Genomic DNA, 144,179 nt, shown 5'->3' on the forward strand with positions numbered 1-144,179 from the left:
TGGCATAATAACCATATATATTTACAGGGTATAGTATGATAATTGGATACATGTTCAGTGTGTAATGATCACATCAGGGTAGTAATCATTACACACTGTACATTTTCATTTCCTTAAACATTTATCATTTCTTTGTGCAGTGAGATTAGGAACTCTTTTCTACTTCTTTACAAAATACATAATAAATTGTGAACTGCAGCCATCCTGCTCTCTACGGCGCAGAACACTACAACTTGTTCCAACTGATCTGCCTTTCTTTTTTCTGCTGCTGTGCCTTCCCCCTGTCCTCTGGTCAGCATATGCCCTTGTCATTCCCACCCAATGAGCCAGATAGAAACATTAATTTATTTGAGCAGACATGTGTCAAGATCATTTGGAGAAAAGGCACCAGACCCATTACATACACTCAAATAATGTGATTAAGTCTAGTTTAAAAGCAGGAGTCCTCAGTCCCTCCTAATTAAGCCCCGACTGCTTCAGCCCACTCTGTTTCTCAGCTTGTGTCCTTAGCAGATTTCCACTTCCCTATCTCTCCACTCTTCATCCCTTACCTGCCCCCCCCCACCCTGTCCATCTTATAGGCTCTCTCTTGCTGCCATATTAATTACTAAGAGTTTTGATATTCACTGAATTTCCATAAGTGGAAGGGTTAAATTCTTAGAACTCATCTCCCTTAATGTGGGGGAAATTCCTATAACATGAAACATGCTGTAGTAACATGTTTCTTTTTATATCTTTATTAGATTCATGGAGTTGTAAAAGCAAGAAACCTTAGAAACTGTCTTATGAAATCCAACTCCCAAGACTCTTGTAGGCAGCTTAGAGTTGGGTCTTCTTTTCTTTTAAAAATCCCTTCAGCCCCTCCATGTCTTTTCACTGGAGAATTTAATCCATTTTTTTTCAAGGTAATTATTGATAGGGAAGGATCTGTGGCTGACATCTTGCTAATAGTCTTCTAGTCGTTTTGCTGATTCTTTGTGCCTTTCTTCCTCTCGTTATCTTCTTTTGTGGCTAAGTGATTTTCTCTAGGATTGTTTTGATTCCTTGGTTTTGAGTTTTTGTGTATCTACTACAAGTTTTTGCCTGGAGGTTATCATGAGACAAAAAAAAAAAAAAAAATCTGTGTTAATCAGTTTTTCATCACTGGGACCAAAATACCTGATATGAACAACTTAAGCAAGGAAGATGTATTTTAGCTGAGAGGTTTTAGGCCATAATCAGTGATCACCATTGCTATAGGCCTGAGGTGAGGCAGAATACTATGGCAATAGAGTAGCTCTATTCCACCACACCTAGATCATGGCAGCCAGGAAGGGGAGAGAGAGAGAGAGAGAGACAGAGAGAGAGAGAGAGAGAGAGAAAGGTCTAGGGGGAAGATAAACCTTTCCAGGGCATTCCCCTAATGACCTACCTACTACTTCCAACTAGACCCCCACATCTAAAGTTTCCACTACTTCCCCGTAAGGCCATCAGATTATCAATTCATCAGTGGATGAGTTCACCAACGAGGTCAGAGCCCTCATAGCACAATCGATTCCCAAAAGCTCACCTTTGAACATTGCTACTTTGGGGAAACTAAGCCTTCAACACAGAAGTGTGTGGGGGACACTTCATATCCAAAGTATAACAACATCTTACAGTTAGAACATGTTATTTTGAACTGACCACAACTTAATTTTGATTGTAGGGAGAAACTATAGTACTCCTCCTCTCCCCCATTTTTAATTTCCGACAGCTTTCTATCTCCTTATGTTTCTCTTCTCCCTCTCGAACTCAAACATTACTCTTTTGGTGTTGTTCCATGAATCTCATAGGCTTTCTTCACTACTCCCTTTTCTTCTCGGATTGTGTATTTTAAAATAACTTGTCTTTGGGTTCACGTATTATGTCTTCCTGATGAGTTCTGCTGGTGGTGCTCTCTATGGTATTTTTTTCTTTTTTTTTAGAATAGTAAATAGCTCTATATGAAAGACAGAGTTTAACTTATTTGTGAAATAGTCAAGGAGGTAGGATAAAATTTCAACCCACACTATTCATAAGTCAGTTCTAGAAAAGGTGTCTTTAAGGTACACATATCCATTGTGCTCATCCTTATGAATTCTTTATTTAGCATTACTTTTAGTGTTGGGAAGAGAGATGGCTGAAAGCCTTGCCAAGTGACAACCACATTGTGGTTAAACGTAGGGTTTAAAATGTTTTAAATATTTCAGTGAAATTACTAATTTCAAGCAAGGTTTGGGTGTTTCTGATGCTTGGGAAATGACTTCAGGTACAAGCATAGTTATATGTACAAAATGTCCCCCAAACTTTAGTTCAGTGTTAAGCTTTAATTACTTCAAAAGTATACATGCTACAAAAAACAGCACAAAATCCTTTGAAAGTATCATTTCAATTTCTTTATTTTTATGCATTTTGGTGAAATTAGAATCATTTTTGTTGTTGTTGTTTTGACCAGTGTTTGGGGTCTTCAACTTGAAAGACAAAAATTAAAACTGAACTTGGGCTGGGGCTCAGTGGCAGAGCACTTGCCTAGCATGTGTGAGGCACTGGGTTGGATTCTCAGCACCGCTTATGAATAAATAAATAAAATAAAGGTCCATTGACAACTAAAAAATTTTTTTTTTTAATTTAAAACTGAATACCTATTATTAAAAAAAAAATCACAAGAGTGTAATAATCATAGATGGGATTTTCGACATGTTACCCCCAAATACAGTATGTTGGCATTCAAGAAAACAACAGAATCAGGAGATCCTCTCTGATCTTCTTCTGCCCTTCTCCTCTGAAACAGGCCATTGAAGATTCTCTGACCTTTTTCTAAAAGAGGTCAGAAAATCTTCCTTCTGGAGCTGCCTACCCTAAGCCCAGAGGAAAGAAATGTCTTAATCTCTGAAGTCAGGAGGACACGGGTAGGAATCAGAACAAACAGACATTGATAAGTTCCCCTCCCTCATGTTATTACCATAGTCTCCTGCCCGCTTTGTCCAATCCCATCTGTGAACCTAAGAATAAACAAACCCAGATTTCCTTTGGATCTCCATCTCTGAAGACTCCTATGTCACATAAGCTTACATGAAATGAATGTGTATGCTTTTCTCTTTTGTTATAGGTATCTCAACTATAAACCTTGAGATAGGTGAAATTACTTTTTTTCCCCCATACTAAACAAAAAGTGAAAATAAATTAAACTTTCAAATGATTTTTTTTTAAAGTGTGTTATAGGTATAGCTTTAAAGATATTGAGGTTGAAAATTGCAGTGACCTCTGGGGTACCCCGTGTAAAACACCATGTGTAGTAATTGTCGTGGGGAATAAAAGTAAAAACCTTTTAATCAGAAGGGAAAATTCCTTCTCAAGAAAAAATCCTTTTCCCTGAGATCAGATGATACAGGCAGTGTGCCAAAGAGTTAGTCATCCATAAAAACTAAAGACCCTTGAAGAGCTGAGGCAAGGATGTATGTGTGAAATGGTAAATTGGGGAGTAGGCAATTATATTACCTAAACTTTCATTGCTTAAATGATTTTGGATCCGGTTTTTTTTTTTTTTTGCTAATGAAATGACTTTTCTGTCCATTTATCAGAAGATTTAAATGTTGTCCTGACCATTTGCAGAAACTGAAAAAGAAAAGTTACTCAAGAGATGGAATTTCTATTTACTCAAAGAATCTTCTATAACAAGGTACCATTGTGAGGCAGTTCCCTGTACATTGGATAGGGAGTGAGCTGAGAAGCCCACAAGACTTAGATTCAAATTCTATTTCCACCAGTGGCTAAGTATGTGAACAGCCAAGTTATAAAAGTCCCTTTAAGTCTCAGTTTGCATAGGGATGATGATCATACATATCTCAAAAAATTATTATGTGTATTAAATGAGATCAAAATATGAAGAACTTTTGTAGCATGTGGTATATAGTCAATGTTCAAAACATGCTGCCATTAGTGTTATTTTTATTTCTAGTGTCCCAAATCCTCTCCTAATTTTCATCATAAATGGAGTCAAGTTCCTCATTTGGAGTGGGCCAAAGGAGAAAACTGCTTCTTTCTTTTGCGATATAACCAATTTCTGAAAGACAAGGTTCAAGGCATCAAGACAGAGGGAGGTAAAACAGGAGGATCACAAATTCAAAGCCAGCCTCAATAATTTAGTGAGGCTCTAAGCTACTTAGCAAGACCCTGTCTCAAAATAAAAATAAAAAAGAAGAGGTTTGGGGATATGGCTCAGTGGTTAAGTGACCCTGGGTTCAATCCCTGGTCCTTAAAAAAAAAAAAAAAAAAAAAAAGTCTTTGTAAAAAACAAAGTGAAATTGTTTTTCTCTAGGATATGGAGACTTTTCTTTGCAAACTAATTAGAAATTTTATTGAAACTGACTTCAGAAAGGCTTGGGGAAGTCTTGAGATGCCGGGAAGAACTAAGATGTGAGAAAGGATGTAGAGCAGGAAGACCCAAGAAACAGGTGGAGATCTTCACAAGAGAGGGGCTCTTTGCTCCAGGCTCTCTTTAATAGGTAGATGGACCTTCAAACAATTTGAAATCCAACTTTGTATTGAGCCCATTTTTTTTTGGGGGGGGGCAGTGCTGGGAATGGAACCTAGGGCCTCACATGTGTCAGTCAAGTCCCCTGCCATTGAGTTCAACCTCAGCTCTGAGCCCATGACTTTAACCACTATACTGCAAAGGCTCCACTCTGCTGGAAATCCAACACCTTCTTTAGGCCTTCACAGCTGGACTGCCAGCTGAAATAAATTTTACTTTATGCACACTAGTTCTTCATGGTTTGCATCTTGTACAACACTTATTCAGCCACCTAACAAATTTGTATTAAATAATCTGTGTGCCAGGTTCTATGTGAGGCATTTGTCAGTGTCAAAATAGGAATGTATTTATCTATGTGGCTCTCTTCCCAATATTACTACCAGTATCTGAAGGCAGATGTCACCTTTCTTCACCATTGTATAGCTCACATTGCCTAGCAAGTTTTCAAGAAATGTTTGCCAAATTGAATAAAACTAAGTAATAGAAGTGAAATATTCAGATGCACCTTGATGAGTGTTATCAACTGGTAGAGATTCCATGCAAAGAAAATGGGGCATACAAAATCACTTAGTAGAAAAATGCAAAAATCTTACCTCTGGTAAGGGTGAGAAGTTCATGTTCTCTGAAGGTTAGAGTGACGGATAATGAGGCAGAAAAGGGAGGTTGGGGTCATATTGGGGAGATCCTTGAATACCAAATTGAAAATTCTATACATAAATTTTCTTTTCTTTTTTAAAATATATCTTTATTTTATTTATTTATTTTTATGTGGTGCTGAGGATGGAACCCAGTGCCTCACATGTGCTAGGCAAGCACTTAACTTCCACTCCAGCCCCTGTACATAATTTTTTTTTAACCATGGAGAGTTGAGGGTTCTTGGGAAAGTATGATAAATAAACAAAGTTGTGAGCTAGAAAGATCATTGTGACTGTGGCCTATAAGAATATAAAAGGAGAGGGACTAGAAAGAAGCAACTGAATTATGAAGTTAAAGAGTACAACTGGGCAAATGTTAAGACCTTCAACTAGATTGCTGGAAGAAATAATGGAAAGATGTATAAAAATACAAGAGACTGTTAAGCGCAGGTCTTAGCAGCCAAGTAGAAGTAGGCGGTGTGGGAAAGCAAAGAAAGGAAGGAGTCAGAGATAGTTCTGGGGACTAGGCTCTAGATGAGGAAGAACACATAGTAACAAATCAATGATGGCAGAAAGAATGGTGGGTTTGTTCAGGAAGTGCAGGATGGTTTCAGAATTTTGAGGATGGGGGACATTCTAAATGGAGGAAGAGGCACTAAGCAGATTGCTGGAAATGCAAATGGGTCTTGAGTGAAGGACAGGATCAGAGGGGCAGAGCTGAGAGGTAAAGGACAGAGGCAGTGCTGAGATGGACAAAATGTACATTTGCAGAGGAGAAGTCCTGGAGAGAGAGGAAGAGGGGTGAAGAAAGAACACCAGGGAACGTGCACATCTTAGAAAGAAAGAATACTGAAATGAAGAATAAGGAAGAAACACAAGAGACAGAAATCCTGCCATCTTAAGGTAACGCTGGTACGTGGAAGCCAATGGAGGACAACGGGATTCTCATTAGCTGGAGGATTGTGGAGCAGAAGTGAGAACAGATGGTAGGGATTGTGGTTTGATGAGAGGAAAAACCCAACTAGAGAGATAAGAAAGTGGCTATGTACAAAGAAAATTTACATTTTCAAAACTTTGTTGATAAAAAAAAAAGAAAGATTAAGTCATAACACGAAGAAATAGCAGGTAATATGGAATCCCTTCTTTTATATGCGCATTTCTTAATGTATTTAAGGATGAGGTCACCCAGGCATCTTATTTATGGGGAAGATCAGGAAAGAGATTCTTTAAGATGCAAGGGGAAAAGGAGGCACAATTTTAGAGGAGGCAAGAGTTGTAAGCCCTAGATCATAAGAGGTAGCCTCAGTCTTGGCAAGAAGGACCAGCACCCCAACCAGTGAAACAGAAGAGGGAAAGACAAGGAGAAGGGGGAGGGGAGAAAGGCTTAGATTTGCAAGAAGGAAGTGGAGGAAGCTGGCTTTGCAGAAACGTGATCATAAAGATTATCTGAAGAGAGTGAAGGGACCCAGGTGCGGACAGAGGATTTGAAAGCCGAAAAAGGTTAGTGCAGACACCAGGTTGAGTGCACTGAGAAGTAAAAGAAAAAAGCATGCTTGCCGTGTGTGTGGGGGGGTGAGGACCATGTTGGGTGGGTGGCATACAGCCCTGTTAGTGTCTTTACTCATGATGGATCTTCACAGGGAAGATCTGAAACCTTCAGGCCAGGCTGTGCCAAACTGCTTGAATCTTTTAAGATGGTACCATGGGGTACGGCTTGTTAGATGGTTCTGGGGCATGTGATGTGACAATCGAAGTGGGACAACAAAGCGGGGAGGGGTAGATAGACCAGAAGTCATGATGGACATCCAGGTCAGACTTAGCAGGGCTGAAGAGTTTCAAATGGTAGTGTTATCCTGTTTTCTGTGCTTTTGCTTGTTTTATTTGCTTGGTTCAGAAACCCAACCAGTTTTTTTCTAATATACATTTTCTTTTTCTAAGATTAATTTTTTATATATGACAACGGAATGTATTACAATTTTTATTACACACATAGAGCACAATTTTTCATATCTCTGGTTGTATACAAAGTATATTCACACCAATTCAGGTCTTCATACATTTACTTTGGATAACGATGCCCATCACATTCCACCATCATTTCTAACGCCATGCCCCCTCTCCTCCCCTCCCACCCCTCTGCCCTAGAGTTTGTCTATTCCTCCCATGCTCCCCTCCCTAACCCACTGTGGATTATCCTCCTTATATCAAAGAAAACATTCGGCATTTGTTTTTTTTGGTATTGGCTAACTTAACTTAGCATTACCTTCTCCAACTTCATCCACTTACCTGCAAATGCCATGATTTTATCCTCTTTTACTGCTGAATAATATTCAATTGTGTATATGTGCCACATGGTTTTTTTTAATTTTTGGCCACATTTTTTTTTATCCATTCATCTTCTCCATATTCAAGAAACGACCTATTTACCCTTCTCCAAATTCTCCAAACTCAGCAGTCATTTTCTGTCCTATACATGTATAGCTTGGGTCACACGTCTTCATACTAAATTACCATTTGTGATATATGCTTCCATGTATGCTATCTCATGTATCTGATTTTCTTCTTTCTTCCTTCTTTCCTTCCTCCTTCCTTCCTTCCTGCCTGTCTGCCTTTTTCTCTCTCTTTTTTATCTTTTTTTTACCAGGAATTGAACCCAGGGTGCTTAACTACCCTTTTTATTTTTTACTTTGCAACTTTTCTCCAAGTTGGTGAGGGCCTTGCTAAATTGCTGAGACTGGCCTCAGACTTTTGATACTCCTGTCAGCCTCTCCCGGCACAGGGATTACAGGCAGTGTCACTGTATCTGATTTTGATGTAAGCTTCTGGAAGGCACACCTTGCCTAGTGTTCTATCTGCAACCGCACACCTTAATACTGGTCCAAATCAAGTCCTCAGTAACTGTTTGATGACCGAGTAGATGAAAGATCAGTCAGAGAGAACAAGTGAGAAGGGTGGAGAACCCAGTGATTCTGTAGGTCCCAGACTAGACAAGCAACTCCATGATCCTCCCACAGTTCCCAATGTCTGCTTGGACGTTCCCCTCCTCAAACAGTGCCTTTGTCAATCTTCTCTCCCATCCTGCTTTGAATGGCCTATACTGCTTGTATCAGGGGAAAAGATCCCACATGAACCAATTAATATACTAGCTCTTTGATGGTAGAAAGGAAAAGAAAAGGTAAATTTGGTCCATTCTTTTGTTTTGTGAATGAGGAAGCTTAAAATGCCAAACAGATGCAGAGACGTACAGGGGCTTGTCCAAAGTCACACAGCTTTTAATGCCAGAGCCAAGTTCAGAAACTAGGATTCCTCATCATTATACTTTTCCTAGTACCACCTTGTAGCTAATCTGAGTGTTTTTCTCTAAATTCTAATGTATCTGAAGACATTTAAAGCTTTCCAGTGCAATGTTTATTCTTCAATAAGAGGAGTTTATAAAAGATTATCCTCCCTAAAAGGAATTCCAGAGGGGAAATTGATTCATTGAGTACATACTAAGGAATAAACCATTTGAGGAGAATTTAAATTTTTTTTTCTCATTTGTTCCTCATATAGCCATTATGAGATAGTTTTGTTTTTTTTTTAACTTCCTTACAAGTGAAGAGACTCATAAAGATTGAGGTACTTGCTCAGACCTACCCAATTAATGTAGTAAAATGGAGATTTGAACCCACATCTGGTGGCTTCCCAAATCTACTCACTTTTGATTAAACTATTAAATCAAGAATATCAAGAACAGGGAGGGGTGATGAATGGGATCTATTTTTCCTCATGAACTCTCCTATTAACTAAGAAATGATTTCAGACTATGAGTGGGAAAAGCTTATGACAAAATGAAAAATTACAGGAGTGGGCTCCTAAGCACATGGGTGACAGGCGATGGCAGGTGAGCTCCTTTTTTCCATAGTGCTATACTTTTTACAGATTCTTTCCTCAGAGAAGGGAAATAATTTAATTACTTCACTGTTCTTGGGAGTTAGACAGATGTGTCATATCTTCTGGTAGGAATTGGCTATCTTATTTTTAAAATCATCCTGTCTTTATCATCCAAGAAAGAAGGAAGATTCTGGAACAATGCCCACTTTGCAATTCTATCCCCGTTTGATCTTATCCAAGGGTGCTGTCTTTGTAGTACGTCACCATGGAGACTGGATCAAACTCATGTTCATGCACTTAATCTTGCAATCTGTTGCTGAATGGCTGATATTCCTTCTTAGACCAAAGAACAGCGGGTTCTCAAATGAGTTCTTTTAAGAAAAGAGAGCCATGGACAAATTGTTTAATCCAAGTCCTGGACACAGCACTTTAGTGATACTCAAGATTAAACCTGTTATTGTTTGTGTAACACAACGCAGGATATTTGAATTCAGGTGTGGACAATGGAAAGATACAACAGATGTGTTACATATTCAACTGCTTGCCAAAATTTCCAAGTTTGTTTCAGTCAACAAATATTTACTAAGGAGCTGGAGAAATAATCTCAAATCTTGACTATGGAGAAATTAAAATGATTAAAACACAGTGGCACATGTCTTGCAATCCCAGCTACTCAGGATTGCAAGTTTGAGGCCAGCCACTGCAACAGTGAGACCCTGTATTAAAAAAAAAAAAAAAAAAAAAAAAAAAAGAGAGTGGCTTTACAAAGAATTTAAACTTCAAATTGAAAATAATGAGGAATCTTTGCTGGGTTTTGGTAAGGAAAGGATGTGATCAGATCTAGGTTCTAAAAAGTTCATTTTTCTTAGCAAATATGATTTATTGTAGGACTGAGAGATCTAGGGACAATTAGAGGCAGGGAAACCAATCATGGGGTTTGTGTAATCAAGGCAAGAGGCCTAGACTAGAGAAGAAGGGATATACCCGATACAGGAGGGGCAGGAGGCACAACTGATAGAGATAGCAGCAAATTAGAATTGATTGAGTTAGAATTAGCAGTTCTTAGTGTCACATTGTATAAGATGGGTGATGGATAACTAGGACTAAGCCAATGGGGAGGCTTCCCAGAGCTGGTTCACATGACAATTCTGCGTGGACTGAACTTTAGTCACGTAATAATTAGCAGCAGTGGAGTGCGGGAAATGTATTCTTTTATCCTGGGCAGCCACATGATCAGATGAAAATAGGTATGTATGGGGGACAACGGCAATTGTTACTACCCATACCTGTATTATAACTGCACTATTTTAATCAGTGTTACCCTTTCCTGAGAAGAAACTGAGAGCCCTTCAAAGGCAAGATGGAGTTTTATTATCACTGCAGCAACCTATGGTGCCCAGCACACAGTGGACACGTAGATATCTATAGTGTGTTAAAATTAAATGATCTTGTTGTTGCTTAGAAATGTTTCATGTTCTTCCTCTATTTGAGCTTGGCTTCAGATGACTCTTACACCTTTTGTGTGTTCACACTTATTCCTGTCAAATTTCTGCCATTCTTTCATAACTCAGCTCAGGAAGTTGGCTATATAGCAATCATTCCTTAAAATGTGAACAAATGCTATTTTTATTCTGAAAAGTGAGTACATTAGTCCTCCCTTCCTTATCTGCAGTTTCTCCTTCTGCAGTTTCAGTTATCTATAGTCAACTTGCAACATCACAATTCCAACGCTCAGTGATCCTCTTTCTGACTGTATATTCCAGAAAGTCAATAGTAGCCTAACACTATGTCACATGCCTATGTCATTCATCTCATCAGGTGGACACTGGGTCATCTCACATCATCACCAGCAAAAGGAGTATACAGTACAATAAGTTATTTTGAAAGAGAGACAACTTTCATATAGCTTTTATTATCATATAGCTTTTATTAAGTTGTAATTATTCTGTTTTATTAGCAATTATCATTGTTAATCTCATTCTATGCCTGATTATAAATTAAGCTGTATTTTAGGTATATATGTATAGGAAAAAACATAGTATATTAAGAGTTGGATGCTATCCATAATTTCAGGCACCCACTGAGTATAGGGATAAGGGGGGAATACCGTATTTACATTTCTAAAAATTTAAATTTTACTAGAACTTCCAAAAGTGTTCAGAATAGAGAAAAAGTTCAAGGCAAGATGGTAACACTAATGCTTTCTCCAGTGTCTAGTTATACATTTTCAATTCTTTAAATAAAAGTTGGAGAAAACTGAAAAAAATGGAAGGATAGAAAAAGTACACTGATGTACTAAGGAAAATGAAGTATTAGCATTGAATATGAGACCAAGAAACTAGAAGAATTGTACAACATTGGCAGAAGTAGAAAAGGTTCAATGTTAGGATGGAGGTTTGGAGATAGAGTGATTTTATGGCAAAGATTTCTCAGTCCTACAATAAATTATTTTTTCACCTGCTAAGAAAAATGAACTTTTTTTTTTCCCGATGTAAGCAGCAAAGAGGTCTTTATTGCGAGCTAGCTCGGTCCTCTGCGTGCACACACAGCAACTGGTGACGCTGAGAGGCCCCAAGCCCAGGGTTTGGAGCAGTTTTATACAGTCTTTGGAGAAGGCAGGGACTTCACATACATCATAGCATCTCTTAGCAAATCATCACACACCGCGGGAAAATCAAATAACAACTCTAAAACATGATTAGCACATTCACTGGCGGGAACAAGTTGGGTAGGGGTGATTGGTCAGTACAAAAGGGGTATTCATTTGAACTGATTGGTTTAAGCCAAGAGGGGTGTATGTGCTGAACTACATGGTTTCCCAACACATTATCAACCACCATAAACTACTGGGAGGGTCATCTGGCATGCCAGGTATTTCCCTGTCTCATGCTGATTGGTGGCTGCTAGGGAGTTGCTATGGATCTCCACCTAGCCTGACTGAGTCAGGGACACCTGGCGCAGCAGATCTCTCCTGTTATTTGTAGATAAACAACTTAGCAGAGTGGGAATGTGCTTAGGAGTGCTCTGTGGGTTTTTCCAAGGACAAAGGCCATGTCCCTTCCTTGGACAGGCTTTGCTCTGAGGGAGAGGCTGGTTTTTCATTCCCCCTTTGTCTGGAAACTTGGGAACCAATCATGGTTTCCTCAGTTGGGGGCCTATTTGGGGTGGCTCTACATCTTGGTAAACAGTAATCCTCAGGTGACAGTCTTCAACTTCCCAGACTCACTCAAAATTGGCCTCCTAGATCCAACCTGACTTGATTTACCCATCTACACTGCCTATCCAGAAAAATGAACTTTTTAGAACCAGATCTGATCATATCCTTCCCTTACCAAAAGCCCAGCAAAGTTTCCTCATTATTTTTAATTTGAAGTTCAGAGTCTTAGTAAAGCCACTTAGTTCTTGCTTTAAATCTTTTGATCTTAGTTATAATTCATCAACACCTATCTTTTCTTTCCTTGCTCTTTGGAAAGAAAACTTCCTTATGTATCATTGAATTTTTATCTTTTCTCAGAAAATAAATATCTATGTGACTATATTGAGGTAACTAATGGTTGAAACATTTTTACAAAATGAAATGAAAATCATTAATATTTTAAAAAAATCAGTGTAATAAAGCTTTATACCCCATTTAGATTAAAATTATTCAAGATTCAAATGATCCATAATTTATTAATGTATTAAAGATTGACTTGTGGGGATGGAATCCAGGGGTCCTCTACCACTGAGCTTCATCCCTGCCCCACCTCAGTTTTAAAATTTGGAGACAGGGTCTCCCTAAGTTGCCTAGGCTGGCTTTGAATTGCTATCCTTCTGTCTCAACCTCCCAAGTTGCTGGCATTAGAGGTGTGCACCACAATACCCAGTTCCATTTGATTTATCACTTATATAATTGGATGATTATTTAAATATTAGAAGTAAACAGGATTGAGTAACTGTTTTTACCTCTTAAATTGCATATTAAAATTCTGCTTGATGTGATCAATGTCACATTAGAAAGTAATGAAATCTGAAAGTGATGCAAACAGAAGTAAAAATGTTTTGGGCTGGGTTGTGGCTCATTGGTAGAGTGCTTGCCTAGCATGTGTGAGACACTGGGTTCGATCCTCAGTACCACATTAAAAAAATAAACAAAATAAAGTTATAATGTCTATCTACAAGTAAAAAAGAAATATTTACAAAAATGTTTTGGGCATTAAGAAGATGAATAATTAAGAAAGGATGCCTCATACTTACCTGGTAACCCAAACTCTAAACTCAGACTTACCCAACTCTATGGAACAACTCAACCAGATATTACCTTGAGAAATTTAAGCTTGGATATGGGAAGTTAAATAGACTAACTAAAAACTGCTCCTAACCCTACTCCCTTTGAATACCTTTTAAAAAAAATCTTGATAGTGGTAAACAGTCTTTTGAATTTTTGAAGACATTATTGATACTGTTACACATGGAGACATAGAAAATTGCTCTTACTCCTTGAACTTCTGGAAACAAGAGTTTCAAGTCCAAATATTACTCTCTAAGAGAGATATTTTCCAGAATTTCTTTGAATTTCACCGAGCTCATATATTATGTGTTTTTTTTTTTCCTTTCAATATGGACAATCCTTTTCTTTAGTGACAGATGTTTAAAGATTAGATTGGAATTAATCCTTGTATTAGGTTTCAGCTTCTTCCAGAGTATGCATAGAATGAAGAATCAAGGGACGACAACATACTAACCTATAAGAAGACCTCTGTCTTAGTATATTAACTTCAGGATCACTGGGAGTTGGGTCTTGAAGAAGATAATCAAAATATATTTATTTTGAAGGAAGAGGGGCCAGGAAAGCTAGAATGAGTCCAGTATCATAAAGCTCACAACTGAGTTGTGTGGATCAGATGGCAGAATGGGTCATTTCAGTCTAATGCTCTCCTTGCCATACAGCAGCTGGATGCTGTCAGTGTGCAGATGATGGCTGACCCATACTAGAAATGGTGTCCACAGTCAGGAGACCGTTCCCCCAGGTGAAACAAGGTCTTCTCTCACATTCAGAATGTGGAAGATGCCATCCATTCAAGATAATTCTCTAGTTGTTTTTACTAATTAAGCAGAATGCTACCTCCCTTTTATATAACCATATCCAACCAAGGTTTTGGGAACTCAGCTGAAAAACTTAACACATTCTTTTGGGAGGGTGGGTGGTGTGGAGAATGTTTCTTATCTCTGTGGTAATCTGATTGAAAAATGTAAATCCTTTAACTAGGAAAATGCATCTGTCCACAAATTTCAATAAGTTTGATGCTGTGGAAGACCATCCCAGACCCAGACTCAGGGTCTGGAATTCTTGGTTTGGATTTCCTTAATTGCATTCCTTAGCCCAAATATTACCTGATATTAAAATCACTTGGGGGAACTTAAAAAAAAAAAAAAATCTCAATGCCCAGACCAGGCCACATCCTGTTCCAATTAAGTCAGAATCTCTGGAGATATTGATTATCCAGGAATCAACCCATAAATATTTTAAACTCTCCCCCAGGTCCCAAAGCACAGCAGTTTGAGAACCACTGTCTCTTTGTCTTGCAGTGAATCTACTGTATGGTCGTTGGCTGTTTTAAATCATTGTGTCAAAAACAATAGAAAGCTCTCGGCTGGAGAAATAGTTTACTTAGAATTATCTTAGAGAAAAAAGAAGTTAGATCAGAGGTGTGCATGACTTCGCAGGGCGTCCCCTGGCTCCACAAGCAAATGCGATTTCTTCAGCGAACGCCAAGGGGCGCCATCTCCTTCCTTGCTGTACCTGGAACGCCTTTCCCTTTCCGACCGCACAAAGAGCCCGACCTCCTCCCGGGTGACATCACAAAGGGCCGGTTCCCCGCCCCTTCGGCGCCACCACGTGTGTCCCCGTGCTCAACCGCCACCCGACTCAGTCCCTTGCCGGCGAGTCTGGGAAGCGGAGGAGAGTGTCTGGTAGTGGCTGGAGGCTTCGCTATGGGAAGTTGTCCCTTTGCTCTCCCTGGGCCAGCCCTCCTCCCTGGTTCTCCGCAGCCGCTGTCTGAGGAGAGCGCCGGGAGGCGCAGGCTGCAGCCGCGGCTGTTTCTCCCAGCCCGGGCGGCCGCGCCGCTGGGCAGGTGCTGAGCACCTCCAGAGCTCCCTTGCCACCTCCCTCCCCTGCCCGGCTGCCTGGCTGCCGCAGTGCACATGGGGTGTTGGAGGTAGATGGGCTCCCGGCCCGGGAGGCGGCGGTGGATGCGGCGCTGGACAGTAGCAGCCGCCGATTCCAGCTGCCGTGGGGCCACGAGCCCCGGGCGTCCCTGCGAGCCCCCGGCTCAGCCATGGGGACCTCCGCGAGCAGCAGCACCGCCCTCGCCTCTTGCAGCCGCATCGCCGGCGGAATTGGAGCCACGATGATCGTGGGCTCCCTTCTCCTGGTGAGCGCTCGGGGGTACCGTGGGTGGCGGCTGCGTGGAGCACCAGGAGCCGCTCTCTGGGAACGGGGCGGGTCCCCCGGCTGCTAATGCAGGAGATGCTGGGTCGAACTAGCTGGGGTGGAAGGGTTGCCAGGGAAGCCAACATAGCTGAGGGCTCCTAGTAGGTCATTTGGGCTCTGGGCTCAGCTAGGGTTTGCGAATGAAGGCGAATTGTTTTCCTTGCTGTCTGGTTGCGCTGGAGGAGGCGCTAGAGGTGGCCGCCCGGCTTCCTGCGCATTTCAGGGCTTTTTTCCCTACTTGGCCTACCTCTCACCCTCTACATCTACCCTGACTCCGACGTCCCCGCAACCCATCCGTCGCTGCTCCTTCTCGCATGGTGTGGGGCCGGAGCTGCAGTATAGGGCACCCACGGCTAGCCGCTTTGTTGCAGCTGCAGTGTCATGTCGGGATGCTACCGCAGTGGGAGAGTGGTACCGGTGCGCGTCGGATTCTGGAGACCTCAGGGTGCTTCCGCTGGGTGCATTCCAGGGCACAAGCCGTCCCTTTCTCCATCCCTCTACCATCTTTCTTCTCTCCTCCTACTTGGCTCGGGTGGGTCTGTTTCTGAATAAAACAAACAAAAAAATAAAACAAAAACCTTCACTCTCAGGCGCCTTCAAAGCATACCCGCGAAGCCAGCCAGCATGCTGGCACCAGGTTGGTGGAAGGGGGGGAGGGGAAAAGAGATCTACATAAAGGAAGATTTATTTCCTCCAGTCTTTACCATTTTTTCGTTTACCTGTGGTTAGGCAGGTGACCCTGCAGGGTGATGCAGGCTCCTTCAGCACCCAAACTGCATCCACACCTGGGGTGTGCCCTCTGCATAGTCCTCCATCACTTGTCTGACCAAAGCCTGAAAACATTCTTGACCCAAAACTTACAACTTCCCTGAAAGTCCCTGACCCTTGTTTCTAATATTGGGTGAAGGAGTGAATTAAATGGAAGAAATGGATGAAATCAGACCTTTAAGCCAACATAAGTTTTCCATTCTTTCATCCCTGCATAGAGGATGGAGGTTGTTAGCTAAAAACCTAACAAAAACAACAACAACAACAAAAAAGAGGCTATTTTCATGGCAATATTGTGTAAGGGAAAAACAGGCTTGCTGTCTCCTTCCCCCAAAGAGCTTGCTGACTGGCCAGCCAAAACCTGCTTAGATCCCAGGGCACTGCTGTTGCTATGGCTTGGGAATTCATCCTACAGACACTCTGGTTCCTTGTGTGTGTGTATTTTAAGGGGAAGGGAGAAACTAAAGAAAAGTTTGTTGCTGTTAGCATTTATAATGAGGCAAGTCCCAGTCTCCCTACAGAGACTCTTTTCTGCTCATTTATAATAATGGCACAACCCAGGTTTGTATCCTTGAAACAAGTGTGTTTAGCAGGAAAGGAAGTTCTTGGGGCACTGAATCTGGATCCATAGTCTGGACATAGAAACGCAGGACGTCCATGGAAACATCTATCCTAACACTGGTAGTTAGATCTGTTAGTGGATTTCCCTCTTTAAGGCCTTAGACCCACTACTGTAACCCACCACGTTTGCCGAGTGCTTCCGATACATCTGAGTATAATAGTCCTCAAAGAGTCCACTCACTCACTGAATTGTAATTGTGTTATGCAATATTCATTTATTTGACTTTTTAGCATGAGATAGGTGCTTAAAGGAAGGTCTCAATGTAGTCAAAGAGTAGGGTCTTAACTAACCAAGAAAGGGTCCAGCTCCTTTGCTTTAATCAATAAACTGCTTACCCGAATTCGTACACTGGATTGGTAAGACCGGACAATAACAGTGAAATTTATAATGGGATTTAGAGGCAATCTCAAAGTGATAACCAACACATGATTCCTTGTTCTGGTGCTAACTATAATAAAAAGACTTTGCTTAAACTTATGGAATGGTGGGAGTTTGACCCTGTCATCCTGGGGGATGATTATTGAGTTTCCTTCTTTAGGGATCATCAGGGACTGTGTTATAGCACTCAACCAGGGTGAGGAAGAAATCTTTTATCCTTTCCATCCCCCCTTTACATGCCCCACTCCTCAGGATAAGATTTTTTTTTTTTAATTAAAAAATATTTTTTAGTTGTTGATGGACCTTTATTTTATTTATTTATATGTGGTGCTTAGACTCGAACCCAGTGTCTTATACATGCTAGGCAAGCACTCTACCACTGAGCCACAACCCCAGCCCATGACAAACTTAACATGTGAAATAATGATCTCATTACGTTGTCCTGTGGAATTTATTTATTCTTTGGGAATCTTGGACCAATCAAAATGATAGATACCAGGTACCTAAGGGAAACATTGTGAGGTACTCAGAACACCCAGTACTGGAGGATGTGGGGTGGTTTGATTAAACATTGATTATAGCTTTTAATGGTCAAATAGCTCCCTTTTGGTGTGACAGTCTTTGTTATTGTCATTATTTTTATGACACTTCCTTTTTTTCCCCTCTTTTCTTTTGGTACTGGGTATTAAACCCAGAGGCACTTTGCCCCTGAGCTACATACTCAGTCTTTTACTCTATTTTCTACATTTTGAGAAAGGATTTTGCTAAGTTGCTGAGGGTCTCGTTCAAATGCCAGGCCTGGCCTTGAACTTGTAATCCTTCAGCCCCAGCCTCCTGAGTCTCTGGGTTTACAGGTGTGTGCTACCACACCTGACATCATGAGTTGTTGTTTTTTTTTTTTTTCCATAAGAAAGGGTCTCACTATTTGCTTAGTGAGACCCCATGTTAACAAACAAACCTACATTGAACACCCTTTCTGAATGAGACACCCACCTAGGAAGTGGTAATCCAGAAATGAACTGGTATTTGTGTCTTGCCACAAAGGTACAACTTGTATGATCTGCAAAACATCTGTGGTCCTCAGTACTGCTGTTGGATCTCACTTCCTTATCTGGAACTGGTGGATAACGTCTTAGACTCAGGATAATACACAAAATATAATTGATGTTAAAATTTCAAGTTACCTGAAGTAACTTTGGCTGTTAGTCTGAAACGCCAAGAAAGGCAACACTTCCAATTTGAGGTTAACACAGTCAGCTTCAGTAGGGAAAGTGACTTATGGGAAGTCAGGAATTGGGAGGAATGGGCATCCCAGAACTTGTATTGGAATGAAGGATTCTGACTTTCCCATGAGTCATACCTGTAGCCAAAATGTATAGAATGGGTTCAAGCATTCTCATTTGAACTTCCCAAAGGCATATCTATGTTTAAATCTGCCTCAGTCTAGTCCAAAATAAGCAAACCATCCTCCAGTGTATATAAACTACATGAACAAACAAATTCCTCAAGAAGACAAACAAGCTGGGTGTGGTGGTGCATGCCTTCAGTGGCTCAGGAGGCTGAGGCAGGAGGATTGCAAATTCAAAGCTATCACCTGAAATTTAGTGAGGCTGTAAGCAATTTAGCAAGAACCTGTCTCAAAATAAAATAAAAAAGGGCTGGGGTTGTGGCTTAGTGGTTAAGAACCCCTGGGTTCAACCCCTGGCAACTCCCCACCCCTCAGCAAAAAAGCAACAAAACAACAACAACAACAACAAAAATCTCATAATGAAATGTATATTATCTTAATTAAAGATGAAAAAAAAAACTAAACTAAACCAAATAGGCAGAGTTCCACCAACTGCTGACATCACGTATTTTAGCATAGCTAAATTTGGTCAAAGTTTATCAAGTTGGGTATGGGAAGCACCGTGAATGCCATATTTTCTGGGATAATCTGTAGAGAGTTACTTTCTCCAGGTGTGTCTTTGTTGGGTAGGAGCAAGGTATTGTGAGCTTCTCTGCTGGCCCTGGTGAGTAGTCCATGTGCATCTGTTTTATAAGTCACAATGTGCATTCCTCACACTTTAACCTTGCACTTGACTCCATCCTTCAAGATGAGAGGTAAAGTCTCTTTGGAAGCTCCATTAATTTTGTGCTTGCTCAGCGGGAGCTTTATAAAACATGTAAACAATAATTGGCTTAAGTAAAGTTTATTAATTTTTTTTTTCTTTTGTGACGGGAGATGGTCAAATGCATCATCAGACTATTCAGGGACCAGTATGAATCGAGTGACTTTTCCTTGCATAAACAGCTATGCGTATTTTCCAGTAAATGCTAATTCTCTTCTGGCCTTCTTTCCCCAAACAGGCCTGGCAAATTGCGGTGATGCCAGGTCACCAGCAACTTCTTGGCAACCTCAGGTGCTTCTCTTCTGTGAAAAGAGGAGCCAAGATTATCTCTGAGCTTTGGTCACATGTCTGATTATCTCTGAGCTTTGGTCACATGGGCAGACTTAGTCTGGACCATTAGATGTAGATCTGTCTAGTTGACAGAATGACAACCAAAGCAAAGCCATAACAGGACTCAGCTTGGTTCCCCAAATCGAATTCCCCTTTAGTGTCAGCAGGAAGCTGAACTTTGTGGCTGATGCAGTAGTAGTTGGCGAGCTTTGGTTCTTTAGGAATAAAGGGTGTGATCATAAATGAATCCTGGCCTTTCTCCAGTGTTTAAATTTGTCAAATACCAAAAAAATCAACAGGAATCTTAAATTGGCTTGTCTGCTGCCACCTGGCTTTCCTACCACCTTCTATTTCTAGCCTGAAGCTGAGATGAACAGAACTCAGGCAGAAGGTACAACCTGAGAGGAACCCAGTAGGTGTCAATGAGCATAGGCAGGACCTACAGCTCACTGATGTTTAGATCCACATATCACTGATATTTGATCCAAAGCAGTAGTGACCTGACCATTCTTAAGGGTCACTAAAGGTCACCAGTAAGGTTTTCTTATCAGTGTCCTGGCTTTGGAGAGGACAGATATTTGCAGTGATGGGAATAATGTATACAGAGGAGTCTCAGGCAGGTGTGGGGCTGGGCAGGACGTGGGTGGGTCATTAGGGTGCTGCACTAGGTAGTTTCATCTTCTCTTTAGAATATTAGAAAATTATACCTAAGACTCTTCTAAAAAAACAATAACAAAGAAATAAAAACAAAAGGAAAGGTTTATTAAGCTAAGTCACAGCAAGTCTTTGTTATCTAATATTTATATAATTTTCCATTTTCTCCCTCGCTGCCAGAACTTCTTGGTGGCTCTGTTGTTTGGCACCATTTGTACATCTGTCTGTTTTGGGAAAAGGAACATGAGCTTAATGGATTTCGAAGAGAGGTAGGGAGCAGGTCCATGAGTCCTGGAATCAAATAAAAGCAGTTGAATTCAATAAGGCTTCTGAGGAAAGGGACAAGAAAATGCCTATTAATGTTAATCATTGATATGGATGGCACTAGTCTTCATTTACTGAGTGCTTATCATTGCTGTTGAGTACCTTCTACAAACCATCTCAGTAAATTATACAAGTCCTCAAGGTAGTAGCATTAACCCCATTTTACAGACAAGGGAGTGAGGTTTAACAGGGTTCTTGTTCCCGCTGTTGGCAAGTGCTGAAGAGAGGATTTAAATCTAGGTCAGTGTGGCTTCATAACACCCTGCTCTTTCTGCCAAGTTGCAGGTAGGGGCCAGGCCACTTGAATTCACTAGAATTTTGTTTTCTGTTCATTTCCCTCACAGGAATGATTTTACCAGAAAGTTGAGCATGCTCTGATGAGCAGCTCTGCTCCATGATGGTACTTGGAAGTTTAGCCAAAACTAGTAGTAAGAGTAACCTGTGTGTGGACTGAAAGGGGAGGGCGTGGAACCACTGGCAAGCATTTTCCTATGGTGTGACTCTGACGGGCAGTGGTGCCATGGTTAAGATGGAAAGCTACTCCTGCAAATTGAAATGTTATAAATAGGGAATGAATGCTTTGCTTTCCTGCAACTTGGGTCACTTTGAAAAATATTTGCTTAGTGAGTAACAGTGTGACATGGGTTCTGCTTAGCAATGTAGTTTCAACTCACTTTTCCCATGTACTTGAGGGCCTTTTAGGAGATTTTTTTTTTTCTTGCTGTCAGCTTAATTATTTGTATAGGGTAAGTGCATTGGCTTGTACCATCTGTTATTAATATTTCCTTTGTTCACTTTATTTTAGGTCTCTTAGAAACTGGTTTAACTCTGGGATTTGAATGGATCCACCAATGTTGGGTGTGTGCAGTTGATCACACTGGTAGCATCCTCTTTCAAATATATCTCTTTGTAGATTGTAGGGATTGAGTCCATCAGGGAAAGGCAAAAGGTGAGAGGAAGTTGTTTAATTGCTGGTCCTGGAAAAGGAGTTGGAATTCTGGTCTCCTGAAGAACCTTTGTGACAAGAACGTTATCTAATTTCTTCTAGATATGGCCAGCTGTACTTAATGAAAAGTAGGAGAGGTAGAAGGGTTGGGGAGGCAAATGGTAACAGGTTCCCAGAATAATTTTATTGGTTATCATCCAACTCAAGCTCCTTTTTTATGTCTAGAAGTCCATAGTCTTTCCTCTTGGATTTAAATCTTGTGTACCTGTTTTTTTTTTTTTTTTTTTTTTTGTGTGTGTGTGTATGTGTATTAGTTTTCTGTCACTGTGACAAAATGCCTGAGAAAGTTTAAAGAAGGAAAGACTTATTTTGGCTCACAGTTTCAGAACTTCTGGTCCATAGTAATTTGGCCCCACTCTATGGGCCTGAAGTGAGGCAGGACATCATGATAAGGAGGGTGTTGTGGAGCAAGGTTGCTTAGCACATAGTGGACAGGAAGCAGAGAGAAAGAGAGGTCAGGATGAAGAGATACCTTTCCAGGGCACGCTCCCAGTGACCTATTTCCTCTAACTAGGTTCCACTCCTAAAAGTTTTACCTCCTCCAAATAATGGTATCAGTTGTGAACCCATCAATGTATTAAGCCATTGATTAGAACCCTTCTGATCTAATCATTTCCCCAAAGCTCCACTTCTGAATATTGCTGCATTGGGGACCATGCCTGTAACACATGAGCCTTTGAGAAACTTTCCAGATCCAAATCATAATACTGGTTCAGGAAAAATTATAGAATGGGCAAAGTTTGTGTGTCTTTCTTTCCTCATGTTCAGGGGCCAATGTTGTTCTTCCACCAGTTTCTAAGAACATGGACAATGTGCTAATCATCTTTGTGTTTCTGGCTCAATGTCCTAACACATAGTAGTTAAGCAATAAATGATTGTTGGATGATTTCCAGAAAGATCTTGCTTTACATTAACTCTTTGCTTTCATTCTAGACAACTTAGGGGTAGTTGGAGCTTGGGCTAACCCTCAATACTTTGAGCTTCAACTCAAGAATACTTGAGTTATTAAGAAAGAACATTTTAGAACATTTAACTTAAGTTGGTAAACTCAAAGATCCTAGTGGATACAAATTATCTTTGTGTCCTACCAATTCAGTTCTGGTCCTTGACAACATTTATGTATGGTTAAAACCAGTGTGTATGTATTTGCTTGTGTTCTGCTTTTCTGTATGTAGCCTTTTTTGTTGTTGTTGTTCTCTTACAGAGATACATTTGTATTTTTCATTTATTTAATAAAATTTATGGAACATCGGTTAATGGTCAGGCATGACTAGAATCTGGGTATACGATTGTGAAAACTTATCCACAGTCTTCTCCTCTTGGAGTTCATAGAAGGGGTGATGTTTAATGAGAAGCAACCATTCATAGAGCAGGAGGAAGAGCATGCCTGTGGGAGGGAACAACATGTAGAACAGCCCAAACACAGGAAGGAGCCCACATGGTCAGGGAAGGGAAGGAAAGTCGTTGTGATTAGTGTGCTCAGTGAATGGGGCCTTGGATTCAAGTGGAAGAGGCAGGAGGGTTCCAGATCATACAGGACCTCTGAAGATGTCAGAGAGTTTACCTATGGTGAGGTAGGAGGGACCAGGTGGATTTAAGATAAAGGGATTATCGAGGTCTGCTCCCAGGTTCCTATGTTGAGTGTCTCTGGTGGGAAGGGCAGGCTGGAAGAGGAGAGGATGGGATTGGGAACCCCATGGATGTTTATGTGTATGAAGTTTTAGGTGCATGTGATTCACAGCTCAGGCCTTCACGTTCACCATTTTTAAAGAGCCTCACCAGCCTGGTTGGTATGTTGGCCTTCCTGCTGTTAGGTGTGTGCATTGCTGCTGTTCTTCCACCAAGCAGCACTAATGAAGTTGTCTCTGGACAATTACTCTTTTTCCTTTTGAGTTGTTTCCCCACGGTGTATTCCTCAAAGTGGACTTGCTGGGTCAGAGGAGACGAATGAACAGTTTTATGGCTTTCACTGCATATTGCCAGATTGTCTTCAGGATAACAATTAATTCAGAGTGCCACCAGCCACCCATAAATGTGTTTTCTACCCCATGACCTGCCAGCAGTGGAGTTTTAATTTATTTATGTGCCTTTAACACACAAAATGAAAGGTATTTGGTTGCGCAGATTGCCTTTTGGTAGTTGCTAGTTCATGGATGTCACAAATTTATCCGTATTATGATTACCTTGGTAATTACTCATGTAGTTCTTTGTTTCAACTATGGATTATAGTTATGTTAGTCTCATTTATATTAATTCTTTATATCTTTTTGATTGTAAGTTTTATTAGCTGTATGGAATGTATTTTTACATTGAACTTTTGATATTGTTATTTTTAAAAATATTTATTTATTTTTTAGTTGTAGTTGCACACAATACCTTTATTTATATGTGCTGCTGAGGATCGAACCCGCATGCTAGGCGATGCTTTACGCCTGAGCCACAACCCCAGCCCCTGAACTTTTAATATTATTATAGTTAGTAATATGAACATTTAAGTTTATACTGTTAAGTATAGTTTCTTTTGTGTGTCTGAGAATATTTTTGTTGTTGTTGGGGTTCATTTTGTTTTATTAGTCAAAACTGATCACTTAACAGATGAGATAAACTATTGAACCCAGGGATACTTAACCACTGAGCCATATCCCCAGCCCTTTTTTGTATTTTATTTAGAGATAGGTTCTTGCTGAGTTGCTTAGGGCCTCACTAAATTGCTGAGTCTGACTTTGAACTCATGATCCTCCTGCCTCAGCCTCCTGAGTGGCTGGATTTACAGGCGTGCACAACCAAGCTCAGCTGAATTTTACAATTTTAACTTTTTTATTTAAAAAAAAATTGTTCTAATTAGTTATACATGACAGTAAAATGCATTTTGACACATCATACATAAGTAGAGTATAACTTCTTATTCTTTTGGTTGTACATGATGTAGAATTACACAGGTCAAGTAATCATATATGCACATAGGGTAATAATGTCCAATTCATTCTTTTCTCCTTACTATCTTCATATCCCTCTCCTCCTTTCATTCCCTAGGCCCCCTCCCCCTTATTGTTAATTATTATCTGCATATTAGAGAAAACATTCGTCCTTTGGTTTTGGGGGATTGGCTTATTTTGCTTAGCATGATGTTCTCCAGATCCATTCATTTACCTGCAAATGACATAATTTCATTTTTCTTTAAGGCTGAGTAATATTGTGTATACATACCACATTTTCTTTGTTTATTTATCTGTTGAAAGTTCTATAATTTTATCTCCTAAAGGTTGGTTTTGTTAACTTTTCTGGACCTTGGTGTTCTATTTGTGATGAAGAATTAGCTCACTGTGTTCTACAGGTTGTTCATGCAAGTTCTTTGCATAAAAGATTGTATGGGCAAATACATTTGAGAAGGGCTGGGCTCCTCTAATTCCCCATTTCAGTCAGCTCTTCTGCAGAGCCTGCTGTAGCCAATAATAGGTTGATATTAATTGTGTTTTTCCAAGAGAAGGTTGTAAAAGAAACATTGCTTCAACTTCAGACCAGGTATGGGTAAATTATCTGTAAAGTGCTAGATCATATGTATTTTTGATTTGGAGGGGGCGAATATGTTCTCTTAGTAATTACCGATTATGTGGAAGAAGAAACCGTGTGCAATGCCTCAAAGAATGGGCATGGCAGCGTTCCAATAAATATTTGTGAACACTGAAGTTTGAATTTCATGTCATTTTGTACATCGCTGAATATTATTTTTCTTTTGTCCCCCACCCCCGCAATTATTCAGAATGTAAAAACCATTCTTAACTTGTAGTTTGTACAAAAGCAGGTGAGTGCTAGAGTTTGCTCACTTTTTTTTTTTGTAAACCATAAAATCATTAACATCTTAGAGGACTGGATCAGGGAAACTCACCCTGGGAAATGCCTCTTTAATTGCTATTCTAGTTTTCTAAAGTGTACTTATTAATAGTAAATTCTTCTCCTCTCTTGTGCTTTCTCATTTGCTATTTACCACAATTTAATTTTAAATCTGTTTTGAAAATTGTCCCTTGTTTTTCTTTTTAAATTGTTGCCGTGAATCCTGTATTTTTTGTTCTGTAGTATGCTCCATAATTCAGGAGGGTGTGTTTCAGGATTGCAGCTTTTTAAAATCTGGAGTTTTTGATACACTTCTGAGGAACCGAACATTTGTTATCTTAATTGGGATGGGTGAAAAGATTATCTAATTCTAAGGGAAGCTCAAATAAAGTAATGAATTGGTGAGACTGATAATTAAAATGACCAACATATGTGATTCTGATTCTCAAAACAGTCTTTGAAGAGGAAGTATTATTCTTACTTCCATTTTACTATCAAGGAAGTGGAGACACAGAGGTTGAGCCATTTGCCAGGGTTACTCATTATTAAGGTTAGAAAAAAAGGCTAGAGTGTTTTTCCTGCTCTCCCACCAGACACCATATTCTCCAGTCACACCAGCTGGAGATGGTGTCACTTGGTAGTGTTAATTTTGATACCATCTACCTGGAGACAACATCAAATCCCACAGGTTGAGGGCTCAGTCCCGCATGACTGACCCCAAACTCAAATGCCAACAGAAAGTCCCAGGTTATGATCTGTGCCTCTGATGGATCGGTTATAAATCAGGATTCCTATGACCCCCTCTTTGGGTTCAATTAATTGCCAGGGTGGGCTCACAAAGTTCAGCAAAACACTTTACTTATATTTACTGGCTTATTGTTAAAGGATATTACAGATGATACAGATGAACAGTCAGATAGAAGAGCTACATTGGGCAAGGCATGTAGGAAGGGCCGGGGAGCCCAGTGCCCTGGGTGTGCCACCCTCCAGGCATGTATTCAGCTATCTGGAAGCTCTCTGAACCCTGTTCTTTTGGTGTTTTATGGAGGCTTCAGTATGTAGGTGTGATTGATGACATCATTAGCCACTGCTGTTCAACTCAACCTTTAGCCCCTTGCTCCTCCACAGAGGTGGGGGTGGGTGGGAGGGAGGAGCTGAAAGTACCAACTCTATAATTATGCCTCAGTTTTTTGGTGGCTACACCCCATCCTGAAGCTGTCTAGTGGTGTCCAGCCACCAATCATCTCATTAGCACGCAAAAACACTCTTATCACTTTAAATATTTCAAGGGTTTAGGAGCTGTGTGCCAGCAACCAGGGACAGAGACCAAATATATGTTTTTATATCCCAGTATCACATTCAACCAGTTCCTAGTAGAGCTGGACTCCAGGTGCACTCTAGGCTAAAATAGTTTTTTTCTTATACATTCATGCTGGAGTTGCCACACTGGCTGGAAAAGTTGGTTTTGCCTGGGTTTATATGCTTTTCTATAAATCCTTGGTGAGTATGGAGTAGCATCCCCTTGTCCATGCCGACTGTCCTGTATGTGATGTCAACTCGCTTACCACTTAGTGACTAAGGAAGTGGGCAGCCAGCTCTTGGCATCTCTATGTGTAGAGGTCTTAGAAATAGCTATGATGATGGAGGGAGACGAGGGGGTGTGGTCCAGTGACTGAGCACAGGGTGTACATGCTCCTCTGCATTGCAGATTCTGGGAAAGCAGCATGGGGTTTGTAGTCTTGCCTGTGTTTTTCCTTTCCCAGTGTCCCCTGAGCTTACCTCCCTCTGGTCCTATAGTCAGCACATTCTAACCATGGCATTCTCTATATTCACCAGCTTTAAAAGCAGTCCTTGCTTTTGCCCTGGCAACCAAAGCCTTTTTTTTTTTTTAACCCGAGAGGATAGTAGGAAATGTGAGAGCTGACCAAGTTTATATAACATAACTGGGGACTGTTCTGCCTGTGATTTGTGAAAGCTTTGTCCTCAAAGCATTCCTTACCATATATTCTTTTTCTCCCTTTAAATATGGAGAATTCCAAGTAGACTGTGTCTTGATATTATTGATTTAATATGATGTTTAAGGTAAAGTTGCCATAAATTTTGAGAGTATCCGGCTCTGCCTGGCCTTTGCCTTTTTTTTTTTTTAATAATTTTTTTTTTAGTTGTAGATGGATGCCATATTTTTAAATTTTATTTATTTATTTTTATGTAGCACTGAGGATCGAGCCCAGTGCCTCACACATTCCAGCAAGTGTTCTACCCCTGAGCCACAACCTCAAACTTGGCCTTTGCCTTTTGGTCATCTGTTAGTATGTTTTATAGCCACCATCACAGGAATAACTTGGTTGCCTTATAATCTCCACAGTAACTGACTTTCCTCTTAAAAATACTAGCTTTATGCAGCATTGAAAAATATTCTACAGCAATCTCCCAGGCAATCTCCTTGCTCATCTATTATGAATAGTGAAAGTTTATCACTGTCTCGAGTTTGCTCATTTCCCATTAAAATATTATTAGTATTTGATAGGGGGAAGAACCATATACATATGTAGTAATCATAAGCTTCAAGGAAGTTTTGTTTGTTTGAAAGATGAGATCACAGAATAAGTATTGTTAAAGAGTGAGTAGGCATCAGCATTCTGGCGTGTGTCCGTGCATCCGGGTGCTTCTTGTCTTCAGTCAGGCCCATCCCTGTGCCCTGGAGTGTAAGTGAAAGAGCACAGGTGTGGTTTGGGTCACCAGGGTAAGCAATGAGATTCTGGAAGCCTTTACACTTGCTTATTTACAGAGACTTCTTCCCTGTTTTGGGATTTGTTTTGTTCTGATTTTTACTTTCTAATTATGCAATATTTATTGTATTCCTACATCATGTATGGTTTGGGATAGTATATGATATTTGCTTCCTTCCTCCATTATTGTTTTTGAAATAAGTGTTCTGAAGTTTCAACTAGGAAGGAGCTTAGCTAACTTTGGAGAATAATCTCATTACACTGCTTATAATTCTAAGCATCAAGTTAGTATAATCTTCTTTTAAAAAATGAGAGGGAAATGTTTTAACTCTTCAGTACGTTAGCTTTTCATCTTAAATACCATTTAGAGGGTAATTCTTGTAAGCCAGCAGTGGTTCTGTTAAAAGTGATGTCCTTGTTGTTTTTGGACGTGAAATGAATTATTTGTCTTCACACCGATGGGTTCTAGGCTACTATCTCATGTTACGTGACTACACTGCAGAGACTTTGGGGGTTTCTCACACTTGTTTTTATACACTTGCTTATCTTTGGCAACCATCCCTCACCTTTTCATCTGCTGTTTCTAGTTATTCATGGTCTGCAAATTTATTCATTTAGACAACAAACGCTGGTCAAGTAGACTATGAATCAGGTCTTCTGGGGCTTGGATAGGACCCATGTGTAAAATTAGCCTCATGCATCTTGTGGTCCACAGGGGAAGACAAACTAAACCCATAAATGTGAATGTAGAAAATTCTGGTAGTCTTAAAGAGAAAAAAAGGGGGTGGGGGAGGTTGTAAAACTTTTCCACTGGAGAGGGGCAGGCAGGGATAGCATTCCAGAGGGGTCTTGACTCTGTTAATGATTTTGCATTCCATCCGAAGTCATGTGGGAAGCCACTGAGAATTTTAAGCTGGATATGAGGATCCGATTTGGTGTGTGAATTGGAGCGGGTGGTACAGAAAGGAAGAGCATAACCCCAGCATTCATTGTTAGGCTCTCAGAGGAGGTCTGAGGGTTCCTGTGAACTTTTCATCTCTGTATTTTTGACATTTATTTTGACTGCACAGTGCAGGTATTGGGAGACTTTTGCTGTAAAGGGCCAGATGCTAAATCTTTTGAGTTTGTGGGCCATTATGGTCTCTGTTGCAACTACCCAGCTCTCCCACATAGCGTGAAAGTAGCCATAGGCAATACCTAGATGAGTATCCGGATTCCATTAAACTTGTTTATTAGAATAATTGGCTTGTTGGAATTAGTTTGCTGGCCCCTGGCTCAGAGGATGCTTTGCTTATTATTTCCGCCATCTTCATTATGGAAGTGGTTGAGCAAGCAAGGAAATGCAGTTGACATGGTTGTCCCTGGCCTTGAGCTGCTTATAATCATTATGGGAAGATAAGTACATACACTTATGGGGCCATCAGTGACCATTACAAGACAATATGTAATTAGGCACCAATATGATGAACAGAAACAGGAAATGTGATGAAGAGTTTGCTCATCTCCTTGGAATCTGGGTGTTTAGGAGTGTGTGGAATTTGGGTGTCTAAAGGCTTCACAAAGAGGGTGGAACTTGACATAAATAATCACAACATAGAAGGTTAGAGTTGAATGCAGCCTAGTGCAAACCTGCTAATAAGTAAGTAAACCAACATCCTGCTGATTTTAAGACAGAGGTTGGAAAAAAATATAAATCTTTTCTAAATCTTTGCCCAGATATTCTTTTAACCCCAGATTTAGTCCACACATGGTCTGGAAATACATATATGATAGATTCTTACTAATAGGAAAGAGAGAATGGAGAGAGAGGTTTCAAGTTATTGGTTGTATTGAAACTTCTTTTGATCTGGAAGAAAGCAATTCTCAACCGATTGAACAGCATGGTTGCATCTGCTATTGGAATAGGAAGGGAAAAAAAGAAACTGGGTGGGACTTATAGAAGATAGGAAAATGTATGCGTTGACAAGAAGGCGATCTCTGTGGGCTCAGGTGGAATTAAGGCATATTCATTACAGATGAGGAGGTCTGGCCTTAGAGAGAATGAAGTAGTCTACCATTCGGATGTGCAGATTTCATGCAGTATTAGAAGTTGAATAAAGACATATCACCACACAGTACATATAGCCCGTCCCTTTTAGATACAAAAACAAAGTAAAACCTAAAGCAACAGCAACAGTGAACTTAAAATATGTCCATATGTTTTATGTGTAGATACTCAGAAAAGGGTCTGGAAAGATATGCACTAAAATTAAGTCTGGGCCTCTCTGGGGATTTGAGTGAATTTGAGCAGAGAGTTAAATGTTTTACACCCATTAATTGATAGAATTAATGCAAGAATGTTTATATTTGTTATAAAAATATAAATAAAGAACAATATTAAGATAATTAAAAGTGCTAGGTTGGTTAAGAGATCTGGAAGCAGTCACTCTGACAGAGATGGGATTGGGCTATGTCCAAATTGTATCTTTTAATCAGAGAAGATTAGAGCCAGAGGGGTCCTGGATTAGTTCTGGGGTCCAAAATATAGTTGGGTATCAAAATGATAAGGAGAGCAAAACAAACCACAGCTAAAACAAACAAATTCTTGGTCTCATTACAGGCTCACAGTGATCTGAGTGTATGAGACTAGACATATGAACTCTTTTTTTTTTTTTTTTTTTAAAGCTTCCCAGGTAGTTTTGTTGCTGCATTTGAGGCCTGAGGCTTTGGTGAAGAACCTCTGTTCTAGTATATCTAACCTGTGCACCAATGTGAGAATTAAGGATCTTGATTAGGTTGGACCCAGCCTTGGGTTTTCTGGCCCCCACTCTCCACTTTTCAATGACTATGTCTCCTGTTTTCCTTTGCATTAGCTTTAGGTATCATCTAAATTTGTTTTGATATTATATGGAGACCATCCTTAAGCTTATACACACACAGATACACACACACATACATTTAAGCCTCAGCACCTTAAATATAATTAAAAAAAAAAAAAAAAGGAGATTGGACCTAGGGTGCTTTCTCACTGAGCTAATCCAAGGCCTTTTTATTTTTATTTTTCAATTTTGAGATGGGGTTTTCCTAAGTTACTTAGGGCCTCTTTACACTCCTGAAGCTGACCTTGAACTTGTGACCCTCCTTGCCTCAGCCTCCTGAGCTGCTGGGATTACAGGTGTGCATCACCACACCCAGCTTTAAATGTTGTTTTTAAAAATTGATCCACCTCATCCTCACTACCCATTACTTCACCTGCAGGATCATTTCTAGGAATGATTTTTCCTATGTTTAATTTTCTTAGAAGCCAAGGGATTGCCACCAGGCTAGTGGGAAAAGCTAGTAGATCAGGAGTCTGCAGTAGACTAAGAGATCTCACTATAATAACTTCTCTTAGGTGCCATCTGTCTCTGTAAAGACAAAGGAGAGGTTGCCATCACTTCCTTGGCGTGGTTCCTCCATCTTTGAAGCATAGATGCATTTAGCTTTTGACTTTAGAATTAAAAGAGATCTTTTCAGAATCATTTTAGGAATTAACTCTCTTTCAAATGAATTCTTCATTTGGAAGACGACTCATTAGCAAATTGGTAAAGTGGAGCTGCTCTGTTTGAGGCAGAGGTAGAGAGTCATGGAACCTACCTCTTACTCCTTCTTGGTCCAGGAGGAGTCCTATGTGTTGTGTCTCGTCCAGTGTTCTTTTGGGTCCAGTTTGAAAGCCATGTCTCTTTCTTCCTCTTTCCCCTCCATAGTAACCACTGAGCAAATCCAGCCAACCGAAGCCCTCAAATCTATTACTTTCTCCCTGTTTCCATGGCTGCCATGCTAGTCCCAGTCACCATCAACTTTCACCTAGGCTCTCACCTCCTAGGTGCACTTTCTTGTCCACCTCCACTGTCACCTTCCACTTTGCAGCCAGATACTTTTTATTCACAAATGTGATTACACCTCCCCCCAATATAAACATAAAATCACTTGCCATTGCATTTCAAGTTAAGATAAAAATTTGGAGTCTCTCCAACTTTAGCCGTGGCCACTCTGATGCATCTTGAGGTAGAGCCTTAGCTTTTTAGTTCCCGATCTGAGCTTCTTTATCCTTCACACCTTTGCTCTGAAATTTCCTCTGCCTGATACCCTCCACTTCTCTCTGCCTTTTCCTCTGTAGTTAATTTCTGCTTCTCCATCCTTGAAAGCTTCTTCAAAACATTTAACTTTTCTGAGCTAGGAAGTGCCTATCAATGCCCTCTCACAGAACTCTGTATTTTTCCTTCTCTACAACAATCTTGGTTTTGGCTGATCACTGGTTTTTGTAGCTTTTGTGCATCTCACTTGAGATAGAGTTCTCAAGATTCTGTCTTCAACCCATGGCATGGTGCCTTGCACATGCATAGTGGGTCTTCAAGAAATATTTGTCCAGTAAATTCGTAGAGTCTAGTTTTTGCACAAATCTCATTTCTATTGTTTAGCCCAGGCAAGACTGTGAAAGCATCTGTTCTGTGTCAGCTGGTTTTTGGAGCTGGAATCACAACCTTTAGTATGAGGTAATTTAAAGGTTCATTTTCAGACTCAAGAACTGATAAGTCCACTCAAAGCATGAGTAAGAGTATAGGTGCAGTGAGGTTTGGAGGAAGATTTTGTATAATGCTAGGGAGACCTGGTAATTCAGTAGTCAGGAGTCTGATGGAGAACCTACCATCCCCTATTTCAAATTTAGAAAAGCATACTCTGGGGGAGATATATACAGCTGTAGGAAGTTGTTTTAGTGAGCTTTTTTGATGCTCTGACCAAAAGACTTGATAAGAACAATTTTATAGAGGAAAAGTTTCTTTTGGGCCTCTCAGTTTCAGAGGTCTTAGTCCATAGATAGCTGACTCCATTCCTCAGGGCCTGAGGTGAGGCAGAACATCATGGGAGAAGTATGTGGTAGAGGAAAGAAACTCTCCAGTTAGAACCAGGAAGGAGGGAGAGAGGAAGAGAGGTGGGGGGGGGAGAGAGAGAGAGAGAGAGAGAGAGAGAGAGAGAGAGAGAGAGAGAGAAAGAACATTCTACTTGCCAGGAACTAAATATATACATATCCAAAGGCAGGCCCTCCCCAATGATCCACCTCTTCCAGCTATACCCTACCTGCCTATGTTACCACCCAGTAATTTCTATTGGGATTAATGCACTGATTAGGTTAAAACTCTCATAACTAGATCATTTCACTTCTAAACTTTCTTGCATTGTCTCATATGAACTTTAGAGGGATACCTTATATCTAAACCATATCAGATGTCTACCCCCAACCCCATGCATACTCATAGACAGTGCCATTTTATGACCTGTGCTTGCTCTGCAAAGCCACCCTCCTGGTGTGTTTGTGTGGCTGACTGCCAAGCCTTCCACAGAGGAAGGGAGGCAGACTTAGGTCACACTGCACATCAGAGTGTTCATCCCTGACCACCACTCCCAGGCCAGGATTCAGATTCTGTTGCCTGCTTTCATTTTGGTTACCTTATAAATCTTTCAAACTTTCCAGGATGCTGTGGCTATATAAAACTGCTTTTGCATGTTGATGTTACATGATAAAGAGCTCCAAGTAGCATGCAGCCGAGGTCCTGGAAACTTCTTTGACCTTTCTTCAGTTTTGGGGTGATTGGAACTAATCTTGTTCTTGGTATACCTGCCAAATGAACTTGGCCTCCACAGGACAATTCCCTCTACCTAGTGCATCTGCTGTGCTCAGAAGAGGGTGGCTAGAGCTGATTTTCTAAGTAGAAGAGGTGAGAAAAGGAAAGGTAAAGCCAGGAGTGAAAAAAGGGAAGACATCACAGACTTTATCATCAAATTAAGCTTAAGAAGATGAAGTGAAACTTTTTTTTTTCTTTTGGTCTCGGATTAAAGAAAAACCTGAATATTATAAGCCAAAAAGTGTTTGTTGTCACTTAACTGGAGGTTTGTTTGGGATAAGAAAAATTTAAGAGAAATAATTTTGGTTCAGATAGTTAAATTCTGGGACAGGGAAGGAACTGAACCTTGGATGAAGTGTCAAGATGCTAAGACAGGAACTCTAATCACTTTGAAAAAAATCTAGGTTTATTCTCTTAGTTACTGGTACAGTGGTAAATTTAGCATGAATTTGCCTGGGCAGGTAGTTGGTACTTTGAGGCAGCTATTGTTTTCTTACCAACTTTCTCCATTTCATAGAGGACAGTGAGAACTGCTGGAACCTCTCAATCTTCATTACTGCAGAAAAGCTTTCTATTCTTACTCCTCCACTTCTCAAAGGACCTTGGGATTTAGTACCACAAAAATAATTTGCTTTCCCCTAGAGTTTTCATCTTGAAGCTAGCCTAAAATCCTTTTTGCTGAGTGAAGTTTCTGTTCTATGAAAGAAATAGAAATGTCTATTGAGTCCCTCTTGCCGGGTCTTCGTAGCTGCAGGCCCATGACCTAGCAGCTGCAGGCTTCAGAGGCTGTATAAACAGGGTGTGAATATAAAAGCATCAACCCTGTTATTTAAAGCACATTACCAGGAATGCCAAGGGCCTGCCTCTGTTTTGAAAAAAGAGGAAGTTTAACTTCATTTAGAAGAAGGCTTTGAAAAAAAAAAAAATCATGCCAGGTCTACAGGTTAACCCTGACCATGCAATATGGTGCTAGGAAAGTGGTGGCTTGAATACATGCCATCTTGGTTCTCAGTTGCTTTGTTTTGATATTGAGAAATGACAGCTTAACATTTGGGTCAGGGAAAGGAAGACAACTATTCACTTATTTTCTTCTTACATTTAGGATTTTTTTTACTTCTATATAGGACTGCCATCATCATTATTATCATCATCATTAGTTTATGGTACTGAGCTGCATCCCTAGCCCATATATACCATTTTAAAATACTATCCACAGAGTGCTTTCATATTCATATTCTTAATTGATATTTTGCTGGGGGAGCGGGTATCAGGGATTGAATTCAGGGACACTCAACCACTGAGCCACATCCCCAGCTCTATTTTGTATTTTTTTAGAGACAGGGTCTCACTGAGTTGCTTAGTGCCTAGCCATTGCTGAGGCTGGCTTTGAACTCCTGCCTCAGCCTCCCGATCTGATGGGATAACAGTCGTGTGCAACTGCGCCCAGCTCAGTTGATTTTATAATCAATTTGAGAAGTATTGTCAGCTTCATTTTACAGATGGAAATGGGAAGCTGAGGCAAAGGTCAGCTGAACCAAAGCCTCACAGCCAGTAAATCAGGCACTAATGTGCGGCTCAAGTCTTCGTTTCCCTCTTCCTACCATCTTGAGGTTATTGCGTCAAGTGGATGTGGCATTGGTCAGACCTTTAACAAGAATAATGGTGGTGATGTTGGGATTGTTGGTCCTTTCATCTCCCCTTTTCCTATTTAACACTTTCTTGGTTTTTGTTCCTTTCCCTTCCCCTTTTATTTCTTTCAGCTTGGATTCCTTAGCACCACCTCGGCTCAGCCAGAACCGAAGGCCCCAAGTCTCACTGGCACATACCGCCATGTTGACCGTGCAACTGGCCAGGTGCTAACCTGTGACAAGTGTCCAGCAGGAACCTATGTCTCCGAGCATTGTACCAACACAAGCCTGCGAGTTTGCAGCAGTTGCCCTCCAGGGACCTTTACCAGGCATGAAAATGGCATAGAGAGATGCCATGACTGTAGTCAGCCATGCCCACGGCCAATGGTTGAGACATTACCTTGTGCTGCCTTGACTGACCGAGAATGCACTTGCCCACCCGGCACGTTCCAGTCTAATGGTACCTGCGCACCCCATACAGTGTGTCCTGTGGGCTGGGGTGTGCGGAAGAAAGGGACAGAGAACGAGGACGTGCGGTGTAAGCAGTGCCCTCGGGGTACCTTCTCTGATGTGCCTTCTAGTGTGATGAAATGCAAAACATACACAGACTGTCTGAGTCAGAACCTGGTGGTGATCAAGCTGGGGACCAAGGAGACAGACAACGTCTGTGGCACACACCTGGCCTCCAGCACTGCCCCGCCTTCCCCTGGCACAGCCATCTTTTCACGCCCTGAGCACATGGAATCCCATGAAGTCCCTTCCTCCACTTATGTTCCCAAAGGTAATTTAACCCCATGGATTATTTCTTTGAGGAAAGCTTTGAGCCCCCTGGAGGTACCATGAGGGGGCTTGTATCAAGGATGTGTTCTCCATTTTGTGTATTCCAAAGTCATCCCTTGGAGAAGAGCCCTTCATTTTGTGGCTAATTAAATCTGGCTTCTTTTGAGTTGTTAGAAACATTTAAACTTAGGACTTTTCTATTAGGAGAGATCAAATATCTAAAAACTAGGTCACATCAAGCTAGAAAAATAAGAACCTAGAGAAATAAGGACAGCATATGACCTTATGTAAGTCACTTAACCTCTTCAGGTCTCAGTTTCAAACTTGCTAAGTGAGTGATTTAAGTGTTGAAGGTTCCTTCTGGATTGTTTTCTAACATGGAATAACCCTGGGTGAACACCACTGGAAGGAAAGAGAGAGAGAAAGGGAGAAATTGCCATTACATCTGGAAGGAACCAATGAATCTAAGGTAGGGCAAAGAATGTAAAGGAAAGTTAGAAGCTTCAGAAGACAAGCAAATATAGAACAGATTGAAGATGACTAGCATTCACATCAGGAAAAGAATAACTTAGTGTTTTTTTTCAATGATCTTAACTTTGTGCCCCTCATCAAATATCCAAGTCTTCCTGAGATTCCATTTGAACCTCTGGCAGAATATGGAGTTAGCCTTTATTTTTAATCCTTTTGATGGAATTTAATTTTTATGAGATGATAACCAACTAGAGCTGTGTTCCCCAGAAAACTCCCCTGTGTAAAGATATTTGCCCTCTACCATAACTCTATAGGGAGAACCTTTTTACATCTGCCATTTTGGAATAAAGAAACAGACAGAAAGAGTTTGAATAGCCTTTTCAGGGAATGACACAAGGCCAAGTTTTGTCCGTGGGGCTTCAAAATTCCCATTTTTTACACTCCTTAATGAAACTACTGTGGAAGCTTCTCTGAAGGAAGTCCACTCATGTCAGCCCCAATCTGGTTTAATCTATTGATAACAGGTGCTAAAAAAGTTCTGCTCTATTTTATTCACTGACCTGTTCTACCAAACTTTCCACTTAATCAGACTTGGATTTATATTTGATCTCTGTTCTTTATCTTAGTAATATGCTCATCATTGCATCATGAAAGAGTCTAAAGAAAGGAGGAGAATTAACAAAGAAATTAAATTTGAACTACTTTTCTGAATAGTCAAAATAATTTAGAGTTGACTGGAGCACTGAACACACATCTCTCCACTCAAGATGGGACACTCAGATGGAGTGGATCCCTGAGTGTGCTCTTGCTTTTTGTGCAAGAAGTGAGTTTAGCTATTCAAATTTTACCTTCTAAATAAAGGTGCTTTTCATAAAAGGCCTTTATGAAAATGTGCAACATAATTTATTCTTAAGCTTCAAAGTTCTTCTCTTTGATTATCTGCCCAGGGAGAGTAGGGCAATATATAGATCCCAAATATGGAAAAGCTCTTCCCTGCTCCTTACTCTTTTTTTCTAGGCATGACCTCAACAGAATCCAACTCTTCTGCCTCTGTTAGACCAAAGGTACTGAGTAGCATCCAAGAAGGGACAGTCCCTGACAACACAAGCTCAGCCAGTGGGGAGGAAGGCGTGAACAAGACCCTCCCAAGCCTCCAGATAGTCAGCCACCAGCAAGGCCCCCACCACCGACACATCCTCAAGCTGCTGCCATCTATGGAGGCCACCGGAGGGGAGAAGTCCAGCACACCCATCAAGAGCCCCAAGAGGGGCCATCCCAGACAGAACCTGCACAAGCATTTTGATATCAATGAGCACTTGCCCTGGATGATTGTGCTTTTCCTGCTGCTGGTGCTTGTGGTGATAGTAGTATGCAGTATCCGGAAAAGCTCGAGGACTCTGAAAAAGGGGCCCAGGCAGGATCCCAGCGCCATTGTGGAAAAGGCGGCGCTGAAGAAATCCATGACTCCAACTCAGAACCGAGAGAAGTGGATCTACTACTGCAATGGCCATGGTGAGCCTTCTTTTTTCTCCTTTCTTACAGATCTCCCTGTCTTTCCCTCAGGTCATTTTTTTTTTATAGGAATGGGAAATGCAAAGTTTGCGGAACCTCCTTTGGTACACCAAGTGTTACTTGATCTAGTCGTGTTATGGCAGATGATTCTAACCATCTCACCAGAAAAAAAAGCATTCAGAGAGAATAACTTCTCTGCCATTTCCTCCAGCACCTTTAAAACAGGAGAATGTTGTAGAATCAGTTGAGAGCTGAGAGTAACTCTTCGGGACCTTGTTTGACTTGTCATTTAATAAAGAAGGAAATGCAGTCCAGGGAGATTTGACTCAAAACAACAGGCTAGTTGTTTGTTCAGGACAGATGGGACGAGACGGCACATCTCCTGACTTTTGGAGCCTTTCCTCTTCTGATGTCATTGGGCTGCTAAAAAAAAAAAAAGAAAGAAAGAAACAAAACCCAACTTGTAAGGTTTGAATCTGAATCTTACTTTTCAATTCCAATTGCTTTCCTCATGTGCAACCCCCCCACCAACACACACACTTAAATTTTAGGACCCCATTTTCATCAGAAGGATAGGATGGGCTGTTGGATGACAGATGCTCACCCTGGGTTGGGCTCTATATCCCTTATCTAGTAGTTGGTGTGTGTAGATATAGGCTGGAATATTTTAGTCTTTCCTCTTTGGAGGGCAAAATGCAGCTCATAGAACTTGTCCCAGAGCCAAATTGAACCTGAAGATTGCAGTTTTCTGACTATGGCTATAACTTCCTGTTGGGGATGCAAATCAAGTCAAGATGGCCCCTGGCAGTTTGCCAGGAGGAGTGGTTTGTGAAGCAACACCAGCGAGAGCCATTAAGATGGTGATTCCTTACTGGCTGACTGCTGTATCCAGATGATGTTAATTGAGTCAAGCTGTGTGTGTAATCTGTTAGGTATATATACCCCTGCTGCTCCGTAATACAGCAGCTCTCGCTTGAACCTTCAAGTTGCTTGTCACCTCCCGGTTATTTGCCCAGCTGGACCGCGGCAACTTCCCTTTCTTTAAATCTTAAAGGAAATTCTAGCCCAGTTTTGGTAATCCCATTCAGGTGTTACTTTTCCCCTAAAAGAATAAAGTTGTGTCCTTGGATATCTAAAAAGTGATTTGGCCTTTTCTACTTCATCTTAAAAATGCTTATGCCATTTGACCCATCAATTCTATATTAGTGAAACTATCATAAAGGTAAATACTTCCCCTCTTCCCTGTCAGTGCCAGTACAAAAATTTTAATCTTTAACTCAATATTATGTATAATAAACATTGGAAATAACCAAAGGACCAATTTTAGGCAAATACTAAGGAAATTATGGGCTATCTAAATAATAGAATATTGTGTTGAAATTAAAGATTTAATGAAGCTTTTGTTTTTATGTATGTTGTAGGAAAATGTTATATTAAATTAAGAGAGAAAAAACCCCACCAGGCTACATTCTTTATATAACATAATACCAGTTCTCTTAAAACTTTAAAGATTGAAAGGAAACATGCCAAAATGACAATTTTTTTCTAGCATTGTGGATTTATATGGTGTATTTTTCTTCTTTATTAGTTTTCTGCACTTTCCTTACATTTTCTATAATGAGCACATGCTGCTTTTATAATAAAAAAGTTAGAGAAAGTTAAAAAAAAATCCATCCATACACACAACTCTTTTTGCCTCTCTTGCTGACTGGTGTGAATGATCTAAAGCCAAGTAGAAATCAGAATGAGGCCAGTGTCCTACCTGGGATAGGGCCTATGCAGACTTGAATAATAACTCTGTGCCAGCTGAAGAAAGCTTCAGTTCTTCTCTAATTGCAACCTTATGGAAAGTTGTAAGACTAGTAAAAAGAATACCTGTATACCTCTGCCCATATTGTCTTTTTTTTTTTTTTTTTTTTTTACATTTTACACTTTGCTCTGTTTTTAGTTGCTTTCTCTCTAGAAAACCATATGTAGGGCTGAGGTTGTGGCTCAGTGGTAGAACACTTGCCTAGCATATATGAGGCATTGGGTTCTATTCTCAGCACCACATATAAATAAATTAATAAAATAAAGGTCCATCAACAACTAAAAATAAATTTTAAAAATATGTAGAAAATGTAGGTTTTTATATAGTAAAATATGTATTATAGAATAATTAATTATTTAATATAATGATATATAACATAGGGAATATATACATACATATATATGTGTGTATATACACACACACATATAAAATTTTCTGAATCACTTTATGGCCCTTTACCCCTGAGTACTTCAGGGTCTATTTCATAAAAATAAGCATATTCTCTTGAAAAAGCATAATACAGTTTTTAACTTTAATAATTTAACATGGGTCCAATATTTTGTCATCCACATTTCAGTGTCATATGTTGACCTGCTAAGGCCCTTGATAGAAAGAACACTTTTTTCCTTGAGTATTGGATCCAATCTAGGATTAGATATTGCATGAAATCGTCCTGTAAGTTGTCAGAATATTTGTTCTGTTCCTGATTTACCTCATTAGCAAAAGCAAATGTGAACATCCTGTTAGATTATGTAAATATTTAGAATTGTCCTTTCCTTATTCATTTTATTAAAGAGGCAAATCCCTTCCTTTGGTTGTTGCATTTATAGATTTGGTCACAGGAACTGCATTTATGAAACTCTGTTTTGCAGTGTAGTTTTCAACATGCTTGAGAACAAGGCAAGTTATAGAAGTAAAAGCTGGGCCAGCAGCAGAAAGCAATTTAATAGGGTGACAGTAGACATTCTTATGGCCACTGTATAAACTACAATGCTGAATAACTATTATGCCTGTGCCCTTAAAACAATATCCTATTGTAAAAAGAATGGAAATGCCAAGTCAAAATAAATCCAGTGATACCCTCCGTGAAAGCAGCAGTTCAGCAATATGCCTTTCAAACTTAATCACAGTAGTCGCATTCAGGTGTGACTGTTTTTCCACAGCTTTGCCTCTCCCCCTGGGTTTTTGTGTTGGGGTGTTTATGTTTAAGGTGTTTTTCTAAGGAAGGTCTTTTCTTTCTAAATTGCTAGTCTCAAAGGTACAACCAGGTAAAATCCTATTACAAAGAGAGTTTCTGTTTGGTACAAGCCATTCCTGGTGCTCAGAGTCCTCTAGAAACAAGGCCTTGTTGATCTGATTGCACTGTGTTCTGACCAGCAGATTATCCTGTATAATACTATCTCTTCCTGGTTCTTGTCCATTCACACTGAATTGTTCATGAGGATGAGAGTGGAGATGGAACCCTGGTTGCTTTCTATGAGAGATTCTGTGAGACCTCACTTTCCCTGTGCACGTTAAATAGGACAGTCAGATGGCTGCAGTCATAGCTCCGTGGTAGAGCCTTGCTTAGTGTGTGTGAGGCACCAGGTTTGATGCTCAGCACCACATAAAATAAATAAATACATAGAAAAAAGCCCAGTTTGAAAGAACAGAACAAAACAGGACAATCAAGTGCTCCTGATTGCCAAGTAGACCCCCAGTGCTCAGCAGCAAGGCCATGGATGCCCACCATTCTCTCCAACAAGGACTTCTATTATTACTCAGCTCCACTTAGCCCTCTCTGTCTGCCACGGGCTTTTTTAAAGTTGAAGTCCACAAAACTGCAATACTACTTTCATGGGGTCCAAATGTTGGAAATATAAGATGAGGCCTTATATGGCCAGGAGGATAGAAGAATGGGGGTGCTGTGGTATTTGAAGCCATTGAACCATTGATTTTTTTTTTTTTTTCTTCTGTTGACTTATAAAATGATGTCGGTGTTAGGGATTTAAGCAACGATCTTTTCTGAAGCCAGAGTGATTTTGTTTGGGTAGGTTGGGAATGGACTATGGATGGTTTCTTATAATTAATCTATTTCAGCAACAAGAATGGCAAGTCCCTTCAGAATTTTTATATACCAAAATCTACTTGTGAATTTATTACCGGGTCCCAGTGTCATCAATATCTAAGTTGATTGTTACTGCTCAAATTGTCATACTCTTGTCATTTTTGGGAGGGGAGGGGAATGAATTCCTTTTTGTAGTATGACTCCAACATAATGGGTAAGTGTGGGAGGTGATCCAAATGTTCTGTTTAACTTAAAATTAAGATTAATATAGGCTCCCATTAATTGGAAGGTTACATGGAAAACAATTTTTTCATTTGAGCTATTTTGCCACAAACAAACAATAAAAGCAAAGAATAAAACTTAATTTCCTCACAACTGGCTGTGCATTGCCCTGACAAAGTTTCAAATGATCTTAAAACAGTCACTTTGTTCACTTCCTCATTTCTAGAGAAGAGGAACTGAAGTCAAGTCCTGGTTGAGAATGTGATGACTGAGAACAGGGGCCAACTGCTGTCTCCTCATTGTTCATTCTGATTTGTGCCATAAGATTTACCTCTCCTTCCTGTCAATCTCTCCTCTTTCCCTTACCCCCTTCTTTCTTCCTACCTCCTTGCTTCTTTATTTGCTAAAAGTATGACACTGGGTTCTCAGAAAGCTGTTTCCTAGCTGTTCCCCTCAATATGAGAGGGAGTCTGAAAACCAGGTGAAGAATGAAAAGTGCCCTGACAGAACTTATGGAAGAAGCTCTGGAAAGCAGTTAAAGGGAGCAAAGTATCAGCTGTTCCTGTTTTCCATCATGTTTCCTTTTTCTTTCAGATTTTAGGCTGTGAAGGAAAAGAAAAGGGTGAGAAATGAAGGAATTGGATTTATCTAGTTTCCACTGTGTTTCGTTCCTGATCAGCCCGTTCTTCACTGCTCTGCCTGAGGGAGCTAGTAAGCTTTGATGGGGAATAGTGATCCACCCGGGTAGTTACTTAAGGCACATGACAGATGGAGAAGACATCTCCTGTAAGTGGACAGGAGCAGGGATTGTGAGAGCAACTGGGACACGGTCTCAAGCAGGCTCTTGCACTGTAGCAGCAAAAGGACAGGGGTCTCATTCTGGAGAACTAGATTCCAAGATGCTATTTCTTAATTCCTTTAGCTTTTACCATTTGCCACTCTGTTTGTGGCTATGTAGATTTTCTCAATTACAAAACTCATAAATTCTTAGAGAGTAGACATTGGGTCATACTCTGTGTCCCCTGTGCCTGGTCTTTAGCTCAGGGCTCAAGGAAGGGTGATCTAGTTCTGAGCTGGCTCCTAAGGTGGCTACTAGCCACATGAGCTATTTAATTTAACACTAAATGGAAAACTCAGCTCCTCCGTTGTACCAGCCACATCTTAAGGGCCCAGTAGGCATACATGGCTAGTAGTTACCCTACTGAATGGGACAGCCATAGAGTGTTTTATCATCATGGAAGTTCTGTTGGCTGGCACTGGTCTGGGGCACCCATTATCTAATTAACATACTTATTCTTTTCAAGATTGGATTGTTTTGAAGCCATTGAACCATTGATTTTTTTTCCTTCTGTTGACTTATAATGATGTCCATGTTAGTGATTTAAGCAAAGATCTTAAGGTTCTTTATACTAATTTGCCCTAGATGCCCAAAAGAATTATTTTTCAGAGCTAAAGGAAGTTTCCCATGCTACCAGCGCTTTAACCTATCCAAAAAACAAACTAGGAAAAGATTGCTGATATTCCCCATCTGATTTGCCTCTGTCACAGTGAACACTGACTCACAGATACTGGAGAGCAGGGTGTTGCAAAGGCCAAGGCACTTTGTACCTGTTCAAATGCTTGTGTTTAACTGTTATAGAGGGAAATGGAGCTATGTGAGTGACCTTAAGCTGAGAAGACTTGTGGGAGTCCTGCGGCTGGATCTGGGGTAGGAAAGAGTCAAAAGAGTGGAGATAAGGATTTGGAGGAAGAAAGCAGCATCATAGACTAGAAACTCTGGGCTCTAAAATTCTGATTTGCCATTTCTTAGTTATGTACTCTTTTTATTTAGACCTTTTATTCTATGGACTTCTGTTTATAAGATTAGAAAGTTAGAAAAAGGCATTACAACATGCAGATCAGAGCAAAGACTCTAGTTCTACTCCACCACTGGCCGTGTGGCCCAGGGCAAGTGATTTAGCTGTTCTGCATTCACCTTCCTCATGTATCACATGGAGACAGCACAAGTACACAGGCTGTGGTGAGGATTAAGTCAGGATATGTGTGCTCCGTGCTTAGCACATTGCTGGCCACGTGGTCAGTGGTCTGTAGGTGCTGGCTGTGGTGAGGGTGAGGTCAGGATGATGGAGATGACGCAGAAGGTACATCAGTGTCCTTTGCTCATGTCATCTTTTCTTCATCCTCTCTGGGTCTATTTTCTGATTCATAGAAATAATGACCACAAGGAAGGCAAACTTTAAAATACAAGCAGCTGTTCTTGGGGTCAATGCTGCTAACTTATAAGGGCTTATTAGAAATGTGTTTTTTCCTTCATGCCAGATATGAGTTTTAGCTTAATGAGTTTCCTGTTGTACCCTCTCAAGTGGACAGAGAACCTCTTAGATAATCCAAGAGACTCCTTTCTTACCCTTAGAAATGAGTGTATCTTCTCCACTGTAATATCTTCTGTAACCTACCTTCAGCAGGGATCAGCAAGCCAAGAGATATTTTAGGCTTCGAGATTTATACAGTCTGTGTTGAAACTATTCAGCACTGTTTTTGTAGCCTGAAAAGAGCCAGAGACAGCATGCAAATGATGGGCGGGGCTGTGCTCCAGCAAAACTTGATTTGCAAGAGCAGGTGGCTTATCCTGCAGGCCATAGTTGCCAGCAGGGGATGTACACCATAGATCCATGGTCTCTTAGCAGTTTCTACTCCCTCACCTTCTGGTGGCTTGCACAGCTCTGAAAATCAGTCTGATTCTTCTTGGAGCCTTTCCAGAAGTCAGTGCTCATCTTTACCTTTCATGGTGACTGTTTTCCCAGTCTGCTGACAAGACGAGTAACAGAGCAGAACTATCAGAGTGGTTCTGATATGTGACAATTAGGAGGACATGCCTGTTATCTTAAACACTGTTCTAAAATCCATCCTTCTCCTCCTGATAAATGCCAGTTTTTACCCAGAATCTTATATGTAAGTTCACCCCACAGTGTACCTTTCATGGACCTACTGCCACTTGGTCTCTTTGCCAAACTGTGTGTGTTGTTGGGTGGGGGGCAGGGTGGCTTGGGTTCCAATCTTGCCTCCTATTTTTATATCTACTTGCTCAGAGAACTGATGTTCTTTGAATGGAGAGCAGGATCAAGAGGAGTAGTGGACAAATGCATAAAGCCTGGAGTCCAGCTCCACCCCTGTCCTCTTCAAAAAGAAATGGAGAGGACTAATTGAGTCATATGGAATATTTTAACTCCATACTCACATAGTACTGCTTGAGACCTGGGAGGAAGGGAGGAATGCAGGATGTATACACAGAAAAAGGACATCTGCAATGTAGTTCTTTAAAAATATGAGAATGTTGAGCAAAGGCATGGGCTCATTTCTCAGAGGTTGGTTTGCAGTACTCAGGAGCAGCTGTGGGCAGCAAAAATCACATTTGGCTGAGAGAGCTGAGGTCCAGATCTGTCCTGCTACGAAAAGGCTGGTGATCCTGGCCAAGGCATGCTCTGTCTTTGGAGATCAGCATTCTCAAATGAGAGATTTGAATCCATCGCAGGAGGGTGGTCAATGTGACAGTTTATTTTCGCTTTCATTTAGTGTGTCTGTTGTTATACTGATATCTGTCAGGGTAAATGCTGGCTTGATGGATTTTGCAATGGGTTGTAGCATGGAGAGCAGCATGCTGCTAGTCAAAAGGAAGAAGCCAGGCTTAATTCCAAGCTGGTGCTAAAGAAGGACCGTGTGCTCATAGTAAGGTAAAAGAAGTTTTCTCTAGCTTATCAGAAAGTGACAGCAGGATAGTAAAAATGTCTACTTAAATTGGGACACATGGTTGGGGAAGACCAAGAGAATGTTCAACAACTGTGTGCTTTTAGGGAGAACATGACACACATTTGTTCTGGTAGAGATTGAACAGTTATTACAGAACAAATGTTTTGAGTCTTTAAGCCTCTACAAGTGTGTCACTAAAAATCATAATTGTCCAACATGTACCTGGATTACAAAGGGATTGTGATGCCCTCTCTGAGGATTTCATTCTGTTTTTTTTTGTGCAGAGGGACACCTTGGTCTTATGTGGTCCAGCTGGCAGTGGGCACATGTCCTGGCAGTCACTCCTTCCCAAGTCCTGCTATGTATTACTTACTAATTAAGTAGCTTTAGGCTTGGGCTATATTAAAGCCATCTTCACTTCAGTATATTCTTTTCATGGCTCATTAGGGTCAATATAAGTCTCCCTAGTAAAGGGCTTCCTAAATTATGTGTTTTCTTTAGATTAGTGCATCTTTGTAACTAACTCATTGGGACTTTGTGCTTACAAGGTAATCTAAAAGTGATGCTTGAGGATGGAGAAAACTGTCACTCATATAAGGGTAGAAAGCTGGAATTACAGAAATAATTTACTTTGCTTCCAGAAAGATGGTGTCAGCTGGGCACAGTGGTACATGCTTGTGATCCCAGTAGCTCAGGAGGCTGAGACAGGAGGATGGCATGTTCAAAGCCAATCTCAGCAATTTATTGAGGCCCTAAGCAACTTAGTGAGACCCTGTCTTAAAAAAAGCAGGGGGGTGCTGGGGGTATAGCTCAGTGGTAAAGTTAAATCAGTGGGGGTTAAATCTCTAGTACCAAAACAAACAAAAAAACCAGAAAGACTTTGTCCAAGTACTTGTACACAGAGTATATCTTTAGCAAAGATGACCATGAGTTTCTTTAGGGAAAAATACTGTGATATATTAGGTTAGAGAGTGATTAACTTTGTTTTTGTTACATATCTTTCTTTGATCTTCTTTTTGTTGTGTTACATCTGTTTGAGTTATTATTATCTGTATATTGAACTGTTCTCCTAAAAATAAAAAATGAATTGGTCAGTCTGTTAGGTTCTGAATTAATTGTTCTTTGGGCAAAGCAGGGGAATATAATGTACACGAAGCAAACATTTCCTGTGTACATTATGCTGTCCTGCTCTGCGGTGACGGGGTTGGTGGGGGATGTTTGGGATAAATTTGTAACTAGGTTCACCTTTAAAGAATCCTAAGGTCAAGAAAGGACTGGGAAATTTTACACAAAGATTTATTATTAAACCACTTTTGTGGTGTTTTCAATTAATTTTATGTATTTGAACACCAAGTTCAAAGTGCACTGTCTTAGGACCAGGGCTTACTAGACTTTAGTAACATGAAAAGTGTTTGTTTTTATTTTATTTTTGGAAAACTTACAAGCAGTGGAGATCACAGCGTGGGTGGGGAGGGTGGGAGAGGGAGAGAGAGGGAATGAACAAGGGTTAGAAGAGACTCATTGAGTCCAATCTTCACATTTTACACAAGATAAAGCAGAGGCATAGGGAAGAGGGGTGATTTGCTCAGGATCATATGGCTTGCAGGGATAGGAGGGAGCCAATGGCTGTCTCTTCTGACTCCTGGGAAAGTGCTTTTTATATTTTACCTGTTTCTTTTCTGGTCAAAGGACTGCTAAGTACAGAGGCTGTTGTGGTTTGAAAACAATAAGTCAAGTTATTTGAATGAGCAAATGGAAAGTTCATTGTGCCTGTGAAATTACTGGAGACTTAGGTTCGAGGAGCAAAAGTCCCTTTGGTCTTCAATGGGTCATGGGGACCGATGAGGAAGGTATATCTTGGGAGCATTCTTTGACCTGATTTCTCTCCCTGGAGTGACTTGCTGAGAATTGTGATGGTTCATAGAGAGAGAATAAGGAGAAGGTGGCATGTGTCCATCTTTGCTAAGCATTGTCACTGAATGATTTCAGGCAGTGGAAGGAGAAAGAGCAGTGGCCATGAGATTAATAAGGAGGTCTTGGCTGAGGTGAAAGGGAATGATAGAAATTTGTTAAATTCTTGCAACATGCACATCACCTTCCCACTTTGCCTGGAGTGGGTGAAGGCACTCCCCTTCCATTTCTCCTTTTCCTGCAGTCTGTGAGCCTATCCCCAAGAGGTTTGAGCAGCTTCTGGCTGCTCTTGACATTCTCTGACTTTAACTCAACTTTCCTTGAAATTTTCCTTGTCCAGGATACATCTATAAGAAACTTTCTTTAGAGGAACTTCATTGTTGAGGCATTGATTTGTAAGGAGGGAGAGAAATAATAATTCAAGCTTATATATGTCTGTTCTATGGAATTTATATTTATTTTCCCATTTAATTAATAGAACAACTTTATGATATGAGACTCATGACTGTTTTACGAATCAGGAACAGAGGCACAGAACAGTTGAGTAATTTGACTAAAGTCACACCACACGACCATGGTCAGCCTGGGCAGGCACTTAGGCATTCAGTCTTGGACATGAGCTGGTAATTAATGTGTTCCACTGCTTCTCACTCCTGTCCCTCCCTCTTTTGGAGAAGATGTTGGGGTGTGTGGACAGAGAGTTGGAACCTAGACCAACACAAATGTACTGTTGCAATGTGCATTTGCTTCATTTCTTTTTTGTCTCCCTTTCTGTAATTCCATGGTGGGGAATGGGAACTAGTTCTGTCATTCCATAGTGGGGAATGGGAGCTAGCAGGGAAACACATTAAAAATATTTATATTGCTGGATGTGGTGGCACACGCCTGTAATTCCAGTAGCTAAGCGGACTGAAGCAGGAGGATCACAAGTTCAAGGTCAGCCTCAGCAACTTCGTGAGACTCTAAGTATCTTAGTGATTCCATGTCTCAAAGTGGAAAATGAAGAAAGGGCTGGGGATGTAGTTCATGGGTAAATTTCCCTAAAAGATGGGATTGATGACTCTTAGTCCTGGGAGGCAGCATGGTGCAATGAAAAAAGAGAACCAATGAGTCAGATTGAGCTGGGTATGGAGTGTCAGCACTAACTATATAACTGTGCCCGGCTGCTAGGACTGTCCTTGGTTTGCTCATCTGCTGCGTGGACATGACTCCTCTCTCAGGGCTGCTCATGCAGATTGAATGAGATCATATGCGATGTTGGTAAAACTGCTAGCCTGGCTTTCCTTCTGTCCCCCGACAAGAAGGACATTGGGATGAACCATACTGGAGCATTCACAGAGAGGTGATGTCAGGACAGAGAGGCCCAAGATTTTCAACCCAAGTAGAAATGCAGTAAGGGCCAAATTTAACAAGGCGTATGAGAAATGGCTGCAGAGAAACATCTGCACTAGAAACTGGCAGTAAAATGCCATCACGTCTGATTGCATCTAGTATAAAAGAAACTGGAAAAGAAAGTCAGAGTTATTACCTAGATAGTGTGATTCTGATCACTCAGGGTGGGAGGAAGGACCTTTGTTCACATTACTGGCACCTGCTGTGGGAGGCTCATCTGCTGGGGTGATGGTGGAGAAGAGGCCATTCCACCAACAGGTGAAAATAGAAATGCACCCAGGAGATGTGTGGAGTTGGGCAACACTGGGTGCCGGAGGGAAGCAAAGGGAAGGTCCTTGTGGGGCTTGGTTTTGGACACCTGTATCATAAAGCCTTTGGTTCAAGTATCTCTAATATCTCCTTCCATTGTAAAATCCTTCAGTGATGCAGATCCTGAAACATGAAGTTAAAAAGAATCCACAACCAAATATCTTTCATATGTCAAGATTGAAACTCAAAAGAGTTTCAAAACCAGTTGGCTTGCTGGTCCAACCTTTTATTTGCATGACTCTCATGCCCCAATCTGTATGTGAAACTGTTGTTAGAGGAAAAATACTTCTTAAGAACCAGGACTTAATTTGCTTAGTGCATTTATTTTAAAAGCTCCGACATTGTTATTGAATTGAGCTATGTTTTATGTCTTGAGTTTTTGGTGATAATATTTGTTATTTCTTCCATCCCGTCCTCTATCCACAATTCACTGCTCAAGCAAAGCAAAACATAACGTCACCCCACTTTGTATAGCAAGCAAGGAGAAATAGCTTTTTTTCAATAACAGCTTCATTCTCGCTTCTAGGTCCTTATGAAGCTCAACAACAGGATTAGAAAAAAGTTTTCTTTCTTCCCCAAGTGCCATTTCTCCTTTAGGATTGGTTCATTGTGGGAGAACTGGTCTTATTGGGTGTTATTAAGGAAATGTGTCTCTTAGATAGATGTACAGCTCCGTAGCTGCCTTCCTCTTTTCCAGGGTAAGTGGTAAGATCCAATCCAGCTGTGGAGCTGATTTGCCATGCAGAACAACTGTGGGAGTGGAATTGTGTTTGTTTCTTGTATAAATATTTCCCAGGATTTGTAGTTGTTAGGTGACAAGTGTTAAGCAACTGGAACCTGCGCCGTGAATATATTTGAATAATATAAATCAAGTCTTGAAACAGGTTTTAGAAAGGGCTGGAGGAAACATTTAATCTGAATTATTTAAACCACCATATGCAGTTTTCAGAAATGAAGGTATTAGAACTGGATACTAAATTAGTACCTTTCCACTTCAATTTTGTGTAAAGTGAAGTTAGGATGTTTGCTACTACCCACATAGGTAAGACCGTGAGGTGATTTGTGAGTGCAAAGATGAAAAACTGAGATTACTAAAATGTATTTTATAATATTTTACATATTTTAGCTTTATAAGAATGGTTTCGCCTACCAGTCAAGTTTCCACTGTCTATTTTAATGAAAACTTATATCATGCTTACTGAGTGCCATGTCCTATTGTCAGTATTTTATAAATAGTGACTTAATTTATATAACTTTATGGAAGGCCACAACTGTCCTCAATTGACAAATGGGGAAAATGAGGTACAGAGTAACTTGCCCAAGGTCTCTGGCAAGAATTGACAGTGCCTGGTTTTAAACTCAAGTTTCAGTCTGACTCTAGACGCTGCTGCTTGATCATAAGAATTTGGATTTTCCATCAATTACTTGATGCTAGGCTTTTCAATTTATTTATTTATCTATCTATATATCTATTTATTTATTTATTTTGGTGCCAGGGATCAAACTACTCAGGGCCACACATAAGCACACTACCCCTTTAGCTACATCTCCACCCTGCTGTGTGTTTTTTTTTTAAACCATGCTCAAACCAAGAAAAATTTTATTTCCCTTAGCAAAACCCAGTTTGCCCAGCGTGTTCTAAAATAAACCACTTAGAAAATTGTCATCCACAATGAGCTTTCCTCTGTAGAAGCTGCTCTGATTTTCTACTTTTTCATAAATCGCTTGGCATGGAAAAATTTTAAGCTGAGAGGTTTTAAAAAGTAAAGCCTATTTGCAGTAAGTCAGAGGTGATGGAGTCGTGCTGATCGGAACTCACATCACTGTAGCTTGGTGGTTTTCTCAGCACCAGACAGCAGCAGCAAGCAATCAGCAGCAGCAGCCCCAGCCCTTCCTCCTCTGCCAGAGACTCCTTGACTAAAAATTCCAGACAGTCATCCTGTCAGCCCACATTTCCTATGGGAAGTACACTTGAAGTGTAAACACCAGGAAGTTGGGCAAAGGGAGCAGATCATTTCTGAGACACAGCAGTCTCAGAGGCTGCTGTGTGCAGGCCCTCCTGCCGCAGGGCTGCTGTCTGCTGCAGTCGTTTTATAGGGTGGGGTTGGCTGGGCTGCTCTGCACCCCAGACCCCCACCCCACTGCCTTTTCCAAGTTCGCTTCCAACAGTGCTATTTCCATCAGACAGCACCTTCCTGTTGAAACTCCTAGGGAGTTTGAGAACTATAAGGCACACAGAACTGTGACAAGGGAAAGGCCTCAAAAGCATTATCTCCTGTGCGGAGTAGCTGGAGATGTGGCCTGTGTCCTTGGGAGTTAGGAGCAGCGGTCATTCCAGAGCCACTACTTCTTCCTCTTGGCTTTAGGGGAAAAGTGTTTTTACTCTTTAACTTCATATTTCCTATTTTTTCCTACAGCTCCTTAAACAGTTTTTGAATTTAAAACTGTTTTAATGAAAAACAAATCAGCATTTCTAGCACATAGTGATCAGATACAAATAGAAAAAAAAAAAATCCCTAAAAGTGTGTCCTTGAATCAACCTGGTCAAGTATTATATAAGCATATTTTGCAGAGGAGGAAGAATTTCTGAAATCGTGTCGATCGTTCTTCACAAGTTTGTGGCTAATGCTGCAGCCGATGTATAGAACTCAGTGTGTTGGGTTGGTGATGATTCATCAAATTTTAACAGATTGGTGGGTTTAAGTTTATAAATTAAAAAAATAATAACTCTTACTATACTTCTTCAAATCTGTGACACAGTTGATTGGGAGACATATTATATATATATACCACTGATGGGTGGGGGTTAGTGCAACCAAGCTATGAAAAGGCATTTGTTAAAATTTGCATTCAGATGTATTAGCATTAGTGAAATATGGCCATATTTTAGCCACAATTGTTCCTCTTTTCCATGTAATCTGACAACACAATTCTAAGTTCATTGTTCTATTCTCAGTTTTCCTCTACTTGGCCTGTGACAGCTTTCTTTTCTTGGCCTTCAAAACATGACACACTCCCTGTTCTCCTCCTGTGTCTGGCTGTTCCTTCCCTTTCTCCTCAGCTGATTCCTCCTCATCTTCCTGACCCCTAAACAGTGGAGCCCTAAAGCTCCATGCTTGCACCTCTTTTCCATCAAATACTCCCCCCTTTGGTAATTCATGGCTTCAAATACCACCTGTCCACTGGAAATTCCCAGGCACATCTATCCAGCCTGGACCTTGTACCTGAACTCAAGATGGAAATATCCTTCTGTTTGACAGATGTCTAATATGCTTATGTTTAAGATGGATAACACTGAATTTTAAACCATACATGCATATCCATTATCATCATGGAAAGTGGTCCTCCATTCTCCCAGGTACTCCATCTGAAACCTTGGTCATCCTTGATTCTTCTCTTTCTTTCTGACCCCATATTTGATGCATTAGCAAATCTCATCACTTCTACTTTAAAAAATATATGCAGAACTTGACCACTTCAAATTACTTGCACAGCCACCACTTGGGCCCAAATCACTCTCACTCCCTTCTGGATCGTTGCTGTGCCCTCTACCTGGTTGCCCCTTCAGTTTATTCTTGACACAATAGCCAGAATGCTACTGTTCAAGTTTCAGTCAGATAGTGTCAAGTTTCTCTTAAACCTCCAGTGACTTTATTGGATGCAGACTAACAGCCAAAAGGCCTCATTCCAATTCCAGATCTGCCCTCTTTCCAATTTTCTCACCTTGTGACTCTCACCACTCCCTCTCCCTTACTCCCTTGCTGCAGCCAATCAGCTCTCTTTGCACATGCCAGCACCTTTCCTTCCCTGCTCCTACCCACCGTCACTTTGCATATTCTGTTCCCTCTGCCTGGAACTCCCTGCTCCAGATAGCAACACTGCTTGCTCCATTCAGTCTTGACTCAGATGTCCCTCCATGAGGCCACTGCTCCACAACATCCTGCTTAATTTTCCTCCTCTTAACACTCCTCACTAACATACTCGGTATTTTATTATTTGTTTATTCTTTCCATATTTTCCCATAGAACATGGTCTACACAAGAAAAGGAATGTGTGTGTGTGTGTGTGTTGCTTTGCATTCATTCATTGCTGTCTCCCCAGTACCTAGAATAAAATATATACTCAATAAAATTTTGTTGAATAAATAAAACAATAGCTTTAGATAAATGGGACTTCAAATAACTAAGACAAAATAAGAAGAAAGCATTTTTGTTTTGTTTTGTTTTGTTTCCTGTGGAATGAGATAAAAGATTATTAGTTTTCCTTGTAGCATTAGGGGTACTTTACATTTGGAAAATTATCTACTATTTTGATAGTTTGTCATTGAAAAATATTCTACCCATTAACATGAAGAGATCTTTGCACAGTGGTTTTTTTTTTTTTTTTTTTGTAGCTCCTAAGATTCACGTGAGTTTATAATTATTGTCTATTGAAACTTCAGTAAGATAACGATTAATTCAGAAATCATTTTCAGGTTTTAAAAAAAAATCCAAATTGTTTGTTCAATCTTTGTGCCTCAATTAGTGAGAGAATATTTTTAACCTGGGGCCTACTAAGTTCCCAGTGCTGAAGAAGCAGTTTCTTTGTAATAAATGCACTGGGGTTTTCCCCATTCACGTGCCACTCCTTAACCCTCAGTGATGTACTGTTTCTATGAAACACATGGGTTGGTGGCTTTTAGGAGCACTTACTTTGTTGTCAGGGCAGGCAAACATGGCCTTCACTGCTGATCTCAGCAGAAAGAAAGAACTGCAATGGGTCAGTCTGCAAGGCCTTTCCACTGTGAGCTCTGGCCTCTGAAGGGCAAGTGGTAGGCTGCCCTCAGTTGGAAGAGGGATGGGTGAAGGAGAGATTCTTGTGCCAGAACTGGGTTCCAGGACGCCCAGGTTCCACTCACATTTCTTCATTCTTTTGAATGTATTGGTTGTCTTTCCAAATATATGCTAGGCTCTGGTGGGTGCTGAGATAATGGTATTCAAAGCAGATATGAGACTTGGGGAGGAGAGGATTAGAAAGGCATCTCTGAAGACAGGACAGGACCATTGTACAGCATAGAATGTGGATCCGGGAATGCTGAAGCCAGATTTTCATTTCAGTCTCTGAACCTGACATATGTTGATCTGTACATACATTGTATGTCTTGTGTCCATTCTTGCCCCTGGATCTGCAGTTTGCAAGCCATAGACACAGCACATGCCTATCATAAGCATCTTTCAAGGATCCGGGTGGTGTTGGGAGGGATGTCGTCTTAAGCTTATGTCTACTGTTATCCACATGTAGCTCTCAGGAGACTGTTGTGTGTGTGTTGAGAAACCAGAATGGGGTAATTGTGGAGTCATCTGTCCTGGGAGGAGGTTTCATGTTAATTGCCTCATTATATTTTGCCTCGTTTTGTAGAAGGAAAACTGACATCACATTTAACGAGTATGAGAGATGCTTGAATCCTTTTTAACTGATGGCTTTGCTACCATCAAAAAGTTTATAACCATATTCAGCCCTTGGATGCACCCATTCTGTGTGAAGCCTGGTTACAGGCCATGAAATCTAGGGTGCTGTGATAACAGGGAGCCTTTGTCTCCTCTGGCTCCATAATTGCTGTCTTTTATTCCTCTTCCAAAGAAGGCTTTAGTATGGGTCTTACTGAAGGCGCTCATTTCAGATATTTATCTCCAAAAGGGAAAGGACTTTAGCACCTCTTCTAATTATTAAGATCTATTCAGGATTTTATAAAAAGAGAAGGAAGCATTTTTGCATACTGGAGCTGACATTGAGCTTTTAAGAAGTGATCCTTGAATTAGCATTGTCACCCAGATTATGTCTAATTCAAGGTTTTAGAATGCACTGGAAAATGCCATTTCTTCTGCAATAATCATTTATTACTGTGTGCCTCTATTCTTGCACTCTCTTGCTGTATATCAAGTCAGTGTCAGCCCACTGATCCTGTTGTGATTCCCTGTGTGCAGCAGAGGTGGTGGCAGCAGTACTTTTCCATCCACATTGGACTTCTAGTGGGTGAGTTCAGTGAGGCTGCCTCTCCTTGCATACACTAGTAAGGGGTCCATGCAGCACAGGAAGCCGGGATCCTGGTGCTATGCTTGTTGGTTAGCACCTATAATCCCAATGTCTATGCAGAACTCCTCCCACCTTTTAGGTGCATCCCCTCCCTATGATTCTTATCTATGCAGAAACAGAGGGGGCAAAGGAAGGAGGCCATAGTATACTGAGGCACGGTGACAGGCATTTTTAATACCTGATCACATACATAATCGTATCCATCGTGCCAGACAAAAGGTAGTATTTCCATTTTACTTACATGGACATTGAAATCTTAGAGGTTATCATTTGCTCAAGGTCACCCAACTAACAAATTATGGAGTTGGAGTTTGAAATTGAATCTTGTAATGGTCAAGTTCATGATCTTTCCATTACAGTTCTCATCCTTTCCCCAGGAGCCAAGACCACCTACCTTTTCAGTTTCTGGCATATACCGCCTCTGGTTTATAGGGCCTGGCTCCTTTGATGACTTCTTCAGAAATTTCAGCCACAACTCTAGGACCTGGCACTATGGGAAAAAGCAATGCTGGGCTGCATGCCCTATCAGCCCTTCAGTGGTAGAGAATTTTGTTACTTTTCAGTGTAAGAAAATGGAGGCTAAACATTCATTTAATTAAACAATTTAGACCAATTCAGCACATTGGGACTGTTTCCAGTCTTAATGAAAACTCTTGAGAACTCTGATGGGACAGATGACCAGAGCACCTGTCTAGCAGAGAAGTGGTCTCCATTTCACTTCCTGTCACTTCACATATAAATTAATAATTGTGGTAGGAGCTTTCAGTGTGTGTGTGTGTGTGTGTGTGTGTGTGTGTGTGTATCTAACAAAATATTTTTCTAAATGCTTATGCTATTTGACAATCTGGCTGTGGTCTTTATATTACGAATTACAGGGGTTGGTTAACTATAGCCTGTGGGCCATATCCATCTGTCTACATGTTTTTGTAAATCAAATTGTGTTAGAACCCAGCCACACACATTTGTATGCATGGTCTTTCATGCTCCATGCTATAATAGGGTATGTGGCTGCTTTCATGTTACAGCAGGTGGGGTGGGGAAGACACAACAGAGTGTAGGGTTCTCAAAGCCTCAAATATTTACTGTTGTCATTGCAGAAAAAGTTTTTTGAACTTTCCCCCACGCTTTTTTAAAAATTTATATATGATAGTGGAATGCATTACAATTTTTATTACACATATAGAGCACAACCCCCACCCCTTTTTTAAATAGGGTATCAGAATTTTAGTGAAGAGGAATAAATTTGCTAGTCCTAGAGAAAACAGCCCTAAGTCTGCTTGGTCAGTAATAATAGACCAGGAGGGAGCGTAGACACCATGACCAGCCTGGAGCACGTTCATGTCTAAACCAGATAACCAGGCTAAGGGAGCATTAATTCCTGTGAGTACTATGCTCCTCTACTGGGTCACTTCCATTAATGACAACAGAAGCACCCCTAACTGGCTGTATGACCTTGTACTAGTCACCAACCTCTATGTGATATTTTTTACTGATAAGGTGAATTGCTTAAAAGTATATGTTTATAAAGCACTTGCACACACACACACACACACACACACATACACACATACATCTTATATATATGGTTGTTCCTCATGTGCATGGGGGATTGGTCCCAGGACCCCCATAGGGATATCAAAATCCAAGGATGCTCGAGTCCCTTTTATAAAATGGCATAGTACTTGACAGTAACATAGCAATTTTATATATATATATATATATCCTCTGATATATTTTAATTTCTAGATTGCTTATAATACCTCATTTGATGCAAATATTTTGTAATTAGTTATTATATTGTATTGTTTGGAAAATAATGGCCAAAAAAAGTTTGTACATATCCAAACAGATGTGATTGAAAAAATACTTTTGATCTGCAGTTATTTGAATCTGCAGGCATGAAACTTGTGGATATGGAAGGTGATCATGCATGAGTTTATGTATATAAATGTTTAGATAGTTTTAAGAGGAGTAATAAATAAACTTTTGAATATAGTAGTAAAATAAGAAGACCCATTTTTCTACATCCATCTAGCTTAGGATATAGAACTGTATGAATATCTTTGAGATCCCTTCTGTGTGCATTCCTTTCCCTCCCCCACCCCCTGCCAAGAGGTACCTGTCTCAATTTGGTTAATTACAGTATTGCTTTTCTCCATAATTTTATTGTTACTTTTTAACCTAAAACTATTTTTTTTAAAAAAAGAACACTTTCACAGTCTGACAAACTTGTGTTTCCTTGATGTTGCTTCATTTTCTTGGTGATGACTTTTTCTGCCTTCTGATTACATAAGGGTTATCAGTTGTGCAAACACAGCCTAACACACAGGGGCAGCTCAATAAATACTCTTGAAATAGTCCACTGGTCTTACTTTTCATGATGGGGTAGGGACAAGGTACAGCCAACTCAGAGGCTAGTTCAACTGTTCAGGCTTTTCTCCCCACTGGGGTTTTGTGATAATGTGTTAAGCTGAGAGGCTGGTATCTCCTGAGGGAGCAGTTGCCTACTCTTTGATTTCTCAACTCTCAAGTGGGAGAGGACAGAAGTGAGAAACATGACTGCCCTAGGATGCTCCCATAGTGGGGAGATCCTCTTGAGTAAGAGAACAAGATGAAATTTTTAAATTCAGCTTTTTGGTCTGCTTAATTTGAAGGAAAATCTCATTGTATCCATTCTTTCATGTTTTTCTTTATTTTGTGACTTTTTTTTTTTTTTAAGTATAAATACAGGGTTTTGAAAAAGGAATGGTTGTTAAGCTTTTTAAACTCTATAATTACTCTATAAAGGCTGTGTATTTGCATCTGAAATACATTGAGCCTTAAGTTTTAGTGTTCAGTATATATGCAGCATTTGTAATCATGGGGGTACTTCCCAAAATAAATCAACTACATAGAAAATGTTAATCAGCTCATTCCCAGTGACCACAGTGAGTATCTCCATTGTACAGTGAGGAAATGGACGTGACAGTTAGTGGTTTGCCCAAAGCCACACTGTCATCAGTGTTATGAAGATTTAAGCAATGGTCCTTCTTATAAGAAAATGCAGTCATGTTTTCATGTAAGACACTGTGGGTCTTAGTCAAATTGACCTAAATTAGATTCAGGGACTAACAAGCCTTTTGGCGTTGGGAAGAATCTACCACATTAACCAAAAAGAGCTGGCTTGTTTCTTACAGTTACCTGCAGTGTTTTAAATAGAACTTGGTTTTTTGAGGAGTCTATTTGTTTGAAATCAAAAGCTCTGTATCTGACTGAACATTGAAACTAAAAAGCAACTGGATCAAGTAGGGAGAACAGTATTAAAAGTAAATTTATGTCTTGATTTGTGGCCTTCTATATTTTTTTGAAGTTTTTATGTTTTGTGGCATTTTACGTTTATAGTTAACGAGAAAGCAGCCTTCTACTAGGAACTTAATTTTTGAAAACAATTTTCAGAGAATTGATTTTGGATGTATATGTAGACAGTCTTCCAAATCATCTACCTAACAGGATTGTGTGGTATAGTAAGGACTTATATGGAGGAAACAGCGAATCCTCCATTTTCAGAAATTTTTCTGTAATTATTATTGTTATTTTCTCAGGCAAAAATTGATAGCTCATTTTAGAAATATTTTCCTCAACAAGTATTGGGAGTAACAAATATTCCCTCCCAACTGCTTGTTAATTGAAAAATCCAATTAATCATAATGGTAATAAGCACCTATTTGTTTTCCTCTCTTTCCTAAACTTCACTTGAAACTTGACCACCCCCCCCCCCTTTTTTTTTACTAGGTGACGAACATTTTTAAGACATTGTTAATAATAACAATTCTAGTATTAGGGAATGTGAACAGAGCCACATTCAAAGTCATGATATGGATTTGGAGGACTCACTCACCTATTGACGTAAAATACCAGACCCTTTACATGAGAATACTCTTGTGTAAAACAGGCAAAGCTAACTTGTAATTGTAGATAGAAGATGCCATAAAGCAGGAGACACCAAAGTAAGCTACTTGTGGAGAATCTCACCTGATAGAAGGTCCTGGCAAAGTGCTTATCATTAGGAATCTGGAGATGTGATTTTGGCATTTCACTCTGTATTCATCAGATTTGAGGACCACAGACTGACTCTTTATTAAAGAGTTTACAAGTGTGATGATCCATAATAATAATAGCACAGTAGTCCCCTACCTGTCCACCGTTTTGCTTTTCATAGTGTTACTGGCAATTCACAGAAGCAAGAGAAACCCTAAGTGCTTTCTTTTGTCCAGTTTTTTTTTTTTTGGGGGGGGGATACCTGGGATTAAACTCAGGTACACTCGACCACTGAGCCACATCCCCAGCCCTATTTTGTATTTTATTTAGAGACAGGGTCTCACTGAGTTGCTTAGCACCTTGCCATTACTGAGCCTGACTCTGAACTCAAAATCCTCCTGTATCAGTTGCACAAGCAAGCGAAGAGGTGAAGTTTCTCTGCTTAATAAGGAAAGAAAGAAAATCATAATGCTGGGTTTGCTAAAACTGACAATAAGAATGAATCTTTCACCTGTAAAATTGTGAAGAAGACAAAAGAAATTTAACGCTAGGTTTTTTTTTTGTTGTTGTTGTTGTTGTTTTGGCTCAAACTGTAAAAGGTGCAGTCACAATGCATGTTAAGTGCCCAATGAAGATGAAAGAGTCATTGAACTATAAGATTAGGTATTGTTTGTGGTTTCAGGTATCCACTGTATTCTATGGATAAGGGGGGACTAATACATATTAAAATATTGGGGGGAAGATACTTGGCAAAACAATAACAACAGAAACACAAACAAAAACAAAAACCAGCCTGGGTAGTTTGCTCAAAGGCATATGCTCCCTCTTGGAAGGTAGCATGTATTAACACTTTTAATTGTAGTTACATCTATGGCAGTTCAGATTACCAACCTTGTGAGTTGGGTTAAGTACCCACTCCACCTAATTTTGTGATATTGGTCCAGTAGCCTAACATTTCTTGCTATATTTTTTCTGCTTACTTGTACAATCAGGACATTAATACCTTATAAACATGTCCAGTGAACTAATTAATGCCTGGTCTTAATACCTGGAAGATAATGGTGGTGATGATGATGTCATTTTGGCTGTTATCTTTATAATAGCTATGCAAGTCAACCTAGAAGAAGACTGAATAGACCAGAACATTGATTGTTGAGCATAGAAGTAGAGTCTGGAACCATGTCTATTGGGCTGAAACAGTTGTGTACATTGCCAATTGACTTAAATCTGCACATTCTTTGTCTCAACAAAGCCGGGTAATAATAATAACACAGTAGTCCCCTACCTGTCCACAGTAGTAGTAGTAGTCTTAATTTGTAGCTTATAGTTTTTCTGAATTTCATGAAGTCACCACTTTTATGGTGTGGAACCTCTAATTTATTTGGTTAAAGCTGTATTTAGAGTAACAAAGGACTCACTCTGATTACCTTAACTGGGTTTGGCTTTTAGAACATCTTCTGGGGCTGATGTTTTATACTTACAAGATCAAACCTTCTTCTGGTTTCACATTCCAGAAGTGAATGTTTTTAAATCAATGCACTGGTTGGGTTTGCTTATTTATTTCTGAGTTAGTGGGGATTGAGCCCAGGGCCTTGTGTGTGATAGAGAAGTCCTCTAACATTGAGCTACATCCCCAAACCAGGATATGAAATTTCATGTGAGCGTATCAGACTGGTTCCCAAATTGGACTGCATTGGCCAGGTACCTGGGGAAGGAGGCAAATTCCTTTGACACAGAGCAACAGGAAAGCCTCCTCCTTATAATACATGCCTATTCTGAACTTGTTTTTTTTTTAATTTTATTTTGTCCCTGGTGTAGGTATTGACATCCTGAAGCTTGTAGCGGCCCAAGTGGGGAGCCAGTGGAAGGATATCTATCAGTTTCTGTGCAATGCCAGCGAGAGGGAGGTGGCCGCTTTCTCCAACGGATACACAGCGGACCACGAGCGGGCCTACGCGGCTCTGCAGCACTGGACCATCCGCGGCCCTGAGGCCAGCCTCGCCCAGTTAATTAGTGCCCTGCGCCAGCACCGTCGCAACGATGTCGTGGAAAAGATTCGCGGGCTGATGGAGGACACCACCCAGGTAATGTGGCCCTGGTTGTGTCTCTGCCCCTCACTTCTCTTTTCCTCACATTGCGCTAGGTACAAGTGACAGGGGAAAAGAGCTCATGTGAGGCGTTTAGGAGCACGTCCATACCCTGGCCTTCCAGGCCAACGGCTCTCGATGGTCACCCACGTATCATCTAGGGACTTTTTAAATAGTTCTGATGCTTGGATCCCACCGCAGGTCAGTCAAATCAGAATCTCTAAGAAGAAGATTTTGAATCAATACTTTTGAAAGCTCAGTGATTCCAAGGTGGTAGGCAAGTTGATAATCGTTGTCTTTGGGATTGGTTCCACGTCAAGCTGCGCTGGTCAGATCTACTCCATCACCTAATCTACAGTCTCATTTTGCATCACATACTTTGAACACACCCAAGAAGAAAACCTCTTTTCCCTGTCCTCTCCCTCCAGAGGTGTGTGTGTGTGTGTGTGTGTGTGGTGGTGGTGGTGGTGGTGATGGTGGTGATGGTGGTGGTGGTGAGGGAGGCTTGCTCTTACGTCTAGAGGATGCAGGGTGTGCTAGTAGCAGTGGGAACAGAACCCGTTCTCCTCCTTGGTTGTTCATTCCTGCAGATCAGATGGAAATTGAGGGTCGGGGGATCTGGGAGTGTGATTTATTTGTACTAATGAGCCCTAGCTTTGCATTCAAAAGACACTGACTAGGTGGGTGATTAAGGTTAAGTTACATCAACTTTTTTTGTATGTCTGTTTTATCATAATTTGCATTTGTAGACCTATTTTATAAGATTTATTAATACTAGAAATAAAACATAAAATGTCTGGCTTATTTTAGTTTTTCTACAAATGGCCATTCCAAACATGTTGCAAATCATTTGACTTAGCCCTTCTTTAATTATGATGCCCTGAAAAGCCATGAAGTTAGTACAGAATTGGGTATTGGATCATATTTCTCACAGACTTCGATTAAACTTCTGGAATGTATTTCTAAAATAAAGAAAATGCTAACCACTAAGCCTTGATAAAACCCACTTGAGATTCAGAAGGCCATCTGTCTGTGTTATGCCAGTGATCAGACTCCTTACTTCAGAGCTAGGGAGAGGTTTTTTCCCCCACAACTCAGTTCACTATCATTCTGCACCAAATTTTGTATATCAAAGGACTCAATTTTATATACCTAAAAAGACCAAAAAGCCTTCTTTTATCTATTTATACTAACAGTGTTAGTATTCCTTCACTGCTAAAATTAACACACATCAGGTGGGATTTTTTAGCCAGGCAACTGTTTGGATAAAAATTTATAGGAGCTAATTGACTTTGAAGGTGGTCTTTAAAGCTCCTGGTATATTTTTAACTTTTTGAAAATGTGGAATTTCAGGAAAAATAATAATTACTAATAGACCAAGTATAAACATTGGAAGTCACACACCAATGTCTTATGAATTTCTGAGAAACAATTTCAATAATTATGACATGCTCCTAAAACTAGCCTTTAAGTAACTGGATTTTGGGTAAAGCAGAAGAGAGATTTATCCTTCGATTAAATATAATGCTTGTAGTTTGAATAAAGGGAGTCCAAAGGCAAAGCTGTATTGTGCTTTCTTAGATTCTTGATTTTAAGGGAGGGACTGGTAAGACAACAGCAGACTTGAAAAAAGATTTAGATTCTTGAGACTACATCAGCAGATCTTTTTGATGATGCCTACAAGAAAGATAATGTGATTGATGGACTCAAGCCCCTGCTGGGCCCAGAGCAAAAGAATAAGAGGAGACCATATATCAAAGAGATTAATTCACAGCATAAAAATAATAGGAAATGAAGAAGAATGAATTAGAAAACAAAGCACCCTTTTCCTAAATGCCAAACTATTATTCACCTTGATTCTTTCCTTCCTTCTATCTCCCCTATAATACAAAAAGATCTTAATAGTATCTGTTTTTTGTTATTTACATTTTGAGAAACAGTGATATATAAGCATTCTACAGCTTTATGTTTGGTTCTGCTATAGCCTGTGTGTGAGGATGGTTCTTGAGACAGCAACACTAAGCTTCTTGTTCCATGTTTTAATAACAGTGTACATCACTGTTTAGCAACACCCTGGATCCAGGTCCAATAGACATGGAGTTTTCGCTGTCAGTTCTTATTAATTGCACAGTATGAAACTGTCTATTCATAGTTTATCTCTTGAAATTTGCTAAGTCAAACGAGAGTCAGAAGGCGGGGGGTAATTTAGATTTAGTCTTTGCATCTTAAGATGAATTTTTTTTCATTTTTTTAAAAAGTTTATTTATTCTAATTTGTTATACATGACAGCAGAATGCATTTCAATTCATAGTACACATATAGAGCACAATTTTTCATATCTCTGGTTGTACACAAAGTAGTCACATGATTTGTGTCTTCATACATGCACTTAGGATAATGGTATCCATCTCATTTCACCAGTTTTCCTACCCCTATTCCCCCTCCTTTTTCTTCCCTCCCCTTTGCCCTATCTAAAGTTCCTCCATTCCTCCTATGCCCCCCTCATCCTCATTATGGATCAACATCCACATATCAGAGAGAACATTTGGCCTTTGGTTTTTGAGGATTGGCTTAATTCACTTAGCATGATATTCTCCAACTCTATCCATTTATCTGGATATTCTATAATTTTATGGGGCTTGAGGTGAGGCAGATCATCATGGCAGAAGAGTATGGTGGAGGGAAGCAGCTCACACCGTGATCAGAAAGCAGAGAGAGTGAGTGCACTATACAGATACAAATGTATACCCCAACCCACATCTGATTCCCACCTCCTCCAGCCACATGATACCACTTTAGTTACCGCCCAATTAATCCCTATGGGGGGATGAATTCACTCACTGAGTTAAGACTCTTACAACCTAATCATTTCTCCTCTGAACTTCTTGCATTGTCTTACCATGAACTTTTGGGGAACACCACATCTAAACCATAGCACCATTCAATCACTGATGGATACCTAGGCTGGTGTATAGATGGGCTATAGTGAATTGTGCTGCTATAAACATAGGTATGCATATGTCACTTTAGTAGGCTGTCTTTAATTTTTTAGAATAAATACCAAGGAGTGGTATAGCTAGATCACATGGTAACACCATTCCTAGTCTTTTAATTCCTCCATACTAATTAAGATGAATTTTTTTAAAAAAAATTAATTGATTTTTTTAAAAATAAATGACAGCGGAATACATTACAATTCTTGTTACACATATATAGCACAATGTTTCTTATCTCTGGTTGTATATAAAGTATGTTCACACCAATTCGTGTCTTCATATATGTACTTTGGATAATGATGTCCATCACATTCCACCATCCTTGCTAACCCTCTGCCCCTGCCCTTCCCCTCCCACCCCTTTGCCCTATCTAAAGTTCGTCTATTCCTCCCATGCTCCCCCTCCCTACCCCACTATGAATCAGCCTCCTTATATCAGAGAAAACATAAGGCACTTGTTTTTTTGGGGGATTGGCTAACTTCACTTAGCATTATCTTCTCCAGCTTCATCCATTTACCTGCAAATGCCATGATTTTATTCTCTTTTATTGCTGAGTAATATTCCATTATGTATATGTGCCATATTTTTTTTATCCACTTATTTACTGAAGGGCATCTAGGTTGGTTCCACAGTTTAGCTACTGTGAATTGTGCTGCTATCAACATTGATGTGGCTGTGTCCCTGTAGTATGCTGTTTTTGTACTCCCTGTGTTTTGTGATATTGCTGAGCATTGGGGACTTTGCTCCAAGAATTCAGTGGACTCTCAGTGTGTAAAAATGACTGTTTTTGTTTTCAGTGGTTAATGATTTTTTTCTGTCATTGAACCTGAGAGCATCTATGTTATATTCCACCCAAGGAATTAGCCCTGTTGTGACTTTTAGTTATCTCTGTCCAGAACAGCTGGTCCATTATTAACTATGGTGTCCTATGAACCATTTTAAAATGAACACATCCAGAGGATCTGTCTTCCTTAATTTGAGGTATGAGGTGTTTTGGTCAGGCTGTCTCCTTTCAAGGTCAACAGTCTAACCTAAGCCCAGCCTTCTAGAATCCTATTTTCTCTTTCAGGGAATGAGCATTTGGAAAAAGCAGCGGAGTAATGGACTGATAGTTAGAAGTTGCAAGGATTTTGCCAAAGTTATTGAAAAATAAAAGAAAACAAAAATCTAATATAGTGTTGCAAATTGTATGTTATCTCATTTTCCATCCTTTTACCATGTTTGTGTGTGTGTGTGTGTGTGTGTGTGTTTATTTAAAGAATGGCTTTTATAATGACCATATACTTAAGATGTTCTCTTAAATCTAGTCTGACAGTTTTTGTCATTTAATTAAGAGTATTTCAGTGGGTTTACATTTTTCTTAATATAATTACTCATATTTGTCTTTAAGTCTACCATCTTACTATTTATTTCCTATTTGTCCTCTCTCTTCTCTCTCTCCTCTTTTGTTTCTCTTCCTTCTTTCTTTTGGATTAAGTCTTCTTTTGGATAAATCAAATATTTTCTATTATCCTATATTTCCTCCTCTATTAGCTTGTAACACTTAAAAAAACTTTTAATGACTACTCTAGGGATTACAACATGTATAATATGAAATATAAATATATTTATATTTTTCAAACCATTTTTTAGATAATACAATAAATCTTAGAAGACTTGAATACTATTTATTCTTGTCTTGCATTTTGGTTTTACTGTCATAAATTTTAATGCTACATGTTTAATGGCACCCAAAGGCATGGTCATGACCATGGTCTTCTACAGTCAGGATTTAAGGAGATTTGCCTGTGTATTGATCTTTTCTGTTGTCTTTCGCACCTTCCTACATCTTCAGCTTTTACCTGAGATTACATTTTTTTAATACAGAGATACATATCCCTAAAGACTGTTTCTCAGTGTAGGTGTCCACAAGTAAACTTTGTTCTCTTTATTTAGAAAATGCCCACTAAATAAATAAGTAGCATTATTTCACCATAGTTTTTGAAGGCTAACTGGAAATAGAAGTTTAGCTAGCCAATTATTTTCTTTCAGTGCTTTAATGCCTGGGTTGAAGTTTTCCTTTGCTAAACAGCCAAAGAGATGATGTAATTTTATTTTTAAATCTATATCATGTAATAAATTATGTTATACCAGACATTTCAGGCAATGCAAAGATTAGTATGTCAAAGTCAGTGCAGTTGAAGGAGCCTGCAGTTGAACAGAAGAAGTGGACACATACTTACCTCCTGAGGGAGCAAGTCCAGGGGGCCTGGATGGGGTATGCTGGCTGTCCTAATAATGGGCTCCGATTAGAACAGAGGTATGGAGGTGTGTGCCAGTTTAAATTCCTTTCCTGGGGGGTATACTCCCTTTGGGGACTCTGGGTAAATAATTTGACCTCTGTACCTCAGTTTCTCCATGACAAATCAGGAACAACATGAGTGAATAGACTGCAGGTTGCTTTGGGAATGAGGGTTGTTTGGCCACAGTAAGCAGCCAGTGGATGTTTACCATTAGTTGCAATTATTTCCCAGCTCCAGAGGCCAGAGAGATGGAAGAATGTTCCCAACTAGCTCCAACAACCACACATAATGGATCTTTTAAATCCTGAACACTGAGGGTCACTGAGTTTTGGGTGGAGAAGTTCTCCCAATTCCAAGACTGCTTGAAGTAGATGGTCAAGGCAGAGGCTTGCTGCCTGGGTTCAGTGCCCCAGAACTGGAAATCCCAGCTAAGTGTAAATATTTATTTCTTACTGGCCGAGCAAGTGTTCCTAGGCTGGCTGGAATGTTTTCTGTAGCAGGGAAACAAAGGTGTGTGTGAAGATAATGTTCTGCTCCCTCAGTGGCTGTCAAGAAAAAAGAAACAACATGAACCAGATGAATTTCTAGGATTTCCTTCAGTTTAGTTTTCTATGTACCCCCTCTCCCAACTTTTATTTAGGGCCTCTGCAAATGCAGATAGGCTTAAGCAATGCAATTTTTTTTTAAACCCTTGTTTTGGGGTCCCATCCCCACCCCCTTGGATGTAGGGAGACTATTTCTTCTCCATAGGAGACCTTGGGTGAACAATTCCTTGGAATCTTGCGTTTCTTCCATTTAAATGGGAATTCAAGGACGACATGCCCTTCACACACTGAGTGGTTACCAAAATTAACAGAGGTAATAACTTGTGAAACTGGGATGTGGGCAAGTGAGATAGGAAAGCGATGTCTAGTGGCATGGTGGTGGGGTGATTGTGCTTTTATGGTTTCATTTGAAAAGTGGAAGAAAAATTTTTCATGTACTTAAAAAATGATAATTCTAAAAACAACCATTGCAATTTAAACATAATAGAAAGTGTCACTTTAGCTGTCTGCTTTGACTAGAGATTGACCCATTTAAAGGACTGATGTTGATCAGGCATCTGATGAGCATCTATGTTGTTGTTCTTTTCACTCCTTCCATAGATTAGGTAGATTAAAACTAAACTATGAATTAGCAGCTAGTAGACCCGGGCCTAATGTTTACTTTTGTTGCCATATTGACTTCTATGAAGTAGAATGAGTCTTTGTTCCTAGGGAATCTTAGTCCTTTCCAGAACCACATAGGAGACCCACATCTCAGGGACAGAGCCCTTGGGGTGCTTCTTTCTCTGTACTACAATAGCCTTAGTGTTGGAGTCTGGGTGGCTTTGCTCTGTATGATCAACTGGGACAATCCCAACAGATAGAGAAGTACTGGGCCTTTTATTTTGGCTAGAACAGTGCTCCTGCTTCCTCTGCAAAGGGGATGACAGTTCCTGATTTTTGGCCTACCAGCTGCAGGATGCAGCTGTCCTTATCTATGGATCTGACTGAGACCAGCTATTTTGAGAAATGTAATACAGTGAGGGCGGGTTGAGGCAAATACCAGCTGTACATTTAACTGTTGGCTTTGGGTTATTCAAATTTGTCTTTTGTCTTTAATTTTCTAGTCAGTCATCTCTTACTAAATAGAGGTTATTGTCCTGACACCTAAAGACCTAGGATCTATGATGGTAGCTAAACTTGCATGTATCTTCACTCCTTCCCTCTGCCGAGTCACTACAGCAGAAAGGGTCAGTTAAGGTCACGTTACTTAATCTTAGGGTGTGACTGTGAACTCTGGGGAACTTTTGGGGTGGTGAGGAGAAGAGAACATGATAAAAGGATTCTTGACACAAGCTCAGGTACATTTTGTGATGTTTGTGTTTAAGGCTGTCATTGTGCACAAAGGAGCCAGGCCTATGAATAGCCTTTAGATTTTTAATGACATTTCAAACTGTTCTATTTATTATCATATTCCAAAGTTTCATCTAGTTAGTCAACAATGTTTTGTTGAGTACCAGCTGTGTCCCTGGTACTAGGTAAAGAAGAGGGTGGTCCCTGGCTTTTCACAGCTCACTTCCTGGGATGGAAACATATGTGCAAATAATTACAATTCAGCAGGATAAGCAAATGTTATAGTAGAAATGTGCATGAGAAATTATAAGGTGGCATCAGAAGGAAGGAGTACTGGACCCACCAAAAAAATACATAGAAAACTAGAACAGATGAATATTTGTCCATTTGAAAGTAATGAAAAAACAACACAGACCATAGTTTCTTGATATTTTGTTCTTCTTCCCTGATACTTTCCCATTTATTTCCAACTACGAAGCCCCATCTGCTTTTTCACACAAAATGCTTCTCAAACCTTCGACTCTACAGAGAACATCTGCTTGTTTTTTTCTGCTCAATAGCAAGCTTTTCAGAAGCCTTTAGCTGTTCTGTAATATTTAAAGGCACAGGAATAGGTTCTGATGTCCCATTTCATGTCAAGTATTGGAGATTGACTTTGAATTTCTAAGAGCCAATGGAAGAGACTAAAGAAATCCAAGTCTTGGACTTTGTTCCGCTGAATTGGGTTTGAAACTTATTTTTGCCACTCACTGTGTGACCTTTGGCAAATCCAGTTATGTCTCCAAGCCTCAGTTTCTTTGTAGCTGTCTTGGAAGGATTTCCTGAGAATTAGGGAATGTGGTATAAATATCCAGTCTGCCACTTGACATAAAATAGGAGGTGTGAAGAATCTTAGTGATTATTTTCTGTTTTCTTTGCCGGAGCAAATGCATAGTAAGGAGAAAGCAAACCGGCATTGGCTGAGTATATCTATTGCATCCCAAAACTTGTCTGGGTGCTTTTTGGGCTTATTTATCAAGTTTCATGGTCCTGAGAGGTTTAGATAGGTATTTGAAGTTAAGATGTATTACTATATTTCATTGGGTCTTGTGTAATTTGTAAGATGTACTGTTATTATGTGTACCACTGAGAAAGAAAAAAATCACTGCAAGATACATCCCTACTTCAGAGATGTTAAAATGTAAAAAGGTATGTATCATGGAACTAATGAAATGTAGATGTTGGACTTTGTATGTATAGGTCATAAGGAGAAAAGCCTGGAAAATAGATACTGATATTAATGTACTCTCCCTCTATAAAACACACACACATACACACACACACACACACACCACATTTTATCATCATCAGTGTCATTATTATTACCTTCAAGTATGAGAATATTTAACAGAGGCAGTTTATCTAGTAAATATTAACACAGCACTCATTATATATTGAGACCTGTACCAGGCAGCACTGTGAAAGTAAATGGAAAGAAATAAAACTCAAAAACAGAATCATCCACGAATTGGTGTGAATATATTACATATACAACCAGAGGTATGAAAAATTGTGCTCAATATATGTAATAGTAATTGTAATGCATTCTGCTGTTATAAATAAATAAAATAATTTACATTAAAAAACCAGAATCATCCCTCAAGATGCTGACATTTTTATAGGAGGGATAGATATGTGAGCCGAATTTTATAACATATTCTGTGAAACTTCTGTAGAAGAGATTAAAGTGAGCTTTTATTATTTCTGAGAAATGGTGTCATTCAGAAAAGACTGTCTATTAGTTGATTACGTTTTCCATCCCTTTAGTCCACACCCTTACTGGCTTCTTCAAAAAGTGCATTGGGAGGAAATCAGAATCAATAGTGTGAAAAGAAACTTTTTTTTCCCTATCAATTACCAATATTGGAGAACACATTTTCTTTTTTAAAGTCAAAACATATGTCTAAAGAAATTTGCTAACTTCTAATTTTAGCCTAGCTTCTCTCTGTATGTATTTGAAACTGTCCCTTGATCTATTACAACCCCAAGTTTCAGTGGTGGGTACAATTGCTGATAAGGCATCACATCATGTCAGCAGTAGATTTTATTGTGTATCAGTTAATGACAACATTTTAGTGGCTTGTTCCTCACCATTACCTTGAGAAAAATGTCACTATTGGTTTTCCCTAAAAAATTATTCCAGAGGAAATTTTGATGTAGATGTTTTTGTTTGATGTTTTTATGATCACAGCAGTAGGTAAAGCTCTTCTGAGAATGATATAAAAACACAGAAGCCATATAAGAAAGATGAAGCTACTTAACAGAAATATACAAGACAGCAAACATCATGTACAATTCAAAAGACAACAGGACTGCGGGACGGGGCGGGGGGTTGTTTGCAGTATAGGCTTAATTTTCTTAAAAAAGAATTTTTACAAAGTAGTTAAGAGAAAAGTAAGACAGTGTTGTGGACAAGACAGTCCACAGGAAAGGAAGTACTGAAAACATTTAAGTACATGCAGATTTTTAACCTCTCAGACTAACCAAAAGGAAAAGGTATGAAGGACTAAAGAAAGAATAGTGTCCATTGCTGATATGTATTTAAATTAATACAGCTTCTATAGTAGGTCGTCTGGCAGTACTTACTACACTATGTGACAATTGATCTGTGTTTTCACTTTTAGGAATAATATCCTATACATATTCAGTGATGCTAGTACTAGAGTATTCGTAGTAGTTGTTATTGGTAATAGCAATAGAGTAGAACCCTCACATGCCCTTCACCAGAACACTGGTTACATAAGCTATGGAATATCCATACAGTAGAACTTAGCAAAAAAAAAGTGAGTCAGCTCTTTATCTGATAACCTCCAAAGCTGTTTTGAAGGGGTGTGGTGGAGAATGTACCTATTTATTGGTACTATATCTGGAAAAGTCTAAGGGGAATTGCTAACTGCAGTTTCCACCAGGGAGGGGACCTGAGTAACCGACCTGCAAGTGTTTGGAATTGTATACTATGTGTATTATAATTCTAATGGCCTGAAAATTCAGAAAGCTTCAGTAACAAAGATGAAATTGAGCCTTCTTACTTTGAGATTTTGAATTTCCTATGAAATTACTTTCTATCCTCCTCATTGTCTTATAGAGCAAGCTTTAAAAAGGTTTGTGCAACTTGTTTTCATGGTTAGAATTGCCCAAAGTCTTTTATTTTATTTTATTTTTTTGTGGAAAAGAATTTCTAATGGATCTCATTGAGTGAAGTTTAGGGAAACCCCTGCTTTCTGAGGGAGCATGATCTAATGTTCAGATGGTGTTGAACTCTTACAGGGTTTGGCAGTGTGTTCTATCGTGAGTGGGTTCCAGCTTTGAAAGAAGAAAGCCCACTTAACTATCCTTACTTCCTTTTTTGAGAAAGCTAATCAGTGAGTCAGCTCTGGGCTGTAACTGCATTACTGTTGATGTCAGCGAAGGGACAGCTTGCAGACGCATAGGCCAGCAGCTGGGCGGGTGTGCCCTCCCTGCTCCTTCCCTTCCCTCCATCTAGAGCAGGCCGGTTTTTACCAGCTTTGGCCACTTCAGTGCATTACGTGGGACATCCTGTAGTTTCCCCGCTATGCATCCAGAAAGAAATAGTTCTCTTGCTTAGGGCAAGGATTGGCAATGGATACTTTGACTTAAAGTTAGCAGTAGAGCCTTAATGAAGGTTGCAGGTAGAACAAAATTATTTCATTATTCTAACAAATCTAGGGTTGGTGAAGGGGTCTCTTCAAACCATTCCCCTGTGCTTTTGGCATTTTTTTCAACCAGGTTAATACACATGGACCTATACTGTCTAGAGTCAAGATTCTTGTGATGGCCAGTGAGTTCATCTTGCAGGCTCTGAATTGGTTCCCAGCTAAAGTTCACTCATCTATGCTGGCTGGCTCTGGGAGTTCCCTGAGAAGCTGAGCAGAGCATTTTTTTTTTTTTTTTTTTTTTGAGAGAGAGAGAGAGAGAGAGAGAGAGAGAATTTTTTTAATATCTATTTTTTAGTTTTCGGCGGACACAACATCTTTGTTTGTATGTGGTGCTGAGGATCGAACCCGGGCCGCACGTATGCCACTCGAGCGCGCTACCGCTTGAGCCACATCCCCAGCCCATGAGCAGAGCATTTTTAGAGTTGCTGTTCCTGTTCCTGCTTCCATACCATGACCTTCAATGACCCAAGACCATCTAGATAGCCAAGGGCCCTCCTGTTGTCCACCTGCTAATTGGTACTATACATTTAAGTGTCAGCAACTTCCTTGCATAGTCTCCTAGGGTCTGGAATGGGCAGAAAAAGAGAGAAGGAAAAACAAGAGGATATAGCTAAGCAATCAGAAGCCTAGGAAAAGTTTGGGGAATTTTTGTCTTAACAGTTATTTGGCCCTTAAACCCTCTTTTTCATTACTTTAAAAAGTAAGACCTACGAAACAAAGAAAAATTGAAAGAACAGTATAGCAAATACACATGGACCTATACCATCTAAAGTCAAGAATTATTTACATTTTGGCATATTCGCTTTATCTATGTGAGTGTGTATAAATCTTAATCCACATTTCCACGTCTTAAGATTTTCCTTCCAATTTCTTATAACTGATAATCATTCTTTGAAAGGTTTAGGAACCAGTATTTTCTCATTTCTTTCATCTTTTTTTTTTTCTTTTTGTTTGAAAAAAAAGCTGAGAAAATTTGGATTGTTCTTGGCAAGACCTCTCTCTCACTCTGTCTAGGTAGGGTCTGATGAGAATTCACTGGAAAGAATAATTTAAAAGCTGTTATCTCATCATCTGAGACTTTAAGGAAACCTACCCCCTTTTCCCTCTTTTCTGAAGGTGATGAATTTGTTTTATCTTTTAATTTTAATGAATTTATTTATACTACTGGGAATCAAATTCAGGGCCTTGAGCATGCTAAGCAAGCATTTTACCACTAAGCTATATCCTTACCCTTGTTTTACTTATTTTTGTAAAGGAGAAATCATTATATACAGGTGTTCTTCAGTATCTAAACTTAAGAATTGGCTAGATTCAGATAAATTTTTTGATCAGGCTGCTAACCCTTACTTTCTGAATGTTCATTTGTTAAATATCTGAAGTCCTGGAACTACATAGACTTGGGTAAGAAAGCCTTCCTTATTATCTGAATTCCTGCTTTCTAAATAAGGAATAATCTTTAACATATCAAGAAGTATTTATGTGCAGATGAATGACACATTCCTGTAATCCCAGCTGCTCAGGAGGTTGAGGTAGGAGGATTATGAGCATGAGTTCAAAGACAGCCTCGGCAACTTGGTGAGGCCCTGAGCAACTCATAACATAAAAAAGGTCTGGGGATGTGGCTCAGTGGTTAAGCTTCCCTGGGTTCAATCCCTGGGGTACGAAAACAAACAAAAACAAACAAACAAACAAAACTACATGGCAAGAAGGATAACTGGTTGGTGTTTGTTTGTTTGGAGGGTTTTTGTTTCTGTTTTTTCCAGAGCCAATCTTAAAGTACTACATTAACCTATAGATGGTCTGAAATCTTATTTGATCTTGATGGCATGCATGGCTGGGACAGAAAGAGAAGCAAGCTTGAGATAATATCATAATCCTTAAATAGTCATGAATTTATATTTGTGACTATAATTCCTTTGAGATTAACCTTTAGTGGAAATTAAATTTGTTTGTTTTTCTAACCGGTCACTGGCCTGCTGGGATCTGAAATATTTTCTAACAGAAAACAAAGTTGAAGTGTCTGATGTTTACAGAATCTCTCATATTTATCTGAGGACAGTTATCCAGCTGGAGTGTAAATCCAACTTAGGGTTTCGGGTTCTTTCAGATCCTGCTTCTGGACACTTCACTCTGGCCAAAGGGCCAGGGCAACTCCTTGTGGCCATGTGATTACCAAGTGTGTCAGCTTCTAGATGCTGGGTCCAGATGTGAAAGTGACATGGCCCAGCAAGGGGGCAACTTCAAACCTCGACAGAGCTGGTCCTGAATCCTGGTTCCGTAACCTTGGGCAAATTGAGCCTCAATTTCTTCATCTATAAATGGAGCTAACATCTTAGCAGCAAGCAGATTGTAGATTTGTTATGCTGAGTCATCTAGAACAGTATTGGTAATGGCTTATTTCTTAAAGTCCTTTGTTGTTCACTGGATCTGAGTAACAAGCTGGTCAACTTATGTGGAATAACAATTAATTTCATTTGGATTTAGCAAATGGGCTTCTAAAAACCATGATTAACGGGATGTATTTACACAAACATAATAGAACTTTTCTTTCTTTCTAAGTGTTAGATGAGGTCTAGAGGGAAAGGAAAGTTCAGTTGAAAGGGAGGGTGGCTTTTGACTACAAGGAGCTTTCTTCGGGAGATGGTAAATTTGTCTACATGGAGGTGGGGGAGTAATATCCAAAGAAGGAGTGCCAGGAGTCAAGGGGTTAAGTTTAAACATTTTAGCAGACTTACAAGGAGGATACAGGCTGGGTAATTAATACTTCATTTCAGGGGTCACTGATGCATCAAAGTTGTTAATTAGTTTTATGAAAACAGATTGTGCAACCGCAGGGACACTGTAATTGGATAGTAATTGAAAATAACTCAATGGTAAGCTTTAGTTGAGTGAACCAGTTGTGGGGGTAACTTGGGAAGGAGAAAGGAATCTGGGTGGGGTTTAGGAGAATCAAATAGTGGTACTGACACAAGCAATGGAGAAGCCATAATGGAAGGAATGGAAGGAACTAGATGACCTAGTGTAACCTTCTCAGTTTAGAAATGAGGAAGCAGGTCTCATGAGGGAAGTGGTTTTTCTGACACCATGCAGCTAGTTGGTGTTATATCTCCTTTCTTTCTTCCCTTGCAATGATTTCCCAGGATTTTCATGATTTTGACTGTTAAGGGGCTATGGGGAATGGGAAATGTATTCTGAAAAGATGTCTCATGAGGCTGGAGTTCTGGCCCATTCCTGACTGCAGAGTCTATTCCGCAGAGCATGGTGGAGAAGAAAAGCAGACACATCAAAATCTTGTTTCATTCCTATATCCCATGAATGAGGCTTGGAAAGGCTCTGCCATCCCCAGAAGCTAAGGGAAAATGCAACCTTTCCCAGTGTGTCCTCTTAGGGAAGGTCAATCAACAGGGAAGTGAGTTTTCAGTTTGATACTAGAAGTGTTGAGGATTATTTTTGAGCATCAGTTTCTGATTTTGAGTTGGCTGAGCACCCAGAGTAGGTGTTTCAGCTCTAGAACTCTGCTTGGGTTGGGAAGGACACAGCTGGAAATGGGGGAAAGGAGAAGATGACAGCTTTGGCTCATCCCAGTAGAACCCAAATACAAGTTAAACCACTGTTCTCGTGAATACTGCTGTATTCAGAATGATCAGATCCCCAAATTCCAAGTAATACTCTGTTTACCTAATCCACTGGGATGGTTCCTTGTGCTTACTGTCTTGGCACTCAGAATGGAAAGGAAGCCAGCAACCCAGCCGTACATGTGAATTATTTGTTGAGTGAGGTCAACCATACATCTTCCTTCCCTTATCAGTTTAGATTAATAAATACCTGGAAGAACTAAGTGAGCCTGCATGGAAACTAATGAGGATGACATTTGGGATTCATTTGATCAAAAGAGATGGACTACTACTGCCTAAGTGCATGCAGTGGAACTCTTCCAATTTGGGCTCCAAGGAGTGCTCTTCCTGCCTTATCCTTGCTCCATTCCCTTTTGGTCCGTCTTACTGCCTCTACTTCATTTCTCAAGTTAGTATGATTATCCCATGGCTTTAAAGCGAGAAGAACTGAGGTTTTCAAGTTTTTCCAAAGGGTCATGCCTGTAATCCTAGCACTTTGGGAGACCAAGGCAACTTGACAAGACCTTGTCTCTAAATAAAATGTAAAACAGCTCTGGGGATGTTGCTCAGTGGTTAAGCGTCCCTGGGTTCAATCCCTGGAACAAAACAACAAAAAATCTTGTGGATGCATTTCCTTTACAGACCAAGTTTTCCCAGAGGCCATTCTTTTAAGTCTTAATATCTGCCTAAGCAGTAAGTTGGGGGTTGTATGAACATTTTTGTACCCATGAACACTTAACAAAAACAGAAAAGTTCAGTCTTGGAGATGATCTTCCAGCTATCTTGTTTCATGGCCACCAATATAAATAAGAGTTGCTGCAGCCACAACATTCCCAAGTTAGCAGAAGGAGAATATACTTATCAGTGGTGACTGCTTGTAAAAATAACATGTATTGTTTTTCTAATTGTAAGATTAATATGTCCCCTTAGAATTTAGAAAGCACAAAGAAGCTTAAGGAATAAATTAAGTTACTGTACTTTGTGACTCTTTTGTAAGTTTGTATTCAAAACATTTTAAAGGAAATAAGAAACTTTTCTATGGAAATCTGGCTTTCTTGCTTAGATATTTGTCTTCTGTTTAGTATCCCCAAATCTTATCATAATGGTCTTCGTTTTCTATAAACTCTGAAACAAAATCATCAACTTTTGTAATTAATAAACAATTTATCTCACAAACCCTGGTGACTGTTTCTGTTGCAGTGTTACAAACCAACTTTGATAGATATGGTAGATGGAGGAAAGAAATAAGTTTCTATGCGCATTTTTTTTTCTTATGGGAAAAATAAAAATAAGTTTCAGACAGATTTGGAACCCAAGCAGCTACTGTTGCATAAAGTGAGAGACAGATATACTTGGTAGCTGAGTGGATTTCTAGGAAGATAATTATCATGTTGTCTCTGGCTTTAGCCATGCTTACTGGCTCCATTGTGGCAATGCTAATACCACTGCAAGGACATTTTCATATTTACCTGACTCTGTTCATTACAGGAGAGCATCAGTTTAGTGTTCTGCCTTTCCAAATTATGTTGGAAATTATGTGCTGAATTTCTACCCATAGAACTTTTTGGAAAAACTGATGGGAAGATTAAAGATGTAAAGTTTTGAAATGAGTTCAGGAAATAAGTGGGTGGACTTAGTCTGTTTGCATGTGATTTGTGGGTGGGAATTTCTTTTTAAACAAGAACAGTGCACCATATTGATGGACTGTGTCTTCCAATGTAATGTCCTTGAGAACCAGAAAGTGGACAAGTACTCTTTGTCTAATTGAAGGCATGAAAAAAAAAAAAAAAGTATCTTGGCATGAACAGCCATGTGCATTTTCAGGAGAAGCGACACATGCCAGGGCCTATTGAATTAAAAAATTTAAAGCATAGAAATAAAACTTGTCTGAGGATCAAAGGAGACCTCTAGAACAGGTGTTACCCATGCTCGAAACTTGCAGTAGTGAGAGGCAGGGCGTAGGTGGTGGTTCAGAGGAATAGTGCTGCCAGTATATCAGATGTGTAGAGTAATCAGTGGTCTTACGCAATCTGCAGTCTGTTGCAAGAATTTCGCAGGCCTTAAAAGTTGTAAAAGAGGCAGTCATGTTTGCTTTCTGCCTTATATAACTCTTCAGTATAATGCTTTGAAATGAGAGTCAGTGTTTCGGTTGAAGAATTTGAGAACATTTCACGTTAACTATATGAGGGAAGTGATAGAGTTCTAAAGTGGGGTGACTAATAGCTCCAGGGAGTGTGTACACCACTCCCTGAACTCTGCCCCTGATCTGGCCACCTGGTTCCCAGACCTTCAACTACGCCAGAAAAGCCAATTAATTGATCAAGTCAACCAAGTAAGCAGGTGCCATAAGTGCCTGCCAGAGTTCTCAAGTCTTTTCTCAAATGAAAGAGTCAAGTGGAGAAGTCAAGCAGGCCTTGCTGAGCCCTGGCTTTCCTCTTTAAAACGGTGTGCCTTCTCTGTACTTTTTGTCGTTTCTCCTGTAAAAACAGAGTCACGTCACCTATGTTTTAGTTTTGTGTCTCTGTGACCAAAATACATGACAAGTTAAAGGAGCAATAGTTTATTTCAGGCTCACTGTTTTACTCTGAGGTGAAGCAGTACATCAATGGGGAAGGGGCAGAGAATGGGAAAGCAGCCCATCTCCAAGAGCCCAGGAAGTGGGGCAGGGGTGGTCACAAGGAAGATGCACCCTTCCAGAGCGTGCCACCAGTGAACCTACGTTCTACAGCCACAACTCACCTGTTCACAGTTACTACCCAGCCAGTCCATTCAAACTAGGATGGACTGATTAGGTTACAGCTCTTAGAATCCAGCCATTTTGCCTCTAAACATTCCTGTGTTGACACAGGTGCTTCTGGGGGACACCTCAAATCCGAACCATAACAACCAATTGCTTTATTCTGGTTCTATTGAATCCCTCTGGAATAAGCCACAATCACACCTCACCTAGCCATCATAGGAACATCCTAACCAGTCTTCCTACTTTGATTCTTGCCTTCCTAAAAATCCCCTCTTCACACTCCAGCTATAGTGTTGTGATGCTCACCATCCCTGTCTAACCCCATCTTCTTTGCTTGTTTGCTTGCTGTTGTGTCTCTGTTATCTACTCCAGATTGTAAGCTTGAGTCTCTGTTACATCTAGATCTGCCCCTTACCTGTTCGCCTTACTTAAGAAATCATTTCAGTTGGGCCTGGTGGTGCACGCCTGTAATTCCAGTGGCTTGGAAAGCTGAGTCAGGAGGATCATGAGTTCAAAGCCAGCCTCAGCAATGGCAACTCAGTGAGACCCTGTCTCTAAATAAAATGCAAAATAGGACTGAGGATGTGTGGCTCAGTGGTTGAGTGTCCCTGAGATCAAACCCTGGTATCTAAAAGAAAAAAAAAAGGGGGAAGTCATTTCACTTTTACAGTGTTCTTTAGTCTGCTGAGGTTTCCCAAAGTACCTCAGCCTCAGTAGCTTAAGTGACAGAAATTTATCTTACCATTATTCTAGAACCTATAAATCTGAGATCAAGATATCAGCAAGGTGGTGTCTCCTGACACCTCTCTCCTATGCTTGAAGATGGCACCTTCTCACTGTGTATCATAGGGTCTTCCCTCTCTGTATCTGTGTTCTAATCTCTTCTTTGTTTTATTTATTTATTTTGTGATTCTGGGCATTGAATCCAGGGGCACTCTATCACTGAGCTACATACCCAGCACTTTTCACTGTGAGACAGGGTCTTGTTCAATCGCCTCCGATTCCTGGTCCTCCTCCTGCCTCAGCCTTTCCGAATAGCCAGAATTACCTGCCTGTGCCACTGCTTTTGGCAAGAATTTAACAATATTAAATTGAACAAAAGAGTGACTGAGAGTAATTTTTAGTTTCGTTATTTTTTTCTGTTTTCATTTTTAATGTATATAATTTAAAAAAAATGTTTTCTCCCTCCTACAGCTGGAGACTGACAAACTGGCCCTCCCAACAAGTCCCAGCCCACTTAGCCCAAGCCCCATCCCCAGTCCTAACGTGAAACTTGAGAATTCCACTCTCCTGACTGTGGAGCCCTCCCCGCTGGACAAGAACAAAGGCTTCTTCGTGGATGAGTCCGAGCCCCTTCTCCGCTGTGACTCCACATCCAGCGGATCCTCGGCATTGAGCAGGACTGGCTCCTTTATTACCAAAGGTACGATACGCACCAGTGGGGCTCATGATGCACACTCTGAGCCTCCCCAGAAAAGTCCCAGGGTTTCTCCTTTGCTGATCCCATGGTCCAGTTGCTACTGAAACATTTGAATAACTTGTTCTGGAAAACCTGCCCTAAACTCAAAAGATAATACCAGCCTCTGCTCCAGAAAACCATCTCATTGACCACCTAGGCCTGTGTGGAGAAGTGACTGTCACCCTTTGACTTCATGATGCTGTCAAATGTGTATTTTGGGAAAAGTCTGATAAAATGTAGTCTGATGGGCTGTGTGTATGTGTGTACCAGGGATTGAACCCAAGGGCACTTAACCACTGAGACATATCCCAAGCCCGTTTTGTTTTCTATTTTGAGACAGGATCTCACTAAGTTGCTTAGGGCCTCACTACATTGCTAAGGCTGGCTTTGAACTTTTAATCCTCTTGCCTTAGCCCCCTAAACCTCTGGGATTACAGGTATGTGCCACCGTGCCTGGCACCTGGTGGGCTTTTTGAAAATTATTTATCAGACTTTCTAAATTCAGGGATTTCAAGTATATTGGGAGTCAAAAGTACAATTTTAGCAACATAAGTTGATCCTCTGATTGCTCTGAGCTACATTGCAAATAATGTTTTTTTAATAATAGACTGGTACTTTTGGAGAAACAACTTGCCACTTTTGGTGTGTACTAGTTAGAGTAGGGAATTACGTGCACTATATTGACGGCAAAGTTTTGTTAGAAATTCCCTAGTTTTTAAGCAGTTACATTAAAATTTTAGTGAAAGGGTTATAGTTTTTATTATACTTTATAAAATTACTGTTTTATGTACATATTTATATATTTTTATTTTTATGTGGTGCTGAGGATCGAACCCGGGTCTCGCCCGTGCTAGGCGAGCACTCTACCACTGAGCCACAATCCCAGCCCCCCCATATTTATATTAATATATTTAATATTTGTACAAAATTTTTGTATTTTTGTTTATATTTTATGTTTATATATTTTAAAGAGAATGTTTTATAAGTTTAATAGAAGTTAGCGTTTCCTCACCCCAATGTAAAATATGACCCAAGAAGCAATATTTCTCATTTATGTGTTACTCTCTCAGCAGTTTGAAGTATTACAATGTAATCAGTACATCAAATAGGCAAACTGCACTAGTTTGAGAGTTTTGATCATTTGGAAAAGGGGTAGGCCAACATACATCTTTGTTTAGTAAGCACATTATTGATGGAAAAAGTAATGAAGATTTTTTTAAAGTACTTTAACATTTTTTTTCCCCTGAGTTTCAGAACAATTTAGTAATCATTTGAGTCTAGACAGATGTCACATTAATGACACATCAACAACCCATTCAAGCAGGTTCCTGTCTGATCTTTATTGGGCAGATCTTGTTTGCTATCTTATGTTCATGTTTTGGTTTTGGTACTGGGGATTGAACCTAGGGGCACTTAACAACTGAGACATATCCCCGCCCTTTTTATTTTTTGAGATAAGGTCTCACCAAGTTGCTGAAGCTGGCTTTGAACTTGCGATCCTCCTGCCTCAAGCCTCCGGAGTTGCACCATCATATCTGGCAAAAAAAATTGTGTTTAAAAAAACAAATGTGCCTGATGGTCACACACTTACCTTGAGGAGGGGGGATTGGAAGGGTGACAGGTAGATGTCTCTCTCTAGGTAGCCCCCACTTGCTATAACAGTCCCTTTCATCTGTCTCTTTTCCCTCCCTCTCTTCCCTGCAGAAAAGAAGGACACAGTGTTGCGGCAGGTACGCCTGGACCCCTGTGATTTGCAGCCTATCTTCGATGACATGCTGCACATTCTGAACCCTGAGGAGCTGCGGGTAATTGAAGAGATTCCCCAAGCTGAGGACAAACTAGACCGGCTATTTGAGATAATTGGAGTCAAGAGCCAAGAAGCCAGTCAGACCCTGCTGGACTCTGTTTATAGCCATCTTCCTGATCTGTTGTAGAACGTAGGGAGACTGCATTCTGAAGATCGTGCTGGAGATTAGTGGCAGGGTGGTTTTGTTTTGTTCCTGATTTTTGTTTATTTGAGGGTGTGTGTGTGTGTTTAACAGAATATATGGCCAGTGTTTGAGTTCTTTCTTTTTCTTTACCCTTCTGGGAAATTAGATTATAAGTCTTTTCAAGGTATAACTGTTGCAAAATATCCACCACTAAAGGTTTTTAAGTTCTGTATTATCTCCGTTTTTGCCGCCTTATGTATTTTCAAAATTGTTCTGTGCACTTTAAATTCACTTAATTTACCATAAATCTCAGTGTGACTTTTCCTGCACACTGGATTATGGGGCTCTTAACTTCTTAAAAGTGTAAATGGCATCTCATGAATTCTATAAGCAGTCTTTTTGTCTTTCAACACCTACTTTTTTTTCCACATCTACTTTTAAAAAAAATTATTACTACCATTTTTATTATTATTTGTCCTTTACACATGTTCTTAAGAATTAAGGAAATTTAAGACCCTGTTGAGTTACTGTAATGCAATTAGTCTTTGGATTATCTTTCTAATATGTCTGTGTGTAGTTCATATTCATGGCTGAAACTTGACCACACTATTGCCGATTGTATGGTTTTCACCTGGACATTGTGCAGAATGCTTGATTACTTGTGCCCCTCTTAATGTTAATATGCTCTGGGCTAGAGAAATGAAATCCTCAAGCCATCCGGACTTGCCGTTTCAGTGGCTTGACACCTGGGCCACCAAAGAATTTGAACTTCATCTTTTAGGGATTGAGCTGTTCTGGCACACATTGCTGCACTTCGGAAAATCAAAATTGAGTGCCAGTGGCACCTTTTCCATAGAGAATTTGCCTAGCTTTGCTTTAAAAGATGTCTGTTTTTATACACACATAGCCAATAGATCCAGTCTGCCCTCAAGGCCTTGATCTTGCTGGATTTCCTTCATCATTCAAACACTTTAATTAAAAATGGCTGCAGCTGTAAGAACTCTTGTCTGATATATTTGCAACTATGCTCCCATTTATAAACCTACCGTCTAATGCTCAGTTGCCAGATTCTAATGCAAAGGTGGTGTGAACTCCCTTTGTGTGTTGGGGGTTTGTGGATAGTGGTGAGGGACCGATATCAGAAAAATGCCTTCAAGTGTACTAATTTATTAATAAATATTAGGTGTTTGTTACTTGAGTAGTTTGAGTGTATTTCATCCTTAACTGCCGTACCTTGTACATGTGCTCAGGTTATAACCCTATGATTAGTCTCTTGAAAAAGTATGTCTTTTACCTTCCTCAGGGTATCTAATCTGTCAATCATGCAAATTAGCAAAGGTGTTTGAAAAGGTACTTGGAGACTCATAGAGAAGGAAATTTACCAAGCATTTTCTATTCTTTTGAGCTAAACCTTAGGTTCCCATTGTTAAGATTGTCCCTATTTTAAGAACTAAGGATACAGAGGTACAGCAGAGAGGTGCAAATAATGACTGGTTCCTGGGAGTGTGTCTTTACTCATTGCCATTGAAGAAATTTGCCTCTCTTGGGAGGGTCTATCCAAGTTCACAGGCTTCCATAGGAAACCCATTGTTCCTGAGTAACTCCAATTATAATGTAGTATTATTTATTACATGCTTAGAAGCTTGGGAGCCTGGCTCTACAGAATTCCAATGACCAAAATCTCAGTTCCTCTTCCAGTGAGTAAATGGAAAGGGACACCTGTGTGTACTCTTGTCAGCGACATTACAAGGTTTTTCTGGTTTCATCCACTTCTGCAGTTGGTTTCCAGAGAACTATCTTGACATTTGGTCATCCTGGTTCTCACATCATGTTTCTCATCCTTTTGTTAATGAAAGACAAGAGCTCTGTTACACAAGGACCAAACTAGAATAGGACAGAGATGGACATGGAGGTGACAGATCTGCCACTTGGTTTATGTAGCAGTAGAAAATATAATGAATTAATAAATCAGCATTACAGTTGTTTGTAGATTAATTGTAGCTTGGGAGTGCTTTTTATTAATAACCCACATTTATATTTTTAAACTTTACAAAGTGCTTTCTATAGAAGTTTATGGAATCCTCACACTCACCCTCTAAAATAAGTATTATTATTGCACCTATCAAAATATTAAATGTTAAAATAGGTACTATTATTACACCTATTAAAATTTCTTCTTAAAAGAAATAAAAAATTGCCTTATAAAGCGAAGGTACTTGCTTAAAGGCCTCATAGCAAAGTTTATAGAAATGAGACTTGAATCTGGGTTTTCTGATTGTCTCACTTCAAGACTATTCAGGAACAGCAACTAGAGACATAGGAGTTGTGGTTAACAAGAGCTTAATTTTGAGCTAACATTCATGGTACATAGGCTTTCTAGAAAAGAATGTAAACTCCATCTGCACTACTAAGCTACACAGTTTTTTTAATTGTTGTTTTGTTTTTTTAATTTTATTTATTTATTTTATGTGGTGCTGAGAATCGAACCTAGGGCCTCATATGTGCTAGGTGAGTGCTCTATTGCTGAGCCACAACCCCAGCCCAAAGGTACACAGTTTTGATCAGAGCTGAAGATTGCATCATTTGAACTTTGTGATTCCCTGGTTTGGGCTCCCTTATTTTGAGAAGTATGGTGAAACCAGGTTTCCAGTGTGAGAGTGGGGAGGCAGGGGTGGCGGGGGATAACCAGAAGAGTAAGAAACAGAATTAGGAGCAGCTGTTGGAAACAAATATCCCCTAGGCAGTAGGAGAAAGACTAGCTTCAGTAATTTGAAGGGCTAAGGAAGAGACTTTTTTTTTTTTTTTTTTTTTCCAGAGAGTAATAGTTTTCTCTAAGCTAAGTTAGACTAAATGCAATTAGATCAGGCTGCTTTTCAGAGAATGATCTCTCTCTGGGAAAAAGTTGGACAGGAGTCATTGGCTCTCAAACTTTCATTTAAATAAAGATTACCAGGGAATGAACAGTTTGTTAAAAAGGCAGATTCCCAAAGTCCAATTAAGGAGGTTTATGGTGAAATCCAGAAGGAATCTCCTACACACTTTATTTTGGCCACATGTAGAAAACAATGTTTAGATATTTTAGATTCTTATCACTGTGGATCTAGGACCTGACAATATCCACAACACCTGGAAACTAGAAATGCACAACTGGAGGACACTTTGATGTTCTCCTTTAACTTTAATGTGCAAATGAAACACAGAGATGGAGAGGTCTTTTTAAAATTCAGGTGCTGTTCCAATTGTTTTGGGGGTGGGGCCCAGAGGCTGCCTCACTAACAAGTTAGTTCCTCAGTAAAGAGGTGCTACAGCTCTTTGCATCATGCTAGGCACCACCGATAATGCCTCCATTTCACAAAAAAAGTAGCATTAACGTGGGAGAAGACTACACCAATTCCCCCTGAGTGGGGGAAAAAACATTTCGATGATCCAAAAGGATTTGCTGAACCAAGCACTCCTGGTCAAGATCTCCAGATAGTGGTTCTCAGTCCTAGTTGCACATTGGAACCAGCAGGACAGCCCTGAGAAAGCCAGTGCCCAGCCATACTCCAGAGCCACCATGTTTGAATCTCAGGATGGGACAAGAGGCAGAAGCATTTTTAAAAGTTCCTCAAGAGATCTCAGCGTGTAGTCAGGTTGGAGAATCACTTATTTAAGAGCTTGGAAAGAGTGCTTCCTAAACCTCACCCAAGATCTGATGAGTAAACCTTCCAGGAAATTAACCTGGGACTCTGTTATTTAAATATGATTTTGCTATAACCATCCTGAGGAAGCCCACTCACCTCCAGGCAGGTGGGAGGTGAAAAAGGAGAGGAAGGGACTGGGGTCCCAATATCCCCTTCAAGGGCATTCCCCCTGTGACCTAACTTCCTTCCACCAGGTTCCACATCCTAAGAGTGCCACAGGTTGGTCACCAAGTCTTTAACACCTGAACCTCTGGGGGTCACTTCCAATCTCTAATACGCTGTGCAAAGAATTGATACACTATCAAATACCGAGGGAGTGATACCTTAAAACTTAATTGCTGAGATGAACCCACCTGCAAATAATTCTTCATTGCTTTGATCATAATATATCAGGTATGATTAGGACAAGAATATTAAGGAAGTGATGTTATCCTGGCTTAGGTTACAATATATACTTAATAGACAGTTTGTCTGTTTTCAAAGAGCTGTAGTAAAAAATGAATCATGAAAACGCACTATCTCATAGTGATTTTTGTAGCACCTAGACCATCTGCAACATCAATCTTTTTGTACAATGTTGCAAATGCAGCATGTACCTAAGTTGGACTTCGACTTGAGGAAACAACTGTGATCTCATGTCTAGCACACATATGGTTCTTTTTTTTTTTTGGAAGGAAATTTGGATGCCATCTAGAAAGCCCTGTGGTTTTCTGGGAGACAGCTATGTCCATATCTGCAAGTTAGTGGTGGAGCCTGGTCACCTGAATCCCAGGAAGCACTCCTTTGTGATACCAAGTTTTCTTTTTGCCTTTACTTGAAAGTTAAACATAAGATCTACTCATTTAAGAACTGAGTTTTTGAAAGATTTTTACCTTTTTTGATTTTAAACAGCTATATATGTGAAACACATTTGCATTCTGGAGTCCTGGATTTCAAATATGTTTATAGAATATCTTGCAAGAATGTGTAAGAAACATGTATAAAAAAGATGCCTTGAGGGAGAATGGGCAAGTCAGGAGATATGCACTTTTGAATGTGATATGCACTTTTGAATCTTTGAGTTATCTACCATTTATATGTATTTTTGAATTTTTACAAATTGTAAGTGAAAAATTTTTAGAATATTTCCATGGCATCCGGGAAATGTGCACCCATGGAGGTCAAGGTAGGAATTATATAAATCAGACCTGAAATGCGACCATCATCACTGTAGGGAAATCTGTCAAGTGAATTAGCCTCTTGCCTGCTGTTATAGAAGCCGTGATTTCCCCTTCTCACCCCAGCTTCTTCTAAGGATTTGGGATCCTTTTGTTGGAGTTTCTCTCAAGCTTACGCAAAAGTAATAAAAAGTTCAAATGGGAGAGAAATTAGAAAGGTGGAACTTAGCTATTTTCTTTCCCAAACATCTATCTATATATATTAGCACAGGAATCTCTCATTACATCTTTTTGAGGGGAAAAAAAAAAAGTCACAAATGTCACAAGAGTCTCCTTGGTAGTCCTTTGTCTCTTCAAAGGAGACATTTCTGTTCCATACCAGTGCCGCATGATTGCTCAACTTCTGCTTTATCCACACCAAAATGGCAAATAGGAAATCTCATGGGGGATGGAAGAAGAGGTAAGTAAGAAGTGCATTTCCAAGAGTCCTGTGATATTTGTTTCTCATTATTTATTACTCCACTCATCCATCCATCAAACATTGTAATAAATAACAAATTATAATCACCAATGAGAAGTAACTACCATAAATCAGCTACATGATCAAACAGCCCCAGTGCTTAAAAAATGAACATTTCCAGATATATTTCCACAGGTGCACTGCAGGTACAGTTGTCTGTTCATTGCTTTGTCCTTGATGTCTAGAAGCATGCCTGGAACATGGCAAATGACCAGTCACTACCTGCTGAATAAATGAATAAATGAAAGCTCCTGACATCCACAAGTTCACAACTTAGTAAGAGAAACTAGGAGTAATATGAACATAACAAGAAACTATGAGAAATATGGATATCACAATCAAAGGTAGCCACGTGTAAGGATAGTCATATGAATGGCATATTAGAAGATCCAGAAACTAAATATGAGTCAATGATAAAGATGGCACGATTTTCTAGTGTAAGCCTTCCTCCTTATTGATTTCAAAGAAAACTCTGTCAAAAACAAAGGGCTGACAGTTGAAGTGCAGTTCTATCCATTTAGAAGCTTTGAGGAATGATGAAAAGGAGAAGAAAAATCAAAAATCCTTCTCATATAAGCAAGAATTTCATATCTTTTATGCCTTGATTTCCCACCATTTTCCAGGCTTTTTGTTAAAAAGCATGAGACAGGAGGTCCAGTCATGTGACTGTTTTGCACGTATCACACATTCAGAGAACACTCCACCTTTACAGTATTCAGTGCACTTGAGATTATTCACTGTTCATTCTTATCTGAATCTTGTGGTATAGGAACTCTTACTATTTCTATTCTATCAATGAGAATAGAATAATTGTTTCATGGAATAATTATTTTCTTTTGAATAGAATCTAGGAGACAGATAACATTATAGCATCCTGGGGAGAACTCTGAATTTGGAGTCATAAGTTCTGGGTCCATGGTGACTAGAAAGTTAAGGCTGGGGAGGTCTGAGTGTGTTCAAGCCAAATATCAAAGTAAGGTGATATCCCAGAGGCCAAGAAGGCTCTCAGAGTTTCAAGGAAGCAAGAGTCCTGAGACAGACACTGTTACCATAGTCAGGTCAAACTCTGGGTCAGAAACCAGAGTCTGGACATACAAGAAAGAAAAATGATAGCAGAGAAGAGCAATTAGAATGTGATAGTGTGGTGCTGGTAACTGAGGCAAGGCTCATCAGGCTACAGATTTCTTCTTCACGTTCTCTCTGGGCACAAACTAAGTCCAGGGATGTATGTGAGTTTCAGGCCTGGAAGGGCTGGATGGACCAGTGAATTATAGGATTGTGAGCCCAGCAGTGGAGTCAACAGAGTCTGAAGGTCCAAATGGGAACCTAACTGGAGTATATGTTCTGGCAATTTCCAGGGGTTATGAGCCTCAGTGATCTAGGGCTTGTAGGTTGTAAGAATAATTTTGAAGTTCCCACAGTTTAAAATCTCAAGGTGGCTCCAACCAGAAGTAGAGTGGGAGATTGACCAAGGCCCAGAGAGCAGGGTATGGCATAGAGAATGCCAGTTGCATGTATTGGAGAACTGTTTCCTGAAATACTGGGAATGGGGTAATAAGCCCACTAGAAACCATCTGGGAGGAAATTAAAGACAGGGATTCACTCTAGGCTCTAACTACCCCTCTAAAGAGCTCTTCCTCTTTAAGACTAGATCTATCCCCAGAGTTGAGCTTTAAGATGAGGGTGAGAGTCTGGCCAACAGCAGTCAAACACACAGAATACTATCAGAATCCAGCCACCCAGGGACCACAAATAAGGAAAACAAGTGAGTGAACCCCTGACTCAAATGGGGGAACAGATGGGTGGAAATGAAGTCACATCTGGTCTCCGGAGAATCAGCATTGTCCTGTCCTGGGACAATGTTCTCAATGAACCCTGAATCTGAATCATGTCAATCTAAATAAGAATGAAAATCTAAATCTTGTAAAGTGTGAAACTAGATCCAACATGGTCAAATGCCTTCCACCACCATCCATTAAGTCATCAAAGTTTGATTAGTTTTTAGTTTAGAAAAAAATATTTTTATTTTCTATTGCTCCAGATGTCGGTGACCCAAGGACGGAGATTATTATGTAATGGAAGGTCCATTAGAGGTCATTTAATCACACTTCTCACTCCTGAGCTCTCTAGTACATTCTTTACTGCAAATCAAATTCATGACCTCTGGAACTAAAAACATGACCCCTCCAGCCCTCAAGCTCTGAAAGCAGTGGAGCACAACAATTCAAGAGCGAAGTGTAGAATTTTCAGCTGCAAACTAAGTGGAGGCAGTGATCACAGCCAGGTTAGACCAGTGGCAACAGTTACCTGCACAACCCCAATTCAGCAGCCAATCGGCAGATCTGCATTTCCTTTTGAGTTCTACAGATTTTGTTCATAAATCGGCTACATGATCAAACAGCCCTGGTGCTAAAAAAATGAACATTTTCAGATATATTTCCACAGGTGCACTGTAGGTACAGGTAACCTAATAAAAACAACTACCATAACAAAAAATTATTATTTGCATCACCACTCCCCATCTCATAATTGTTTTGCATTTCTTTTGTCATACCAAGCGAAGCAAATATGTAAAAATCATAAAGTCTGGTCTAGTTTCTGTTTTGAAAACATTTTTTTTTCTGGGAAAACAAATGTTTGCAAACTAAAGAAATATGGATAATATTTCTAGCAGAATATAGATTCTAGATCAGGCAAAAATCTTTCAGGGGAGAGACACCAGTCTTTAGTTAATTATCAAAGAAATATGATGATCTTGGGAGAACATGTTTCCATAGGAGATGATGTCAAAGTTGAAAAGAGCTTTGGTGAATCCAGGCATTTGGGGAGTTCATCATAGCTGTGTCTCTTATGCATCAGGACTCCCTCTCTCTCCCACCTGTCTTTCTCTAGCTGCTCCCTTGCTCTGATTGGTATTGTCCTCCAAGGTCTGGATGCAGTGTATTTTCAAATCTCATTGTTGGTCCCAATGACCTATTTAAATATATTGATCCAACCATGTGGTACATTTTGCAGTTTCTCACATAGGCCCAAATTTCTTCACAGATCTTGCTGGGGCTATTTCCTCTGCCTCAAATTCCCTTCCTCCAACAATCACTCCCCCGACCCACTGCAATCAACTAATTCATGCTTACTCTGTAAGACTCAGCTGCACCATCACCTTGTGGGAGATGCCTTCCTGCCACCTGTCAGTTCCACTGGTGTGCTACACGTTCCAATCTTGTCTACTGTATACCAGGAGCTGTATCTAGTGAATTTTTATGGGAGTAACAAAAGGAAGTTAGGACATTATTATGAAGCCTGGAGACTGGTTAGGAAGGAAGGCAGACATTAAGAAGGAAGGGAGGGAGGAGGGCAAGCCAGATGTCCTATGGAACAGCAGAAACACATGACGTCAAATTCAGTAAGAGGAAAATGTGGATCTTGCTTGCCAGGTGTTTCCAATGTAATTGGAGCTGGTGAGACAACCCCCAATGAGAACATTAAAGCTATAAATTTACAGAACTATGATCAAGAATCTATGGGGTAAATATACAAAGCAAAGCAATTAAAATGGGAGAGTGTTATTTTCTGTCCTTCCTGGGGACTGAGTGTCTTGTTCTTTCCTAGACTCCATCTGTTGTTTAAGGAAAAGTAAAATTTATGTAAAATGTATGTTTCCCTCTCCCTTTCCTTTTTCTTTGAAATATTCTCAACATAAAATGGCACAGTGTCTTGGATTTGCTTCAGAATAATTTGGGGCTGGGGGCTGGTAAGTGAGATATAGATGAAACAAGCCTGAGAGTTGATTATTGTTGGATCTGGGTGACAGGTACAATGGAGCTTATTAAATTCTTCTACTTTTGTGTGTGTGTCTGAAATTGTTCATAATAAAAAGTCCAACATCAATCTTCATCATGAGCCATGAGTTCTTCTCCAGTGGAGGCCATTAAATATTAACTGAATGTTTACACATGCCTTTGACAAGAGGTAATACACAGGCACAGTATGTCAGATATTTGACAAGGCACAAGATATTAATTGTGATAAATGCAACTCTCCCCGTGCTCCCTGCTTCCCATTCAGCCTGAATACTGCTTGTCCTAAACCCTGAATCAGTTCAGGAATGATTTATTTTCATAAATAAAGCTGCCAAGGGTCACCAATGGCTCTACCACTGAAAAAGGGAGAAGCTTTCTCCTCTCATTTTTTAACACCCAGGGCCACTTGTATATTAAATACCCGCCAAATGTGAGAACACTTACTAAGGCCATTTTATATCCCCTTTCTTATTTTCCAATATGTAAAATGAATCAGAGTACCTACCTTGTAGGATCTGGGGAGGAGTAAATGAGTCAGCACACAAAATGACCAAGAATTTAGTCCAGCATGTGGTGAGCACCCAGTAAGCATCTGTGTTAGCACTAGCATTAGCAGTAGTGTTAGTATTGGTGTTGGTACAGCTCTTGGATTGTTAGAATGACATTTCTAGATGGAAGCGATCCAGATGGACTGATAAAGAAAAAGGATTCCTGGAAGAAGTGAGCCACACCTTGATGGAGAGGCAGATTAGTTTTTTCACAGAGGAAGAAGCATGGTTTTCTGAATAGAAGAAGAGGAGAAAAGACAAAAGAGTTAGGAATGATCATGGACATTGCAGGGGAGAGGGAGGTGATAGTAGTGTCTAAAGCAGGATGTGTGGGATGGAGGATGGGGAGTGAGGCGGGGTGGGGGTGGAATGTGCATGTAAAGAACAGGGAAGCGAAGTTTCGACTTGAAGCAGGAGGCACTGTGGAGCCAGGGGAGTGATCTGGTCCAGGGAGGGGTAAGATGAAAGCATATTCAGGAGGATTAGGCTGGCAGGAAGCATAAGATATCTTGGTCTTGGGCAGGTTCAGACCAAAGGTTGACTCGAAGTCCCAAAGGGACTGTGGTTTTCTGAGGTTTGGCCCAGCTTTGGGCTCCCAGCTGCAGTTTTGACCCTCCTTGGGAAAGGTAGTTTTCAAATAGGGGACCCCGTGGTGTCTCTGGGTCTCATCCCAACACTAGCTCTACTCAGGCAATGTTACCCCAAGCAGGCTGGGATTTTCAGAGGCAGCTCCCAGATCCTGTCTCTTCTGGCTTTCCTCCCCTGCAGAGAGGAGAAAATGCATTGCTCAATTTGGCCAGGGGCCTTTGTAGTCATAGGACCATGGCTGACCTTGGCTTCTCTTTGACTTACCTCATATGCCCCTCTCCTCCTGTGTAATGCTTTCCCTCACCTGTTCATACCTTGAACTCATTTAATCCGTCTCTAACACCGCCCTCTGGCTCCTTTGTGTGAAACCTCTAAGGAGGAATTCTGTTTCCAGGCCCGGGAGCAAGATTTGGATAGAAGGTGTGTGCTGCCAGGAAGGAAAGTTAATGAGAGGGTGAGTATCCTTACTCTGACTTTCTTTCATTGCTAGTATTTTATAGGTAACAAGGAAAGCTCCAGGCATTTGTATCCCAGCCCCAGGTAGGCTGAGAGCAGGGCCAGAGCTGAAGTTCTTGCTCAGCCACCTCATGGCCCAAATCTTGCACCCTCTCCAGGAACAACTACTCCATTTGGGCAATGGTGACTTGGGCTCTTGCTCTGTATATCCTTTCAAGCTCCAGTCTTCCAGGTTTCCCTGAGAATCTTCCCAGTCTGAGTGCATTGACTTGGCTGCAATCCTGGGTCTAACCAGGGCCATGGCTGCTGAGAGGGAAAATTAAATAAATAACCATGGAGGAACCACTCTTGCAAACAAGTCACACTCACATGTATGCACACGCACACACACAAACTCTGACATTGTCTGACTCTCTACAGAGTGGCTTACTCCCCCAAACCTTCCTGCAGTACTGGGAATTTAAATCAGGAGCACTCTACCCTGAGCTATATCCCCAGCTCTTTTAAAAATGTTTATTTTGAGACAGGATCTCATTAAGTTGCCAAAACTGGCCTTGAGCTTGCAATCCTCCTGTCTTAGCCTCCCAAGTTGTGGATTCCGGCACAAGCCACCATACCAGGCTTGATTTACACTTGCCTCAAGAAGGTTCAGTGAACATACCACTTATAGCCCCGGGCAACCCCCTCTTTAGAGTTGAAATTTTTCTTTCTTTATTACTAGTCTACTCACTACAGGTGCTTAAACTTATGCTTTGAGGACTTTGAGGAGAGAGAGAGAGAGAGAGAGAGAGAGAGAGAGAGAAAAGAAATGGAAGAGCCAGGGACAAATTATACTCTCCAAGGACTTGCTCCTATTGACCAACTTCTTCCAGCCATGCCAGACTACAATTACTGCCCAGTAACCCATTTGAATAATGAATTCATCAAATGGATTAATCCACTGATGAAGTTACAGCTCTCATCATCTAATCATTTCCCCTCTGAGTGTTCCACCATTGCCTAGCACATGAGCGTTGGGAGATGCCTCATGTTCCAATCAGAACACAGCAGAATTAAAGAGCTTCACTGGAAACACCATGCACTCCCTTTTTTGTTTGGTGGACTCTTCCACCAACTAAGTCAGTGCCATTTAGTTACCTTTGTGGTAACAGAATGCTCACCAAATGAGGGAGTAGCTTAGAAATAAATTTCCTTAGCTGGGTGCAGTGGTGCATGCCTGTTATCCCAATGTCTCAGGAGGCTGAGGTAGGAGGATTGCAAGTTCAAAGCCAGCCTCCGCAACTTAGCAAGAGCTTGTTTCAAAAATTAAAAATAAAAACGGGCTGGGGATATGGCTCAGTGGTTAAGCACCCCTGGGTTTAATCTGCTTCCCCCCCAAAATGAAATATATTTCCTTGAGGCACTGGCTCTTTCTTGCCCTTGAGTTCTGTGGTTCTTCCTAATCTTTGAATTCATTAACTGTGCTCTCAACAATATCCATAACTGTGGGTCAGCTGCTTTACAAATGCAGGCACCATTCTGAGTTGAAGTAGTTCCATGTTGAACTGTCACTACTATTAAGAGTCAACAAGAGTTCTCCCAAGTTTGGCCCAGCATGTCCATGGTCAGTAATGAAAGAAAGTGAAATGTACCATTTCCTCAAGAAGTTGAGCTTTCATCCCTGTTAAACAAGTAACCAATTAATCAAGCATGTACTTACTCACTGAATGCCTTTTATGCCATGAAGTACTGGGTTGCTTCCCCTCCCAGGAATTCTGACTTCAGCTTATTGCCCTTACTCTAGAATCTCTTGGTTTCTCTGAACTATTTTCACGTGCTTCTTCCTCTGAAAACTGAAGAAATATCTGATCTCTAAGCACTCGTGGACCAAGCAGAGAACTTGAATAATTAAGAGTCAGTAAAAGAAACTCATTCAGTTATTAAGTTGTCCCTTAACTTTGGACCATATGGATTTTTTTAAAATTTTATTTTAAAGCTATAGTTCACAGTTAGAAGAAGGAATAGCAAAAAGTATCAGTTGCCTGAATACCCACTATCCTGTTTCATCAGAAATTGACATTTAGACAGTTGCTTCAGGATTTTCTCTCTTTTTTTTTCTTTCTTTTTCTTATAGTGCTAGAGATTGAACCCAGGACTTGTACACCCTAGGCAAGTGCTGTACCTCTAAGCTATATCATCAAACCCAATATTTTTTTTTTTTTTTTTAAAGAAGTGGAGCTTTGTACTTTAGTTCCAGTTCTATTATGAGATGTAGGGATGAGTTGGTTATCTCTGTGCTCTGTCTTTAAAATGTGGTAAAGGGTGAGGCTAGGCTAAGAAGAAAGTGATAAAAGTTTCAGAATCTATTGCAGTAGAATTGTGAAATATGCCTAAGAGAAATTCTAACATAGTTTAGACTGGAGCTTATCAAGTGTACTAATTTTTTTTTAAAAAAAAAGTTTAAGGGACTCTTACTTTCTCCAACTATAAAAAGTTTTTGGAAAACTCTCAATCTACAACAAAATAAATTTATCTTTCATTTGTAATGTCATCTCTACTCTCTTTAAATAAGCCATATCCAAATGATCATCACTTAGAATTTAAGAAGATGACTTTCATTTGGTTTTATTCCTTATAAATCTCAAAAGTTCGATGTCATTTTTCTAGTTTTGCCTGGTTTAATGAATCTCTAGAATGTTTTCTCTAAAGAGAAAGATGTGTGAGTAGTTAACTCAGCTTCGTTAATGAGTTGCTACTTGAGGACTCTGAGCTTCAGAGAGTTTCACTTGATTCAGAAACTTGGTTTATATTCTTTCATGTATATTGAATGAAACAATCTAATATTCATTTATAGAATTTAGAAAATGCAAAGCATGTGAAAATACTTGAACAAGTTAAAGATGACTCTAAAAATCTGGGTGTGGTGGTGCATGCCTATAATCTCAGAGACTTAAGAGACTGAGGCAGGAGGATCACAAGTTCAAAGCCAGCCTGGGCAACTTAGTGAGACCCTGTCTAATAGCATATATGAAGCCCTGGATCTGATCCCTGCCTGCCCCCACAAAAGACTAAAAATTTCCAAAATTTCCATGCCTGTTATAGATACTGTTAAAATGTTGGGGATATAGCTCAGTGATACAGAACTTGCCAAACATGGGTGAGACCCTGAGTTTGGTTCCTGGTATAGTTAAAAAAAAGTTACTATAAAAATCATTGTCTTCATATACACAACACAATATTATTCAGCATTAAAAGAAAATAAAATTATGGCATTTGCAAGTAAACGGATGGAGATGAAGAATATAATGCTGAGTGAAGTTAGCCAATACCAAAAAAACAAATGCCGAATATTTTCTCTGATTTAAGGATGCTGATTCATAATGGGGTTGGACGGGCATGGGAGGATTAGATGAATTCTAGATAGAGCAAGGGAAGGGAGGGGAAGAGAGGGGGACATGGGGGTAGGAAAGATGGTGGAATCAGATGGACATCATTACCCTAAGTGTATGAAGGGTAATGAAGACATAAATGGTGTGATTCTACTTTGTGTATAACCAGATATATGAAAAAGTGTGTTCTACATGTGTAATATGAATTGTAATGCATTCTGCTGTCATATATCACAAATTAAAATTTAAAAAAAAAAGAGAAAAAAAATCATTGTCTTCCAGGACCAAGATTATGTCATACATTTTATGTGCTTAAATGAATTTAAGAGAGAACAGTCAGTTGAGTTCAGTTTGAATGACGACAGTGACAATGAACTTAGCTCAGAACTATGAGAGGTTCAAAGATGACTAATTGTTAGTTCATCATCATCAAATTGTGTAGTCAGGGAGATGACATGTGTATACAGCTAAATGGACCTCAAGGTGGCAAGAAGCAAGTGCTTCTAACAATCACACACAGGAAATGCCACGTGATCACCGAGAGGTTTGCTAATTCAGCAAAGATTTATGTGGCAAGTACTGGACAATCCATTCTAACTGCCAGGAATTTTAAAAAGTCCAAAATATGAGGGTATTTTTTTATTTCTCCATTTCTCAAGCCAACAACACTCTTTACTACTCTTACTTGACCTCTTGGCAGCGTTGACACTGTAGTCCATTCTCACTCACTTTACAGTCTCATTCCTTGCTTCTGCAACATCTTTGCTTTCTTCTTCCTTTTGTCTCCAACCTCCATTCTGTTCCCTTTTTTCTGTCAATCCCTTCTTACCCCAAATATTTATGAATGCATTTTTCTCTGTTTTAATAACACCCCTCTTTCCACACTACACCTGAATAAATCTTATTTAACCTTCAGGCCTCAGCTCAATTATCACTTCCTTCACAAAGATTAACTGATCTCCCTATTCCCCAAACCTTGCTCCACCCGATTCAGGAGCCCCTAGATGGACACACCTGGCTAATTCCTGGATTGATACCGACATACTTCATTGCTTGTATCATCTAATTTTAAACACAAGTCATGCTTACCACCATATGCCCAGCTCATAGTACAGTGTTGGGCTAATATGGAGCAACTTAATAAATATTTCTTGAATAAATAAATGAATGAATTTCTTATTTAGGCATCAAGAAATCTGGCTTGGTTAAGGAAGATTCATATGGGGGATGAAGGGAAAAAAAATAGGCTCAAGAGATAATCTTGGCTTTCCAGTTAAAAAAATTTAGGTCCATTCTCTAGATAAAGTTGATATTTAGAAGGCATCTGAGCCAGAGATCCACATGTTCTAGTCTTAGTCTAGCAATTTGCTTTGCTACGTGATATGGTATGACCCAGGCAGTGAGACTAGTTGGGGTAGTTTGGTTGAGTGCTGGTGAGGGCAGACCCACAGCAATTGTAAACAGAGAGCAATGGTAATGAATTGGAGGATATGGTAACCGAAGAGATGTTGTGAGTAATGGAGGAGAGGCAAGTTCTGAAAGGAATTCTGAGCATTCTCTTCTAGATCATCACCATTCACTGGGAGAAGGGGAGCAGAGGGAGGGCCAGGATTATGAGAAAGAGAGTCCATTTCTTGATAAAGTTTGAGCTGACAGGATATTTTGGAGATATTGCAAAAAGTCATTTGGGAATTTTAGCCTATAGTTAAGGAGAAACTCTGAGTAAGAGAGGTAGGCTTGAGAGACATGTAGAAAGAGGTAATGATTGAAGATATTGAAGGACATTGGGTAGAATAGAGAAAGAGGGAAAAGTTAAAGACTGGGTATGCAGGACCTTAAAGAAATCCCCTTTTTAGTCTGGTGCAGTGGTGCACACCTGTAATCCCCTGCAAGAGGATCGCAAAATCAAGGCCAGCCTCAGCAACTTAGTGAGGCCCTGGGCAACTCAGACTCTGTCTCAAAATAAAAAAATTAAAAAAAAATCTGGGGATGTGGCTCAGTGGTCAAGTGCTCCTGGGTTCAATCCCAGTTACCAAAAAAGAAAGAAAGAAGGAAATCAATCAATCAATCCATCCATCCCATCTTTTATGGGCTTGGGTATAACTCAGTGATAGAACCTTTGTATAGCTTGTTCAAGACCTTCGGTTCCATTCCCCGCACCAAAAAAAAAAAAAAATCCCACCTTTCAGATGAGTGAACACAAAGCCCAAAGAACAAATGAAGACATTTTTCAAGAAGGAAAAGGTAGTCACACCCAAACATTGTTTTGGCTGTAGTCTTCATGGAAAGGTAACTTGAAAGTTGATAGACAGCAGCGGCACAAAGGGACCAAGAGTGATATGACATGGATTTCCAGGGAGAAGAGATTGTTGAGGAGGTGGAAGAAAAAGCAAGGATGATCTAGGGTGAAGGACAATGAGAATGTGTCCCCCATCTTCACTTTGAGTTCCAGGAGAAATGAGAAAGGAAGCCACAATGCCCCCAGAAAGTTAAAAGCTAAGCTAAAGAGAATGTCAGGCTTTCAGGAGTGGAAGGAAACGGAAGGGAAGGAAAGAGTGAAAGTGTTCTGGGGAAGGGTCCAAAGTGCAAGGAATTGATGGACAATGGACCGAGAGTTCTCAAGGTCCCAGTGGAAAGACAGCTATTCAGTACATTTTTATTGTGTCAAGTCAGCCTGACATTAGGGCACATCTCGTCAGCTATATCTATGGCAGATACATAAATTAGAGGTTAGTTAACTTTATCATAGCTTATCATGTTTCCTAAAAATAAATATTGACTAGTTGTTATCATTCCATTGTTCTGATTTTCGTTAGTTCTGAGAACTGTTCTCCTATCACTGTCTTTAAATGGATTCGTGTTTTGTATGTTCATTCCAAACAATGCCCACAAAATTACTAGTTTATACAATTTATATTGAAATGCTGTAAATTAAATACACAACTTAAAATACAAAACGTTTGTACAGGTAGAGGGTGGGATCTCTTAACTGACGTCAGAATCCAAATCTTATCTCCAGTCCTACCTCTGTGACTAGAGAACTTACTAATCTGAGTCTCAATTTTTCTCTTAGGTAAAATGAGGACACTGTTGGATGTACTTTAGCCCACTATTGTCTTCTTTCTCCCCCCAAATTTTAAATATCTCTACCCATCTTGTAATAGAACTTATTTGTCACTTGTCAAATTCTACTTTAAATTTTCATTCAAGGAAAATTACTTAGCACTCATTTTGTGCCATATCCTGAAGATACATGATGTTCAAGACCCAGGAATTCATAGCCTGCCTCGGAAGGTAGTGACAGGCATTTGGCCACTGTAGCATATAGGGTCTTTAGTGTAAACTCCAGAGAACAGCTATGATCATAGGGAAGTCCTGCCAGATGTTATGACTCTTGAATCAAGGCTCAGAGAATGAGTCAGGGTCAATCATATAGATATGGAGGATAGGATTTGAGGCAAGAGAGCAGAAAGGGAATGGAAGTGCCCTGTGTTTCAGGGCACAGTACACTCATAAATCTCTAAGTAGTGACCAGTGGCTGGAGAATAAGGCAGGGAGAAAGATCAGAGCAGGAGACTTTGGATTATGGGGAGCCTTACATGCCATATTAGAAACACAGATGATACGTGGTATGGGGTAGAGGCACAGGCTCTAGAACTTTATTTTTGGGGTTCAAATCCTTCTGCTACCTAATAGCTGGTATTCTTGGGTAAGGAACATAATAATCTACATTTTAGTTTCCTCATCTGTAGCATGGAGATAATATTAGCACTTGTATATAAAATACTTGAAACAATGCCCAGCACATAGTAAGTGCTATAAAATGATAGTTATTGATAATGGAAGGCCATCGAAGTATAAATTTAAGGGAGTAGCTTGGTCAGATTTGAGTCTTTGAAAGATGACTCTAAGAGGAGTATAAGGGATGAATTGGAGGACCATGAAAGCTGAAGTCAAAAAATGCTAGGAGGAAATTACTATCATTCCACAGCAAAGTAAGGACAGTGTTAGAGATGTTGATGGAGAAAGAAGAAGATATGAAATCAATTAAGAAAGAGCCATTGTAAGTCTTGAAAGGCCATCAGATGGAAGATAGGATTGGGGGTGAAGGAGAAAGAGGAGTTAACACCCACTGTACTATTGTGAGCACATGACTTTCTATTTGTGACACTAACTAAAATAAGAAAACTGTGGGGTTTGGAGTCAGGTGGTCCTGGGATCCAATCTCACATTTATTCAATCAGCCATGGAATCTTTTCTAAGTATTTGACCAGGCTGAGGCTTGATGTCTTCCTCTCTAAAATGGAGAGAAGTAAAATTGACCTGGTAAAGTTGTGAGAGTGGAGATGTAGTCCTCTCGGAAATGTGCCCCAACGGTGCCTGACACTCACACTGGAGGTGCTCATTGAATTGGTGTGATGGTGATGGTTTGGGTCTGAATGTGCTACATTCCAGGTGCTGGGGAATATTCCTATGGATAAAATATCTTTCCAAATAGAAAAGGTGTCTTTAGTTTTGTCCCTTGCAGCACTTATTAAGAGTTATACCTTCAACAAAGAAGCCATCGGGACACTTTGATTTTGATCTGCTGTCTCCCTTCTTAGAGGCCGGGGCTGTTGCTGTGTTCAACACCAGGGCTTACCTGGATTCGCAGATGAGTGAGAAGCCACTTAGATTTGGACAAGTGGAGGCTGGAGAAGGTCAGGAGCAGGAGAGAAGGATCAGTACTCTGAAGAATGATAATTCAGTAAATAGAAGGCATGTCCCTATCTGTAGATCAAACTCAAGGTGACTATTAGCCTTTTCAGCAGTTATATATTCTCCCTGGTCAAGATTTAAAAGAGCAGCAAGATCTCATTCTCATTTCAAATATCACCCTGAAAAGTTTCAAGAAAAACACTCTCTCCTTCACTCTGGAGGATAGAGGAAAATCAGGCACAGTGCCTTATATCAGCAGAGCAAATTGTTGTCATACTTATCCCCATGTGTATAAGCATTCTAATCTTTGAGTGTGTCCCCTTGATTGAAGAAATTACTAATGTCAAACGAAGTTCACTGCTGGGCACAGTGGTGCACGCATATAATCCCAGCAACTCAGGAGGCTGATAGAACATTCAGGGTTCAATCCACAGTCTCTCTCTCTCTCTCTCTCACACACACATACAAACACACACAAATACAATCTGTCATGCTCTCTCAACAATTTGTCATCTGTTGAATTGGATTTGGGGAATTACACAAAGCTCCATTCCCAGTTGGTGCTCAGTTTGTCCTTCATTTCAAACAAGGGTGGAAATGCTTTTGTGGGCTGCCTGGCTAATCAGATAAAATCTGAGACCAAATCTAAAAGGAAGTTTGGGGGGGGGAAGCTTTACTATAAACAGTCTAGGAGTCTGTACCTGGTCTGAACGCTCCTTTGACTCCTGGCTTGAATGTTGCCTCTGGACCAACACCAGCCACTGCTCTGACTTATCTCTGAAGTACAAAGAAGGTCTTCATTGCCTGAATTCTACAGAAGAAAAGGGAAAGTGATATAGCCTCTTTATAGCATCAAGGAGCTGGATTTCAACATGCAAAGAATTGATCTGTTTTCCTTTTATTTTGAATATCAATAATAGATATTGTAAAGCCAAACCAATATTAATCAACAATATTTAATTATAAACTAGTTTCAAATGGAAAACTACCTGACCATTATTGGCATCTATAACAAACTATGTCATTTCATACATGTCATCACATTTAATTATATTAATCTTCACAACAAATGAGTAAGGTAGTCCTAATCTTGTTTTAGAAATGAAGAAACTGAGATTCAAGGTCACTCAGTTAATATTTTGCTCTAACAGTAATCAGTTTCCAAAACCAAGGATATGTCCTTTTCTCAGACCAACGTCCTTGTCCTTGTCTGGCTTTCGAGCATGTTGGTCTTTGACTTTTTCCAAGCCCACCTCCCCCAGCACCCTGACACCCTGGATTCAATTCAGCCCTTCCTGACCATGTTTACCTTCCCTTCTCCTTCTCCTCCAATTCTGGGTGTCTGGTTCCCCATCCAGAAATCAGTTTTCTTTGGAAAATATTGCCTTTTGTGTGTGTAAAGTGTGTAAGTGTGTATGTGTGTGTGTGTGTGTGTGTGTGTGTGTGTGTACTATGGAAAGAAATGGTTATTTTGTCATCTCCTAATGATCCAGGCACAGAAGGGAGCATTTGCGAAACCACTCAAATCTGACATGTATTTAGTGCTACAGTCTCATCCCTTTTTGTAAAGAGGAAATAGAATGAGAGAGATCAGTAACTTGTTTTAAGGCCTCCAGGCTGAAAGGTAATTTCCAGCTGCAGTTCACACCCAGTTCTCTGACTGCAGCCCCCAGGCTCCTTCTCCAAGCCAGTGATTATTCACCCAGGTTGTGCAATACAGTCAACAGAGCTTATCCAGTATTTGGACCCTATCCCAGAGATTTTGATGCAATTATGTTTTTATAATCATCGTAGTTATATTACTATTCCCTTATCCCCTTTGTTAAGACATAAAATAAAAGGACCAAACACAATCTAATTTGATTTTTTCATTGTATCTACTTTGGGAACTTGGGCCCTAAAACTAGACTATGATTTGCATTCAAGACGCTTTGTCTCAACTGCCATAGATTAACCTTAGGAATATGTGTACTCCCTACAACTGGAAGCATGTATACAATCACTCAGAGGTACCAAAGTAGAAGCCACATCACAAATTCAGCTCCTCTGCTCACCGTGTGAAAAGACTCCTTAAAACAAACAAACAAAAACAAAAAAATGCCTTTTGAGGATTTTTTTCCCCTCAAGTTATTTTGCATTGCTTTCTTTGGGAAACTTTTGTTACAAGTTACACCATTTTCAGCGATTTCTTTGTTGATCATCACCTCATGTACTATTTCACCTTTCTTTAGGCCAAGATGTGCACACTTTTTAAAAAAAATTTTTTAATTTTACTTATTCTAATTTGTTATATATGACAGCAGTTTTTATTTTATTTCTTGCTTCTATTTTACTCTAAGGATTTGGCTAATTATATTCACTTTTTCCTTTTGTCTCAGAAATTCTTGTTCACAAAGAAACCTATCATGTGCCATTAATTATCTACATTTAAAATCAATCTTTATTTCAATACCATTGACCTATTAATAAGAACTATAGTCTTTGACCAATTTCATTTTTGTGAATCTAGTTTTTTCACTGCAAATCAGGAATAGTAACATCTATCAATTGGGATTTACACAAAATTTATTTACTTCACAAAATTTATGTTTTATTTGTTTAATGTGTCCCTTCTGCTGAACTATAGTTTCTTCTAAGTATCAAACTTTGATTGCATACTCTATACCTGGAATTGTGATGGGATTTTAGTAGGTGCTCAGTAAATATTGGTGAAATGTTGACTACTGAGTGGGCTTGAGAATCAGCCTTGCGTGGTTCTGTACCACTTGTGAGCTGTGTGACCTTGAGAAAGCTGTTCAACTTCATTATTAAATACCTCATCTGATTGTGAAGATTAAATATGCGGTGTATAAAGAAATCAGCTTAATGCTTGGCACATGGAAGAACCTTATTATTACTATTGGAAATGGGGTGTTTCTTAGAAATATTTGATTTTCACAATAATATTAATGGGAACTGGAAGTACATTGCACAGTTAAGAGTTAATAGCCTCAGCTAGGTGCGGTGGCACACACCTGTAATCCCAGCAACTCTGGAGCCTGAGGCAGGAGGATTGTGAGTTCAAAGCCAGCCTCAGCAGTGGCGAGGCACTAAGCAACTCTGTTAGACCCCGTCTCTAAATAAAATACAAAAAAGGGCTGGGGATGTGGCTCAGTGGTCGAGTGCCCCTGAGTTCAATTCTGGTACCAAAATAAAGAAAGAAAGAAAGAAAGAAAGAAAGAAAGAAAGAAAGAAAGAAAGAAAGAAAGAGTTAATAGTCTCAAAAAATTAATTGCAATTGAAAGCTAAAGATATGGTTCAGTGGTACAGTGTTAGTCTAGTGTGCATGAAGGCCCTGGGTTCCATACCTAGCACCGCAAAAATAAATACATCAATCAATCAATCAATCAATCGCAGTTGAGCTCCAGTGAAGAAAGTAATGAAGTAGATGTTTTACTTGTCTTTTCCTTTGCTTTCTCCTGTTAAAGATTTTCTATTTATAAAATAGGTAAATCCAATTCATGCTGAGGCATTAAGACTTCAGGAATTATTCTTACGGTTAATATTTTTATTTTAAAAGAGGATCTGAAGTAAGACTTATTGATACACTCAAGACCTGTGGGTTTGACTGTATATAAATAATACCCTCTTTTTCTATTACTGGAGATTGACCCCAGGGATGCTGTACCACTGAGCTACATCTATAATCCTTTTTATTATTTTGAAACAAGTTCACCCCAAGTGGCTGAGTCTGGGCTTGACTTTGTGGTCCTCCTGCCTCAGCATCCTGAGATTCTGGGATTACAGGCATGCACCACCAGGCCGGGCTTAAATAAGAAACTATGAACAAATTTTAAACTCTAGTTTACACATGCTGCAGAGTTTGTGGGGTAAAGTGGACTGATATCAGCAACTCACCCTGAAATGAATCAAAAATATCATTCAAGAATGAATGAAGAATGCCTAGATATGTAATAAAGTGAATATAGCAAAAATGCTTATTGAAGCATCTACAGGTTAGAGGTGTCCACTGTATGATGTTCCATTTGGTGGGGACTATTAGGAACAACTGACCATTTGGTACATTGTTATGAACAAAGTTGAATTTTGGACATGTTTTTGGAAAGGTATGCTACCTTTGGTTAAAGCTATATATATATGTGTGTGTGTGTGTGTGTGTGTGTGTGTGTGTGTATATTTTTTTGGTGTGTGTGTGTGTGTGTGTGTGTGAAGGCAGAATGTGATAATTTTGAGAATTGTGTGTCATCTTATCAGTTAGCATGGTTTAGAAATTTGGTTACAGGGCTGGAGTGTAGCTGAGTTGTAGAGTGCTTACTTAGCATGTGAGAGGTCCTGAGTTCAGTCCCTAAAACTGCAATACTGCAGTTTTTCTTTTCTTTTTTTTTTTTGGCAAAGGCAATATGGTTGATAAAGATAGGTTTTAGTTTTATGTACATATAAATAATCAAGGATTATTTTGATCTAAGGAAACACAAATAGTTTCTCTTGCTCATAAGGGTTGCTAATAGAGTGCAGAAAGACTTCAGAAGAAAGGCAGAAAGAAATACCTGTGGTATCATGCATAGAACAAAAGGGCCATGTTATCATCATTAGCTCGTTAAAGTGCCAATTATAAGGTTCATTTATTTGACTTTTTCCTCTGTTTGTATAACTAGAAATACCCTCCAGTGTTTTTTAAAAGTGGGTGTATTAAGTATCAACACTGAAAACTGGATTGACCAGGAAATAACTCATATTAAACAAACAAAAAGTACAGAATGAACAGGATCAGGGGAGAGAGTAAGAGAGTAATGTGGCAACCTGCAGGAATCCTGGTGAGGGAAAATGTACCTAAATCAAAGTCGCGGCTAAGACTGGCCAGTCACATGGGGAAGACAGCAATTAAAACTCCCAGCTTTACCATATGACTGAGAAATGGAACCAGCTTCCTATTGGGCTACTTTGACAACTTGTGAAATTCCCAGGGTTTCTAACAACACTTCCCCAGGCCTGGACTTTAGGGAGGTTGTGCATGGAAAGACTGTTCTACTCCATACTATGAAGTGCTCAGGGAACTTCTAGCAAGAGAACATCTCTGTGTGTGCAACAAAAGGAGCTCTCTGTGGGATAAATTACAAAAGTGTGCCCCTTCTTCTGGGATGCCACAAGATTTGGGAAGGGGAATGGTGGCTAGATTTCAGCCTCTGCTCCTTTTCAGCTGGTCCCTTTGCCAAGTGCATAAGCGGCCCCAAAGAGCTTCTTACCTACTTACTGTAGGTGTGTCCCTTTTTCACAGGCATGAGGAAGTTAAGTCTTAGGAGCCTAAACTGTCTTACTTAAGGCTATGACCTAAGCAGTATTAGGAGGCAAACCATTCACAGAGTTGGCCTTTATCAGGCACAGATGTCTAGACACCTACTACATGCAAATATTCTGCCAGGTATTAGGGTGTGGGCAACATAGATGCCAGGATGTTTCTAATCTGGTTTGAGAGGTGGGCAGGCCATGCTCTGTGCAGACCCCGTGCAAGCTAGGGTGTGTCATGGGAGCTCACAGGAGGGATGACAAGTCAGTCTTTTCTGGCAGTCAAAAGAGGTGGAGCTAAAAAGGTGCGAGCTGAGATGAGTGGAGAATGTGTAGAGCTTAGAAAACCAGAGAGGACCAGGCAAGATGCAAAGGGGAGAAAACAGTGTGAGCAAAGGGATAGGGAAAGGTGTCATCTTGGTGACCCCAGTCTCTCCAGGGCAACTGTTCCCTACTCACATGGCCCTTCTTTAGTGCAGCCTCACTCCAGACCTACAACACTCTGGTTGACAAAACTTCCCCAGGCCACATCTCATGCATCCCAGGCCTTGCTTCTCAAGGCCACACTCTTGTCATTTAAGAGAGTATGGGGTCTACTACACATTACCTACCTACTTGACACTTACACAATTTAATGAGGAACTTCTCCACAGACTGTCATAAAATATTTCTGAAACGTTTGGAATTCTCCACTCATCTCAGGGCAGAAAGAATTTATATTTGGTATCTATTGCTGTGCAATTTCCCACTAAACCTAGCAGCTTCAAATACCAAACATTTATTACCTCATAGTTTCTCAGGCTCAGGAATTCAGGAGCCACTTGGCTGGGTCAGTCTAGCTCAGAGTTGCTCATAAAGTTGTAGACAAGATATTGGCCTGGATGGTGTTATCTGAAGTTTGAGTGAGGCTGAAGAATCTGTTATCTAGTCACTCATGTGGCTTTGATGGGTCTCAGTTCCAGGAACCACTGGTCTCTCTACAGGGGAGTTTCCTGAAGCTGACTTCTATCCTAGTGAGTGATCTGAGAAAGAGCAAACAGAAAGCGCAGTACCTGTTATGACTTAGCCCTTGACAAACCATCACTTCGTTGTACTGTGGTCACTCTGACCATGTTTAATTCAGTATAGAAGGGAACCATCAAAGGAATGAATACCAGAAGAAATGCTCCCAGACTTATACATTTGAGTTCACACACTGGGGAGACTAGAGCTTTCAAAATGTTTATCACAGGTGATAATAGTGAATGGGATGTCCTCAAAACATATCTTTAAAACACTATAAATTAATTAAAAAAAAAATAAAAAATAAAACACTATAAAGGGGCTGGGACATAGCTCAGGGGTAAAATGCTTGACTTGCATACTCAATGCCCTGGATTCCCTCCCCTGCACCACAAAACAAGACAAAAATCCACCTGAAAATACCGAGTGAAATATTTTTAAAAGCCTTTACAAATGCATGATGATACAGGCAGGAAAATAAGAGTCAAACAAACTAACAAGCGAGGAAGCACGAATCCAGAGAGGTAAGTCGGTGATAAACTGAAGGCTTCTCTGCGGTTATCTGTCTACCCCCAGGGAACCACCCCCCCAAATTGGTTTTACTATCCACACACCAGACAGGACACAAATTATTAAGAGATGTGGGGAGTCAGCTTGGAGGCTTTCTTATAAATTATAAATCATCTATATCCCGAAAAACATTTCTTAGTGACAGTTTACACCAGGACTTTTTGAAGTTTCCTTTCCCCATTGAAAGAAAGGAAACTTGCCTATCTCCATCCTGCCTCTAGATATGGAGGAAGAATCTGAGGATTTATAACCAGAGGTCAGCTTTGTGTGTGCTTGCAGCCACATTTATGCTGTCAGTGTGATTCGAAAAACCATAGCTAATAATTTGTTTTAATGTGGCACAGAACTGGGAGTATTCTCAGCCTAAAGACAAATGTGAATCCTCATGAAGGATCCACTGTTCACCTAAGACGCACAGATTCCCAGATAGAAAATTCCACTGAATTGGAACTCACTTAAAGAAAGTACCACGGTACATTTGAGGAAAAATGGCATGTTGAGAAAGAACCAGCAAAAGCCAACAGCCAGCATGCACAGCCTGGTAAATACTGCACACATTCAATTATTGATGATGGAATAAATTTAAGCACCTTTAATATGCTTAACACAGAAAAGATTTTTATCAAATGGTAGTGTGAAAAACAAGAGACTTGAAAATGATTATGCCTGTCAGATGACCAAATAAAACCTCTACAAATGAAAATGAAAATTATTAAAAGTAAACAATTTATATTTAAAGGGTTATGCAAATACCCGCATGATATATCTTGGCTCATAATACCTGATGTATTTATTATCCAGCTCTTTATAGAAAATCTTTGCTGACCTCTGCTTCAGAGGCTCTTGCTCAGCCTGGGGTTGAGATGCAGGAGAAGCCAGGCAACGGGCTGGCCACTGCAGACCAGGAGGCATGAGGGATGGAAAGAAGGAAGACTCTTGGACATGTCTTGGCCTCATAAAAGAAAGGAGGCTGGTTTTATGGTGTCAATTAAATACAGCCAGATGGACTCCTCAAATGACTCCCGAGGATCATTGGAGAGGCCTTGGCTTCTCAACTTTTATTACCAGGGGAAATAAATCTTAATTGTTCTTGAGCTTTAAGAGCTTTAATTATTATAGTGATGCCACATCAATGTTTATAGCAACCCAACTCCCAATAGCTAAGCTATGGAACCAACCTAGGTGCCCTTCAGCAGATATAAAGAAAATGTGATACATATATACTATGGTGTGTTACTCAGCAGTAAAGAAGAATAAAATTATGGCATTTACTGGTAAATGGATGAAACTGGAGACTATTATGCTAAGTAAAATAAGCCAATCCTCCAACACCAAAGGCTGAATGTTCTCTCTGATATGTGGATGTTAACACAGAATAAAGGGGGTAGGGGAGAGGGAAAACTTGAAGTTTACTGGATTAGTCAAAAGGGAATGAAGGGAAGGTGGGGGATGGAATAGGAAAGACAGTAGAATGAATTGAACATACCATTCCTATGTTTACTGTGTAATTACACATCATGTACAACCACAAGAATGGGAAGTTATACTCCATGTATGTATAATATGTCAAAATACATTCTATTGCAATGTATAACTTAACAGAATAAAAAAGGAGTTTAATGCATGAATATAAGAAGATCATCTGGGGCAGAAAGATATAGGTCCATTTTTGTAATTATTATGCAATATGGATGGCATTCTGCAAAGAGCAAATTAAGAGGAGTAAGGAGGAGAAAGGAGATTTTTTTTTTTTGTCTAAATTAAGTACCTCAGCTGAATACCTCCACATATTTTCTGATTGCCAGAGGTGGATTAAGGTCAAGTGCTTCTTTGTGACCAGTGTCTGTGCTAAGATGGGCCCCAAAACTGTGTTCCTTGAGCACCAAGGGCTGACATGTTTTCCCTGGGAGGCATGAGGAAGGGGAGCTCCCAGGGGTATAAGTTGTGAGAACCAACATACAAGGTGATTTGGAGAAAAAAGGCAAAAGGCTAACCAACCTCTGGGATCTCCTTTTCAAGATGGAAAACACACCTGATCTCTTCCAGGCCTCCCTGAGAACGTGTGCTCATCTCTCTCCTATTGTTCAGAATGAGTCAACAAGGACTGACACCCAGAAGAAGGAGCCAGGCTATAAGGAAATTTCTGAGTCTCTAGGATATGCTAAGTGCTTTACACATCTATGACCTTCACAATAATCTCCCAGAGTAATTATTAGCCTCCCCAGTTTGCAGATGAAGAAACTGAGGACCAGAGAGGAGCATTAAGAAACGTGTCTTAGGCAATAAAATAAGTTAGCAATGAATTTGAGCAGATGTCATTCCAAAACCCAACCCAACTCTTCCCTCCTGCCTCCCACAGGCAACTGCAGCCAAGAGCCACAGGGAGAAGCCACACTACTCCTTTGTCAAGAATAGGAAGAAAAACTGAAAATCAAGCTCTGAGGCCCTCACACTCCATTTCTTGCCAGATGCCCCAGTGACCTACTACTGTGACTCTTCCTATCTGATGGGTTAGCTGTATTCTCAGTATCACAAATGAATGGAATGACCAAAAATAAAATTTAAAAATGTAAAGTATTCTGTTATCACGAAGTTGCTATGGAAATATTTACATGTTGGGAGTGGAGAGGTAGAGAATGAATGGTCTATCTAGATTTGCTGCTGGGCTAGAGACATAAAGCTATTCGGTTCAGAAAAAGCCAAGATAAACCATCTCTGAAGCCAAAAGGGTTGATGCCGGGCACTGACTAGAGGAAGGTGCCGAAGGGCATAGAAAGTGGATCAACCTGACAACTCTTGAGTGGGGCGTGCAGCTGGGAGGTCAATGTGTGGTCACAGACTCTATTGATTCATGATTGTCTTGGAAAGCAGGCCTAGTTCTCCGTCTTCTGCTGAAGGAAGCAAAGCTCCCATGAGAATTTAGTGGTGGGTCCAGGGAGGAGAGAAGAGCATTGTGATGGTGGATTTTATGTGTCACGTTGTCCATGGAATGCCTAGATATATGGAGAAACAGTATTCTGGGTGTCTGTGAGGGTGTTTCCAGATAAGACTGACATTTGAGTTCATAGGCTTGACAGAGCAGATTGCCCTCCCTGATGTGGGTGGTCCTCATCCAATTAATTGAAAACCTCAGGAGAACCAAAAGGTGCAGTAAGGGAAAATCTCTTCTCTCTGACTGACTCTTGTTGAGCTGGGACATAAGTTTTATGAAGCCTTCAAACTAGTACTTGGACTGAAATTAATATGACAGGCTCCCCCAGTTCTTGAATTAGCATTTGGACTGGAAATTACATCATCGGCTCTCTTGGATGTCAAACTTTTAGACTTGGATTGGAACCCATTGGCTCTCTTGGGCTGACAGATTGCTGTTGGCATATCATGGGATATATCAGCCTCCACACCCATCTGAGTCAATTACTTATACACACACACACATACACACACACACACACACACACGTATATGTATCATCTATTTATTCATCCACATCTATTGATTTATCTATCTACCTATCAATCAAATTTATCCATCCCTTCATCCATTTCTCTGAAGAGCCCTGACTATCCAAAGCAATACAAACATCTTCCTTCTACTAACTTCTTTTCACTTTGAGACCTCCACATGAAAGTTGTGGATAGAGACAGCTTTGGGAAATAACAGGAACAATTCCTTTTTTAAAAAAATATTTTTTGTTTATTCTAATTAGTTATAGGTGACAATAGAACACATTTTGACACATCATACATACATGGAGTGTAGCTTCTCATTCGTTTGGTTGTACATGATAGTTACACAGGTCATGTAATCATATATTCATATAGGGTAATAATATCTGATTCATTCTACTATCATTCCTACCCCTGTCCCCTTCACATCCTTCAGTCCCTTCTAGTCCAAAATACCTCTATTCTCCCCGCCTCACTTATTGTGAATTAGTATCCACATATCAGAGAAAATATTCAGATTTGGTTCTCTGGGATTGGCTTATTTTGCTTAGCATAATATTTAGCATAATGTTTGCTTAGCATAATATTCTCCAGCTCCATCCATTTACCTGCAAATGCCATAATTTCATTCTTCTTTAAGGCTGAGTGATATTCCATTATATATCAGTTTCTTTATATATATATATATATATATATATATATATATATATATATATATATATATATATCAGTTTCTTTATCCATTCATCTGTTGAAAGGCATCTAAGTTGGTTCCATAGTTTACCTATTGTGAATTGAGCTGCTATAAACATTGAAGTGGCTGCATCACGGTAGTTTGCTGATTTTTGCTGATTTTAAGTCTTTGGGGTATAAATCTAGAAGTGGGATGACTGCGTCAAATGCTGGTTCCATTCTAGTTTTGCTTAGGAATCTCCATACTCCATTCCAGAGTGGTTGCAGTCTCACCAGCAATGTATGACTTTATTTTCCCCCACATCCCAAGAGCAACTCTTGAATGCCACAAATAGTTTAAGGGCTGGCAAGCTTTTATTCAATCTACAAAATGTTTTATTTACTACCTCTACTTTTAACAATGTCCGCACACTTCTAACCATGTAGAAAGATTAGATGTCTCAAATAAGGACTTAAGTTGTTCACTATGTGCAGAGTAGTCCTGAATAAGCTACACACATGTAGCAATGGTTATTTCTGAAAGTGTCTTCTAAGTGGGAACATTCTGGTTTATAATCCCTTATTTCGTCCATTTCCTTCTCTCTTGTATCACATGTGAGACAGGCATGTGAGTCACTCAGATGTATTACCATTTCACTTCCAAAAGTCCTTTTCAGAAGATTGCTTTTCTATGAATTTTAGCACAAAGTATACAAAATGTGTTAGTTTACTAACTACCTTTGTCACATATTGTCAGCCTCTTTAATATCTAGAGACTAGATGTTATAAGATTAGGACCCCTAATCCAATATATGAACAACATGTATACAGTACAGAAAAGTTAAATGAAATGCATGTAACATACAGGGCAATGGGGAGGCTGAAAAGTTCTAGAACAGTCTATCAAAGCACCTTTTGCAACTCCCCTCCTACCTCACTCAACCCAGTGAACAAGTGTGGTTGGGATACTGTCAGAGGTGGCTTAAGGATTCCAAACACAGCCTTTCCCATAAGCTTTTAAAAGCTATTTATGCAAGTTTTATTCTACTACTACTACTTTTAAGTATAGCAAGCATTTCTAAATCTCTAGAAGGACTAGTATTTCTTACATGAATTTGTCTTCTATGCACACAGCACTAGTAAATAAAATTGCTCCCGTAGCCAGTTATAATGTGGGGGATCTTCTAATACGACCATTTAGGCCTTGAACCTTTTCTCCTCACTTCTTTCTCTCTGCCTTCAGTCCAGTGGACAAGTACAGGCATACGTAAAGCTTAGAGATGGTTGGACAAATTCATATCCAAAAGTCAGTTACAGAGGACAAGAGCTGACAATTTCATGATAAGTGGGCTGAAAACAATGGACACAGGGTCAGCTTTGTGGACATGTGCCAGTGCATTGCATAGGCCCTGCATTCAGTATGGTCCACACCTGGTTAATGCTCTGTGGTCTTGAAATTCTTAAGTAGATTTTGAATAAGGGGTGTCACATTTTCATGTTTCACTGACCCCACAGATAATATAGCCAGTCTTGAATGAACAGATATGGCAGTGTCCCTTGGAGAAATGTTGGTGACTGAGATGGGGAGTGATAGCAGAACTGGGACCACATAAAAGCCTACACCGTGTCCCCCAACTCCTCCAAATATCCACCCTCCCTCACTATGACCATTAACCTTAGGAGCCAAGGGCTTCAACTTCTGCTTTAAACAGTTAGGTGAAGGCAAGATGGAAAGTGCTGATTTCTGAAGCTGAAGAATCTTCCCATCGGAAAAAGGACTTTCCATTTCAGGCCCTCAGGCTAAGTTTCATTACCCTTTGTTAAAAAAGACCTTTCTCTCCAGGTCTGACTCAGAGGTTAAGTAATGTGAATAGTCTGGTAAGGCCTTCCTCCCCTTAGAGAGAAGATGATCTCCCAAGGCAATAGGTGATAGTGAAGTGCATTTTATTGGAGGGGGTTATCAGAGAGGAGCTGGGAGTAGGTTCTGAGGCTGCCTTTAATAGAGGGAGGGCTGGACTTGGCCAAATTGGATTTTTAAGTACCAGATTACAGCTCACCAGCTTTCTTGGGCCGAGGATTTCAAACTGATTGTAGTCAGCATTCTAAGCATATTTTAACCTAAAGCATTTATTGAGCTTCTAGTGAGAGCTGGGATTTATTCTGCAATAATAAGCAACCCTAGACTCTCAGTGACTGCAGCTACTAAGGTTTTTTTCTCCCTGAGATCTCATGCCAAATATGGGCCAACAGAGAGTCTTGGGATGCTGGGTGACAGAGTAACCAACATCCTTAATGTTGCTGCTTACTAATTTATTTGCCATTGAATAGATTTCTCGTATTTTCTCCTTTAACTTTTAGGCCTGAGCTCTGTGCATGAATACAAAAGAGTTGAGAAGGTAAAGTTATGACATTAGAATGGAAGACTTAGGTTGAAATACTACTGAATACAGAATTTTTGATTTCCAACAGTGTTTTATTGGTATATAACACATCCTCCCATAGGTATTGAGGTTATAATTTCCATAGTCCTATCAGAGTATATAGCTCTGGCCATGTGGAATGAAATGATTTTTTTAACTGGTGGTTCCCATCAAATGCAATCAAAATGATCCATTATTCTTTTGCACAATATTTGGGCTTACTCAAGTGTTTCTGCTAATTTGTTTAACTTTCCTTGATAATGCCTTCAAATCAATTGTTAACTGGACAACCTCAGGAATTACTTGAGCTCTACGTAGTTTTAGGAACAACTTAAAAGTCTTTCAGTCTTTTAGTGCAGGTTATTAGAAGATTATTACCCATTTTTCCTTCAGCCAGGTTTATTGTCTAATAAGTATGCACAATTAGTTTTGTTGTGTTGGGGGCAGGGTAGTGGGGATTGAACCCAGGGACACTTAACCACTGAGCCACATCGTTAGCACCTTCTTATTTATTTTTTTGAGACAAGGTCTTAAGTTGCTTAGGGCCTCACTAACTTGCTGAAGCTGGTCTCAAACTTGCAATCCTCCTGCCTCAACTTCTTCTTTAACTTAGTAGGACTCCATTTGACTAACTGATAGATGTGCATAGATCCTGTTATCATTTTCTGGTTATCTGATGATTAGCAATTACTGTTCAATCCTTTAGTCAATAAAATTTTACATTCCTACTTTTCTAGAAAATTACATGCATAAAACACTAAACGTGCAGTAGCATAGCATTGAGCAGTGCTCAATAACCATTAATATAATTGTGAATAAGTATAATTGAGATTATACTTAGAAATGATCAACATGGACCACAAATTATTAGGATGGGTTTTATAAGCTTCCCCATTTCTAGCACCTGTAAATTTGTTCTTCACAGAAATTGAGAAATGAAACAAAAGGAGTCACACAGCAGTTAGCCTGAATTTGGGGAGACTATAGAACAAAAAGGAGAAGTTGTTGAAAATGAAGACCCCCATTCTGTTCCATTCCTCTTCCTTGTGGGTTGCCCACGTATTGCCCAAGTATCCGTTCCCAGAAAATAATCATCCATTGATTGGGTGAAGAAGTCTTTGAAGTCTTGGCAGATGCTTGGGGGAGTGTTTTGTTTTTTAGCTGCCATAGCGTCCTTCCCCTTCTGAAATACCATCCTATCACCTAAGAGGTGATAGGAAAATGCTCCTACAGCCCTACAAAATAGACTTCCACCTTGTGACAAAAAGAGCAAAAGGACTACCTTTCTTTCCCACTTCAAAGGTCTTGTATCAGGGACAAGAGCCCCATAGTCTTGCTTTGTCTAACTCCCCCACTTTGACCTAATTTGCAACCCCCTGCAGTCTCTTCTGCATACTTTCCCATGTGAAGTTATTTATCTTCCTCAACAGCCAACTTATTTGGAAAGGATGCCCCTCCAGACTCTGTTGGTAATCTATTCCAGTCCTAAATTGCTATTGTAATCACAAGTTCCTAAAATAGCTTGTGTTTCTCCTGCAGCTGCAATCACCTCTCACTCTTCCTAAAAACCATTCCCTATCTTTTCATTGCTTTTGAGCTAAAGTGTCCCTTGTGGCCTTGGAGGCTGCACGTGATCCAGACTCATTTTCAGCCTCTTGTACCACCCACTAGGCCATTTTGCTCAAGACATATAAGCATATGTCTAGTGTATTTCCTCCTCTTGGAGGTACCTCCTCCTCCATCCCTAAGTAGTTCCTGTTCTTTCTCTTTCCACCTTAAATCCCACTTCTTCTTGGAACTCTTTCTTAACCTCCTAGACAGGATCAGACAGTAATAATTGTATTGCTTGGGTAATCATTTGTTTAATGTCTGACTTTCTCTCGAAGCTGTAAGTTCTGTGAAGGCAAGGATTGCTCCTATCCTGTTCATTGCTGTGTGACCAGGTTTTTGCACAAGGCTTTGCTCACAATAGGTAATTACAATGCATTTTTAAAATGAATCGCTGCCCAATCAACATTGTCATTGTTGGAGCTGAAGGGTGATGACCACTTTCCTTATTTATGATCTACAACCTTAAAGGCTCCTCTGATATCAGTTTATTTTAAAAATGGTTTTAGTTTGATATCATCAGATTTACATGTAGTTGTAAGAAATAATACAAATACCCTTTGTCCCGTGTCTCCCAATTGGCAATGACTTGCATAACTATAGCACAGTATCACAACCAGGAAATTGACATTGATAGAATCTACCAATCCTACTCAGATTTCACTAATTTTACATACAGTCATTGTGTTTTTATGTATGCATATTTAGTTTCATGTAATTTTATCATATGTATAAATTCATATGTCACCACTACAATTAAATATAGAACAGTTCCACAAGAAAGGTCACTTTAGCTTTTAGAGCCATAGCAGCCACCTTTCTTTTCCTCGTCACATTCTCTGGCCACCAATAATAGTCTGATCTCTCAATCTATAATTTAAGTCATTTTAAGAATGTTGTATAAATTGAATCATAAGCATATAACATTTTGAGTGGGACATCTTCCCCTTAGCATGATTTCCTTGGTAACCAGCAAAGTTTTTGCATATATCAGTACTCTTCCTTTTATTGGTGAGTAGTATTCCATACATGGATCACAGTTTATTTAGTCATTCCTTTATTGTAGGATGTTTGAGTTGTTTCTACTTTTTGGTCATTACAAATAAATCTGCTATGAACATTCATGTACCTATTTTTGTGTGAACATAAGTTGTTATTTCTCTGGGATAAATGCCTAAAGAATACACTTGCTGGGTCATATGGTAAGCATATGTCTGTTTTTTTTTTTAATTTTAAAGAAATTACCAAACTGTTTTTAGAGTGGCTGTACCGTTTTATTTTCCCACTAACAGTTTTTGAGTGATCCAGTTTCTCCACATCCTTGTCAGCATTTGGTGGTGTCTTTTAAAAATTTTTTTTTTCCTATCATGATAGCTGGGTACTGCTTTATCATTGTAGTTTCATTTTGCATTTCTGTAGGGGTTAATGATCTTTTATGTACTTCTTTGCCATCTATATATCCTACTAAGTGGACTGTATTGCCTTTTGCTGTTTTTCCTAATTTTTGAATATTTTTAGACTGTTGAATTTTGAGAGTTCTTTATATATTCTAGATACTAGCAATCTCTAGTTTATCTCCTTCACCTTCAATTAAGAAGACAAGGTCAGAGAGGCAAAAAGACTTTGGCAGTCACTTAGTATCTGAGAAAGGAGGAACTGAAATCATTGCCTCCTGCAATTCTTCCCCTCACCTCACCTCCCTGTCTGCCTGACTTAGCGACTACCCTCAATTTTGCCCAAACAATTTCAACAAACACAACACTCTTTTTCTGGCATGCACCCTTCTAGGGTGAGCTGTCTAAAGTTTAGACTCCTACATTTCTTGCCTGTATTAGACATCCCAGGTCACACGGAGAGAGACTCTAATGGGTGCTGGGATTTGACTCCTAGATTCTCCATTAGCAACAAAAGAGTCCTCCCCAACAGCTGCAGAGAGTATTGTCCTCAGAGCTGTGAGCTGCCAAACCTCTTCAGAATTATTCCAAGATGGCCTCCTCACCCAAATTCAGGATCTTGCCTGTTTCTGATGACTAGTTACCATGGTGTTAGAAAGGCGTGCTCAATTCTGCACAACTCTAGATAGATTCAGGACCGCCTGAAGTCTCACTGAGATTGTCTCCCTGATTCCTTCTCTCTTCTGTAGGTATTAATTGCAAGAACAACCTGTAATACATTTCCTGCATGCTACTTTCTATCTCGGAGTATGCTATCTGGGAATGCAGGCTGTGACACTTGGTGCTAGGAATGGCTGGAGAGACTTGAAGATGGGAATTGGGAGCTGGACTATTTGCCATGCAGTGGTTACTGAGGAATTCCACCAGTCACCAGTCAGCAGTGCTTATCAAGACTCAGAAGTGGACTGGAAAAGTATTGTTGAAGAAAATGGTCTAGCAGGTGACATGTTTCAGGTCTTTGAGAAATAAGGGGAAATAAGATACTCTGAGGACAGTGAAATGGTGTGGCTGTTGCTAAGCACAATTGACAGTTATGAACTAGATAATGAAAGGCTGCAAAAGTTTCATTAGCAATTAAAGACCAAGCGTAAAAGCTGGAGGGCTTCTTTGGTAGCTTATAAAGAGGCTCTCATCTTATGCAGCCTGAGGGCTGAGAAATTATGATTCATGATGTAATTTTAAGAGTGGCAGAACTCCAGAGAAGGCTAAGATCTCAAGTTAGGCAGGTCTGCAGTGCCAAGACCCTCACCTTGGTTGGGAAAGAATTGGACCCTGATACTTGAGATAGGGCTAGATTGTGGCAACGAAAAAAACAAAAACAACAAAATTCAATTAACAACAACAATAACAAAAACCCTTGAATTTCAACCGTGTCTTTTTATGCTCTGAACTTCCAGAAGGGGTTTGAATCCTCATTAAGTATGAATGCTCTTCCTAAATTTGAAGATCATGCAGAGCTCTCAGAATCCGTTCCCACCTCTCCTGGTCACCAGGCCAAGAAGTAGGATTAAATAATAACCTAATTCGGCAGAGAACTGATCTAGTACCGATAAGAGAATAGGTTCTGTACCCAAAGGGGCTGTAGGACCTAGCAAGAACAAGCCTGCAAGAAAAACAGGAGACTCTAAATGGGATTGAATTTTGTGTATCCTGCCTCAGGATGATAAAACATAAAGTTGGATGATTAATAATTGGGAAGAATTATGGTATAGGAATTAACACCTTGGCAAGGATACCTGCAGATGGCATGAACTTGCTATTAGATGGGTCTCACATTAAATGAATCATGGACAAAACTCACTCTAAGTGGAGATGAAATGCATTATTGTCATAACTATGGAAGAAGAGAATAAAAGACAGTGGTATATCACACAAACTCAGAAAACTCACCATATGATGATGTTCTGTATGATATGCCATTGAGCAAAGGATTAAGGAATGTGCTGAGAAGAGGGAACCAGTGTCATTGAGAAGTTCAGTGGCAGCTAACTTCTGTGGATAAGGACTGGTCAGAGAAGATGCCTTTGCAGAGCTGGACTCCCTGATAACAATGGGGAAGAGAAGATCCCAACAGGGATCTGGTGGTGCCACTTAACCCTCACAGCCAGGTGCATAGAATTTATCATAAGGAGTGTCAAGGACCAAGCAGTAGCCAGGGATCTTCTATATCTTAAGATCAGTGTCAGGACTAAATGCACAGCAGCCTTTATCTGCCTCAGGACATTTTCCTGTTCTGGGCCCTCATCAAAACTAGCAATCTTCAATGTATATGATAGAGTTGAAGTAATATTCCTAGGTATGAAAATGCAGACTTCAAAACCTCAATAGGTCCACCAGGTAGTAAGCTTTCTTTTTTGTCCTGAGAGGTGCACAATAAAATAATTTGCCCTATCATGCAGATATGTTCCCTTATACCATCATTTTTTTTTTACTAATATGGGTTCCCTAAATATTTTATTTTTTTCCTATCCTTTGAAGTGCATGGGGCTCCCAATGAAGTAGCATTTCTTTCATATGATGAAAATAGTCTAATTCAGTGGTGGTAAAAAACCTCATATACAGATTATGCCAAGTGTCAAGGAATAATCATAGAACAGACTCCCATGATTCTGGAGCAAGACCATGTGATTGCTAGCAAATACTTGTATGTATTTCAAATAACAGCTTCTGGCATTTGAAGCTGAGCTGTGGTAGCAATGGAATGCCTGATCATGAGACACCAAATGCATGCAGAGTCAGAACTTCATCAAGAGCGGGGTTCTGTCAGACCCACCAAGTCATAAATTTGGGCAGCAACCATCCATTGCAAGATGGAAGCACATGCCACCATGTGAGGGATGGAGCATAAGCAGGGGCAGAGGACATAAGCAGATGTATAATCAAGTCCCTGTGTCACTCCTATAAGCATTTGGGGATAGCTAACAGTCAGCTGATGAATGAGGCCAAAGTCTGATTTAAAGATGGAATGGCTTAATTTGTGGGTTCAAATCACAGTCCTAGCAGGGACTGAACATCTGGGGGAAGTATGGCTTCTGTTACACAATGGAGACAGAGAAAGCAATGTCACCCAAGTATTCTTCCTGATACTCCTTTGGCCATTCTTGATGATAAATGGGCAAATGCAGTAGCCACTGCTTGAGAAGGACAGGCTGACCGGGGACTGAGGTCACTCAGGGATGAAGAACTGGGTAATGCCAACTTTGGGCCACCAGAGCTAGCATAGGTGCTTGCCATGAGGAGGGACAATTTCCAGTGGTTGAAGAGGAATGGCATGATGGAAATCAGTTGTGATCCTGAAACCAGCTGTGATGGGCAGAGGTACAGCTTTTCCGACTAACATCCCTATTCTAAGTTTCCCCAGGGAGACTCTCAACTCTTCCTTTACTCTCTTTCCCTGTGGAATCCTAGTGTAGATGCTTCTAGAACTTAGAGTAGTGGGTCCCATCAGTAGAAAGAAGAAACTGTAGATGCAGTGACATAATGCTTGAATCCCTCTTAGTACTTGCTATGGTTTTCATGTAGTTTGAATGTCCAAACTATATGAAAAGGTCCCCAAAAGGTTCCTATGCTGGAAGCTTGGCTCCAGAATGGTGATAGAACCTTAGGGAACTGGAGTCTAGTGGAAGGGGATTAGGTCATGGGGGGCACCACCCTCAAAATAGGTTAATGCTGATCTTTCAAAGAATATTGTGTTGGCAAGAATGGGTTTTTATAAAGAAAGTTCCCATAGCTCCCTCTTTTGCTTCCTGTCTCATCATGTGACCTCTTTCTCAAATGAGCTCCCACCATTGTGATACCGTCTGCCACAAGGCCCTCACCAGAGCCAACCAGGTGCTTCCACCATGTTCTTGAGTCTCCAGGAATGTGAGTGAAAGAAATCTCTTATCTTTACAAGTCATCCAGTTTCAGGTATTTTATAATAGCAACACAAAACAGACTAAGACAGTACTGGAGGACTTATTTCTCTGTTGGTAGTGCTGTGTGCAGAAACCTCAGCCTCAGTCCTGTGCAATGTTTGGTCTGGCTAAAGAAATTGCCCTGCTCAAGGTCACATGCCTCCCTTCTGCTGCAGCCAACATCCAAAGACTGAAGGAAAATGCCATTGAAGGTACTGGCTTATTAGTGATTTCTGGGTTCTCTAAACAGAGCAAGTACTTTGCTTGGGGTAGTTTATTAGTACATTTCTGTTTATTGGAGTTGGAAGCTAGTAAGGATGACTTTAATACCAAAGTGAGGAGCCAACTGGTTCAGCAGGGAAGCTTCCAGGTTTGGAGCAGGATTTAGCGATGATGTAGGTTGAGGTTAAGGAATTTAATGAGCAGGATTCTACCTACAAATAATGTTCAATTTTTCTCCTGAAACCTTATCCCTTTTACAGTATATGCTACAAAACACAGTAAGTGAACATCATGTAATTTTGCTCACTCGTGTTTCATTTGTGATCATCTCTTCCCATCAAAGTACATACGTTCTTTCAGAATAAGAACCAGTTTTTAAACAACTCTGTTTTCTATAGCACCGGACATCATGCTGCCTTAGAAGACACACATTTGCCAATCAGCTGATTTCTAAGACAGCTAGTGGGTACAGTTTACATTCTCCAATTCCTAGGTGTTGTGGCAAATCAGGTTTTCAGTTTTATTTGCTGAGTAGTTGTCATAGGGAAGAGCCCTGGGGGAGGAAGTTGCTACCGATGAAGGGAAAACAAACGATGATCCCAAAGGCAGCAATTCGGGAAAGAAATATCTCTTTCCTCTCTTAGTCTCTTTCAATCCTGTTTGAATTTCATCACAACAAATAAAAAAGATTTCTTTGTTCCCTTGCTGCATCTAGAATGAGTTTTGTTTGTTTGTTTGTTTAACAGAAACATCTCATGGTTCCTAGAATCCTGAGATCTTGGGCAGAACACACTCAAATGGAAAAAAAAAAAAAAGTAAAAAAAGAAAAAGAAGACTCCTCCTTTCTTTCCCAGACTTTTGAAATTGATTTGATGCATAACATTTGGTTTTCATTATTGTTGTTTTAAAATTCTCATTTTATGCAAATTGGGATGACACTCAGGGAATTTTGGGGGCAGAACTCTGGAATTCCCTGTGTTTTCTGGTTGGAGGTTTTTCATCTATATTTCACAAAAAAACTTGCCTCCAAGAGCGCGGTGTGATGGTGTGAGAATGCTTGCTTCATTTTGCTGCACATTTTCAGAACATGCGGGGCTGCGTGTTATTTTCTTGACACATTCTACTGGTGGTGTCATTGTAAGAAATATTGAAATGATGAGGTGTGGCTGTGCCTAAGTCTTCAGGCTTGTCAACTAAGGAAATAATTTTCATAAATGATTAAATGACATAAGCCAGTTGAGGAAGAAACAATTAGCCTGTACCTTTCTCCAAAGCAAAATAAATACCCCAAAGCAAAAACAAACACCCTGGATTTGAAAACATAAAATCTTAGATAATCTGCATTTTGTTGTACTGTATAGGTTCCAAAAAGGCAAGCATTGCTCATAAGCTTCATTTTACTGAGAAAAGAACTTTGAGATTAAAAAGTCTTGGGTTCAAATAATAGTTCCAGAACATACTGCCTTTATAACTTTGATTATTTGCTCTTTTGTTGACTTAAATTCCTTATTTACAAAACTGAAATTAAAAGGATGATATTGTAAGGTTGTTGTGAGGCTTAAGTAAAAAAATTAAATCATCCAGCACAGAACATGGCATGAAGTGGTCAGTTGGAAAGCAATAGTTACTTATTTTCCACTCTTAATATATATACATATATATATATATATATATATATATATATATATATATATATAATGTATACACACACATATTTTAGTTGTAGTTGGACACAACACCTTTATTTTATTTATTTATTTTTATGTGGTGCTAAGGATTGAATCCAGCACCTTGCTCATGCTAGGCGAGGGCTCTAACCGCTGAGCCACAACCCCAGCCCTTCTACTCTTTTTTTTTTTTAAATGGATGCTATTAAGAATAAATCCATAATGTGCATGATGGGATGGCATCTGAGTGACAGTGATTTGAAATGCTACAACTTCCTCTGCTGTCATTTCTAGCGGGTCTTATTCCTAGTCCCTGTCCTATGCTCAGTAGCAGAAAAGATTCCAGAGAGATGACCCTAAGTTCAAAAGAACTCTGTCAGAGGAAAAGATCCCCTAAATTTCCCTAGAGTGGAGGGGGAAGAAGGACAATAGACAGAAGTATGAGAGGCAAAGATCAGCATATCCTTCACAGGGTACAAAACCTCATTTTCTGCAAGGGAAGATTCAATGGTCCACGGCTGGAGACACTAGAATGAGTCATTAGCCTCATGTTGAGCCTTACTATGGGGATTGGGGCAGCCTTGCTCCTCCATTATAAGGTTGATTGCCCCGGGGTTGATAGGAAGAACAGGTTAGAGATGGACCCAGGAAGAGTTTGGGAGTAACAAGATTTTTATCTGAGATTCTTTGGGGAAAAAGACTTCAGTGAGTGAGAAAGACTGCCTATAAGTATGTATGAAGGGATGAGGACAGATGGCAACAAGCTTCAGGTGCTAAAATATATTTGATGCTCCTAATCACTCCAACAGAAGGGAAGATGGAGATAGGGTAGCCAGCAATAATATTTTCTTTCTTCCTTTAAAAGAAGTTTACAGTCTGAATGCTGATTTTGAGATGTAGTTCCCAAAATATTATCTATAATGCTTTTATTTTAATCAGATTTTAGATACATAAAAATGATAAAGAAGAAGGGTGTCTCAGCTAGTTTTCTATTGCTGTGACAAAATACCTGAGAAAATCATCTTAGTGGAGGAAAGATTTATTTTTGGCTCACAGTTTCAGAGGTGAGGCAGATCATCACGGCAGCGTATAGTTATGGGAAACGTTAATTGCTTATTTTCCACTCCAGCTCATCTCATGGTGCTGGGAAGCAAAGAGAGAGGGGGAGAAAGGGGCTGGGGACAAGATATATTCCCCAAGGGCATGCCTCCAAGGACCCATTCCCTTCAACTGCATCCCAACTCTTACAGTTTTCACCACTTTTCAGTAGTCCAATCAATTATGAACCAAAAGTGGATTTAATCCACTGACAAGGTCAGAGTTTGCCTGAGTCGAACAGCTCCACCTCTGAATATGCTGCACAGGGGTCCAGGCCTTCAACACATGAGTCTCGGAGGAACATTCCAGGTCTAAACCATAACAAAGAAAAAGTAAAGAAAATTAAACTAGCTAAGATGCAATATAGACATTACAGACATAGAGTCTAAGCATAAGCAGGTAACATGCTGAGAGAGAGGACCTAAATACCTACAGCAATGAAAAATAATGCATGAGTTAAGGATAGAATGCTGTAGGAGGAAAATAAAAGAAACTACAATTCCAAGTTCTCTGTGAAGATACGTAGTGTGGTATGGTTGAAAGTCCATGGAATGGGGGGAGAAAAGATATGGTATCTCAGCTTTCCCATTTATTAGTCTAAGTGAGTGCTATGAGCGTCAGTTTTCCCGTTGTGAAATGAGGTTAACCCTGTTATATAGATTTGTTCTGGGGATCCAATAAGATGATACATATTACATAAGTTAGGATCCTTGGTTGCAGGCAACAGAATTCAGTTTGGGCCACTTTAGGCTGAAAAAGAATGTATTAAAGAACAATAATTTAAAGAATTTTCATCAGGACTAGAGAATTGACATTAGGTGCTATATAGTACAAGGTGCCTATAACAGGATAGAAGATCTGGTCCTTGGGGTGAGCACAGGCACAGAATTGACCCTTCTCTTGGCACAGGTACACTGGAAGCTATAGCTAGCAACTCCTATCAGTACTGCTTTGGGAAACAAGATCTGCCTTTCAGAAACCTGGCCAAAATGGAACGTGTGTGGTTACCTGCTCCTCGGTGCTACTGGCTTCTAAAGCAGGAGGTTCTGATGGCAAAATCTAAGTCACATGGCAGGTCTAGCCATAAGAGGCCTAGGAAAGTTTATATAGTGTCTGCATGAGAAATTTTCTAATGCCAAAAGTGTGTTGAAAAGTGCTAGAAGATTTGGGAAAGACAGACAACGGTTTACATACATAAATCTGCAATTCATGTTCATGTAAGAGCAGGGTCTTCAATTGGGTAGTGAAAACCAGTGGGAAGAAGCCCCCTTTGTGGCTCTGAGCTGGATAAACTGTTAAATGTGGAGAAGTGACTCTGGTCCCCAGTGATTTTGGAATGTCAAATGTGATTCCTGTTGATGAGGTTTGTTTAACCTCTGTGCTAATTTACTTCTCCTCTAAGAGGCTGGTGAGCTACGTTTTTAAGGACATGCAGAGGCATCCATATCATTAAACCCACTAAATAATGCACTTGCTTTTTAAAAAAAAAATTTTTAGCAGTAGATGGACATAATAACCTTATTTATTTTTATGTGGTGCTGAGGATCAAATCCAGTGCTTCCCATGTGCTAGGCAAGCGCTCTATCACTAAGTCACAACCCCAGCCCTCAGCTTACTTTTTAACATCTGCCCAAGTCCTCACTTCTAATCTTTATGTAAAGATTGCTTTATAATTCACAAATTGTTAAGTAATCCTTTTTACAGAAAAATACTCATTTGGAATCCAGGCCATTTCTCTATAACCAGCACCTGTTAACAGAAACAACAATATATAGACATCCAACACACCACACACACAAACAGCGAAGCCAAAAAAAGCCTGACTATTCACCATGAAAAGAAAGAGAAGCATCCAGCACCCACCTATGGCTCTTTGTCACAGAAAAGTAAACACGTTTTTTCTTCTTACTCTTTTGTAAGCATATAAATAAAGAGGTGCCTGAGCTTTTGCAAGCTAACCTCGCTCTGCAGTGAGCTGAGAAACAAGCACGATTTCCTTCCCGAGTGAGTTTTTTTTTTCTTTTTTTCCTTGTCATTGGCAACTGAAAAGATTGATGGCTTTTGGTTTCTACTTAACCTATTTTCTTTTTCATCTTCCAACTCTGAACTTCCCAGAACCCTGTTTGAAAATTCAAAGCTCAGCATCGTTCTGCTTTAGGACTTAGATCCAAAGTAAAGTTTGTGTGGTTGGTGTAGCCACCACCATTCTCTTGGATCTGACTCTGTCTTGGCAACAAGTTGACATTTGACACCTGTCTAGAGCAAATGACAAAGCACAATTGTGACCTCACACTGCAACTGCCAGGTGCCAGGTTTCTCAGGGCATAATAAACTGGGTCACTGGTCCTAAGTTGGACACTTTGAGGAAATCTTGAGCTTGTTTGGCTAAAGTGGGACTAAAGGGTAGACAGGAAAAATCTCTATGAGCTCTTGTTGGTGTGTGTGTGGGGGGAGTCAACATCTCGTGGTTATACACCCTTGGTACTCCACATCCCTCAGGCAAACCCAGATGGGCTGACTGTGCAACATCACCACCTGCACCCTCCAGAACCCCACAGTCTGCCCCTCTCTCTCTCTCTTTGAAATTCCCCTGCCCAACACAAGGAAAGAATACTCCCCTGTTCTTTTAAACAAGGTTTGGATTGCCAGTCTTGTTCCAAACTGTACCAGCAAGAGACTGATTCATGCTTCCCTAGGAGAAAGTGTCCCATCAGGGCCCTTTTGCCGGATTTTATTAAGGATGGTGAAAATCCTCTGAAGCTCTAAAGCCACCCCCCTGTTCTCCTACGTTTTTACAAGAAGGAAGAGACAGGAAGTCTCTTCTTATTCCTGTGGGCTCTCTATTCTCCAGGGGAGTGGGGAATGTACATGCTGTTGCTCATGGACCCTTGGGGCAGGGTTTTGCCGGACTTTTTTTCATATCAGTACAACATCTGTGAGCAAAACAGAAGCTACTCGGCTGCAGCTGACAACAGATTAATGGAGGCAACATGAGGTCCTTCCCAAGGAGCACTTATAAGGCTGCTCTTATGTTTGAAGGAGAAGACATGCTAGAAAAATATTAGATGAAGGTTTAGAAGCCCTTACTCACATACTCTTGAGACAAACTGGTCAAAGGCACTAATTCCCAAACCTTGCAGTGCATCTGACTTACCAGGAAGGCTTGTTAACACACACGTTGCTGGGCTTTAACCCTGGAATTTGGCTGTCTGAGGTTCAGAATTTGAATTCCTAGCAACTTCCCAGCTGATGTTGGTGTTGCTGGTTCAAGGACCACCCATACAGAACTCTGGCTGGATGCACTGGTCCCCAGCATTGGTTGCATGCGTGTTAAGTGGAGAGACCATTGATTGTGTCTAGTACCAGGAAGGCCTGGATTTCAACCTTGATCCTGTTCCTTATTGCCTGTAGGATCTGGGGCTGTGCTCCCCCACTTGTGTTACTACACCAACCTGGGCAGGTAATTTATATAAAGCCCTAATCACAGGGCTTGGCAAATGGCAGGTGTTAAAAATACTATTTTCTCTCCCCATCATTCCTTTTCTCTCAGTGTGTGGCTACCATTTAAAAATCACTTTAAGGGGAATGCTAAGCTAGAGGTTAGACTAATGCTTTCAAATCCTGACTGTGTCAGAGGCCCTGCAGAAAGTTAAAATTTACCGATTTCTGTCTCACACTGGACTGAGTCAGAGACTGTGGGTTTGGGCCCAAGCTCCCAGAGGTTTTCAGAGCCCCATGTAGGATTCAGTGGTCCAGCCTTGCCTGCTTCTCCAGGATCATCCTACAGCTGCGTGGTGATGGCTTCTTCTGGGCCGCTCGAGGGCTTCTCTTGTCCTTCCCGACAGGGATCTTTGCACAATTCCTTCTGCCTGGCTCCTGGGCCCTTCCCACACAGCCAATCTGATAAACTCCTTTCCTTCTCTTTCTTCAAATCTCCACTTAATATCCATTTCCTCAGGGAAGCTGTGACCATCTGTTGAATCTGAATAGCACAGCTCACAGAGATCTGTGCACAAGGGCTTATAATTTTGTTTGATTAAATGATTGATATCAGAATCCTTACTGAACTCTAAGCTTTGTGTAAGTAAAATCTGTTTAAATTTTTCCATAGCTATAAGTTTATTTTTTTTTTTTCCAGTACTGGGAATCAAATCCAGGGCCCCACCCATGCTAGGCAAGTGCTCTCATACACCTGTTTCACAGATATTTAGCAGACATTGTCATCCAGTCTCTGACATATTTCCTAAATTTCACTGGTTTTCTTCATTATCAGTTATGCACCTTCAAGAAAGAGTTAACCTATCTTCCCTTGCAACTAAGTACAGGCAGTTTACCCTGGATACAACAGTCAGAGACTATTCTGTGTGAGACTGATTCAGAAGCAACCATGTGGAATAGCAGGTGCTCTGAGGAATCCATCTGTATTAGGTTATTTTCTGAAACTATAATAAAATACCTGAGGTAGAATGCTTAAAAAGGAAAGAGTTTTATTTAGCTTACAGTTTTGGAGGATGAAAGTTTAAACATCAGTTTTGGTAATGACCTCCTAGTGTGTGGCATCATGGTGGGAGTGTATGTGAGTGTGTGTGTATGTGTGTGTGTGTGTGTGTGAAAGAGAGAGAGAGAGAGAGAGAGAGAGAGAGAGAGAGAAGAGAAAGAGAGAGAGAGAGAGAGAGAGAGAGAGAGAGAGAGAGATGGGGAAGATCATACCATAAGATAGGAAGTCAGAGCCTGTCTGTGAGATGCCATTAATGACTGCCCGCAAGGTCCTACCTCTTAAGGTTTGAGGATCCCATCACTTTTCAGCATTGCCATGTGGGGACCAAATTCTTGATACATTGAAACCATATCCACATCATAGCATCATCTTTTGGCCAGAACGGTGATGAAAATTTTAGAGGAGAATGGTGGCAAAAGTTCTGGCATCTGGTATCCAGCATTGTTGGGGCCATCTGTGGTGTTGATGCCCAGTGCTAGGCACTGGGTACTTCCCTGAATTAGAAAATCTTCACACACACACACACACACACACACACACACACACAATCATTAATGCCATCTATATATCTTTATATATCACATTAATCGTTCAACTCTTATGATTAGTCTAGCTAGAATAGGTTTGAAACCAAGAACCAGTTACCTTATTTGCCTTCTGCCTAGCATAAAGCATACAACAGATGTTAGATGTTCTGTGATGTGTTTTGAAAGAAATGGTTTATTAAGTCTTTCCTACAGTTCCACACTAAGCACAGGAAGTTATGTGGATTCCCATGTTTCCTCACAGCTTATTACCACCCACTCTGGTGGACTGTGTACTTCTGCAAGATACCTGCTGTCCCTTTTGTGGGGAGGGAACTACAATTCTCTGCCTTATTGATAAAGGCTCAGCCATGTCTTGCTCTGGTCCATGAAATCTGAACAAAAGTGTTCAGATATAATTTCCGAACAGAAGTCTTAAGAACCAGCAGGTGATCCTCCATGTCCATTCATGTATGTATGTATGTATGTATGTTCAGAGTCAGGCAATATTCCAAAAAGAGGCTGCTCTGTCAGGCGGGGTCCTGGAGAGAATTTGATAGAGAGTGAGGATGCAGGGAGCATGGCCTGGCTAGAGCTGTGGGTCACTGGGATGTTGATATGTGTGTTCATGGCCTCACCTAATCTGTCCTAATGCACACACCCGTTTGCACAGGAAGACACTAAGGACAAGCAGTAATTGAAACTGGATTTGAATCAGGCATTTTAGCTCTAGAGTTAATTACATCCTACCCACATACTAACCCCTACTGAGTTTAATCAAAAATAAGGAAAAAAAATCCCCCAATTATGTATATATTTATAAATGAGAAATTAGAAATAGCCACACATTCTATGGTTATTTACAGCATTATTAAATAAAACCTTAAAAAATTACATGCAAATGAACTTGGAAACTTGGATGAGAGGATGTTCGCTAAGAGAATAGGAATTAACAAAATGAATCTTAGCAGATATAAAGATACAAAATGGAATAAATTGAAAGATAATAATAAATTGAAGAACCATCCATGAACTTCCCTGACACCTCCACCTGCCAGCTATTTCTGAAAATGTCAGGCCTAGGTTGCCTTATTGGTGAATCATTTCAAACCTTTAGGTTTGGGGCAACAGATAATTCCAGTGCTATTGAAACTATTATGCTGAGAAAGATACAAAACCCTTAAACTTTTTAGAAAGTCAAAGTTACATTGTACCAAAACCTTACAAAGATAACACTAAAAGTAACATCCAATCTCACTTAAGAATTGGGATGACAAGTTCATGTTCTTAAAAGTAACACAATTCACAAAACATTATACTGCTTGAAATTCATTTTTGAAAACTAAGTATAGCTCAATACCTGACATATATTATAATGTAGTATATTAACAGAGATTAGAGGAAAATGTATATTCATCTCAATGACCAAAGACATCTAACAAAGTTCAGTAATTAGTTCAAGTTTAAAAACACAGACAAATCAGAAAGCAGTAAGACTCTAGTAGATATGTTCTTTCTCCACCAAACAATAGTAAAAATGATATTTCAAATTGTCAGCATTAGGCTCAGGATGAAAACACTAGAAACCAAAGGCTAAGTCCCCAGTCTCAGCACTATTTCAAGACATTTTGGCTAAGCACTGTCTATTGCATGTATGCAATATTGCAAGTATGACTAAGAGATAAAATTCTACATGAAGAAAACTAAAAATTGAAAAACTATTACAATAACAAGAAATCTCAAAAAAAGTATCAATTTTTACAAAAGTAGTAAATACACACACACACACACACACACATACACACCCACACACATACAACTTATTTTTTCCTAGGAAGGAATAATGGGGCCAGAGTTTATCCTCCTAACGGAAATAATCAAAACACTTATGAAATAACAGTTTTTGAAACAATGGAAATTAGTCAATGAAGGACAGTGAATCCTGACAGATGGAAAACATATGAAGCATGGAGTTAGAGAAGATAATGCTAAATGAAGTTAGCCAACGCCCCCCCCCCCCAAAAAAAAAGCCAAATGTTTTGTCTGATATAAGGAGGCTGATTCCTAGTGGGGTAGGGAAGGGGAGCATGAGAGGAATAGATGAATTCTACATAGGGCAGAGGGGTGGGAGAAGCAGGGAGGGGACAGGAGGTTAGAAATGATGGTGGAATGTGATGGATATCATTATCCAAAGTACAGGTATGAAGACACAAATTGGTCAGAATATACTTTTATACAACCAGAGATATGAAAAATTGTGTACTGTATGTGTAATATGAATTGTAATGCATTCCACTGTCATATGTAAATAATAAAAAAAGAAAACATATGAAGAAGGGCTACGTTTGCCTAGCTCCCTACATTCAGAGAGCTCCAGAATGTAGCTCATGAGGAGGTCAGTGGACTCCCTGAGTAGAGGATCATTCAGAGAATAGAAGAAAACTTTTAAAATCAGTAATGAAAATCCAAGAGTCAAGAGAAGTTACAACATCCACAGAGTAAGGCCGATGTCTTGATAAACAAGCAAAGATAAGAAAGGATTCTTGGAAGTTTAAAATAAGAAAGAATGAAAGTGAAGGAGGCTTGAAAGATAAAGTTGGAGAAACATTCTTAAATATAGAACAAAAAGACAAAAAACCAAATTCCTATAAAGCAGGAAAGCAGGAGAGAGAGAGAGAGAGAGAGAGAGAGAGAGAGAGAGAGAGAGAGGGAGGGAGGGAGAGAAGAAACTTGGATGAGGCTCAAGCTAGCAGATAATAATTCCAGAAATAGAAATTTAAAAAAAATACTGCTGGGTGTGGTGGCACATGACTAAAATCCTAATGATTTAAAAGACTGAAGCAGGGGGATCAAAAGTTTGAAACTAGGACTGGGGTTGTGGCTCAGTGGCAGAACACTTGCCTAGCCTGTGTGAGGCACAGGCTTTGATCCTCATGGCATATAAATAAATATATAATCAAGGTACATCAACAACTAAAAAAAAAAGTTCGAAACCAGCCTCAGCAATTTAATGAGACCAGTCTCAAAAAATAAATAAGTAAATAAAAATAAAAATAAAAAGGGCTGGGGATGTCGCTAAGTGGTAAAGCAACTCTGGATTTAATTCCCAGTACAAACAAAACAAAACAAAATACCTGTGGAAAGAGATGTGTGAAAACAATACCAGTAAACACCTCATAGCAGAAGAATCTGATTCTCCTGATAGAAAGAACCTACCAAGGGACCAAGTACAATGACAGCAAAATGACCTGTAATTGGAAATTAAAAAAAAAAAAAAAATTCTAAAACCCTTCAGAAGAAAAAGCAGAACATTCCTGAAGAATAAGAGTAAGAATGGCATTTGTCTTTTCAGTATAAAAATGGGAAACAAGAAGACAATGAAGAAACATGTTTACAATTCTAAGAGGCATTTGGAAGAAGGAACTCTGGGAGCAAGGTATGCGGAATTCTTTACATGGCCCTTTTTTTTTTTTTTTTTTTTTTGGATGGTGCTGGGGATTGAGCTCAGGACCTCCCACATACCAGGCAAGTGTTCTAGCACTGAGCCACATCCCCCAGGTGTGCTGAATTCTATACCTAGGCAAGCTCACAAGTCAGGGCAAAGGGGAGAAGTGTCTTGGGCAGCCTAGGCAAGTGCTTCACTCCTGAACTACATACCCCATTAAACATTATAAGACCGGCAGTGGCTTAAAAAATTGATTCCTTATAATCCCTTCCTCCAAATATGCTTTGGATTTGCATCTCAAAATGAAGGATTAAAAAAAGAGAAAATATAGGGCCAGAAATATAAAGATGGAAGAGAAAGACCGAACTATACGGGCAAATAATTCTCAGTGGAAGAAGAAGGAAGACCCAGGTAAGATTTCCTTAGGAAAACAACAACAAAAAAATGATCTGTAGATTTTCTAAGGAAAATGATCACATGGAAATAGAATTCAGAAAGGTGTCATAATTTTTGGAGACCTTAGTACAAATGATAATTAGTAGATTTATCAACTTAAATGTGCTAGAAAAGTCCTGCTCTAAGTTGTTTTTCTATTCTTTTCAGGATAGAATTAGTTATCAATTATTATAATACTTTTCAATTGCTAAAGGATTTTTTAAAATTGGTAAGTTAAATCACCAATACAGTATAAAATGAGCATGTTAAATATTTTACTTAAGTTATCAGCTAATGAGGAAACTAGTAAGATTGCCAAAGGAGAATCCATAGAACAGTTGCACAAACTGGCAATAAGTAATAGTGAATTGCATTTTCTAATACATGCCACATTGACCACTTCCACCAAGGAGAAACTCATTAAATCTCTACTGCACACAATCATTCACATCTTTATTTTTTTCACTGGAAGAGATCCAAGGCATTCCTAGAGAGGACCTCAACACAAGACAAATGAGGTTCTTGACAAGCATCACAAAAGTGAATTTAAGGATGAGTCAGAGACACAGACAGAAATTTATTTAGGAAAGCAGAGACACATTCAAGGGAGAATGCAGGCCTTGAACAGCAAGAAGCAGCAACTCCTTAATCTGAGGTGTTAATATTTATAGAGGGACATATTTATAGCTAGGGGCTATAATAGAAGTAGAGTCAGGGTGTAGTTGTGATTTCACACCAGTTTTTTTTTTTTTTTTTTTAAGAACACTTGCACTTTGCCCTTGCATCGTGTTTTTTTGAGGGCCAGGATGTGGAACAAGGGCAAGGGCCAAGGGCCAGGACTGGATTGCTAAGGAGTTGCTTCTTGTGCATTCCACTCGTTCATCGGCCTTTCCTGCAACCCAACAGTCCCACAGTTGTGGACACTTCTCTCTTCAGACTTAGTAGATCTTCCTTTCTCTGAGTCCCCCAATTTTGATCTCCTCTTCAATTTTCATTTGCATTACTCTCAGTTCTCTACAACTTATGGAGTTGTAAAATAACTTAGTTAATGACAGTTATGAGCATAGGGTCTCTTTGAAAGGTCCATTACACAATATGTAGTACTCTATTGAGAGAATTTCAAGTACAATTTTTGTTCGTCACAGATTTTATTTTCACATTTTCTTTCTGACACACAATTTGAATTTTAAATCCCACTTTTATTTAAAAGTATAATGGAGAAAAACATATGTGCTATAACCCTAGTAAAGGAAAGCATAGCTGTTTAATAACTGGCCAGACTTGAGCAAGTATCTTAGAACATTTTATTGAAGCTGGAATTTTGAAGGAGGGCAAATTTCTGAGACATGCTCTAAGATTTCTAAGCCTTTACAATGACAAGAAGCCCCATTGTAATGAATACTTATTACATACTCTAAGTGGATCATCCAGAACTCCAAGGTCAAACTTTTTAGTTTGTGTTGCTAAATGGCATTTATGAGAGGTCATTGTTTTGGATTGAGCTTCTGCATTAGGCTCTGGTAGACCAGACCAAACTAGAGTGAAGTCACATATGTTAGGTGTTACAAAATCAAACTGGACTTAAAGACAGGCCCATTAACACAAACAAACAACAAACCCCCAGAACATTCAGAGCAACCACTCAATAAGGGCACAGTTGACGTGACCAAATGTGATAAGGAAGTCCCTGCTGCTTTAACCCACACAAGAAAAATAGCAGGATTGAGCACTCCACAGTCTGCTCCTATTTCCACTTCTTCAGCCTTTTCCACATGTATAAAAACCATCTCCTCTGCTTAGCTCAGAGGCAAGTCTTTCTGTTTCACAGATGGGATGCGGCTCAGGTCATGAATCGCTAATGAAAACCAACTAGTTCTTTAAAACTCCATTAGTTGAAATTTGGTCCTTTGACAGTATTGACCGTCATCTTTTCTAGAGCAACTACATGATATTGACAGTGATAATCAAAGGAGGAAAAAGACGGTGTGTAAAATCTCTGGGACAGAATTAGTTCTTAGTCTATGTGTAATATACAGAAGCAATGAATACAGCTTAGTACAGTTAAGATGGTACATAGCCAGATATTCAACTTAGAGTAGAATTTTCATCAATCACCTTCCTCCTTTCATCTGGCCTTTAGGATCTTTCCATGCACTCAAGAATGCAGGGCTGGTGGAGAATCTGAACTGCATAGAAGAGAACATCTCTTAAAACATTACTATGTTTTAGTAATAATTATCAAAAATGAGGAAAAATAGCTGTAAATCTCGGAGAGTTATTATAACTCACCTCCAGGAGACCACCAAACCGGGCAGCAGTTATTAGACTAAATAGAAAGAAAAGGACACGATCCTAACTATGCAAAATTTAATTTAACATCATCATTTCTATTTGCAAGTGCTAAGTTCAGCAAAGGAAAGTGCCCTTCATTCAGAGCTTGTATATAGAATTCTATATTACATCAAATAATGATTTTCTTAAAGACAGAACCTAGAAGATATTCTACTTTGAAATATTCAGAGTGGCCTTTATACTTCCACTATTCTCTTCTCCCAAAGATGGTTTGAACAATTGATTTACAGATGATATCAACCAAGAACCTGTGGTGAATATTCTTTCTTTTCCTGGCTTACTGGGGATGAAGTAGAGCCAGAACCACAGGATCTGGAGATCATGGGATTGAACTGAACTTGTATGAAGATCTCAGTGTGTGTCAGGCTCACTGCTATGCATATCATCCTGTGTTATAGAATTCCCCCCTTTTCATTTTATAAATAAAGATACCAAGTCACTGTATTGGGCCCAACCCATGATAGCTAGTTGTCCATGATGGTTTACTATCTTTTTTTTTTTTTTTTTTTTTAAAGAGAGAGTGAGAGAGAGAGAGGGAGAGAGAGAGAATTTTAATATATTTTTTTTTTTTCAGTATTTGGTGGACACAACATCTTTGTTTGTATGTGGTGCTGAGGATTGAACCCGGGCCGCATGCATGCCAGGCGAGCGCGCTACCGCTTGAGCCATATACTATCTTTTTGTTGCACCAAACTACCTTGCTAGCAGGATGAGGGTGAGTCTGTTCAGTCTTGTTCCTATCTGTGACTCTTCTTCTGGAGCTCTCCTTGTGCCACATCTTGTTTTCCTACATTGTGAGTTTGTGTTCCCTAGCTGGTCACTTTCTGAGCCCCTTCAATATTGCAGTATTCTACTCAATCCCTTCCCTTGGGGTAGCTATGAACATCCTCAAAAGTCTCTCTCCTGTTACTTCTCACGGCCCTTAGAATCAGTTCTATTTTTCATGTGTGTTTCATGTCCTGCTTTTGGTTAGACATCCTCTCTCATACCATTGGAGTCTTACATAGATCCCTAAATAGATGGTAAGATTCCAAGGCCAGGCATATTCTCTTAAGCCTCTTCAAAACTCTCCACGTCAAGTATAGGACCTTGCACAATAAACCCTTGCTAAATACATACATGAATGAAATTCTCCACAAAAATTTCCCAATCTTCTTCTCTCTACCATTAAAATGGTAATAACAATATATCATTTCTTCAGAATTCCTGCAAAAGGGGCAATTTCTGGTTAAGTAAAACTTTTCCAAGACATGAATGAGTAATCAAGGATCAAGGTCTAATTTATTTGAACATTCCCAAGAACTGATCCCCACACCCCACCCTAAGGCTGTTATGGAAATCTGTGGGGATTTGAGGGCAGGCTTTATTAGGAGGCCTGTAGACTCTTCTGATGGAGGAGACTGACAGGTGTCATCATTCCCAATTCTGCACATAGTAGGGATGACACAACTAATAGAATCAGTTCTAATGTGCTTCTTCCCTTTGCCCCATTCTGCTATGCTTCACAGCACCTCTCTGTTCTTTGGATTCTCTCTGGAACTGGCCTGATCTCAGCACCCTTGTTACCCCTTTCCAAAGTTTTCCCAGAAGAGCGGCTTCATATCTTGCCTTGCTTTTCTTCTACATCCTCAGTAGAAGGGGAAAAAACAAAAAAACAAAAAACAAAAAAAACAACTGTCTGGACTCAGTCTCTTTCTGGGTATTTTCCCACACCAGAACCTCTAAGGGTGACTCCGTCAGCTTCTGTAATTGAAACGATCCATTTCATTAACTTTAATTACCTTCCCATCATTTCCCAAAACTTTCTTTCCAAAATACCACTTACCAGACACGTAGCTTCCTATCGGTTAAAAAAAAAAAAAATCTTTTTTTTTGTCTATTTAGTTCCAAGAATTGGATTTCTTCACAGACGTCATTGCCCAACTTCATGTCTAAATGATTTAAAAGAAAGCTTTTCAGTTTGACATGGTGGGCTGGGAAACCAAATCCCAGTTTTCCACACAAAAAACTAAGATACCTATGCAAACAGCTTTTATTTTATTTTTATTTTTTATTTTTTTATCTTCAGGAAAATGGGAAAAATCAAGATGGAACCTCATGGCCTCCTTTTCTGGGCCCATTTCCCTCCTCCACCAAGAGCTTTGTAAATTAGGCAGAGTCACTTGCATTTTTACATTCTTAATACATTCATAGAAACATGCCATTTTGCCTTTTGAAAGCCAAGTAATAATGTTGGGATAATTTGGCAGTGAAATGACATCCCACTCCTTGATTTAAATAAGGGGGAAGGAAAGCCATTAGTTTCATATCCATCCTTGGGGGAAAATGCATCTTTAAGAAATTATGGGGAGAATAGATCCATTTAGAAAGTGCTCTAGTTTTTTTGTGACATGTCATGCTTAGTATCAATTATCCATTTTTCTTTCTCTGTGTGCTACCCTTAGAATTCTTCTTGAGAAGCTGACTTTAATCTTTTGCTTTGTCTCAAAGCCTATATTAGATTAACCTCTTTTTTTTTTTTTTTTTTCATTTGGGAATGACTGTTTAGCCAGCAGCAATTAAATTTAAAAATTAAGCTCTGTACAGTAGATTTTCTCAAGACCCCTAGACACTGTGGGCAGTATTAGAGACTCTCCTGTAGAACCTCACTTCTTGCTGTATCGTGGTTGCCAGGAAGATGAAATGTGTTTTAGACCACATCAACTTGAATAACATACTGGGAGCTATAAATCTATTCTTCTGTCCCTTCAGGGTGAAATTTCATTTTAGAATCAGAACAAGAAATTTTCACAGCCTAGAGGACAAAGGAATTTGGTATGAAATACTGCTGATTATTGTAGAATTTAGGACTACAAAGGTCCAAGTATATGATTTAACTCCTTCATTTTAATGATTCGGAAAATGAGATGCCAATTTAACAATCCGTGACGCCTGCAGGTTTATACAGGTCTGGTTTGTACTCTCTGTTAGTATTTTCTCTAATGTGCAATTCTCTGAATATGGGCACTGGAATGTTTGATCTGGTTTCCTTCAGCATGTTCTGAATTTCAATTGCTTTTTCTCACAAAGTGACCCCCACCCCCAATCCCTGAACTGCAAGTGTCTCCCAATACCACAGTTCATTCCTTTCTGACTTCTGTGTTTTTCTGACTTCCTTTTTCTCCTATCTTTTATTGTGTTGCTTTTTGGTAGCTTTTACTGACTGAAAGTGCTGATATTTCTGCTTGCTGGAGAATGAGCACATCCCTGGATTGGGGCTTCTGACTCCGCTTTTTCCAGTCTGTTCTAGGGATCTACCTACATCTCTCAGTCTCGGCCTCTTCTCTCTCGGTTGTTGGCCTAAGAGAACAAGGCTCCCCAACTCTAGCTGCTAACAGATACCAATAAAAGGAGTAGAAGATGGTGCCCTGTGTTCTATATGGATTTAGATAAAATATGCTTTTTTTTTTTTTTTTTAACACATGAAGTGGTTTCAAAAAGCAAATGGGTTCTGTCTAAGAAAGCAAAGGCCTAAATAAGAGCAATCCAAGAGTGTTAGCAGTGATGATAATGAAGACAGTGGCTTGAATTACTATTGTTCTTCCCTGAATGCAAAACTCCTTCAATTTTATCAGCTGGTTCTGTCATCATGGTGCTGGGAGATGAGTTAGATCCATATTATTTTTACCATTTTATATGGGAGCAAAGGCTACAGTGACTTAACTGATGTGCTCAAGGACCTCACACCAAGAGAGATGAAATCAGCTTCCAAACCTGTGTTTTAGGACACTGAGCCCTGGACTGTATTATTTCTCTGAAATGCAGTCTGATCAGGGGGCAAGACAATGGGCACCCCACTGCCAAGTTGTATAAAGTAATTAAATTATCACAAAGCTTTAGGTACACACAAAGGGAAAATAAATGTTGATAGATAATAAAACATGGGACTAGTTCGCTATGGGAGATTGTGTAACCTCTCCTTAGCAGAGGGTTTACCTGAAGGGACAGGTTTGTGGTTATTTTCTAAAACATTCCAAAGCCAGAAGACAATCTGGCTATATGAATCAAAGACATGAATGACATGACTAATGGTAACCTCAGACAAATTACTCGGCATTTCCAAAGTCATTTTTCTTGTCGGTAAATAATAGGCAGGGAGGATTAAATAGTGTTTTGTAAAGAGTCTGGAACAGAGTGAAGGCAATAAATATTGCCAGTGTTTTAAGGATAACAATGATAATATATTCCTTTGTAAGAGGAAATAACAAGATAAATATTTAGTGACAAAGGTACTTTTTACTGTTTTTGTAAGTAATAGAGAAAAGTTGGAAACAACCTGAAGCCCAGCAACAGAGAATTGTAGAAAAGGGTCTGCTTGTATATCTTGGTGCAATCTAGTTTATTAGATAATCATTTAAAAGGACATAGAATATGTTATTATGCAGTAAGATGCTCATGATTTTTTACATTTAAAAAAGCAGCTACAAAATATTCAGTAGAATGTGCTTTTTTAATTAAAGTACGTGTGTGTGTGCATGTACGTGTATGTTTGTATGCATAGTTACAGGTATAGGTAAAAATCTGGATGTATTGACATAATTATGTTAACCATCATTGACCCTGGGGAGAGAATAATGAATGCTTTTTACTTTCTTATTTTTCCTTATATGCACTTAGTTTTTTCAACAACAAACATGTACTTCAAGTAAAATAAAACTGTATTTATTTTAAAATTTCAGGTTTTCATTCCTCCCTTCCTTTTCCTCAGTTTAGCAGAGCTGTGCTGCAGGGCATTAGGAATAGACAGTATTTACTATTTTTTGAGTGTCTTCTGCAGCCCAAGCCTCGTTCTGGAAGCTGAATGTAAACATAAAAGCAAGATGTGCCATGCTGTCCCCTGAGAGCTTACATTTGGTGGAGGGAAAACTCCCAACATACACACGAAGAAGGAAGAGTAGATTCCATCTCAAGATGAGGTGGGAGTTTCTGGGAGCACTAACCTTCCTGGCAACATTCACGCCCTATTCCTCCAAGGACCCTGTGGTCTGAGATCCAATGTCATTTGTTTTAATAAAGCCGTCTTATCTTGTAACGTGCACAGTCTGCTTAGAGGTAACATGCTGTGTCAATATTGATAATTTAGACGTTGGTATGAGTCACTTCCTGAGAGCAGAGTATTTGCCCTTGAAGGGACAAGGGCTGGGAGTGAAAGTGCTTTAAAGAAGAAGCAGGTGGGTGGAAGAAGCTGGTTTCACAGCTCCCCATTTTCAGGAAAAAAGAGGAAGTGAGAATGGGAGGGGGTGGGTGGAGCCTGGCTGTGGAAGATACTCTAGTGGAGAGTGAGTGTGAGGATGCGGTCAGACTTCTGCTTCTCTAGGCTTCCACAAGCTGGCCCTGGTTCCAGCTGCTTTCTCTCAGACGTGAAAACAAATGGCACTGTCTCTCCTCTGTCCCTTCTTCTGTCTTTCCTTTCTGTGGTTCAGAAGCAGATCTACCTCCTAAGTGTAGTTTTTGTGTTACCTATACCTTGATCCTCCCCCTATTCCATCTTCTGCTGAAGCCCAAGGTGGGCAGACATTCTCTGACATCCCTTTATCAAATAACATTTTTTTTTTTTTTTACATTCCTCCTATGCAACGAGTAATTTGTAGTCCCATGAACGTAGGTACTCCATCTGTTTCGCAAGAGCAGATGATCATGGAGGGCAGGTCTCTGTTTATGGATCTTTGTATGGTTCCACAACATCCTTAAACAGATGCAGAAATAGTCGCTTCATGGTGGCACAATTTGGGTAACACAATAGGTGTTGAATAAGTATTTATTGGGGAAATTGAATGAATGAACCAATGAAAGAAAGATTTGCTACATATGGGTGCCACTCAGCCACCCCCACTGGGATTTTTTCACTCAACAGCAAGTTGCCAGGGCAACAGCCAGTGATAGATCCCCTGCCCTTGTTGCACTCCACTCCTTTTCTCACCTCCTGGCCACAGCCCTTGGAAAGAGGTGGGACTGGGGATCTGCAATAGCAGCACAATTCACAATAGCCAGACTGTGGAACCAACCCAGATGCCCTTCAATAGAGGAATGGATAAAAAAAAATGTGGCGTTTATACACCATGGAGTATTACGCAGCACTAAAAAAATGACAAAATCATGGAATTGCAGGGAAATGGATGGCACTAGAGCAGATTATGCTTAGTGAAGCTAGCCAATCCCTAAAAAACAAATACCAAATGTCTTCTTTGATATAATGAGAGCAACTAAGAACAGAGCAGGGAGGAAGAGCAGGAAGAAAAGATTAACATTAAACAGAGACATGAGGTGGGAGGGAAAGGGAGAGAAAAGGGAAATTGCATGGAAATGGAGGGAGACCCTCATTGTTATACAAAATTACATATAAGAGGTTGTGAGGGAAATGGGAAAATAAACAAGGAGAGAAATGAATTACAGTAGATGGGGTAGAGAGAGAAGATGGGAGGGGAGGGGAGGGGGATAGTAAAGGATAGGAAAGGTAGCAGAATACAACAGTTACTAATAGGGCATCATGTAAAAATGTGGATGTGTAACCGATGTGATTCTGCAATCTGTATTTGGGGTAAAAATGGGAGTTCATAACCCACTTGAATCTAATGTATGAAATATGATATGTCAAGAGCTCTGTAATGTTTTGAACAACCAATAAAAAAAAAAGAACTTGAGACTCTGGGCTGCCATTTAACTAAATGGTGAAAGGAAGGGTCAAGCTGACGATGTAATGGGCTTGTTGGGGGCTAATCCTGAGGAAATTGTGTGCTAATCTTATGTAAATCAAAAGTCTTTGATTTCCAGAGGAAAGAGGAGAGCCTGGAGAAAGAGAGCTATGCCTGGATGGTGAGGGACCCTTCAAATACCACTTCTGTGTTTAATGGCTGAGTGGATTCCTTCTGTTTCAGTTGTGTGACCCGTGGGCTGAATTTCTCTCTCAGCCGGACTCAATTGTCTTTCAAGGCTGTAGAGCTCCAGCAAAGAGAGAGTTTTGAACCCCTGGTGTTTATATTTATAGACTGTTGGAGACATGAGAGTGATCCCAATAATTCCTGGAGTGTATTTCCTCCCTCTCCAAAACCAAAATAAACTTCCTCCAGCAGCGTGGGTATTCTAATTCCACCTCATCCTTGCTGTATCCACAACCCTTTGCTGTTTCCCTGGCAACTGCACAGCACGGAGAGTGGGACCGAACAAAATGACTTCTGACAAAGGTGTCTGGTCTGTGGGGTTTGGTCTCACATTAGCCTCTGAGCATTTCTCATCATTACCTTTCCTCATATGGCTGTGTCCGTCCCCACATCCACGCAGAGTCAGCATTGACAGCACTCAGGTCTTAGGAAGCTGGCTCAAAGAAGGACCAAAGAGTTAACAGGTATGATCCCTGACTCATGAGGTTTGACATCCGTTATTTTTTCAGATCTATTTTGCATTTTTATTCTGCTATTACTTTATATTCCCAGAATTCCAATGGTCCCCAGTGACACCAGACAATGCTTACGGAGGAAGTGGCCCTTATTATAATCTAAAAAGGCTTTATACCTGTTATGCTGGAGGCCTCCATAACTGCAGAAAGCAGCTTCTTCGTTCCACTGTTTCCTACAATTTGCTCATTCTCTTCCATGTGACATATTTAGTTTCTTTGTCAGGAGTTTTATTGTTTAGTTCCCCATCAAGCATGAATAAATCACAGGACATACATCTAGAGAAGACCAGGCAAGAATTTTCAATAATTAGGCAAAAATAATTTTCTTAAGTCATTCAAAATTTATTGTTATTCCAGGAACAGATCTGCGCATTTGAAACACTTGAACCAATGTATGAAAATGCCTGCAAACATTCTAGTTGGGAAGAACGATGAATACTAAGTATAGCATATGAAGTAAGTTTCATAGTGTGTTGTAAGGTGACTACAACTGGGGGAAAAAAAACCGTGGAGGCAGGGGGAAGGAGAAGGGAACAACATTTTATGTTTAAAATGAAATTTCTAAAGTGGGACACACCGAGAAGATGACATTTGGTCAAAAGGAAGGGTGTTCCAGACAGGGGGGATCAGGCAGGATGAAGCCCTCGGTTGAGGGAAGCAGGGGTGGTCCTTGGAGGACTGGGAGCAAGGCTCAGGCTGCAGCTTGGAACACACAGGCCAGGGAGCAGGAGGTGGACCTAGATGAGGCCGTGGGCCAGGGCTTGTGGGGAAGAGCTGGACTTTGACTTTGAAACCAATGAGGACTGAC

General features: G+C 39.9%; 1 protein-coding gene across 1 annotated transcript; it reads left to right on the forward strand.

Annotated features, from left to right (window-relative positions):
• Positions 1 to 14,945: 14,945 nt before the first annotated feature.
• Tnfrsf21 (TNF receptor superfamily member 21) lies at positions 14,946 to 83,722 on the forward strand. Its single transcript, XM_076858612.2, has 6 exons — positions 14,946 to 15,455; positions 35,670 to 36,318; positions 37,806 to 38,300; positions 61,646 to 61,911; positions 80,334 to 80,562; positions 82,303 to 83,722. Exons 1-6 carry the CDS (start codon positions 15,360 to 15,362, stop codon positions 82,530 to 82,532), a joined length of 1,965 nt encoding a protein of 654 aa, XP_076714727.2. The 5' UTR covers positions 14,946 to 15,359; the 3' UTR covers positions 82,533 to 83,722.
• The last annotated feature ends 60,457 nt before the right edge of the window (positions 83,723 to 144,179 follow it).

This window comes from Callospermophilus lateralis, chromosome 6 (genome assembly GCF_048772815.1).
Source record: "Callospermophilus lateralis isolate mCalLat2 chromosome 6, mCalLat2.hap1, whole genome shotgun sequence".
Taxonomy (NCBI): domain Eukaryota; kingdom Metazoa; phylum Chordata; class Mammalia; order Rodentia; family Sciuridae; genus Callospermophilus; species Callospermophilus lateralis.

Coding starts and splice junctions, on each gene's coding strand:
- Tnfrsf21 (XM_076858612.2), top strand. CDS start 15,360: ATGGGGACCTCCGCGAGCAGCAGCACCGCCCTCGCCTCTTGCAGCCGC. Junction 61,912..80,333: donor TGATGGAGGACACCACCCAG/GTAATGTGGCCC, acceptor TCCCTCCTACAG/CTGGAGACTGACAAACTGGC. Junction 80,563..82,302: donor TGGCTCCTTTATTACCAAAG/GTACGATACGCA, acceptor TCTTCCCTGCAG/AAAAGAAGGACACAGTGTTG.